The 144,179-nt window shown below is 39.7% G+C and overlaps 2 protein-coding genes, 2 long non-coding RNA genes and 2 pseudogenes across 8 annotated transcripts in view; 2 read left to right on the forward strand and 4 right to left on the reverse strand.

Annotated features, from left to right (window-relative positions):
• ZNF157 (zinc finger protein 157) overlaps window positions 1-11,471 on the forward strand; it is a 14,448-nt gene extending 2,977 nt beyond the window's left edge. The window contains exons 3-5 of the mRNA XM_074359595.1: window positions 7,878-8,017; window positions 8,312-8,407; window positions 9,338-11,471. Coding sequence (XP_074215696.1) covers window positions 7,878-8,017; window positions 8,312-8,407; window positions 9,338-10,365 — 1,264 coding nt within the window. The 3' untranslated portion in view covers window positions 10,366-11,471. The remainder of the gene's footprint in view (window positions 1-7,877; window positions 8,018-8,311; window positions 8,408-9,337) is intronic.
• A 458-nt stretch (window positions 11,472-11,929) lies between these two features.
• Window positions 11,930-13,676, reverse strand: LOC105079425 (rRNA methyltransferase 2, mitochondrial pseudogene; annotated as a pseudogene).
• Window positions 13,677-28,136: 14,460 nt separating this feature from the next.
• Window positions 28,137-67,996, reverse strand: ZNF41 (zinc finger protein 41). Of its 4 annotated transcripts, none has more exons than XM_010968091.3 (5): window positions 67,845-67,996; window positions 50,750-50,980; window positions 42,324-42,450; window positions 42,006-42,101; window positions 28,137-32,171 (listed from the first exon to the last, which is right to left on the reverse strand). In XM_010968091.3, exons 2-5 carry the CDS (start codon window positions 50,819-50,821, stop codon window positions 30,130-30,132), a joined length of 2,337 nt encoding a protein of 778 aa, XP_010966393.2. In that variant the 5' UTR covers window positions 50,822-50,980; window positions 67,845-67,996; the 3' UTR covers window positions 28,137-30,129. The 4 variants fall into 4 exon arrangements, with proteins under 4 accessions (XP_010966393.2, XP_074215674.1, XP_010966394.2 ...); XM_074359573.1 differs by having other exon boundaries at window positions 42,324-42,466; XM_010968092.3 differs by lacking the exon at window positions 67,845-67,996 and adding an exon at window positions 67,055-67,814.
• A 576-nt stretch (window positions 67,997-68,572) lies between these two features.
• LOC141576408 (uncharacterized) lies at window positions 68,573-87,167 on the forward strand. The gene is made up of 4 exons (XR_012504789.1): window positions 68,573-73,505; window positions 75,032-75,230; window positions 84,678-84,765; window positions 85,374-87,167. It is a non-coding gene; the product is annotated as an uncharacterized LOC141576408 (long non-coding RNA).
• Window positions 87,168-106,212: 19,045 nt separating this feature from the next.
• Window positions 106,213-107,863, reverse strand: LOC123612172 (uncharacterized). Of its 2 annotated transcripts, none has more exons than XR_006719384.2 (3): window positions 107,748-107,863; window positions 106,862-106,949; window positions 106,213-106,510 (listed from the first exon to the last, which is right to left on the reverse strand). It is a non-coding gene; the product is annotated as an uncharacterized LOC123612172 (long non-coding RNA). The 2 variants fall into 2 exon arrangements; XR_006719385.2 differs by lacking the exon at window positions 107,748-107,863 and adding an exon at window positions 107,065-107,736.
• Window positions 107,864-139,091: 31,228 nt separating this feature from the next.
• On the reverse strand, window positions 139,092-139,532 carry LOC105079427 (histone H3.3A-like; annotated as a pseudogene).
• Between the last annotated feature and the right edge of the window lie 4,647 nt (window positions 139,533-144,179).

Genomic DNA, 144,179 nt, shown 5'->3' on the forward strand with positions numbered 1-144,179 from the left:
TGTCTCATATTCTATGGGTTTTGACAAATGCATCATGACATATATCCATCATGCCAACCTGTTTCATCTGTGCTTTAGCTGTTCATCTGTCCTCTCCCTCTGCCTGACTCTGGCATCCACTGATTTTTTTAAAGTATCTCTTAGTTTTGCTTTTTCTAAAATGTCAAGTGGTAGAGTGCTTGCTTAGCATGCATGAGGTCCTGGGTTCAATCTCCAGTAGCTCCTCTAAAAATAAATAAACTAGTTACCTCCCCCCAACCAAAATAAAATAATTAAATAAAATGTCGTATAGTTGGAATCATATGGTCTGTGATCTTTTCAGACTGACTTTTTTCAGTTAGCAATTTGCACTCAAGTTTCCTCCATGTCTTTTTATGGCTCAATAGCTCATTTATTTTTTATCACTGAATAATCCACTGTCTGGCTGTACCACAGTTTGCTTATCCATTCACCTATTGAAGGACATCTTATGAATAAAGCTGCTATAAACATTTATGTCCAGGTTTTTGTGTGGACATAGTTTTCAATTCATTTGGGTAAATAACTAGGAGTGTAATTGCTGGGTCATGTGGTAAGACTGGCTAACTTTATAAGAAACTGCCAGACTGTCTTCTAGACTTTTTCACCATTTTTCATTCTCACCAGCAATGAATGAACATTCTTGTTGTATCACATCCTCACCAGCATTTGGTATTGTCAGTTTTTTGGATTTTAACCATTTTATTAAGTGTGTTGTGGTATCTTATTATTATTTTAACTTGCAATTCCCTAATGAAAAATGATGTTGTATATGGTTTTACATGCTTATTTGCCATCTGTATATCTTCTCTGATCAAGTGTCTACTCAGACCTTTTGCCCATTTTTTGATGTGGCTGTTTGTTTCCTTATTGTTGATTTTTAAGAGTTCTTTGTATATTTTAAATACAAGTTCTTTATCAAGTATGGGTTTTGCAAGTATGTTTCCCATTCTGTGGCTTTCACAGAGCAGAATTTTAAAATTTTAATGAAGTCCAACTTGTCAATTTTTCTTTCATGTAATGTACTTTCAGTGTTATATTTGAAAACGTTGTTAAACCCAGAGTCACTTAAATTGTCTCCTGTTATTTGCAGAAGTTTTATACTTTTGCATTTTACATATAGGTCTAACATCCATTTAGAATTAATTTTCGTAGAAGTTGTAAGGACTGCATCTAGAAGTATTGTTCTTTGCATATGGATATTCAGTTAGTTTCAGCATCATTTGTTGAAAAGGCTGTCCTTTCTCCGTTGATTTGCCTTTGCTGCTTTGTCAAAGATCAGTTGTCTGTATTTCCCTGGGTCTATTTCCTGGCTCTCTATTTATCCCATTGTCTATTTTTACCAATACCATACTTTTATTTATTGTTTTTTAAATTGAGATATAGTTGACTTACAATATTATATTAGTTTCAAGTATACAACATGATTCGGTATTTGTATATACTGTGAAATGACCACCGAGATAAGCCTAGGTGACGTCCATCACCATACATAGTTACAGGGTTTTTTTTTGTGTGTGATGAGAACTTTTAAGATTTATTCTCTTAGCAACTTTCAAATATGCAATACAATATCATTAACTATAGTCATCATGCTGTAGATTACATTCCCATGACTTATTTATTTTATAACTGGAAATTTGTACCTTTTGACCCCTTTCACGCATTTTGCCCACTCCCCACCTCCTACCTCTGGCAACCACCAATCTGTTCTTTGTATCTGTGAGCTTGTTATTTTGTTTGTTTTATTTTGTTTTACATCCCACATATAAGTGAGATCATATAGTATTTGTCTTTCTCTGTCTGACTTATTTCACTTAGCATAATGCCCTCAAGGTCCATCCAAGTTGTTGCAAATAGCAGAATGTCCTTCTTACTCATGGCTGAATAATATTCCATTATGTACACACACACACACACACACACACACACACACACACACACATGTATATACACATACATACACACATATATCACATCTTCTTTATCCATTCATCAGTTGGATGGACATTTAGGTTGTTTCTGCTTCTTGGCTGTTGTAAATCATGCTGCAGTGAACATGGGGGTGCACATATCTTTTCGGGTTAGTGTTTTCATTTTCTTCAGATAAATACCCAGGAGTGAAGTTGCTGGGTCATATGGTAGTTCTATTTTTAATTTTTTGAGGAACCTTCATACTGTTTTGCGTAGTGGCTGTCCCAATTTACATTCCCACAGTGCACAAGGGTTCCTTTGTCTCCACATCCTCACCAACACTTGCTATTTGTTGTCTTCTTGATAACAGCCATCCTAACAGGTGTAAGGTGATATCTCACTCTGATTCTGATTTGCATTTCACTGATGATTAGTGATGTAGAGCATCTTTTCATGTACAACAGGACATCAGGCCAACAGGCCATCTGTATATCTTGTTTGGAAAAATATCTGTTCAGATCCTCTGTCCATTTTTTAATTGGATTTTTTTGCAATTGGGTTGTATGAGCTCTTTATATATTTTAGATATTAACCCCTTATTAGATATATGATTTGCAGATATTTTCTCCCATTCAGTAGGTTGCCTTTTCATTTTGTTGATGGTTTCCTTTGCTGTGCAGAAGCATTTTAATTTGATGTAGTCCCACTTGTTTATTTTTGCTTTGGTTGCCTTTACTTTTGGTGTCAGATCCAAAAAAATCATCACCAAGACTGATGTCAAGGAGCTTACCCCCTATGCTTTCTAGAAGTTTTATGGTTTCAGGTCTTATGTTCAAATCTTTAATCCCTTTTGAGTTAATTTTTTATATGGTGTAAGATAGTGGTCCAGTTTCAGTTTTTGCACGTGGCTGTCCAGTTTTCTCACCACTGTTTTCTTAAGATACTGTCCTTTTCCCATTGTACAGTCTTGACTCTTTTGTCATAAATTAATTGACCATGTATCTGTAGGTTATTTCTGGGCTCTATATTCTGTTCTGTTGTTTGTATCTGTTTTTATACCAGTACCATACTGTTTTGATTATTGTAGCTTTGTAATATACAATTGATCCTTGAACATCACAGGTTGCCAGTCTTCTTATATGTGGCTTATTTTTAATGGCAAATACTACAGTCCTACATGGTTCATAATTGGTTGAATCTGTGGATACAAAGAAAATGGGGATAAAGGGGAACCAAGTATATGGAGGGCTAGCAACTATAACTATATATTTTCAACTGCACAGAGGGTCGATGCCTCTAATCCTGCATTGCTCAAGGGTCAACTAGTTTGAAATCAGAGACTGTGATGCCTCCAGCCTTGTTCTTCTTTCTCAAGATTGCTATTGACACAACATTGTAAACTGACTATAACTCAAAAAAAAAAAAGATTGCTAGCTCGTTGTAATATTTAACTTATAAGTCTTGCTTTTTTAGCTTTGTTAGATTTATACTTAGTGTTTCATACTTCTGAGTGTTTGTAAATGGTTTTATATTTTTTATTTTGGAGCCCATGTTTTCATTGCTAAGATACAGCTAACACATTGGTTTTCGTATGTTTATCTTGATTTTTGTGACCTTGTCATTTGGAAAAAGGGACAGTTTTCTTTCTTTCTTTTTATTCAGTATGCCTTTCATTTCCATTTCTTGCCTTATTGCACTGGTTAGAACTTCCAGCATGATGGTGAATAAGGGTTGTGAGAATGGACATCCTTGCCTTGCTCTTGGTCTTCAGTCTTTTACCACTGGGTATAATGTCAGCTATAGTTTTGTTCTTAGATGCTCTTTATCAAATTGAGGTGCTTTCTCTGTATTTCTATTTCTATTCAGGGTTTTGCAGGAATGAGTGTTAGGTTTCCTCAAGTGCTTTTTCTATACTGATTCATATGATCATGTGACTTTAAAAACCCTGTTAATGTGGTGGATTACATGGATTGATTTTTGAATATTGAACCTGTCTTGCATCCCTGGAATAAACCCCAGTTGGTCGTGGTGTAGAATTCTTTTAATATATTACTGAATTATATTTGCCAATATTTTGTCCAGAAATTTTGCCTTTATACTCATGAGTGATATTGGTGTGTAGTTTTCTTTTTTGTACTGTATTTGATTTTGTAAATGATAGTCAAAAATCTTCCTCTTCACGCTCTAAATAGTAATGCTATTTGGAGGCTGATGATTCTGGGCAATGCATGGTGACTTTTTCCTGATCAGTACTTTACCCTCCTCTAACTCTTCCTTCCCAGATCTTCCAAAAGAGAGTTAGAAATGGCCATATCCCCAGCCAGTTTTTGTTGGTTCATTTATTTACTTGTTAATTTTGTTTTCCTGTGGTGTTTCGGAAGCTTCTAAATATAAATAGGATAAATACTAGGATAAAAGGAAGTAAACAGAAGAAAATATCAACACAAGTTTTAGAATGTAGGCATGTTGGCCAACAATTGTTTACAACTAGAAACTTTGAAAGTCTAAATTTATTGCTGATATTCTGACATTCCAGTCAGACACATGAATTACAATGCCCTCACAGAGAAATCGATAATTCCTCTATAGTAAAGATTTCTTGATACTCGAGAGTCAAGAAATCTTTTGCTAGATCGCCATATGAATCATGGAAACAGTGTCTTCTATTATAACCTCGTCATAAATGCTATTACAGATCTCCTGTGGCGTTTTTCTTTTGGAAAGGATTTTTTTTTCAGTGTTTAAGTAAGATTAAAACCTACAAGCTTTTGTGTCCAGTTAATGAGTAATAAGAGAAGGGCTGAATATGAATTATCATCTGATTGGATAATTAAAATGTGTCTGACCCAGAGTCCAATTACTCAGTGATATGCCAGTTACTTTGTGTGGGATTAAGAGTTTTAGAGCAAAATACCTCTAAATAAAGCATGCCGTCTGAAAGCATAGGGATACTGTGTACATGAAATACTGCATAAGAAAGCTGATGGAAGCGAGTTGTGTCTTTAAACTTCTAACAGTTGGTTGCCATATGCAGGAACTTTATTTGTATTACTGTTTGATAATATAAATAATACAAGTATTTCTCAATTCTCTTGTTTTATGATGTAATTACTGCATGTATATGTTATATTTGGTGTGTTTCTTTCTCTATTGAGTGTTTCCTCTAAATTTTTTTTTGGTAATTAGGAAGGTTTATATTTTTATGCTGGGGGTTACCTTTGTGTTCATCCTTTTTATAGTACTCTTAGTCAACACTATTTTTTTTAAAGTTACATATTTATTTATCAAATTGTATATATTTAAGGTGTACAACATGATGATTTGATATACATACACATAGTGAAATGATTACTACAGTTAAGCTAATTAACGTATCATCTCCTCACACAGTTACCATTTTTTGTGTGTGATGAGTATACACCAGAAATTTACTCTCTTACCATATTTCCATTGTTCAATACAGTATTATTAAGTATAGCCATCATGCTTGTACATTAGATCTCTAGACTTTATTCATCCTACATAAATGTGACTTTGTATTCTTTGACCAACATCTCCCTATTTCCCCCATACCTTTGGTAACCACCATTCTACTCTTTGCTTCTGAGTTCAGATTTTTTTTTTAGATTCTCCTATAAGGGAGATCATATGGTATTTGTCTTTCTGTCTTATTTCATTTAGCATAATGTCCTCCAGCTTCATCCATGTTGTTGCAAACAGCAGGATTTCCTTCTTTCTCATGGCTGAATACTATTCCATTGTATATATATACACCAGATCTTCTTTATCCATTCATCCATCACTGTACACTAGGGTTGTTTCCATATCTTGGCTATTGCAAATAATATTGCAGTGAATATGTGAATGCAAATATCTTTTCAGGATAGTGATTTCATTTCCTTTGGATATATACCCAGAAGTGGGATTGCTGGATCATATGGTAGTTCTAGCGTTAATTTTTTGAGGAACCTCTACATTGTTTTCCATAATGGCCGTACCAATTTACCTTTTTCTTTCTTTGTTTGTTTCCTTTTGGGGGGGAGGGTAATTAGGTTTATTTATTTTTAGAGGAAGTACTGGGGATTGAACCCAGGACCTCATGCACGCTAAGCATGCACTTTACCACTTGAGCTATACCCTCCCCCTTACCTTTTTCTTTATTAATCTTTACCATCTAATTTGTCTCTCATCTATTACCTATACAGCAGTCAATGATTTTATTCAGTTTCCCCCTTTTTCTTTCTCTGCTCCTCCCATATTTTAGTTGCATTTTTTTCCTACTTTGTCAGGACACTTAATGTTTATAGATTATCCTTTAACCTATGACCCCAGCCTTGTTTTAGTCTTAGCTTTCCAGTTAAATATATGGAATGCCCACTGTCAGTCCTTTGGCCAAAATTTTCGCATTCACTGGTTTCGGTCAAAGCACATCATTTAGTATAGTGCTATCCAATAGAACTTCCCGCAGTGATGGGGATGTTCCGTATCTGTGCTGCCCAGCACTGTAACCAGCCATATGTGGTTACTGAGCATTGGAAATGTGCCTAGTGTGACTGACAAACTGAATTTTTAATTTGATTCCACTCTAATTCATCAAAATTTGAATTTAAACAGCCACATGTGGTTAGTAGCTACCATATTAGACAGCACAACTCTAGCAAATTCCCTGAGAAGGACACACATATTTTGGCATATTTAAAACTTTGTCTAAAGGCCTTGACACTTGCAGGGTATCTTGCCTGGATATAATTTCTTTTGTACTTTGTTCCCTTAAGTTTCTTGAAGATGCCTTGCTTTGTATGTTGTTTTTGAGAAATTGATGTCAATCTAATTCTTTTGCCTGGAGACCCTGAGGAATTTTTTTGTCTTTAAATTCTAATAGTTTATTAGGAGATATCTCAGAGTTCCAGGTCAATTTTCCTTGGTACCCAGTGGGCCCTTTGATTGATTGTGTTGAAGTTTGTTTTATGATCCAGGATATGGTCTAGCTTGGTGAATATTCCATGTGTACTTGAAGAAACAGTTGATCTCTCAGTTTTTGAGTGGAATGTTCTACAAAGTCATTGGTTGATTGGTGGTGTTCAGTTTTTCAATAGTCTGGTTGATTTTCTGTCTACTAGTTCCTTTTATAACTAAGAGAGGTGTTGAAAGATGGCAGCCATATTTGTGGATTTTCCCATTTCTCCTTTCAGTTCTTTCAGTTTAGCTTTGTGTATATTGTTGTTTCCCCAGCAACTGGGACAGGTCTAGGCACATACTGTTAACTTAGTAGTCAGTAGTCTTTCCTTCATGAATTGAAAAATTAATACACTAGCAGGGCTGTTTGGAGTTTTCCTCCCCCAAAGTATAATATCAAGCAAGACAGAATCAGGTGTCCAGTGCCCGCTAAACAATGGCCCTTGCCATCTGCCTCTACAAAGATTGGGCCACTAGCCACTGCAGTCGCTGACCTTCAACACACCCTGAAAGGAGTTCAGGGTAGAAATGAGAAATGAGGCACTCTGTGCTCTGGGAAAAACTCTGGCAGAACAGGCCTTCAGGTAGATATTTTCGGGAAAAGATTTTATGAGCCTAATTTCTTGCATCTTCTTATATCTAGAAAAGCTTAAAACCATTAACGGAGACATCTGCTCCTCAGGGTTAGCAGAAACCTCCTGCCAAAACGTGTGCTTGATGGCACATATCCCCCTTCAGCAAAATCACATATATACTGACCTCCCCCATCACCTCTTTGGAGCAGTTCCTCAGTGCTACCTGAGAGACTGTCACCCAGGCTATAGTCCTCATTTTGCCCCCAATAAAACTTAAGTCACAGCTCTCACATTGTGCATTTTTTTTTTCACTCGACACCAGTGTAGCTTCTTCTAATCAATTGTCAACAGTGTTCTGTTGAAAGAATTAGTTCCCACACATCATTTCCACGTGTCCCATTCTGATCATTGCAGATTGTTGTTACAGGGATCTCTGTCATTCGAAGACGTGGCTGTGGATTTTACCCGACAGGAGTGGCACAGGCTGGACCCTGCCCAAAGGACCATGCACAAGGATGTGATGCTGGAGAACTACAGCAACCTGGCATCTGTGGGTGAGGATTATAGTCCTTGTAACTCCTGGTAGCATACGTTTCCTTTCTTGGTTGCTGTACTGTGTCCAGCCTTTGTAGAGTTCGATGACACTTTAGTTCTAGATTGAAGGCTCACAGACGATTTATCAGTTTGGGGCACCAGGAAGAGTGTGTGTGTGTTCTCACTTCCCCCAGTGAAAGGTTTAAATGGGCCCCCTTCCTTGTGCAGCTCATGAAGATGCACCTTTCTCCTCCATCAGAGGCCCTAAAGCTCAGACAGCTTGGCCCACGTCCTGTGCCATTTCCCATTAACAGGCCTCTGCGTGGCCAAACCAGAGATGATCTTCAAGTTGGAACGAGGGGAAGAACTGTGGATATTAGAGGAGGAATCCTCAGGCCATGGTTACCCAGGTGAGTGAGCAAGAACTGGGCCGACAGAAAATAGGGGAATTAAGAGCTTAGGAATTCAGATCAAAGGTTATGTTCGGGCAGTGTTTTTCAGGAGTCTCTTTTCGGAGGCCCTCACTCTTTGAAAATGACTGGAGGACTTAAGGTCTATATGCTTTAGGTGCCTAAATCCCACAATCCAACATCTTTTTTGCTCACACTGAAGTGCTCTCTCCTATTTTATCTTGATTCTTCTGGTCATTTACCACTCTTCTCTTTCCCTGCCTGCCTCAGCTTAGACATTTATTTTTAGCTAGTCTGTCTCCCTTTAGTATTCTCAGTTGCTTTCCTTCCCTCCGTTGCCTTGGATGCCTTCTGTAGTCAAGCACTCATTCATACATTCATTCGGTCATCCACCAAATCTTAAATGAGGGTCTGCTGTACCCTGGTCACGTTCTAGGTGTGGGGATCCGGTAGTGAATAAACTAATATCCAAGTTCTCTTGGAGCTTGCAGTCTAATGAGGGAAAGAGACCAGAAACAAACAAATACATAGTGTTTGGTGGAAAGAAAATCAGTGCGAGATAAGAAGGGTAGACAGTGATGGGGTTTGTGCTTTTGGGGAATGAGGTCAGGGAAGACTCTTTGGTGGAGTTAACTTTAGTGCGCCAACATCAGTGAAGTGAGAGAGTCAGAGCCACATGGAATATTCTGAGCAGAGAGAGCAGTAAGTACCAGCCTGGTCTGAGTGATATATTGTAGGAATAACAAAGACGTTTGTGTGGCTTAAGGGTAGGTGGTGAGAGTCTTAAGAGGTGATATCAGAGAATTTTAGCTGGGGGCCAAGTTACGTAGTTTCACAGGCTTTGTTAAGCACTTTTATTTTATACTGTGACAAGGGGAAGCCTATGTTGGGTTTTGAGTGAGAGTGATCTGATCTGATTTGTTTTTAAAGGCTCTCTCTCACTGCTGTGTGCCAACAATTCTGTTGGTGGTAATGCCCTCAGTCGTGATAATGACCTTCTTCAGCATCAGAAGATTCAAACTTTGGATCAAACTATCGAATACAGGAAAGCCTTCTACAAGAGAACGGGCTTTGTTGGACATAAAAGAACACACACAGGAGAGAAAAACTTTGAATGTCATGAATGTGGGAAAACTTACTGCAGGAAATCAAACCTCATTGAACATCTGCGAATACACACAGGAGAGAGACCCTATAAATGTGGTGAATGTGCAAAAACCTTTAGTGCACGATCATACCTCATCGCTCATCAGAAAACTCACACAGGGGAAAAGCCCTTTGAATGTAACGAATGTGGAAAATCTTTTGGCAGGAAGTCACAACTCATTCTACATCGGAGAACACACACAGGAGAGAGACCCTATGAATGCACTGAATGTGGGAAAACCTTTTCTGAGAAGGCAACCCTCACGATCCATCAGAGAACTCACACAGGGGAGAAACCCTACGAATGTGGTGAATGTGGGAAAACGTTTCGCGTTAAGATATCCCTTACGCAACACCAGAGAACTCACACGGGGGAGAAACCCTATGAATGTGGTGACTGTGGGAAAAACTTCCGTGCAAAAAAATCCCTAAACCAGCATCAAAGGATTCACACGGGGGAGAAGCCCTATAAATGTGGTGAATGTGGGAAATTCTTCAGAATGAAGATGACTCTCAGCAATCACCAGAGAACTCACACAGGTGAGAAACCCTATCAGTGTAACGAATGTGGGAAATCTTTCCGCGTGCACTCATCTCTCGGGATACATCAGCGAATTCACACAGGAGAGAAACCTTATGAATGTAATAAATGCGGCAACGCCTTCTATGTCAAAGCACGCCTCGTTGAACATCAGAGGCTGCATTCAGGAGAGAAACCCTATGAATGTAGTGAATGTGGAAAAATCTTCAGTATGAAGAAATCCCTTTGTCAACACCAGAGAACTCACTCAGGCGAGAAACTTTATGACTGAAGTCAAGGGAGAAATGCCTTCTACGTGAAAGTATGCCTCAGTGACATAATCTTTGAATGTCAAGAATGTTGGAAAGTCTTTGGCCAGAAAACCAACGTCACAGAACATCAGAGAACTCACGGAGGCCAGCCCTTGCCTTGTACTATGGAGGAAGCTTCTCTAAGAAGACTCCTGTCACCATTTGACCAAGCCCTTTGGGCCATCTGATTACCGGGGCACACACAGTGCACCTGTAACAATTTGGCTCCTACACTGGTGTGGAAATTGATTTGATCCCCTTAGGGGATGGCTCATTGTTGTTTTCATTCCATTTGGATTTCCCTAATTAGTGGTGAGGCTGAACATCCTCCAGCTGTTGACTGACCATTTGTTTTTATTTCTTCTGTGCAATGACTGTTCATAGCCTTTGCTCATTGTTTTCTAATGGGCTGTTTATCTTTTACTTCTTGGTTTAAATGTTGTTTTTGTTGTTGTATTTAATATATGAGAATATAAAAATCCTTTTTTCAGTCATGTGTGTTGCAAATACCTTCTCTCAGACTGTGACTGGTTCTTTAATTTTGCTAACTCTTTTGCTGAGGTTTTTTGGGGAGGGAGGGGAGGTAATTAGGTTTTATTTATTTATTTAAAAAAAATTGTTTTTAATGGCGGGACTGGGGATTGAACCCAGGACCTCATGCATGCTAGGCACGCACTCTACCACTGAGCTACACCCTCCCCACTGAGGTTTTATGTTTTGGTGTTAGTTTCAAGGTGATAATAATCTCCTATACCCTTCTCTAAAGTGAAGGTTTTACTTTGAACATTTTTTTTTATCTTATAGTAATGCAATCTATATGGTTTTATAAAGCTGCTTCGAGTTCCTGAAAGAGGAACTAAAAGAACACAGCATGTTGCTGCTTGCTTTGGCAATTACCTTTAAGTCAAGTCTTTGGAGCCTGGAGTATTACAGTAACATTTCCAGTGGGAATAACAAAGCACAGCCACCCCATGCATAATTCATACCAATTCATACTTAATTACTCTGGGAACTCTCACTGCTTGAAGAATGGATGTACTTCCAGATCATTCGCCAGAGGGAGGAAATAAATCCCCAGGTGGAAATTTCAGATTTTTCTACATTATACTGTACAACCAAAATAATACCTGGAAACCTGTGGGTTGTGTTTTTGGAGCGATGATGGAAACCCGTTTCTCTGTAATATACTAACAGTGGGTAAAATAAGAAAGTTACACAAGAGGTGTCTGTGTGTATGTTTCTCTCCCTCAGGGTGTTTGTTTTTATCCTTCCCTCAGTCTGTCTTTTCATCCTTTTATCTTTGCCTGTCTCTTTCTCACCATAATTTCCTCTTCACAAATCATGTTATGGAGACTTTTTTTTTATCACGTGTGGTGGCCACTGAATATAGTTTTGTCATATCTTTTTGGCTTAAGAAAAAAAAAAAAAGGACCCCTATTTGTCCTGCCTTCTGCATCCCAGATCAACCTAGGGTGTGTCTCCCCAGCCACAATTCAGAAAAGAGCTCAGGAGGCTACATTTGCAGTGAAAAAGCATCAGAAATGGCAGAAGCAGCTCAGTCCTTCACAGACCGGCCCCCTTTCCCTCTTTGATACTGCGTGGCCAAGAGGTATATCTCTGATGATTCTTTCCAGCTGGCTTCAGGTTATATAGCCCTTCTGTTCTGAAACTCCTCTGTCAGTCTCTTCTGTAACCAATGGCTTTGACTTCCAGCCTACGTTTTACAAAGGAATGTTCCCCCAGGATGCAGGATGTCTGGAGCCAGAAAGGGCCATCACAGGCTAATGAGCCTGTCATGGCCGAGGCTCTGGATCTCGGTGGCATTGGGTGCTGTGTCATTCAGAATCATATCTGCTCTCCTACTGGGAAGCAGTTCTCGAGTTCTCTGGACAGTTCTTGGGTCAGTCACATCAGCAGGGCACAGAAAAGTTGCTCCTTCCAGGGGTAATATGTGAAGATCTTCCCCAAGCACGAAGCCAACAGGAGCACTGGGATCTGTGCCTGCAGCCTTGACTCTCGCAAGCCAGGAGCCGCCTACAGTCTAACACCCAGAGGCCTGGCCGCAGGCTCTGGTGCCTCTAATTCAGCTCCAAGAGCTGGAAGGTGCTTCGACACCAATAATTCTCCGCCTTCACAGCCTTCACAAACCAGCCCTTCAAATGTTGTGTCAGCCACAGATGCTAAGCGCCAGTGTGACCCTTGTCCCAACTCCCAGCGGTGTGGAACCTTTGATGCTGAAGGGAAGCCCACACCAGCTTCAAGGACGTGATACAAAGTTTCACTGGGCTCTGAAAGACTTGGACAAAACCCCAGGAGGACAGGTCCTTGCCTCGCTTAGTTCCATGACTTTAGTGTCTAGCACAGGGTCTGACCTACCTGTCACAATTCTTAATAAAATTGACCTCAACCTGTGTGTAATTGAAGGGCAATTTCCAAGTCTCTGTGGAAAAGTGGGGTTTTTAAACAGTTTATCAACTGCCATGAGCTATCCACACCTCCTTTCATGTAACTCTCAGAACCATCCTACAAAGTAAGCTCTATATCCATTTTCTGATGAAAAAAACAAAAACAAAAAAACTATCACTATCCCTGTGGCTCCAGGCTGAAGTTCCTTCAGTACAAAAGCCTGCTGACGAGATTTGGAGGCAATGTTATCAGGAATCGATTCTTTCAAAAGCCGTAAGGAGTCTCAAGGGCAGAGGGCATGGAGTGGTCCTGGGCGTCAGAACTAATTCCAGAGATACACACCCCAAATCCGCCCCATTTGGGCAGCTGACCTCCAGCCCCATCCCGTGTCGTGGATTCAGCCCCATCGGCCTCCCCGTTCTCGGAAACCCGTGCCACAGGTTTCGGGCCTGCGGCGCTTTTCACAAGCTTCACCTCCACCTGCAGCGCCCACCTCCTTTGCCCCCTCCTCGTTCCAAGGCCCTCCACCTGCAGAGCCCACCTCACCTGCGCCTTTCCAAGGCCCTCTCCAGCTCTCTGTCTGACCGTCGCCCCTCTGGAGCCTTGGCCAACTGTTTACTTCACGTTGGCAGTTCTCACCTAGTCACCTAGCTGGGGCTGACCGCGTCCGGGCCTGGACAAGCTGGGCGCCTGAGCCCCCTTTAAGGCCTGGAGACCTGGGGCCGGCCCCTGGCCACTCCGCCCCCCTCCCCACGCGTGCAGTAGGTGCAACATAAATGCCCACCGCCGCGCCCACCCACCGCCCCGCTGGCCGCCCGGTTCACCCGGCTCACCCGGCTCACCCGGCTCACCCGGCTCACCCGGCTCACCCAGCCATGGACGCCATCCTGCTCCAGACACCGGAAGTGCAGACTCACTTCCGGCTCCTAACTGTCAACATTTACGATTTTAATCCACCCTAAGTTTTTTCTGTATAATGTGAAGTCTGCAATATATAATGCTGTATTTCCTTTAAATCCTTTACATCATATTGTTTTTAAAGTCATGAGGCTTGCTTTTTTTCATAGAGTGTTACCTTTCCAAGATGTATCCATGTTGATAAATATAGGTCTGGTTTATTTATTTCTCTCTCCATTCCCCTAGTGAAAGATGTTTGTATTGTTTCTGTGCTTAGTGTTTAAATCTAGAAGTGGCAATGATGGGTCATAGGGAGTAGGCAGTATACCAGTTATTAGCTATTGTGCCCCAGCTCCAACCCCCCCCCCTTCTATACTGTGGTTTGTGATGCTGTGGCCGTGACTCTACAAAACACAGTTCTGTCTTGTCAGCTGCTGCTCCCTGTTGGACCTTGCCCATAAGAGATACTCAATATGAATGTTGAGCCTGGGGAAGGAAAAAGGGACATGATCCTTTTTCCTCCTTCCTGTTGGCTCCCTGTTCATCTGATTGTCAGCCCAGCATTCCTTCTTCACTTGGGTAGCAGCAGTTCCTCATGTTAGCAGCAATTTAATCCAGTTTTCAGTTTTCCAGCACTAACAGCTTTATGGTACCCCACCCCCTCAGAGACACTAGCGGCAGCTGGCTGGTGCCACCTCCTTAGAGGTACGAATCCCAGTCACATGAGACTCTGCTTCCAACCTTCTATGTTTAAATTCCAGTTTCTTCCCTTGTTACCCTAGCCCAGCTGCTTTCTGCAGTTGCTATCTCCATAATAATTTTAGTGTTCTCTTTTTGTCTCTTAAGTTATATGATTAATAACTTCATAACTAGTTAAAAATTCATTATAATAAGTTCTCTCTGTTAAAATAACTGGTATGGTTTCTGTCTCCTAGCTGGGTTCTGATTGATACAGAAGTTTTTCAACTTGACTAAATATTGAAGTTTTAAAAAAATTGTACTAGTTTACCCTGTCACAAGCAGTTTGGGGAAAAGTTTACATTTTCACGCATATTCACCAGGACTTATTCTCTGTTTTTTTTTAAGTTGTAAAGTGGCTTTAGGCCCTTCCATCCATGAATGTGGTGTGTCTTTTTATTTTTTTAACTCATCTTTTTAATTTTAAATAGTATTTTATGGTTTTTTCCAAGAAATTGAAAGTTAATCTTTTAATAGAAAATTTGCTCATATACATGTATATACTTATATTAAAAATATAATGATATATTATGCGGTATATATATTTATATGTAATATACATGTGTGTATCTATATGTATGTATCTGTGTGTGTGTGTGTGCGCACCTCCGCAGAAAACACTTTTGTTTTATATGTTTATTTCATTTTATCCATCTATTCACCACTTTGGCTAGTCTTCATTCCTTTCTGCATTTCTTCCAGGATCCTTTTCTTCCTTGCCTGAAAAATACCCTCCAGAGTTTCCTTTAGTGGAGGTCTATATAGTGACAAACCTCTCAGCCTTGTGAATGTTTGCTCTTGTACTTTTCTTGATAAGCAAAAGTGAATTCTTCACCTTTAGTACTTGGTAGCACTATGCCATGGTAAACTGATGTTAAATTAAGTACTTGTTTTGCTTTTTTCCCCTGAGCATTCCATAACGATTATGACAACCCAGGGTATTTCAATTAATCACCAGATGCCCCCCAATAAGGCATACACTTGAATATATGTATATTACACCTTCTGCACTTTGTATATAGCATGCCCTCACCCTCATTTACTAAGTGTTAGTTAAATTTATCAAGATGCCATCCCATTAGTTCTTCCAATCTGCAGTTCATCCATTAAGAAAAATAAATTTGATATTTTAAAATTCTTCTTATTATGGAAAATATCAAACATAAATAAAAGTAATCTACTGTGACAGAAAGCAGATCAGTGATTGTCTCTGGGGTAGGAATTAACTCCTAAGAGGTAAGAGGGAACTTCCCAGGTGATGGAAATATTCTGTATCTTGACTGGAGTGTGTATGGATGGGGGTACACAATAGTTATCAAATGAGTAAACCTAAAATTTGTGCAGTTTATTGTGTGTAAATTAAGTCTCAATTAAAAAACAATAATAAAAAATTCCCCATTCCCATACCAGGAGTCAGATGCGGGCTGCCTGGGAGAAAACCAAGAATCTCGACCACTAGATCAGATGAAAGACACTGGCAATGGGAGACTTGATCCTCCCAAGGCTTTAGAAATGGTTTTGCTCCATGAACATGACCTTCACTAAGGTCTCATGATGGGTTGTGCTGGCCCTCCATTAGCTACCATCCTACCATCACTTATGTGGTGATCCCTACTGGCCAACACTACTGAGTGTGTTTGGCTTCCAATAGCCTAAGTGCAGTCTCTCCTGATCCTCCATTTGCTAACCATGATGCAGTTTTTACCCCCACGACATGTCAGCACCATGTCTACTAACACCTCGTTAGCTTATAGCAGTTCTTATCACTGCCTTTAGTCAAGAGCACAATGTCTGCTGACCTACCATTAGCTCACCGCATCTTGTCTTATCACAACTCTTTGCTGCAACAGTCTGCTGACCCCCATTAGCCCATAGCATCGTGTCTCACCACCCCTTTTAGTTGCCATTACAATTTTTGCTGACACTCATTTGCTCACAGCATAGTGTCTTTTCACTCCTTTAGCCTCCAGCTTAGTGACTGATGATCTTCTATTAATTCAGTATTATGTCTTTTTGCCCTCCTGTAGACTTAGCCTAGTGACTACTGACCTCTTGTTAGTTCCCAGTGATGTGTCTTATCACCTTTCTTTAGACCTAATGCAGTGGCTATTGACCTCATGTTGCCTCTCACCATTTTCTGTTCATTCCCCGTTGGCCACCGTATAGTATATTTAACCCAATGAGTTCTAATCACAGTGTCTGCTTATTGTACATTAGATCCCATCCCTGTGTCTGCTGATTTTTTATTAGCCACCAATAATGTCTTTGATGACCATGAACCCACAACACAGCAAAGTTGTACCAATATTTATCAGCTGTTCCCCAATTAGCCACCAATATGGTGACAGATCCTCTTGAACCCCAGCGAAGTGTCTGCAGAACTCACATGAATTTGTCACTCTATCTTCTGATCCACCATTTACCAAGTTCCAAGTTTTTAACCTGAGGAGCCAGCAGTGTCTGCTTTCCTTTAAATAGCCCATGTCTCTGTGTCTTCTGACCTTACGTTATAGCCTATCAGTGTATCTGCTGACCATACATTAATGTCGTCTGATTTGTTAGACACCTGCACAGAGTATGACCTCCTTGAGGACCCAGCACCATGTTTTTTGTCCTTAACAGCAGCCGAATCCCTGTGTTTGCTGCTAAATCCCCCTCCCCCATCTTTAACCACGAGTCTTGTGCCTTTGACCTGTTGAGGCCTGAGTAGAGTCTGCTGACCTTAAATTAGCTCCCAGCACAGTGTCTGTTGATCCTCCATTAGGCAGCAGTACAGTTTCTTCAATATGCATGAGGTCCCAGCAGTGTATTTGCTGATCCGACCTTAGCTACCATCACTCTCTGCTATTCCCCAATTAGCCACAAGATCGGAGACTAACCTCCATGAGCTTCCATCACAGTATCTGCTGAATCCACACTGGTCTCACCTTGCTGACTGCGCATTAGCAATGTGTACAATGTCTTTGACCTTCATAAGTCCCAGTCACAATGTTGCTGACCTTGCATTCAACATCATCAATCACTGTGCCTGTTGGTCCCCCATTACCCACTAATACAGTGTCTGAATGCAGTGATGCCCCAGTACGGTGCATGCTGACCATACACTGGAGCCCATCACTGTGTTTGCTAACTCTATACTAGCCTCAACACTGTGACTACTGACTACCAGCCACTAGTTCAGAGTCTTTGCCTCCTGTTTCTCAATCACAGTATCTATTGCTGATCCTATATCAATTAGTGTCTGCTAATCTTGGTCACAAGGAGAGTGTCTTGGATCTTCATAAAAAATCCAACTAGTGTCTGCTGACCCCACATTAGTACTTTATCACTCTGCTGATGAACCATTAGCCACCATTAAAGTGATTTTATCTCTATCCCAGCATCAGCCCATTCGCCACCCCCATCCCTGTGGATGCCAGTCCCTCAGCCCCTAATACGATGTATTGACCTCATGAGCCCCAGCATAATATCTGGGACTCATGAGAGCCTACCCTACATTAGAGCCTTCATGGTTTCTGATGATCTTGTATTAGCCACCAGTAGTGTCTCTGACCCACGTGAGTCCCCATAACCATATCTGCTGGCGCTATATTAGCTCCTATGACTGTGTCTGCTGAATTCCTGCTCGTCAATATGGAATATTTGAGCTGTGATTACTCCCCACGGTTTCTGATGACCCTATATTGGGATCAGTCATTGTTCACCGATTTCTGTACATCGGTTTATTGGCTGTTTCAATTACTATAATTGTTCCTTAGACTCTGGTGGCTCCCCAGTCCTTCAGACTGCTTTCTTACTTTTTTGTTCCCTGCACTCTCTTCCTTGGTGTTTTTCACCTGATCCTCAGGGTCTATTCCCTGTTGCTCTGGCTCTTTTGTAGCCCCTCTGTCTTTCAAATACAAGGCCTGTTTTGTGGTCTCGCCAGATGTTTGATGATCCCTCTGTTTCTCAGGTCCAGACACTATCCTCTTGTCCTTCCAGCTGTTTCCTTGTTTTTCTGGCTGTTCCCGCAGCTCGAGAGTGTTCCCTTATCTCCCTGGCTGTCTCCCAGCTATTTCTAGCTGTTACGTGACATTTAAGGATGTTTTCTTCTTCCATTTGGCTGTTCTAGAGTCTCTCTGGCTGTCCTCTAACTACAAGGACTGTTTTCTGGTCTTCTGGCTGTTTGATAGTTTCTCTGACTGTTCACATCACTGCCGTGACTTTTCCCTGGCCCCTGGGGCAATTTCCTAGTATCCTGGGATGCTTCCTCAGCCCTGACCTATTGTCTGGAACCACAGACTGTTCCTGTTTCTTCTGGCAGTTCCCCAATATCTGAAATAGGTTACTTTACCCTCTCCGTTGTTACCTCAATTCTGGGTGTGTTCACACTTTCTATTACGTTTTTTTTTTTTTTCTTCTGGTTTTGCCAACTGTTTCTCAACACCAAGGGCTGTTGTACACACTGGATGTGGCTGGGAGCAAGTGGGAGTCGCAGGCCTCAGAGGGAGTACCTTCCTTTAAGGTAGATCCCTTTAGCGGTGGCTGCTGTGGAGAAGCAGACCCTACAGAGAGGCTGTTTAATTCAGAGTCCTGACGTGACTCCTGGCAGGATATCTGTAGTCCTGGAGTCACTGTGTGTCCTCCCATTACCCTTCTAGAAGATCCATTAAGGTGAGTAAAATGAGTTACCCACCCCCCAGCATTCCGTGTGCCTGTATGTGACTCTCTGCTTGGAAGACTCTCTGATGGCCAAGAGGAAGCATGTGGGGGTGGTGGCCCTGCGTGATGTGCAGTGTGGGGTCCAGCTCAATGAACTGGCCCTTCCCTCACCCAAGCCTCAGTACTTCTCCCTAAAAAACGGGTCTCACAGTCCCTACCCAGAATCCTTTTGAGATCTGTGCTAGGCTTAGAGGATGGTTCATGGAGGTATTCACCCCTTGGATTTTTTTTCAGGTCAAAACACAAAACTCTTATGATAATAATTTCATGTAGTATTACTAACAGTGATTTAATTGCTAGAAAAGCAATGTAGTGTGATGATGAGCATGAACACTGGAGCTGAATCTGTATTCAAATCCTGCCCCTTAATGGCTTCTTAGATATGACACCAAAAGCACACACTATAAAACAAGACGGAAATAAATTGGACTTCATCAAAATTAAAAACTTGTGTTGCAAACAATAGTCAAGAAAGTAAAAAGTCAACCCACAGAATGGGAAAAAATATTTGCAAATCATATAGCTGATAAGGAATTTGTAGCTAGACTATATGAAGGACTCATAACTCAATAGTAAAAACATATAGAAATAACCCAACTTAAAAATGGGCAAAGGATCTGAATAGCCATCTCTCCAAATGAGATATACAAATGGTCTAAGCACATGCAAAGCTGCACAACATCATTAGGTATTAGGGAAATGGAAGTCAAAACCACAATGAGATAACACTTCACAACAACTAGTATGGCTAGAATAAAAAAAGATAGATAATAGCAAGTGTTGAAGAGAATGTAGAAAAATTGGACTTGTTGCACATTGCTGATGGGATGGATGTAAAGTGGTGCAGCTGTTTTGGAAGAAAGTTTGGATGTTTCTTAAGATGTTAAACATAGAGTTACCAATAAGATGATCTAGGAATTCCATTCCTGGGTGTCCAACCAAGAGAAACTAAAAGATATGTCCATACAAAAACTTATACACAAATGTTCACAGCAGTATTATTCATAGTAGCCAAAAGGTATAAACAACCCAAATATCCACTAGCTAATGAATGGATGATCAAAATGCGGTATATCCATACAATGGAGTATTATTCGGTAATAAAAAGGAATGATGTACTGATACATGCTACCAAATGGATGAACTTGGAAAATATGTTACTTGAAAGAAGCCAGTCACAAAAGACCACATATTATATGATTCCATTTATATGAAATGTCCAAAATAGGTTAAAACTATGGAAGACAGAAAGTAGATTAGTGGTTGTCTAGGGCCATGGTGGGGGGAGGTGGGAGAAATGGAGAGTGATTGCTAATGGGTTTCTTTTGGGGATGACGAAAATATTCTAACATTCTATTGTGATGGTTGCACAACTCTGTGAATATACTAAAATTAATTTGTCATATTAAATTGGTAAAATGTATTGTATGTGAAATGCATCACAATAAAGTTTAAAAAATATTATAAAAATAAAAAGATATTAACTAGATCAGTATTTTAAAATTTGATTCCTTGTAATATTTTTACAGAAAAATATTATTTCCTGCTTACAATTTTGAGAAAAAAACCCCTGCCTTTTCCTCATCCTAGCTGCATATCCTTGGGGAAATCATATTACCTCTCTTTGCCTCAGTTTCTATATCTGTAAAGTGGGAATAAAAATAATACCTAATTCATAGGGACAGTGTGAATATTAAATAACATCATATACGTAAAGTGCTAAAAACAGTGCTAGGCACAGAGTCAGCTCTCTGTATTAGTTATTACTATTACTAATAACTAATTAGTACTAATAATTACTAGTAATAGTAATGGTAAATATAATTTAACTTATAACAGTAGTGATAAATCTTAGTAATACTCCTTTATTGTCAATAATGTTTTATTAGGAATTATAATTTACAATATTGGAAACAATGTATAATATTAGTAGTGATAATTTCATGCCCCCTGGCACCTTTAATTCAACTCATAATTTTGACACTCTCTCCCAAAGACATTACAAATATTTAAAACGCTCATTTGTAATGTTCTTCTTATGATGAGGCTCATACACTAATTTCTAGCGTACAAATCCCCCCACTGACAAATACCAACATTTTCAAAGACTTCTGAAGACAGCCACTCCCCAGGTGATAATATTCCTGCTCCTATTACCAAGTAAGGTTACATTCTGAGGTGCTGGGGGTTAGGTATCTTTTTGAAGGACACAGTTCAATCCATCACAGTTCCCCATTATGTAGTCCTCACTGTGGACAAATCCCCGTGTTTATAAATCTCTGCTATTGCCAAGAACAGATGACAAATTGCCAAGCCTTCTGTAAATAATTCCCTTGAAAAGTACCTTCTCTTCCGTGTGGCATGTCCCCTCTTTCACAAATACCAAATAGGAAAAATACTGTATTAGTTCTCTATCGCTGTGTAACAAATTACCACAAACTTAGCAACCTAAAACAACACCCATTTAGTAACTCACAGTTCTTTAGGTCAGAAATCCAAGTGAGCTTGGCTGGGTTCTCTGCTTAATGGTCTCACAAAACCAAAGTCAAAGTGTTGGCCACACTGGACTCTTCTCTGGAGGCACTTAGGAAGAATCCATTTCAACCTTATTCATGTGATTGGCACAATTCAGTTCCTTGCAGTTGTAGCACTGAGGTTTCCGTTTCTTTGCTGGCTGTCAGCCAGTGGTGGTTGCTCTCTGCTTCTAGAGGCCAGCTGCCTGCCTCGCCACGTGGGCCTTTATGTCTTCAGAGTCAATGAGGGCATGCCAAATGCTTCTCATGCTTCCAATTTCTCTGGCACCCTTTTCTGCCACCAGCAGGAGAAAATGCAACATTTCTAAAGGGCTAATGTCCTTAATTAGATTAGGCTCACCTGGATAATCTCCCTATTTTGAGATAAACTGATAAGTAACCTTAATTACATTGGTAAGATCCCTTTTGCTATGTAATGTAATATAATCATGGAATTACATCACATTCACAAGTTCCACCCACAGTCAAGGGGAGGAGTTTATACAAGGCTGAGATGGACATTGGAGGTCATTCTTAGAATTCTGCCTACTGCAACCACTTTTGCCCTATCTTTCTATTCACAAATATTCCACTGGCATATCTCCATTGATGATCCCCATTGGCAAATTTCCCCTTTCATAAATATCTTCTCAGAAAATCTTTCAGTCATTAGCCTGTTGGGAAAAAAATCACCCGATTTAAAAACAACCATTAAAAGATCTCCATTTATTACCCCTCTTGGCAAATCTCACTGAGAAATAAAAACAATTGACATGTCACGAATACCTGTCTGCCACTGAAAAATCTTATGCATAAACAGCCATTGAAATCTTTCTTATTTTTAATCCCTGTTGAAAAATCTTTTTATAAATAACCTCCCTAATGCATATTCCATTGTTGTTTGCCTATTGAAAAATCTCTATATTGTTAAACATCCACCTGATGGTATGACCTATCCATGACCTTTGATGACAAATTGCCTTGCTTTCTAAACACTTGCCTATTGGCATATGTCGTATTGTCCAGCTCATTTTCCAAATATACCCATTGTAAATACCCCTGTTGATATACACCCCACTGACAATACCTATTGTATATCTCCTCATTTATATACACTCATCAATGTATCCTCGATTGATAGCACCACATTTACCAGTATCTATATTTATAAGTACCTCTCCCCGCCTAACCAGGTATTCCTCCACTGATGATCACTGGTGACAAATCTCCTCATTTGCAAATACCTGCCCACTGGAATTTTTTTTACATTGAAAATCCCAGTTGAACATCGGTTTTCACCTACTGGAGAATTCTCTCTCATTGACAGCCTCCATTGACATATCTCCCCTGTCTTAAATTCTTCTCAATATATCCCACACTGATGAGCACTTAATAGATACAAGTTCCCCATTTATCGATACAGGTTCATTGGCATGCTTGTCTCAGACTCAGACTACACTATTCCTCATTCATAAAAATGGCACCAACCCAAACATATCTCTTATTGATGACTTCTGTTGACAAATCTCCATTTATAAATACCCACCTGTGACTTCTTCCAGCCAAGATGGAGTCCTAGGGACTGGATTTACCCTCATGCCTGGAATGAATAAACAGCACAAAAATGGACAAAATACATTGAGGGAAAAAAAAACATACTTTCTTGAGAGGGTTTCTAGGGCACTACACAGAAAGGGGAAACTGAGGAAGAGACTGGTGAATTCCCTAAGTTGAGAAGGAACTGGGAGTCTAGGGAGAGCAAGGCAGCTAGAATTTGTATACGCACCACTAGAGTGGAGAAGACTGCACAGAGTGAAGCCCCGGGTGATCTGCCTAGGGTCCTCCTTGGGTATTCAATAGAGTACCACCCATCACACGTGTGTGAGGAAACTGAGGCTAGGGAGAGAACCATCTGATAAGATAAGAGGAAACGGTGGTCTGATGCTCACACAGGGCTGTGAATAGTGCCTGTTCTCAACAGCCAGACTGGAAAAATAGGGCATTAGGCAGAGAATTCAGGAAGCTATTGCCTCAATAGAGGGGAATAATTAGCCCCAGGCTGAGCTCTGCTCCAGATACACCTAAAAATTACATTCGCAAACTCTCCAAGGATCAAACTGTTTCCAAGTAACTTAGCTGTGTCCCAGAACAAAACTCTACATGATTTATAGAAATGCATAGAGATCCAGTATCCAGCAAAGTAAAATTCACAATGTCTGGCATTCAATCAAATATTACCAGGCATGAAAAGAGTTAGGAAAACAGGAAACATAATGAGAATAATCAAGCAATCAACCTACCCAGAACTGACACAGAGGTTAGTATTAGCAGACAAGGACATTTTAAAAGTTATTGTAAATGTATTCCACGTGCTCAGACAGTGAGTAGAGACATGGGAAATGTTTTAAAAGACCCGGTTATAAGACTTCCACTTCTGGAAAAATGGAGCAGGTACTTTTCCCTATTCCTCCTGCTAAGTACAATGAAAAACTCTGGAAATGATATTTATAAAACAAACATAAGATGACTTTGGAAGGTAGAGTGAAGAAGGCAGACTGGATAGGGACCTCAGGACCCAAGAGAAAAGAGCACATTGGTTCCATGGGTTTTCTTTTTGCCTCATACATCTGAGACTCTGCTGGAGAACCTGGCACCCTAGAAATGCCAGTGGGCTTGGGAACAAGAAAAAAGACCCCACAAAAGCCTATTTTCGCTAGTAAAAGAACCAGGAAACGGGCAGCCTAACAATGCGGTAAACTTCCAGAAAATAGTTGCTTTACTGCATTCAAACAGTATAGAAAAAAATGTGACCCCAGTCCCACCCATGTCAACAAACGCCAACTGAGTTTATATTTTCACCCTCAACAGACTGTAAAAGTCACGCCAAACCCCTGCTGAAGTGATGTCAGAAAAAATGATGGAGCCAGGAAGTTCGTCCTCAGTGGGCAGTAATAAGCCGTCCCCTGCATGGTGTCAGCGGAGACCATGCAGGGAGCCTAGACTTCCTCTCTCACATGTCAGTATTGAGGCACGCCTCTCCTTCATCCCAGCGTGGTGTCATTGGAGGCCACGTGGAAAGCAGCAAGGAGGCACTGCTTCCCTTTCCGGCCAGGGAAACATCAGTGGAGCCCTACTTGGTGGTGGAACTCCTAGCCTTGCCCGGCAGTAGCAAGGAGCCTCCCTGCTCTGTTACGAACAGAGGCTGCGTGGGGGGAAGCTAGACTTCCCCACATAGGTGGTAGACTTCCTAAAGGCCTAATGTGATAGATTGTGCCTTCACCCCATCTGGCAAAACTGGGGTTGACAGTGAATACAGCTGTATTACCTAGTGGCTGAGATGGTCCCCTAGTTCTAGATATATGGAATGATACCCTGTATAAATGGGAGGGGGCTGAAGGGGAAGCATTCGCTAAACTGGCGTTGCTGCTGGCAATCTGGGCCAGCACAGTGGCCGAACCTGTTGTTGGCAACAGTCCATGCTATTGTCACACGTCAATGCCAGGAGAGTCATGCTGTCTTGATTCCATGAAAAGAGGGCAACTGGAAGCCCTGCAGCTGATATCCACCTGGATCCTGCCCCTCTCATCTTTTCCCTTAGTTGATTTTCATTTTAATTTGTACCTTTTCCCTGTAATAAACTGTAACCATGAGTATAATAGCTTTCAGTGAGTTCTGTGAGTCCTTCTATCAAATTCTTGAAAGTGAGGGTGGTTTGGGGAACCCCCTGAACTTGCAATTGCTGTTAGTGGTGACAGTGGTCCTGTGTGGACTCTTCCTTCTAACTGCTGCACAAGATAAACATACAAAGATCAATTGCTTTTCTATATATCAGTAATTAACAATAAGAAATTGAAACTAAAAATGAATACCACACAATAAAGTGGAAATAAGACAACTAGAAGTAAAATAGCAGCAAAAATATGAAACACTTAGGGAATAATTTTTCAGAAGATGGGAAAGACCTGTGCATGGAAAACTACAAAATACTGTTCAGAGAAATTAAACAAATGGAGAGATATACCTTATGTATGAGTCAGAAAACTCAATATTGTTAAGATTTCAATTCTCCTCAAATTGATCTATAGATTTAAACCAATCCCAATAAAAATCACAGCTGCTTTTTGGTTATTGCCGAAATGGACAAACTTATTTTACAATTTATCTGGAAATGTAAAGGACCTACAATAGCCAAAACCACTCTGAAAAAGAAGCAACTTCACTGAAGCATAATTTAGGTTCCATATTTAAATTGTACAGTTCAGTAAACTTTAAAAAAAACTTTATTCTTAAATGTACAATAGACTCCAAGACACCACTTCATTCTAGATTTAGGTGGCAACAAATGTTATGGCAGGGAACGAAGATGTTTAAACAGGAATGGAATTAATGATCACCTCAATGACCTTTATTAAATTTACCTAGTAGTGCGACCATCACCACAACCAAGTTCTAGAACATTTTTATCACCCCAAGAAGATCCCTTGTACTGATTAAGTTAATGACGATTCCCATTCTTACCCCCAGACGACCACTAATTCATAGATCTCTATACATTTTACTTTTGTGGACATTTCATATAAATACAACATGCAAACACAGTATTAGATCTTTTTGTGTCTCACTTCTTTCACTTAGCATAATATTTCTGAAGTTCACCCATGTTGTAGTATCTATTAGTATTTGTTCTTTTTTATTGCTGAATATACCATATTTTGCTTATCTCTACTTACCCATTGATGGACATTTGGATTGTCTCTGCTTCTTGTCTTGTATGAATAATGCTGTTACGAATTTTCAAGGGCAAGTGTTTGTGCGAACATGTATTACTTATGTTTTGGGTAGATAATAGAGGTGGCACTGCTGGGTCCTAGATAAATTTATGATCAACTTCTTAAGAAACTGCCCAATTTTTCCAGAGTGGCTCTATCATTTTAATGCAGTCATACCAGAAATGTAGGAAGGTTCCTGATTCTCCATACCCTTGCCAACATTCATTGTAATTATCTTTTTTATTAATAGCCACTTGAGTGCATGTAAAGCGATACTTCTTTGTGGTTTTAATTAGAATTTCTCTAATGACTAATACTTTGGGCATCTCTTCATGTGCTTATTTGTATATATATTCTTGGTGAAATAGCTCTTCAAATCTTTTTGTCCAGTTTTAAACTGGGTTGCTTGTCTTCTTTCTATTGAGTTGTAAAGAGTTTTTTTGTATATTCTGGATACAAGTCCTTTATCAGATACATGATTTACAAATGTTTTCTCCCAGTCTGTGCTTTGTTTTTTCATTTTCTTAATGGTATCTTTTGAAGCTTAAACCTTTTTAGGTTTGACGAAGTCTAATTTATCATTTTTTCTTTATGGATCACGCTCTTGGTGTTCTATATAAGAATTCCTTGCCTAATGCGAGGTCACCGAGATTTTCCTCCTATGTATTCTGCTACAACTTTTATAGTTTTAGCTTTTATATTTATGTCTCTGATCCATTTTGAGTTAATTTTTACTATAGTGGGAAGTAAGACTTACATTCATCTTTTTGCATGTGGCTATGCAATTATTCCTATACCAAATTTTGAAAAGACTTTTCTTTCCCCAATGAATTGCTTTCACACTTTTGTAAAAAAAAATATATGTTTACCATAAGCATCAGGGTTTATTCCTGGACTGTCCGTTCTACACTTGATCTTAGCCAAAAGGCCGAGAAGCGATTGGACTCTCTGTTCTATTTCATTGATCTATGTCTCTATCCCCATGCCAGTACCACACTCTCTTAATTGCTGTAGTTTTATAATAATTTTGAAATTGGGAGGTGACTGTCCTCCCACTTTGCTTTTTGGCAAATTCCTTTTTGCTATTCCTGGTCTTTTCTATTTCATATAAATTTCAGGATTAGCGTATCAACTTCTGAGGCAGAGAGCCTGCTGGAAATTTAATAAAATTGTATTGAATCTGTAGATCATGTGATTTTTCTTCTTTACTCTGTATATATAACATGGTAGATTGCATTGACTGATTTTTGAATGTTGAAGCCGTCTTGCATTACTGGAATAAACCTCACTTGGTCATGATGTATAATCCTTTTATTTGTTGCTACATGTAATTTGCCAGTATTTTGTCGAAGATTTTTACATCTATATGCATGAGGAATGTTGGTCTGTAGTTTTCTTTTCTTGTGATGTGTTTGTATGGCTTAAGTATCAGGGTTATACTGGCTTCATAGAGTTGAAGAGTATTCCTTTCTCCTCTGCTTTCTGAAAGATTTTGTGGAGTGTTGATATTATTTTTCCTCAAATGTTCAATGCAATTAACCGGTTAAACCATGAAGCTTTGGGCTTTTTTTTTGTGTGGGAAGATTTAGAGTCATGAATTGCTTACTGTTGTTGGTGGGATGTAAAATGGTGCAGTCATGTGAGGGCCATGCCTGGGGTTCAGATCTGAGATATCAGTCAACTGTCTTGGGAAGATCAATGGTGGAATTGGAGGACAAGGAAATAAAATTAAAACCACACTGAGAATAATCTTTAATGAAAAAAATATGAAAATGAATATATGTATAAATATGCATGACTGGGACATTGTGCTGCACACCAGAAATTGACACATTGTAACTGACGGTACTTCAATAAAAAAAACCCCACTACATTGAGATATCACTGTACACCCACCACAATGGCTACAGTAAAAAAGATGGAAAATACCAAGTATTGGCAAAGATGTGGATCAACTAGACTCGTATACTGTGCGGGTGGGAGTGTACACTGGTGCAGCTACTTGGGAAAACTGGTTTTATAAACTAAAGCTGAGCATATGGATACCATATGACCTGGCAGTCCAAATCCTAGATATATACCTAACAGAAGTTCATAAATATGTTCACCAATAGATAGGTACTAAAGTATTTATAGCAGCACTATTCCTAATAGCTCCAAGCTACAAACAACACAAACGTCCATCGACAACAGAATGGATAAACGTATCATAGAATATTCACAGAATGGAATATAACATGACAATAACAATAAATTAGCTATAACTACATTCAATAACATGGATGAATCTCACATTTATAATGTGAATGAAAGAAGATAGACATTAAAGAGTATATTACTAAAATATGAAATATAATTGTTCGACTCAATTTATATAAAATACCAAGCAGACAAAACTATTTAAGTCAGAGTAGTGTTTACCTCTGGGGGAGGTGGACAGTAAGGCCTGGACAGGGAGCACAGGGAGTTTTTCTGGGGTGCTGGTCATGTTCTGTTTCTTGATCTGAGTATGTTCATTTTGAGAGAATTCAATGAGCTGTATGCTTATGATGTATACATTTTCTGTATGCATTATACTTTGATAAGAAGGGTTTAAAAACAAAATAAAATTACATGCTAGAAAGCCCCTTTTCTTATGAATATTGTAAAAAAATATTTAAGGGAAAATGAGAAAGGGTCTATATACCTGTGCTTAAAAAAAAAAGCAATGCTCTTTCTAGAGAAGTCACCCAGTTATTCAACTATAATAAAGTACAGTTATATCTTAGGCTCACCAACTATTATCCAACATGGCTTTATCCCATAGAAATCTATACAAAATTACTCTTAATGTGCATGTAGAAAATGAACATATCAAGTTAACTAAATTGGAAGAAAAACAATCAAAACTTGGTGCATTGAAACCCAATTTCTTCACTATTCTTTTACAAAGACGAATCCCAAAGAAAGCAGAAGCTTCAGTGGAGGAGACTGGAAGTCCAGAGCACTTGGCTCAGTTTCATTGTCTTAGGGTCAGTTACTAAGGGGACCAGAAGTCTACGGCTGGAGGCATAGGTTAGAAGGTATGCCTCCTGCTTTCAAGTGGGAGTCACCTGCTGCCACAGTATGGAATTAATGAGGGAACAATTGCCACCTTTTCTGTGTCTTAAATGTCAATGATCACAATACCTCCGGGCTTCTACTCACAGGTTTCCATTCCCAAATAGGTTTTTGCCTTGAATTCAGTGCCCTGGAGGTGTTTGGACAATGAACACTCTTCTCCCCACCCTAGAAATCTGAACAAAAAAATGTGGCCAATATTGAGTACTTTTACATACCAGGGTATGAAGAACCAATCAGTGCTGAATTTATAAAGTCCTTTATCCAAAAAGCAAAACATAAGAGATAACAAGTCATCTCCTAGGGGGTCTCCATTTCTACCATTTGCAGGAGACTGAGAGTCCCTGTGTGAATCATGAAACCAAACAGGGCTATCACTCAAATGCTTTATCGAAGCATCTCCCTACGCGTACAGTTGCATATCAACAGTGGTGATGCAGGTACTTGTATTTCCAACTGGCTGAAGGAGACTTGGCTTTGTCTGCCTTTTCTTCCCTTAAGCTGCATGTAGAGTGTCACATCTACTTCCCCCCTGCACAATGACTGCAGCGTCAGGCACGCCTCTCCCCCACTACGAGACAGCCGATGCTTATCCAGTTATGATTTCCAGCTGAAGGCATTTTCAGTCGCTGGCTTTATAGAGTTTTTCTCCACTGTGAGTTTTCTGGTGTTTAATGAGATTGGATCTGTCATTGAAGGCCTTCTGGCATTCTGTACAAGCATAGGGTTTCTTTCCCGTATGAATTATCTGATGCATACTTAGCGTTGCTTTCTGGATGAACGCTTTCCCACATTTAGTGCATTCATAGTGTCTCTCTCCAGTATGAGATTTCTGATGGATAGTGAGGCGTGACTTCCAGGTGAAAGTTTTCCCACAGTCACTGCATTTATAGGGTTTCTCTCTAGTATGGATCTTCTGGTGTGTTATGAGATTTGACCTATCCGTGAAGGCCTTTCCACATTCAGCACATATATTGGGTTTCTCTCCTGTGTGAATTTTCTGATGCACACGGAGCTGTGATTTCTTAGTGAAGCATTTCCCACAGTCACTGCATTCATACGGCTTCTCTCCAGTATGAATTCTGTGATGTGCAATGAAGTGTGATTTCTGGATGAAGGCCTTCCCACACTCGGGGCAGGCGTAGGGTTTCTCTCCTGTATGGATTCTCTGATGCACACTGAGTGTTGATTTCTGGATAAAGGCTTTCCCACATTCGTTGCATTCATAGTGTCTCTCTCCAATATGAGATTTCTGATGTATTTTGAGGCGTGACTTCCATATGAAGGCTTTTCCACAGCCATTGCATTTATAGGGTTTCTCTCCCGTATGTGTTTTCTGGTGTTTAATGAGATTTGACTGATCACTGAACGCCTTCCCACATTCAGCACACATATAGGGTTTCTCTCCAGTATGAGTTTTCTGATGCGTGGTGAGATTTGTCCTATGAGTGAAGACCTTTCCACATTCTGTACATATATAAGGTTTTTCTCCTGTGTGAATCCTTTGATGCACGTGGAGCTGTGATTTCTTAATGAATGATTTGCCACAGTCACTGCATTCGTAAGGTTTTTCTCCAGTATGAATTCTCTGATGTGTATTGAAATGGGATTTCTGGATGAAGGCCTTCCCACATTCAGTGCAGACATAGGGTTTCTCTCCTGTGTGAATTCTCTGATGCATCCTCAGGGCTGATTTCCTTGTGAAGGCTTTCCCGCATTCACTGCATGCGTAGTGTTTCTCTCCAGTATGAGTTTTCTGATGGATATTGAGGTCTGAATTCTGGGAGAAACCTCTTCCACATTCACTGCATTCATAAGGTTTTTCTCCGGTATGAATTCTCATATGTCTAAAGAGATACGATCTGTGGAAAAAGGCTTTTCCACATTCACTGCACGTATAGGGTTTCTGCCCGGTATGAATTTTCTGATGTGTAATGAGGTTTGACCTGAGAGTAAAGGCCTTCCCACATTGCGTACATATAAAAGGTTTCTCTCTTGTATAAACACTTTGAGGTACCTCAACGTGTGGCTTCTGAGTGAAGACGTTCTCACTTTTGTTGCATTCATGGGATTTTTCTCCAGCACGAATGCTCTCATGATCAAAAAGATGTGACTTTTGGGTGAAGCTCTTTACGTATTCAGGACATATGTAAAGTTTCTCTCCAGTACGAATTTTCTGATGGTGGGTGAGAACTTGTTTGTGGCCAAGATGTTTTTCACACTGATGAAGTTCACGTGAATTAGCAGTCTCATTCCTTGCAGAGGAAGAGTTAGGGGCAAAATTGTTACCATTTGCAAATCTCTTATCAAAGTTCTTTGTTCCATTGCTTTTATTATGATTATGTAAGTTTAAAGTGTGCTTCAAACTCTTTCCAAATGTGTCAGAGTTATGGAGCCTTTTAATTGAAGGAACAAGCCTGGTCCCCACATGAATTATTTTTTCAAGGTTTTTACATTCATAGCCCCTCTCCTTAATCAATACTTTCATGTGACTCAAAGGGTTCTTTTGGTTTTCTTGATATCTCTCTAGCTGGTCATTACCTTGCCACAGTTCTTCGAAAATGGAACACAGTGAATCTTTTCCTATGGACTGACCAAATTTCTCACAGTGGAATGAAGCTTCTCCAGAAGTTCTCTGTTGTTGGCTTTGCCCCATATCCTCATCTAAAACGAAAGAGAGAAAAATGAAAATGGCTCAAGAACACTTAGCAGAGAATAGAGGGTACGTGTAGTTTGGACAGGATGAGCACAGAGAACTGGAAGAGTCCATGTGACAATAATGAAAATAGCAATAATGTTGTAATGCGCAATTCTTCTAGAACGCTTACAAGATGCAAAGCGATTATATACCATTTATGAGGCACCAGGCACTGTTCCAAGTGCTTTACACAAAATAGCTCCTTTAATCCTCACTAAACTCTAAGAGGTAGCTATCATCATCAACCGTGTTTCATGGATGAGAAAACGGAAGCACAGAGAAGTTACGTAACTTGCTGAAGATCAAATGGCTAAATAAGTAAGAGATGGGATTTGAATGCTGGGAATCCATATCCACTATGTAGGAAGTCTGGCTGGTGAGGAGAGCAACCAGAAGAAACATGCCTGTTAAGGGTAAGCCTGCATGGAAGAACTAGTTCAGAATATATGTCCTCATTGCATATTAGCTCTAAAACCTTACTAATCTCTCTGCTTCCTCTTGCTTTTCCTTCTGAACCATTATGAGCATCCACATTAAATTTATATTCCTCTGTATCTACAGGAAAAATATATACTTCCAACAAGTGCCAAGTAGAAGAGGGCAAAACATCTATGGCAGAAACTGCAAGCCATCCACCAAAGTCTATCCGCCTCTTCTTTTACAGTAATAGAACGCAGCTGGGCGTCACATTGACAAGTCTCACTTTGTTCTCACCCGTGGAGTATGAGCAGAAGTGATATGAGCCACACTAGGGCCAAGCCTTAAGACAGTGGACCAATCTCCTCCATTTACTCCTTCCCCAGCCCGGAGGACTCAACAGTGACCCAACATCAACCAGACAGCTGACAACAACGCCCTAGGAGATGGCGGAGCGATGACTTGGAAATGTGGTCCGTGAGTGACCCATCAGGATCAGAGTTGACTTGTTGAACGGACCCACTCACCTCAGAATTCTTATGTAAGAGGGGCTGTACGGAAGTATTAAGCTTGTTGTTTTGCTCCTCTGTGAATATTCAAAACATATTGTCCTTGATATCAGTTCCAATTTCAGTACACCCCTAGGGAGGTTATATCTGCTATGAGTGTATAAAGCAGACATGGTACCACTCATATTGCTACTCAGCTTGGCACAGTTTTGTGTTATAACAGAAAGAATTAACACACCAAGGCTGAAGTGGTGAACATTTCATGCAGTTGTCTTTCCCTTTCAAATATAATCTACGGTCCTTTAAATTCCCCTGAGCAGATACTTGAAGAATCCTTCTGAAAGAGAGCAAAATCTCCTCCTCTGCCTCTCTCTCCAAATTCATTAAAATGAAGTTTACTATTTCCCACGTTTGGCCTCAGAAAACTGAAGAATACGTGTTCCAGTTCATTGACTTATTGTCTTTCAACCCCAGATCCACCCTTCCTTGCCTGCTCTACAAAAATGGATCCGAGTCTCTTTTCCTTTGCCATCTGGCGTGACATTGAACCTTCCCAACACGGGGTGATGGAGAAACACTGGAGGGAGGGGTTTTGCTTCTTGGTTCTCGTGGGCTCACTCAGCAGGCTCCTCTGGCAAGGCTTGTCTAGCACCAGGGTCCTGCAGTGTGGTGGCTTCACCGACATCTGGCTCCCGATGCCCACACAGCTCCTCAGGCACGCTGATCTTGCAGTGCAGGTGACTTCTGTAGCACCCAGCTTCCGCAGCTCATAGGGCTTCCCAAGCACCCAGCTTCTGCAGTGCATTGCAGCCAGCCGCACCCAGCACCCCGCAGTTTACCCGGGCACCCCTCTCAGATGATGTGTAGTGGAATCTTTCCGATAAGACACTTCTCTATGATCGGCTTTTTCTGGAACCACAGAGGGCAGATTTCCAGCAAGTTCCACCAGTGTGGCATGACAACAGCTCTTCTGTCATGCTGTGAGCCATGGATGTGCCCTCCCTACAAGGTCTGGATTCATCCCTGGGAAGCAGGGGAGATGCTTCCTTGGGTGTGCCTTCACACCCCTAGAGGTGCTCTCCCGCACTAACCTACTATTCCTTTATTCTTTAGAGTTCTCTTTACTTTTACTAGATAATCCCTTGTTCCTTCAATCCCACTATAGCTAATAATTCTTTTTTTTTTTTTTTGGTAAACAACTGTTTAGCGTATTTACATAAATAAAATATGAGGTCAAAATATCTATAGAGAACAGAAAACTGTTTCAAAAATGACCCAGATTTGGAAAGAAAATATACCTTAGGGAATAAAAAATATATGTAATTAAAATGAAAATGTCCCTGATGCATTTAACTGCAGATTAGACATAAATGGAGAATTATTTTACTTGAAAATAATTTGAAAGAGAAATATTTATTCTAAGTGGTAAATTTGTTTGCATAAAGTTGTTTATAATATTGTCTCATCTTATTTTTAGGCTCTCTTGGTGAAACAGAGCAAGACTTTGTGGGGCCCTCCTGGGTACAAATCCTTCCCATGTCCATCCTTCCTTCCTTCCTTTCTTTTCTTCATTTTTTGGTGGGGGGAGGTAATGGAGGTAATTAGGTTTACTTATTTATTTACTGTTAGAGGAGGCACTGGGGATTGAACCCAGGACCTTGTGCATGCTAAGCATGTGCTCTACCACTGAGCTACACCCTAACCCCCCACATCCCACCCTCCACCCTGGTTCTTGACTCCAGGAAATTGGCTTCATTCAGCTTCCTTGACCTTCCCTGAGTTTTAAAGGGCAGATTCAAATAGTTGCTTATCAGGAAAGGGAGGAAATGCAGAAACAAAGGAGGAGCAGTCAAGAAACAATAGTGCAGGGGGACTGACATTTGGGTTGTTTCTAGTTCTTGGCTGTTATGAACTACTGCTGTGAACATTCTTGTATGTGCATCCTTGAACACCTGTATGCAGGTTTTCTAGAATAAGTATCCAAGAAGTAAAATTGCTGGGTCCTAGAGGAAAACACATCTGTCTACAATCACGGAGGCTGCGTCCTGTACAAGCAGAGGTGGTACCATTTCTATAGGTAAGGATGTGAATGGAGCCTTTGGGATTGTATACAGATGTGTTTTCCTCTAGGAAAAGTGTGGTGACTTTGACAAAAAATGTGTATTTCAACTTCAGAAGAAAATGCCAAACTTTTCTCCAAAGTGATTTACCAATATATATTCCCACCATTAATATATGAGAGTTCCCACTTTTCTACATCTTAACCAATTTTTGATGAATCAGATTTTTAATTTTTTTTTTTTTTTTGCCAGTAGAGTGTATAGAACCATTCGTGTGGCTTTAATGTTTATTTCTCTGATTGCTAATGAAGTTAAACATCTCTCCTTTGTTTACCGGCCATTTGTATTTCTTTTTTGAGGTGCTTATGTCTTTTGTTCATTTTTCTATTGGACTGTCATTCTTATTTATATACTCTGGACAAGAGCCATTTAACAGTTATATCTGTTACAAATGTCTTCTTCTAGATCCTCTTTCCATTTTCCTCTACTTTCTTTATATGAACTGAAGAACTTAATTTTAATATAGAGAGTAGAGTTAGAGATGTAGAGATTCCAGTTAGTGTTCTTTGTGTCTCATGAAATCTTTCTCCAGTCACAAGTTGTAAGGTTATTCTCCTATATTATCCTACAGCTGTATGGTTTTGCCTTTCACATTTAATCTAATATACCTGGAGCTGTTTGATTGTTTTATGTGGTATGAGTGAAGGACTATTTTATATTTTCCATTATGTATACCCAGTTGTCTCAGCACCATTTATTGGAAAATCTCTCCTTTCCCTTCTACTCATAGTGCTACCTCTGCCATAAATCGATTATCTATGTGTGAATGTGTCTATGACCAGACTCTCTTCTATTCTTTTGGTCCAGTTGTCTCTCTGCACTAGTACCCCTCTGTCTTCCCGTGTATTTCTTTTTTGTTAATTGCAGTACAGTCAATTACAATGTGTCAATCTCTGGTGAACAGCACAATGTCCCAGTCATGCATATACATACATATATTCGTTTTCATATTTTTTTCCATTAAAGGTTATTACAAGATATTGAATATAGCCCCCTGTGTTATACAACAGAAACTTTTAAGAAAATCTTTTCTTATATATAGTGGCTAACATTTGTAAATCTCAAACTCCCAAATTTATCCCCTCCCACCCTCTTTCCCCGGGTTTACTATGTCTGTAAGTCTGTTTCTGTTTTGTAGATGAGTTCATAGTGTCCTTTTTGTTTTTAGATTCCACATATGAGTGATATGGTATTTTTCTTTCTCTTTCTGGCTTACTTCACTTGGAATGATGGTCTCTAGGTCCATCCATGTTGCTGCAAATAGCATTATTTTATTCTTTTTTATGGCAGAGTAGTATTCCATTGTATAAATATATCACAACTTCTTTATCCAGTCATCTGTCGATGTACCCCTCGTCTTCATTATTTTAACTTTAAAATAAATTTTGTGGTCCAGTTGAAAAAAAAAGAGAAAAGAAACAACAGTGCAGCCATGATGCAGGGTCTGGGTTCCTCCTCAAGGAACATACATAACAAAATACCTTTGCGTTCTTCTGTGGGAACAAAGACTCCCACCCAGTATAGCTAATATTTCTTTATGTTAAACTTTCCCTGTTCAAATTGGTATGTGTTTTCTCTCTCCTGATTAGGAAACCACAATAAGTTATACAATAAGAAACAGGCTCTTAATTATACAATAAGAAACAGGCCCTTAATTCTGGGAACTTTCAAAAAACAGAGAGCTAAAAGCCTTAGTTACCACAGTCTAAAATCTTGTGCTTTTCTCTGAGTTCTGTGGGATAGAGGATGAGGGGGGAAAAAAGGGCCATGTATTTTGGAGTAACTGAGAGCCATTTCATGAAATAGGGAAATCTGCTCACAAGGTGAAAATGTATCATCTGAGTAGCTGGAGCACAGAATAGAGAGTCAGATTCAGGGAACACTATCCAATATGGCAGACATCAAGAAAATGTTGAAAATACACAGCAAAAGAAATAATAAAAAGAAAAGGCAACCTATGGAATGGGAGATGATATTTGCAGATCACATATCTAATAAGGGGTTAATATCCAAAAATATATAAAGAACTCATACAACACAATAGCAAAACAGAAACTGATTAAAATATGGACAGAGGAATGGAATAGACAGTTTTCCAAAAAAGATACACAAATGGCCAATAGGTACATGAAAAGGTGCTTGATATCAGTAATCATCAGGGAAGTGCAAGTCAAAACCACAATGAGATATCACCTCACACCTGTCCGAATGGCCATCATCAAAAAGCCAAGAGACAACAAATCCTGATAAGGGTGTGGAGAGAAGGGAACTCTTGTGCACTGCTGGTGGGAATGTAAACTGGTGCAACCATTATGGAAAACAGTATGGAGGTTCCTCAAAAAATTAAAAATAGAACTACCATATGGTCCAGCAATCCCACTTCTGGGTATATATCCAAAGGAATGGAAATTCAGATCTTATAAAGATATCTGCACTCCCATGTTCATTTCAGCATTATTCCCAATAGTCAAGATATGGAAACAACCCAAGTGTCTGTCAGCATTGAACAGATAAAGAAGATGTGGTGTACATATACAATAGAACATTATTCATCCATGAGAAAGAAGGACATTGTGCCATTTGCTACAACTTGGCTGAACCTTGAGGGCATCATGAAATAAGTCAGAGAAAGACAAATACTGCATGGTAGCATGTGCAATCTAAAAAAGCCAAACTCAAAGAAACAGACAGTTGAGTGGTGGTTACTGAGGACTGGCGGGTGGGGAGAGTGGAGAGATATTGGTCAAAGGGCACAAACTTCCAGTAATAAGATGAACAAGTTTTGGGGATCTAATGTGCAGCATGGTGACTATAGATAATGATATTGCATATATACTCGGATGTTGCCTGAATAGTAGATCTTAAATGTTTTTACCACAAAAAAGGTAACTATGTGGTGGCATGGAAGTGTTGGCTAAGGCTATGATGGTGATCAGTTTTCAACATATGGATGTATCAAATCAACATGCTGTACACCTTAAACCTACACAATGTTATATGTCAATTATATGGCAATAAAGCTTGGTAAAAATATCATAAAATACAGTATACTTCGGGATAAATCTGAAAAAAGATGCACAAGACCTGAACACTAAAAGGTAGAGGACATCACTGAGAGAAACTAAAGAAGACCCAAAGAAATGGAGACATGTTAATGGATTGGAAGAGTCAATAATGTTAAGATGTAATTCTCTCCAAACTGATCTATAGAGTCAATGTAATCACAATCAAAATTCACCTTTACAGAAATTAAAAAAAAAAAACTGACTGTAAAATTCAAATGGGTATACAAAATACTTAGAAAAGCCAACACAATTTGAAAGAGAAGAATGAAGTTGGAGGATTCCTACTATATGATTTCAAGTTTATTGCACAGCTACACTAATCAAGACAATGTAGGAATGGTGTAAAGATAGATGAATAGGTCAATGGAACAGAATGAAGAGTCCAGAAAGAGACCCACACACATATGGCAACTGATTTTAAAAAAAGGTGCAAAGGCAATTCAGCTGAGAGGAGGATAGTTTTTTAAATAAATGATGCTGGAATGATTGGATAGCCATGTGCAAAAAAAGAAAAGAAAAAACTCTGATTCATACCTTAAATCACATACAAAAACTAATGCAAAATGCATCACAGAACTGAATGTAAAACCTAATTTTTTGGTGACTTTGGATTAGGTAAAGATTTCTTAGCTATAACACCAAAAGCATGATCCATGAAATAAGAAAAAAGATAAATCAGACACTGTCAAAATTTTAAATGCCTCATGAAAGACACTGATAAGAAAATGAAAAGAAAAAATTTGCGAAACACGTATCTGATAAGTAACTTATTTTGTGAATATATAATGAATTTTCAAAACTCAATAATAAGAAAACAATGTTCCCTGTAGAAAACTGGGCAAAAGATTTGCACAAACACTCCACCAAAGAAGATAGACAGATGTCATGGAAATGCTAATTAAAACCACAGTAAGATACAACTATTCTACTATTAGAATGGCTAAAATTTTTTTAAATGGACAATTCCAAGTGCTAGTGGGGATGTCGATCACCTGGAACTCTCACACATAGCTGGGTAGAATGTAAAATTGCATAGGCACTTTGGAAAATAGTTTGGTGGTTTTGAATAAAGTTAAACATATACTTACCATACAACCCAGCAATCCAACTCCTAGATATTTACCCAAGTGAAGCGAAATTTTATCATCACACAAAATCTGTAAACAGATGTTTATAGCACCTTTATTCATAATCATCCAAATTTCCTTCAGCTGCTGAATGGATAAACAAACTGTGGTACATCAATACCATGGAATACTACTCAGCAGTACAAAAGGAACAAACTATGGAAGAGACAACAGTATGAATGAGTTTTGAATGTATTACGCTAAGTGAAAGAAGCCAGGCCCAAAAAAGCTTCACACTGTATGATTCCATTTATATGGCATTCTGGAAAAGGCAAAACTATAGAGACAGAGAAGAGATCAGTATTTTCCAGGGCTGGAAGTGGTGGAAAGGAGCAACAACAAAGGGACCTGGGCTAATTTTTGTTCTATATCTGGACTGTAGTGGTGGTTACATAATTCTATGCATTTGTCAAAACTCACAAAATTATTAATATAAATAAACCTCATAGAATCATAAAAAATTGTTAAAAATGGAGTTGAACTGAGGTTATACAAAATATACAAATACATGTTTGAGTTGGAAATACATGGCCATGCTGTTTATTTCTTTGAAAGAAGAGTTTAATTGTCACATACTAAGTCATGGGGAATGATTGTAGATCGTTTCATAAAGCTAATGTCTAGATACACAGAATGCTTTAGGTAATGAAATCTGCCATTAGCATTTAAAATGAACTAAAAAAGAATTGAATCAGCAAATGTAATCAGTAATAGAAAAATTATAATCCAGGCATAAAATATATATATATATATGTATAGCTCCATATTTATAAAACTGAATCACTTTGCCGTATACCTGAAACTAACAGGGCATTTATAAATCAACTATACTTCAATAAAAATAAATTAAAAAAATAAAAATATAGAGCTGGCTTTGGGTGATATTAGTGGGAACTGAGAAGATGAACTGAGAACTAAAAATGATATTTGTAAGAACAGAAAAGCAGTAGGAACGGCAGCGTGATTAATTAAACAATGAAAGATTTATGAAACACTGACAGAATGTGATAAAACTTGGAAGGTGAGGAGGGTTTCTGATATGTGAGGTGATGATTGCAAGTTCTGATGTACTAAGGATCAAGAGAAACATCTCAAGGGAACTTTCTGGGTAGCAAAATGTAGTACTAAAGTACCACAGAAAAAAACAGATGTTTTTCTGTCAAAGCTCATGAGGAGATGTCAAAAGCAGAGTCATCAGAATTTCAGGATGGATGAATCCTTGCATGTATATAAAGAAAAGACAGGTGAACAGTAGACAGGGTCTGTAGGGTGGCCTCATTTATGGGGATAATGAAGAAGAGAAGGCTGGAAAAGGGGGCAAATATTAATACTGGATGTAAATCAGGCTGAAACAGACAAGAAACTCAATCAAAACAAGGGGAACCGGAGCAAGGTCACTTACAGGAGGGAAACTCAGAGACTGCACTAGGTCAATAACGAAACGCTCAAACTAGGTATTGGAGAAATGCCAAATACAAAATGACACCACCTCATACCCACTGTTGGCCAAAAAATGAGAAACTTTGGTATTACTAACTGTTGGCAAAAACTCTAGGAAAGCCAGAAGCCTCGTGCACTCTTGCTGGCACGAGTATAGATTAGCATGGCCAATCCAAGAATAACATGGTGGTGCTCAGTCAAGTTTAGGATCAGACTAGGCAGTGACCAGGCAGACCCTCTCTTCTATATACAACCTTGAGAAATCCCCACACTCCATAAAGGAACATTTATGTGCAAATTTATCGTAGAGTTGTTTGTCTGAGCTGGAAGTTCATGGAAATCATCAGGTGAATGGTTAAATAAGATGTGGTGCTGGCACACTGTGGAATACCGTGCAGCCATGTGAAGGAAGGAAGTCAGATGAACACACTGCAATAGGTTGCTTTTTTTGTTTTTTTTTTTTGTTTTTTTTGGAGGAGTAGGTAATTAGGTTTATTTATTTATTTTTATTGGAGGTACCGGGGATTGAACCTAGGACCCTGTGTGTACTAAGCACACACTCTACCACTGAGCTATACCCTCTCCCCCACTACAAAAGGGACCTTAGGGATGAGTTAACAAAAAAAGGAACAGAATTAAGACACATAGCACAATGTAGTTTATATATTCTAAAAATACATACTTATATACCAACACTCAGGCTTTAGGAGAATACCACACAAATTCAAGGATCAAACACAATGGATCAGTTGCCTGTGGGAAGAGGCATAAGGGGTGGATATGGGGAATTGGAATAAAAGGGAAGAAATTTAGAAATACTCAAATGTAACAAGGAAAGAACCTAAGATAAGGGGGTGGGAGTGGAGTAGGAAGAATAAAAAGTTCCTAGATAAGATAGGGCGGTATTTACATGACACAGGGTACAGAGATTAGGGACAGCTCTCTTGTCAAAAAGCCAAGCAGAGAAGACAATGGATATTGGCAAGAGTCATACTTGGAGATGGCATCTAGGTATTGAAGGGGCTTCTGTCAACTCTCTCCAGCTTATCTTCAGAGCCTTTCAAAGGCTATCAGCCTCTCCTAGAAGAACTGACATCCACTTCCATGTCCCCCATCACGCACCTGAGCAGCTCTGATGTGGGGTTTCCTCCTCCAACGTCCATGGACCCTCTCCTTGCTCCAACTTGAAGATGACCTCTGGTTTGGGAACTTGGTACCCTGTTAACAGGACACGATACATGATTGGGTCCAGCTAATTTGGTTTCAGGGGCCTTTCAATGACACTGCCATTTGCTCTTCAGGGAAGTAATCCCATTTCACTGGGAATACAGTAATAATCACAGAAGTGCAAAAGGACTGAAGAATCTCAGGCAAATCAAGGGCGACGCCATCCCACACTCTAGAGCACTCGGTCCCAGGTGCACAGGGCAGCTTGCTTACCCACTGAGCACAGGTGGCTGTAATTCTCCAGGGTCACATCCCGGTACAGGCGCCTCTGAGCGGGGTCCAAGTGCTGCCACTCCTCCCTGCTGAAGTCCACGGTCACGTCCTCAAAGGACATGGAGACCTGGAACAACACAATCCTGTTCAAGGTGACAATGGGCAGCACTGGCAGATGGAAGTTGTTTTTAATGACTTTTACCATCATGTATCATGTAGGGTTTTTACTCAGATTCTAGTTTTGCATTTTAGTTTGTGACAGAAAAAAAAAACTTATTGAGCTATCTTAATAGTCACTGTGAATTACATTCATTCATTTATTCACTCAGTCCTTCTCTTTTTCAAGAATGAGGATTAAAATAGGCTCTCTTTAGTCCTCAAATTAACGTAGGAACTATATACAATACATTTACTGGTTGATTATGTGCCAGGCAATGGCAGTATAGAATTGAATAAAACATAAAAAAACCAACATAGGGAGACACAAAGGGGGCTAAAAGGCATTTGGAAGGAACATATGGGGGGAAGGCAAAACAGTACAGCCTTTAAAAGATAACATAGAAAAAACATAAAATATACAAATATCTTCAAGATCTTGGATCTAGGCAGTGTGGAGGTTCCTTAAAAAACTAAAAATAGAACCACCATATGATCTAGAAATTCCCGGGTATATATCTGAAGAAAATCAAAAACACTAATTCAAAAAGATACATGCACCCCAATGTTCACAGCAGCATTATCTACAACAGCCAAGAAACTTAGAAGCAACCCAAATGTCCATCAACAGATGAACAAATAAAGATGTGGTGTGTATATATATATATATATATATACACACAATGGAACACTACTAAGCCATAAAAAAGAATAAAATTTTGCTATTTGCAACAACATGGATGGACTTGGAGGGTATTATGATCAGTGAAATAAGCCAGACAGAGAAAGACAAATACTGTATGATACCACTTATATGTGGAATCTAAAAAATAAAACAGAATAGTGAATGTAACAAAAGAGAAACAGAGTCATAGATATAGAGAACAAATTAGTGGTTACTAGTGGGGAGAGGGAAGAGGGGAGAGGAAATGGAGGGGTAGGGAATTAAGAGGTACAAACTAATGGGTTTAAAATAAGCCACAAGGATATATTATACAGCACAGGAAAATACAGTCAATATTTTATAATTATAAGTGGAGTATAATCATCAAAAATTGTGAGTCACTATGTTTGTACACCTGAAACTTATGTTGTAAATTAACTACATTTCAATAAAAAAATTTTTTTTAAAGACTAGCAATACTTCTGAAGTATTGAAGAGAATATGGTGCAGTGAGAACTCTCATGTTGCTGATGGTGGTGTAAATTGGGACAAGCATACTGGAAAGCATTTGTGACTTTACCGGGTTATGCTGAAACATGTATACACACGGACACAGTGATTCCAACCACAGAAATATGCTCAATTGGAATATGTTGTGCTCATGTGCAACAAGAGGCATGTTCAAGAGTATTTATAGCAGCATTATTCAAAATGTGTGCAATATTTCATGCTAAAGAAGTTTAAAATTAATAGTAATTAAAAATCAGTGTTCAACCTAACAGTAACCCTACCTACTATCCTTGGGAGAAAAATATTAAGGATATTTTCTTAGCCGCTTTTATCTGCATAATCTCTAAGCATATAAAACCCATCCACACACTCACGAACTAATCAAGACTGGTATTTGGTTAGGGAGATCTGGGGGATAAGGGGAGAGGACCATGTGAATGTATTACCTATTAAAAAATTAAGTTAAAAATTACCAATGGGTCCAAAATGGAATAGATACAATTCTCCCTACTTCTCCTGCTATGTACAGCTAAAAGCCCTGGATGTTATGTATAAAACAAAGATAAGAAACTGTCCTTTGGAGAGAAAGAGGCTAACTGGCTAGGGATATTGGAAACTCAGGAATGACACAGCAGTAATTTCCCTGAGTTTCTTCTTTTTGTCCCATATATCTTGGACTAGGTACTAGAGAAGCTGGCAACCCAGAATGCCAAATGATGCAGATAAAAACAGCCCCCCAAAAGTCTGCTCTCTCTAGCCAAAGGACCAGGAAAGGGGCAATGGAGCAAGACAGAAAAAATTTAATTACTGCCCTACTCCAGCCAAGCATCACAGGAAAAAAAAAAAAAAACTGTGGCCCCCATCCTCATTCCCATCAGCGAAGGCTGAGTGGGGAGCCTAGATTTCCATCCCTGCCTGCAGATAACGAGGCCCCTCTCCCACAGTATCAACTTAGGCTATGCCGGGATCTTGAATTTCTACCCCCAACCCAAAAGCCTTTTTGTCTCCCCACGTGGGTGATGTCAGAGGCCAAGTAGGGAACCTGGCACTAAGAAGGAGATTCTCCCCCCCCTTTTTTTTTTTTTTTTTTTTTTAGCAGAACAGCATTGGAGAGAGCCTGCTAAACACAAGATTTAAATGATATCCAGAGTCTCATCGTTCCCAAAATACCCAGGACATAACTGAAAATCAGGCAGGAAATCAAGATATTCTCAGATGAAGGCGAACTGAGAAAATCTGTTGTCGGCAGACCTACTCTAAAAAAGAACGGCTAGAGGAAGTTCTGTAAACAGAAAGGAGATGATAAAGGGAGAAATCTTGGAACATCAGGAGAGAAGAAAAATGGAAGGAGAAAAAATATGAGTAAATACAATACTTTCCTCTTCCTCTTGAATTTTCTAAATTACATTTGAAGGTCAAAGCAAAAAGTCTAGGCATTTTCTGATGTGGATCTCTGTGTATGTAGAGGAAATATTTAAGACAGTTATAAACTGGCCAGGATAAAGGGACTTAAAGGGAGGTTAAGTTTTCTACACTTTACTCTAACTGGTAAGATGTCAACACCAGTAGAGATCTCTGCGGTGATGGAATAGTTCTGTATCTGGTTTATTGCACAGGAATCTACATGTGTGTAAAATGGCAGAGAACAGCACACCACAGCAATGTCGGTTTCCTGTTTGTGACACTGTACTTTAGGGATGCAGGATGTAATCATTAGGGGAAACTGGCTAAAAGGCAACCTGAGACCTCTCTGTACGATCCTGGCAACTTCTTGTAAATTTACAATTATTTCAAAGTAAAACATTTTAACAAACTACCAAATGATCCCTGGAAAGACTGGAGTAGGGGACACAGCAAAAAAAGATTGAGATGCTATTAAAAAGGAGCATTCACTTCTTTCTTATCTCTCTGCCCACCTATGTACCTGCCTAATAGTGTATGGACTGGTCACTTCCTACTTTAATCAGCAGATAATAATCTATTACTATCATGATTTATTTTGCTACTCAAATTATCTCAGATTTGGCCACAGGGAGCTCCTTCAAAGTGGCTCGTGGGTCATTTTGACATGTTCCCATCTTTTGAGCACTTCATTACTTTCCAGCACAATGAGTTCTTCCAGAATCATTTTGTACTTTCTGTGTTCTAACCCTCGAGTCAGTCATTTCTCCGAGAAGCTCTAGTTCGTATTAGTGACAAATGGTAAATCAAGGTGTGCTCACTGTGCCTGGCATATAATTGTCCTTTCAGCAGTCAGAGCAAGGAATGTTTTTCCTTAGAGCAGAGTGCCAACTAATCAATGCAGAAGAAATGCTGCAATTAGAAAAACACCATTAGGGAAACAGCACAGTAATTAATTGTTACAGGCAAGAATCATCCCTGGATGTTATAATCAGTGGACAAAAGCATGAGAACCAGGGTAGTTACATAATCTCAAACTATCTCCCTACAAAATAATGATTAATTACAAAGAGAAAGATAGCAGCTTTACCTGACAGACACCATCTTAGCCAGGCAATCAAAGTTAATATCACCAATAAAGGATAAATTGACATTGAATGCTTATTGACATGAGGCATTAAGAACACAGCATCATTTCTGTGATATGCTTGACAAAAAATGAATAACCTGAATTTAATTATGAGGAAGCAAGAAACAAACCCGAATTGAGGGACATTCTTCCAAACGGTCAGTGTCATGAAAGTCAAGGAAAGGCTTAAGGAACTCTTTCAGATTAAAGACTAAAGGGATGTGACAACTAAATGTCATATATGAATCTGGACTGGATCCTGGACTGGGGGTGGGGATGCTATAAAGGATGTTATTATGACAACTGGGGAAACTGTATTTATAAACTGTGTTAGGTAATTAATACACAGCAAATATTAGATAGTATTAGATCAATGTGAAATTTCTTGATTTTGATAACTGCACTGTGATTACGTAAGAGAATGTCTTTGTTCTTAAGAGGTACACACTGAAGTATTTCATGGTAAAGGGGAATTATGTCGGCAAGTTACACTTCAAATGGTTCAGAAAATGAAGTTTTAAGTATATCTGTGCCCCTGGCCACCTCAGCAGTTTCATTTCAATATTTATTTTTGTGCTGCTTTTATCATGATATAAATTATCGAGAAGAGACCCTATGTGGTGGCCCCCTGTTTGTGCAACATGTGGCCCACGCCTGCCCATCCCCTCCTGGCCACACCTAATTTATTGCTGTACATCTCTGCTGTGACGCCTTTGTACCTTTGCAATAAAGAGTTTTCTGGTTTCAGATCCCCCCCTCTAAAAGTATATCTGTGTGTACAGACATATACACATAACATACATAAATTGAGACAAGAATGAAGGCAAATGTGGCAAAGGTTAACAATTAGTGATTTTGGATGAAAGGCAAAAGAATCAAAAGTTTCAAAAGAATGAATGCTTTAAAACTCACAGGAGAAAATACAGGTGAATATTTGTTTAGGCCTTGGAGTAGATAAGGATTTCCTAAACAGGACAGAAAATGCACTCAGTATCAAAGACAAGATCTAGTGATTCAACAATAAGGAAATAAGAAACCTTTATCTGATGATCAAGAGCTTAGGCTAGGAGCCAGGTAGACCGGCTCCTATGGAAAGATCCTTTGTCCTTTGGGGGCCCTTATTAGTGAGTGTTCAGGGGCACAGAGCAGGCAGGGAACTCATGGTACCTCCTCCTCCACCAGCATCTCCCGGAGGCAGATCCACAAGCACTGGGCTGTGCCCAGCACTTCTCCACTCACCAGCTCTCCTGAGCTGAGTGTTGTTGAGAGCAGGACCTCCAGCCGAGCCTCTAGCAACACACCTGACCTGCCTCCTGTCATCACTCAAGGGCACTCACCCAGGGAGAGCCCCAGGGTCAGGCTTGAGGGAAGCGCTCCTCCTGCCTGCCCGTCCTCCAGACCCTTGCTCTTGTGGTGACCCCAGGACCGCCCTTTGAGCCTTCTTAATTCTCTCTAGACCCAATTCTTCCCTGCTCCTTGGGCAGTCCTGGAATGCATCTCTAATATGCTCTTATCTGATGCTCATGCATCTGGCCCATGGACCACACTTTGCGGAGTGCTGGCTCCTGGCCTAGACTCTTGATCATCAAAGCCCACTACTTCTGTGTGCTCTGTGCCACGGCTGGATTCTGTACTTTCACCTTCTCCATCATTTACATTACATGTGATCTTTAGCTGGTTCCTTTGGTTGCTTCTTGGGGAGGGTGACCAACTGTCCCAGTTTGCCCAGGACTTTTCCTGTTTTAGCCCTGAAGTCTCACATCCCAGGAAACCCGTGCCACCTTATCACAGGGAACTCTGGAAGCTCCCCAGCCTCTCCCTGGCTTCTGCAACTGCCCCTTAACCTCAGTGCCCACTACATGGGGCCTCTGGCTGCTAACTAGCTTTGGGAACAGATGCTATATGCCTTCTAGTTTTTCTCTAGTCTCTCTAGTTGTTCCCCAGCCAGCCAGGCTGCTATCCAACACCAGATACACTTCTGAGGCCCACTTTGCAGTTCCCTAGCCCTCTGCTTAGGTCTGGGACCCCCAGTGAACACCCAGCACAGCTTTACTGTTCCCTCTGGCTGTTCCCCGACCTGGTTGTTTGCTGCCCTGGCTCCTCCTCAGCATTGGAGGCCTTTGCTGTCTCCCCAGCTGTCCCATGGGCCCATTCCTCCCCTGCCCCTCGAACCTATTCTGCAGCCTCAGCAGCTGCTCTCCGCTCCCTCTGGCTGCTGCCTACTTCCAGGCTCATCTTTTTTCATTTCTCCCCATTTCCTGTTCCCCGGTACCTCTGCCTTTCCCCATCCCTTCAGACTCTCCTCTGCCTCTTGGTACCTCTCGAAGTGGCTTGTCTGGCAGGCTCTTACCCAGCACACCAAACCTTTTTGCTTTTCCATTTTAGCTGAGTCTTTGGTTTCTTCATTCTTCTGGATGGCCCCTGTTCCCTCTGGTTCCTCTATCTCCTGGTCCCTCCTCCTCTTTTGAAGTCCCTCTAACTGTTCCCAGACTCTCTGGCTCTTCCTTCCTCCCCACTATTACCACTTCTCCAGCCCCACCGACTGTTTCTTGGTCTTTCCGCTGCTCCCTGGCCTCTGGTTCGTGTTTCCTGTTTCCTTTGTTTATTCCATTGCATTCCCACCTGCCCCCTGGGCCCCTGGGCTATTCTCCAGCCTCAGTAAGGGCACCATGGTCCCTCCAGCTGTTCCTTGTGGCTGTTCCTCATCCGTCTTTCTCTTACTGACCCCTCTGCCTGTTTTCCAGCTTCAGCCACTATTTCTTAGCCCAACTGGTTGCTCCCCATTCCTGGGGACGTGTTTATTGGTTCCTTGCTATCTCTGCCCACTCCCTGGTCTCTAACATCTAATGAAAAAACCAAGAACCTAACAAATAAATCAGTGAATAAATAATATTCCACCAGGGTCTTGGTCATGTCCACCTCTTCTTGCAAAGCGGGCAGAGATCTGTGGTTGGAAAGGAAGAAGTGAGAGGAGAAATGTGCCTTGAGGAGATAAGAATCATTCATCTAGAAATTCCCACCCATCAGCTGGGCAAGGGGCCATGTGCAGAAGGACTGGGGAGGACCACACTGTTGTGGCCCCAACCTGTGGGTCTGTGACCGATATAATGGAGCAGAGCCCCAACAAGGACAATTTTCCAGAGTGGCAGGGCACTACTGTTAGGTAGCGATTTGTTTACCATTCAATGCCCCTATACTGTTGACTCAAAATGTAATTTCAGTGACTTTGGCAAAAAATATTTAAGCGTAAGAATTTCACCATAGCAGTTTTAATCACAACAGAAAACCTAGAACACCCTAAATTCCCATGTAGTGGGTTGGCGAAATTAATTATAGTTTATCCAAAGGATACGTATCATGTGTGTATGAAGCAAAATCTTTACTGTCTAGAAAATTATATTCAACTGCCAAGTTAAAAAGGAGACAACCAGATATTATGATTTCATTTTTAAACTTGAGCTCTGTGATGTATATGAATGTGCCATGTATGCATGCTCACAGCCTCACACGTCTACCCACACATGTGCGCATATAAAGGAAAAAAAACACTGTAAGGAAATATAGCTAAATGTTAACAATGGTTAACTTTGGGTAATGCTGAAATTACAAGTGATGGTTTATTCTCTTCTATTTGCTTACCTGCATTTTCTAACATTAATTGTGAAATGACGAATTTTTGAAATAATACAAAGCAAAAGAATTTTTTAAAGTGTAATATTATCCTAATGACCACATGACCCTGAGCCCCTGTGACAACGAGCCCGTCCCTAGAGGTGACAGCATCCACAGGACGGTCGGGAAGAGGGAGCTGTGGGAGAGGGTCTGGCTCCCTCTTAGTCTTCCTCTGTTTACAGAATCTCGAGGGGAACTTCTACTGGGAAACTTGGTCTTGGCTGTAGTGTGATGAGGTGGAGGACCCAGTCAGAAGACCTGGTTCCAGCCCACTGCCGTCACTCACAGTCCAAGAGGCCTGGGCAAGTCACGTGACCTTCTCAGGCCATTTTATTCATTTTTGAAAGGAGGAGGAAGAAGGAGAAGGGCCCTAGAGATTGTGGTCACCCTACTGCCCCGCCATCCCCTAAGGTCCAAAGAGAAGGGGTTTTTCTGCCCTAGGTCAGGACAGAGGAGAAATCAGCAAATCCCCAAGGGTCAGGGAGAGAGGAAGCACTGGTGGGGATCAGCTGAGCATGCGCACAGAGCCAGTGGGGAGTGAAGGGCCTGTGCTGGGCATCAGGGGGTAGCGTCTCCCTGGGGCTGGTGGTTGCCTCTTCTCAGACCTCACCTGCAGGGAGCTGCCTGTTCCACCGCTAAGTTGTGAGGCTGACCCTCCCAACCCACTTTTCCTCCATCAGCCACATCACATTTTCCACTGAAACACTCTGGATGTGGGATACCAGACACGCAGTACTCACACAGTAGGAAGGAGGTGATCCCTCTAGGGAGGCAGTGAGTCCAGAATCTGCCACTTCTGTGACCCACCTGCCCTTGCCCTGAGGCCCTGGTGACAAATCCGGGTGATCTCTTCACCGAATGAACTCCTGCCCCCGGAGCCCTCTCTCTCCTCACCTCACACACGCTGCCATGTCCCTCTGCAGCCAGCGCTGGGGGCCACTGGGGACAGCTCCGGTTGGCTGGCATCTTCCCACTGGGCCTCAGCCCTTGGGCTCTCCTGTGGACAACTCCACTCTTTCCAGGAGCCCGAGGCCAGGCGGGTCCGTGGACTCAACCAGAGCTGTTGAGTCCTGTAGCCTTCCCTACGGGGTCTGGCCCAGGGGCTCTGCAGAGACTCCAAGAAACCTGGAAAGACAGTGTCCACATGGTCAGTCACTCAGCATTCACTCCACAAACATTTCCTGGGGGCATCAAAGTATGGTTTATAGTACCAGAATCTGTGGTAGAGAAAACGTTCAGTAACCAACACCAACTATTAGTGTAGAATATGGAAAAAAAAAAAAAACCTCATGAGATTTGGTGTAAAACGAATGAGAGTTTGAATTCCAGCTCTTTTGTATTCTAGCTAGAACCTGGGGAAGTTACTTTAGTCTGAATTTTTCACCTTCAAACTGAGGATGAAAACACTCATTTCATAGGGCTGTTGAAGTTAAATGACATGTTTTTAAAGCACTCACTCCTATCTGGCACCAGGAACACACTCCACTGATATTAAATATTGCTGTTATTATAAGGCGCAAGGAATGTTTTAGTTAGATACCTCACTTAGTTTTCATACTCATCCTATGAACTGTGCATTCCTTTTCCTGTTACTCCCATTTGCCATCTAATAAATATTAAGAAATTTGCCCCAAGATCGCTTAGATTAGGGGGAAGGACAGGGATTCAAACCCAGGTCTGTCTAGCTCCAAAGTGCATTTTCTTAACTACTGTGCCATATGGTATTCTATATGTGACAAAATCGCGATAAACATTATTTCTGTTTCCTGCAGCCTTCAGCTCTGACTGAAGGGTCACCATGCCACAGGTGTATAAACCAAGCTTCTGTATAATTCAGTGTACATTTTGGGCAACTTATAAAGCCCACCCTCTTTTGCCAAGGATGAAAACATAAACAACTTGTCCCCTCTCCCCCAGTTCCCATGTGGACCCTGAAAGTCAGCATGTTTGCATGCGTTCCTAAATCGGAAACGTACACTGTTTGACAAAAACTGTGTCCCAAATGGTGCTGTCAACTGGTTTCCATAGACTCCTCCAATAATCACCAACACAGGTAACACAATCTTGATAGAAAAACCAACCACTGATCTGCTTAATGCCCCCTGGGGGCCAAACCTGACCTCCCATAGGACTCCATAATTCACAGCCCATATAGAGAATCAGTGACTCCCATAAAACCCTCAAAAATAGACCTTCTGTTCCATCACATATTAACTCACAGAGTCCTGCAATTACTGATGTCCACAGGTCCCAATCAATGACTCCTCTAGGGTCCCTAAAAGCTGACTCCCAAAGACTTGTAATCCCAGGCTTTCAAATGATCATTCACCACCTCTTGTTCCAATCGATAACTGTCATGGACTGATCGATGACTTCAGATACTTCAGATGACTTTAGATCTCCAACTCTTATAAAATCTCAAGAATTTCTACAGAGGTCCCAATCACTTATCCCCAAACATCTAATTATTTTTCTTCAAGGAGTCCCCAAGATTGTCACTCACTGCCCCAACATGAATGACATCGACAGGCCATGGATTATCTAATCCCACTGGACTCTAACTCACTGATCTTCCCCCACAGAAATCTTCCCAATCCTTCACTCCCAGAGGAACCAAATCACCTCCGAGTCTGGTTTGGTACTGAATGTAAAGGATAAAAAGAAAACTTAAAACACTTCCAGGCAGAAACAATATGTTATTTACAATGGAAAGAAATACATATTTACAGCAGCACTAGACTTCTTATTTACAACAATTCAAGCCACATTAAAAGAAAAAACTACAAATTATTGAGAGAAAGGGACTGAGATCCAAGAGTTTTAAGCCCATCCTAGCTTGATACCATTCTTCTGCTAGAGCAAACGACAGACAATTTTAGACATAACAAGCATTTATAGCATTATATGCCAACATTAGCATCTCAGGAGGATAGTCTAAACAATGATAAATTAAATAGTAATAGACACCTCAAAATCAGAAGAAAACAATTTTGAGAAATGATTATTGCAACTGACATAAAATTATAACTGAGTAAAGAAAAATAATGTAATTGGGCGTTTGGGACAAATAAGATTATACTATTAATAAGCGGAAATTTTTTAATACCCTGGGGAAATCTACTGAGTGAAATGAGGAGGAGAAGGCAAATTATGCATCTCTATTACTAGATCCAAATAATAGTGCCACATTATTTGGACTTAGAAATAGAGAAAATATAGATAACCATTTTGTAAGGAAGGTGAAGGCAACTGTTTGCAGAAACTGATAAAAATAATCAAAATTCCAAACTGTAAGAATTCTGAAATAATAAGAACCTAGAGGGGAATTAAGAGAAACATGACCAAACCAGCAAAAAAAGGAAAAGAGAAAGTGAGGAAATATCAACCAAGTAAAATAAATAGTAAACACAAAATAATCGGAGGCATGAAATCAAACATATTAGAATTCAACTAAATTGAATGAGCTGAATTCTGATGTAAAAGATAAAGACCATGGGATTGGGTTAAAAAATATAGTTGCCACACATCTAAAACAAAAAGACAAAAATGTGAAATGAAGCATTGGACAGAAATATGCCATGGTATTTACTATTCTTTCTATTCTGGTCTGTCTTAGGAAACCTTTGCCTGCCTCAGGGTCATAAAGGTGTTTAATGTTTTCTTCTAATAGTTTTACAGCTATATCTTTCACATTTAGATCTACAGTCTTACCAGGAATGAACTGGTATGTGGTATGTGTTAGGGTCAAGATTCATTTCTTCCATGTCAATATCAAGATGATCCAGTACCACTTACTAAAAGGATTACCCTTTTCCCATTGCTCTGCAGTATCACCTTGAGACTGCATATGTGGGGGTTCATTCCTGAACTCTGTATTTCCATTGGACTATTTGTCTATTCTTCGACAAGTACTATATTGTCTTAATTAACATGCTTCATATTAAGCTTGGATATCTAGAGTAAAGGATTATTGAATTGGACTGCATTAAAAGTAAGGATTTCTGTTTATGAGAATACAAAATTAAAAGTGTAGAGGCAAATCCCACCGTGGGAGAAGACAACCAATTCATATCTCAAATATACCAAGAATTCCTAGAAATCAATAAGAGAGAGAGAGAAGAAGAGCAAAGGATCAGACATATCGCAAAGATGATATCCACATGGCAAATAAACATAGGAAAAGATGCTCACATTCATTAGTTAGCAAGAAAATACAAATTACAGATATTCCTCCATATCCACCAGCAATGGCTTAAATGAAAAGGATGGGACATAACCAAGAGCTGGCAAGGGTGTGGAGCAACTGAAACTCATAAATTGTTTTTTTAGGAGCATAAAATAGTACAAACACTTTGGAAAGCTCTTTGGTAGTATCTATTAAAGCTGATAGAGCGAGTGCTTGGTGTGCACAAGGGCTTGGGTTCAATCCCCAGTGCCTCCGTTAAGGGAAAAAATTTAAGGAAACAAAACAAAACAAAACAAAACAAAAACCACCAAAAAAATCAAGCTGAACATATGAAATATCCTATGACCCAGCCATCCCACTCCTAGGTATCTACTCATGAGAAATGTGAGCATATGTTTACCAAAAGACAGGTATGGCAATGGTCACATTGGCTTTATTCAAAACTGAAAAGTATGCAAATGCCCATCAACATTAGAATGGATAAACAAGTTGTCCTTTATTAATACAAGGAAATACTACACAGTGACGAGAATCAACAACCGCTACACACAATGTGCACAAATCTCATCTCATGAACGGTATGTTGGTCAAAGAAGCCAGACTCAAAAAAGCAATCAGTCAATACTATATGGTCATGTTTCCATAAATTTCAAAAACATATAAAACTAATTCATGCTGTTAGAAGTCCAGGTGTTGACACCCCTTGGGAGGAAGTTAGCAATGGGAAAGCAATACAGGGGAGGGCTTCTTGAGTGCTAGTAATGTTTTATTTCTTGATCTGGGTGGCTGGTTGTGCAGGTTTGCTCAGTCTGTTAAAATATCATCAAGCTAAATGTGCATAATGCGTGCACTTTTCTGTATTATGTTATAATTTAATGAAGGTTTTTTTTTAACATATACAATATACCAGGCAAAAGTAAAAAAAAAAAAAAAAAAAGGAAAGCAGGTCTAGAGATATAATTATTGAGGTGGAAATTAAGGTCCAAAGTGCTCAACAGATTAACAAAAAAAGGAGATATCTTTTAATGGTAAAATATATAATAAAGGAGTGCCAACTTGCATAAACCTTTAGGGTTGTTTGACAAAAACATATAAAGCCAGCACAAATGCATGGAACCACATGAAGTCTTAAAAAAATCACAATTTTGGGGACTTCCTCTTCTGGAGATGGAGTAGATATAATCTTACCTATTCTTCTTGCTAAATACAACGGAAAACTCTGGACATCATACGTAAAACATAGGAAAATTCTAGAAGGTGGAGTGAAGAAGGCAGACTGGCTAGGGATCCTGAGACCTAAAACATGACATGGCAGTGAGTTCTCTGGGTTTTCTCTTAGCCTCATATATCCTACATTTGGTGCTGGAGAAGCTGGCAACCCAGAAAGGCCAACGGGTGCAGATAAAAACTGCCCCAAGAAAAGCCTGCTCTCTCTAGTCAAAGGACCAGGAGAGGGGCAGTCTAGCAAGATAGGAAACTCAGTTTTAGACAGTGAAGGTTCTACTCGAGCCAAATACAGAAGACACGGCGGCCCTACCCCCACGACTAACAGCAAGGCGAAGTGGAGAAATTCCCAGCCCTGTCAGACTGTAAGAAGGTGCCCCCAGCTCCCAGCCCCTTGCCAAGGTGATGTCAGAGAAAGCTCGTAGCGTGTTGCATCTTTCTTCCTTGCTGGGAAATAACAGCTGCCTCCTCCCCCCAAACCCTCGGTAACAGTGAAGACCAAGTGGGGAGACTGGATTTCCATCCTCACCCAGCGATTACAACGTGTCCTTCCTCCTTCCTGCTGAGGTGATGCCAGGAGATCTACTGGAGCTCTCACCCAGGCTCAGCAGTAACAAGGGCGCTTCTGCCAACAGCCTTAGTGGACAGCACACGGGAAGCAGGTGCCTGCCCACTCCCGGCCTAGGTGGTATCAGCAGAGGCTTAGTGGGGAGCTGGAACTCCCACCCTCACTGAGCAAACACAAGGAGTCCCTTAGCAAAAAACCAAAAAAACAAAAAAACAAAAAAACAAAAAAAAAAAAAAGAGAGAGAGAGAGAGGCCAAGCAAGGACCTAGACCTCCATCCTCACCTGTCAGGAATGATGTGACATTTCCCTTCACCAAACAGAGCTCTGTCAAAGAAAGCCTATTTAAAACATGAGAGTCAAATAAATTCCGGAGCCTCATAATATAATACCTAAAATGTCCCGGACATAACAACAAAAAAATCAGCTGTCATACTAAGAACAAGGACAATCTCAACTTGAATTGAGGAAAGACAAGGAACAGATGCCAACACTGAGATAACACAGATGTTGGAATTATCTGACAAGGATTTTAGAGCAGCGGTCATAAAAATGTTTCATTGGTCAATTATGGAAAAACACTTAACACAAATGAGACAATAGAAAATCTCAGTAAAGTAACAGAGGATGTAAAGAAGAGCTAAGTGGAAATTTTAGAACTAAAATATATTGTCACTGAACCAAAAAACTCAATGGATGGGCTCAACAACAGAATGGAGAGGACTAAAGAAACGGTGTGCTTGAAGACAGAATAGAAACAAACCAATCTGAACAACCACAGAAAGAAAATTAATTGAAAAGAAATGAAGAGAGCTTGAGGGACATGTGAGACTATAACAAAAAAGATTCGACATTTGAGTCATTGGTGTCTCAGAGGAGGGGAGATAGTACAGGGTTGAAAAAGTATTTGAAGAAGTAATGGCTGAAAATATTGCAAATTTGGCAGCAGACCTCAACTTACAGATTCAAGAAGCTGAATGAAACATAAACAGAATAAAACAACAACAATAAAAATCCATGCCAAGACATATCATAGTCAAACTTCCGAAAACTAAGGAGAAATTAAAAAAATCTTGAAAGCAGCAGGAGAGAAACAATGCAATTCTCTGTAAAAGAAAATAATTTGAATGACAGCAAATTGCTCATCAGAAACTAGAAGGAAGTGGTACAATATTTTCCAAGTGCTGAACTGTCAGCCTGAGATCCTCTCTCCATTGAAAATATCCTTCAGGAACGAAGGAGATCTCAAGACATTCTCAGATAAAAGAAAACTAAGAATTTTTTCTTTTTTACCAGCAGACCTACCATAAAAGAATGGTTAAAGGAAATTCCTTAAAAAGAAAGGAAATTAGAAAGGAGGGAATCTTGGAACATCAGTAAGGAAGAAAGAATATGGGAAGAACAAATATTTGGGTAAATATAACATACTTTCCTTCCCTAAGTTTTCTAAATTATGTTTGACAGTGGAAGCAAAAATGATAACATCATCTAATATGGTACTCAATATATGTAAAGGAAATATTTAAGACAATTATAGTATAAATAGGGGAGGATAAAGGGACATAAAGTAAGTAAGGTTGCTATACTTCCCTGGAAGAGGTAATATGATACTAGTAGATGTTGGTAAGCAGTGTATATATTACACGATAAACAGAACATCCAATAAAAAAAGCTATATAAAGAGATCCCTTTAAAACACTGTAAATAAATCAAAATGGATTTCTTTAAAATGCTCAAATAACCCAACGAAGGATAGGAAAAAGAAGAGAGAGAATAGAGAGAACAAACAGAAAACACAAAGTATGACAGACTTAAACCTTAACATAAAAATAATGACAAAAAGTATAAATGTAAATACATTAATTGTAAGATAGAGATTGGCAGATCAGATGTCAAAAAATCATAACCCAACTATATATTGTCTATAAGAAATTTACTATAAATATAAGGATATATGTAGGCTGACAGTAAAAGGACGGAAACAATATATCACGCAAACACTAACTGAAAGGAAGCAAGAGTGGATTTGTTAATATTGGATAGAGTAGACTTCAGAATAAAGAAAATTACCAGGGACAAACAGAGAGATTGCATAATGATAAAAGGGTCAATCTACCAAGAAGACATAGCAATCCTGAATGTATATGCACCATGCAACAGAACTGCAAAACATGTGAAAAAAAATTTGATAGAACTGAAAGGAGAAATGGACAAATTCACAATTACGGTTGGAAACCTTAACAGCCTTCCTTCAACAATTGGTAGAATAACTAGACAGAAAATGAGCAAAGTTATAAAAGAACTCGAGAACACTATCAACCAACAGGATCTCGGTGACATTTATAGGGCACTCCACCCAACAATAGCATAATACACATTCTTTCCAAGTGTCCATGGAACATATACCATATAGACCCTATCCTAGACCATATAACAAACCTCAACAAATGCAAAAGAGTTGAAATCATATGTAGTACATTCTCTGACCATAATGGAATCAAACTAGTAATCTATAAGAAAAAGACAGGAAAATCTCCAAACACTTGGAAACTAAACAACATACTTCTAAATAATCCAAGAATCAAAGAGGAAGTATCAAGGGAAATGTAACTGAACAAAACAAAACTGAACTAGACAAAAATGAAAATATAACATATCAACATATCAAAAGTTGTGGGATACAGCTACGTTGGGAAAGGCAGTCTTGTGCAGATAGTCTTTCAACTCCCACTCAGCCACATAAGAATGGGCCTTGGGACTGGAGTTCTTCTTTACCAAGAGATAAAGAGCCCTCACAACCTGTGTTGGGCTTATTGCCTTGTGTGGGAATATCTTTCCCTATTTCAGACTCAGTGTGTGCTATTTTGTTCTGCTGAAGCTTGTACATCAATGGCCCTCAGGCACGCCCTCAGCTTTCAGTATTTCAGACTCCATAGAGGAGGAGTGGGAGTCCTTCCTCTGTGGCATGAGAAGGGTGAGAGGAGTATCTTACTTTAATTGATATTTCTTTGCTAACTAATGAAGCTGAGCATCTTTTCCAATGCTAATTTGCCATTTGGCTGCTGGGGGACCTGCTAGCAATGAGGAACCAACGCACACTGCTGAAACTGATCTTGCTCTGTCTCTTTTCTATATGAGTAAAGTGTTGTTCCATCCAGTGCTTGACTGTGTTGTACTTTCCTCGGTAACTCTGATACCAAGACGCAGTGGGCAGAAGTGTCTGGAGTCCTCCCCTGGGATTGATAACCAGTGTACAAGTCTGCTTGACAAGCTAAAGCAGCGTTGTGAGGAAAATTTATAGCATGAAATGTGTATATCTGAAAGGAGAAAAAGCCTTAAATCAATCATCTAAACTCTCATTTCAAGACACTAGAAAAGAAGAGCAAAGTAAACCTAAAGCCAGCAGAAGAAAAGAAACAATAAAAGTAGAAGCAGAAATCAATGAAGTTGAAAATGGGAAAATAATAGAGAAAACCAATGAAACAAAGAGCTGGTTCTCCAAAAAGAACAATAAAATAAACAATAATACTGACAAAGGAAAAATCAGAGAAGAGTCAAATGACTAATAGCAAGAATGAAGTGGGATATCCCTACAGACCCTGCAGATATCAAAAGGATAATAGAAAATACAATGAACAACTTTACACACATTAATTTAACGACTCAGATGAGATGGACCAAGTCCTCAAAAAGGACAAACTACCAGAACTCTTCCCATATGAAATAGTTCATTTGAATAGTCTCATAACTATTAAGGAAGTTGAATTTACAATTTAAAAAACGACCAAAATAAGAATAACTGAATCACTATGCTGTACACCAGAAACTAAGACAACATTGTGAATGGACTATACTTCAATTAAAAGTAAATAAATAAATAAAATCTCACATACACACAAAAAACTGAAATAGAAATCTTCAGGCTTAAATGGTTTCAGTGGAGATTTCCACAAACTTTTCAAAAAGAATGAAAACCAATCCCACATTCTCTCACCCAGAAAACAGAAGAGGGAATTCTTCCTAACTCATTCCATAGAACCTGACAGCAAAACTAGACAAAGAGTACAAAAAATACGTGATTGATGTGCTAATGTTTTCCTGCTGGGGATATATGTAGTTTGCATAGCAAATTTTTCATATTTCATCATCACCTGTATTTGAAAATAGGATGTATCTTGATGAATTATTTCATTCTCTAACCCTCTCCAAAAAGGTACAACAAAAGAAAACTACAGAACTTCATGAACATAGATGCAAAAATTCTTAACAAAATATTAGCAAATATAATTCAGTAATACATAAAAAGAATTATTCACTATGACCAAGTGGAGTTTATTCCAAGAATGCAAGACTGGTTCAATATTTTCAAATCAAGTCAATCAATACAATCTACCATATTAACAAGTTCAAGAAGAAAAATCAAACGGTCGTATCAATTGATGCAGAAAAAGATTTTGACAAAATCCAACACGCATTCATGATAAAAAAAACTCTCAGAAAACTTGGAATAGAGGAAAACTTGGTCAACTTTTAAAAATTCTACCAAAAAATACAACTAACATCATACTTAATAGTGAGAGACTTGAATGCTTGCCCCTTAAGATCAGGAACAAGGCAAGGATGTCAACTATCGCCACTCTTATTCAAAATAGTAATAAAAGTTCTAGCCAGTGCAGTGAGGCAAGCAAACAAGATAAAAGGCATACAAATAGAAAAGGAAGAAATAAAACTGTCCCTATTTGTAGATGATATAATGGTCTACACAGAAAATCCCAAGGAGCCTGCACAAAAACTTCTAGAAGTAGTAAGTGGCTTCAGCAAGGTTACTGGATACAATAACAATACACAAAAATCAGTTGTATTTTCTTGTACTGGCTTGCAGAGTCATAAGGCGTCCCAAGAGTCAGTTTGTCAATGTGTTCTGAAGGAAACCTGGGACACAGCCAAATACAAGCAAGGTTATCCTCAGACAGAAATATTCCTAAAGAAAAGTGCAAAATAATCACACTGAAACCGAACTACATGAAATCACGGTGAAGTATTAGGAGGATGGTTTTCGTGTGGAGTATAATTAAATAATCTTAATTATTTTTTATTATCTGCTTTCTTTCAAAATCGATTTAAGGAGACTGTTGGTAATCTAAAATAGGGAAAATGGACAGTCTATGTATTTGCTAAAGTTGATGCAGAACTTTCAATTAAAACAGTCATTGTATCTGATGGACATAGATAGATACATAGAAAGGCATACTCCGTCCTGGAAACAAACAAACAAAAAATCCATTTCATTTTTATATATTACAAATGAATATAATGAATTAAGTTAAAATACAATACATCACTCAGAAAATGAGATTTTAGGGATAAATGTAACAAAACATGTATAGGGCTTGTATGCTGAAAACGACAAAATGTTGATGAAAGAAATCAACAAAGGTCTAAATAAATGGATAGAGATACTGTGTTTATGGCTTGGTAGCCTCAACATAGTAAAAATATCAATTCTTCACAAGTTGAGATACAGACAATACAATTTCTATCAGAATCTCAGCAAGAATTTTTGGTAAATATAGGCAAAATTATTCTAAAATCTGTGTGGAAAGACAAAGGATCTAGAATAGCTAAAACAATTCTGACAAAGAATAAAGTGGAATAAATCAATCTACTTGACTGTAATACTTTTCATTTAACTACAGAAATCAAGACAATGTGGTATAGATGAAAGGATAGATATTTAGATCATTGAAACAGAATAGAGGATCCAGAAATAGCCCCACGTAAACTAATTATTTTACAAAGGTATGAAAACAATTCAATGTCTTTTCAACAAATGGTGCTGAGGTAATTGGATATTCATAAGCAAAAAAAGAAAAAGCAACAAAAACAAATCTCATTCTAATTATCACACTTGATAAAAAATTAACCCAAAATGGATAAAAGGTTTATTTGTAAAATGTAAAACTACAAAACTGTTGAAAGACAACAGAGGAGAGAATCATCAGGTCTTAGGGCTTAGCGAAGAGCTCTTACATATGACACCAAAATCATGATCTCTAAAAGAAAAAATAAATTTAACTTTATCAACGTTAAAAATTGCAGCTCTGCAAAAGACACTCTTAAGAGGATGAAATGACAAGCTGAAGACTGAGAGAAAATATTCACAAACTCCTTAATTGACAAAGACTCGTATCGATAACATGTAAGCTCTCAAAACTTAACACTGAAGAAACAAACAATCCAATTAGAAAACAGGCAAAAGACATAAGAGGCATTTCACCAAAGAGGACACAAGGAAGGCAAGTAAGCACGTGGGAATATGTTCAATATCCACAGACAAGAATATTCTAAAATTTATATGGAAAGGCACAGCCCCTAGAATAGCTAGAACAGTCTTGACAAAGAAGAATAAAGTGGGAGAACCACTCTGATAGATACTAAAGCTTATTGTATGGGTATGGTAATCAAGACGGTGGTTTTGGCAAAGGGACAGACACACAGATCAATGGAACGGAACCTTAACACCAACACGTTAAAGGCAATACAAAGAAAAAAAAAAGAAAACTATAAATAGTTTTCTTACAGTGGATTTAAAGTGTTTAAATTTTTTACTAAAATATTATTAACTCAAATCCAACCGTGTCTCATAAAAAAAAAATCTGCCTTGACCAAATAGAATTATTCCAGGAAGGCAAAGATGAGGCCACATTACAAATCAATATAATTCATTACAACAACCAATTAAAGAGAGTAATACCATAAGACTATTAACATCAAAAAGCATCTGATACAATTCAGAAACTATTCCTAATAAAAATACAAATTAAAATAGGAACAGTAAAAAAAAAAAAAAAAAAAAAAACAACACTGTGTAAATATTACAATGACTACCAAAAAAATCACCAGAAAACATTATGCTAAAAAAAATGCCCAGATCAGAAGACTTACAAAACGGCAATATTCCCCCAAATGATGAACAGTCAACACAATCCCTATTGAAATCCCAGCGGGGCATTTTTGCAGAGGGCAACAAGCTGATTATAAGATTCATACAGAAATGCAAGGGACCCTGAATAGCCAAAACATTGAATAAGAACATAGTCAGAGGACACACATTTCTCTATTTCAAAACTTGTTACAAAGCTACACAAATCAACACAGTATGGTACTGGCATAAAGAAGACATACAGATGAATGAAATAGAACTGAAAGTTCAGAAATAAGCCCTTATATTCATGGTCAGTTGATTTTAGACAAGGATTCTAATACAATTCAACAGGGAAAGAAAAGTCTATGACATCAAAGGCAGAAGCAACAGCAATAAAAATAGATAAATTAGGCTTCATCAAAATTAAAAACTTTGGGGCCACAAGACCACCATCAAGAAAGTGAAAAGACACCCAGAAAAATGGGAGAAAATATATGCAAATCACATTGTCTGACCAGGGACTTGTATCCAGAATATATAAAGAATGCTTACAACTCAATGATACAAAGACAAATAACACAATTAAAAAATAGGCAAAGGATTTGAATATTTTTCCAGAGAAGGTATACAAATGGCCAATGAACACATTGTCTTAGTGTGTTCAGGTTGCTATCACGAACTACCAAAGACTGGGTGGCTTACACAACAAACATTATTTCTCACAGTTCTGGAGGCTGGGAGGTCCAGGATCAAAGTGTCAGCTGATCTGGTGTCTAGTGAGAACCTGCTTCCTGAATCACAGACTGCCATCTTCTTGTTGTATCCTCACATGGTAAAGGGGGCAAAGGGGCTCCCTGGGGTCTCTTTTATAAGGATACTAATCACCTCCCAAAGGCCTCATCACCTAATACCATCATATTGGGGATTAGAGTTTTGGGGGTATATAAACATTCAGTCCATTGCGCACATGAAAAGATGCTCAACACCAATATTCACTCGGGACATAGAAATCAAAACCACAATGAGATAGCACTTCACACCCACTGAGATGGCTAGAATCAAAGGAAAAAAACCAGACAATAACAAGTGTTGATGAGCATGTGATATACTGGAACCTTCATACATAGCTGGTGGGATGTAAAATGGTGCAACCATTTTATAAAACAGTTTGGCAGTTCTTCACAGGTACCATATGATCTAGCAATTCCACTTTCAAGAGAAATGAAAACATATGTCCATACAAAAACTTGCACACAAATGTTCACAGCAGCATTATTCATAGTAGCCAAAAAGTGAAAACAACCTAAATGGCCATCAACTGATGAATGGATAAACACAATGTAGTATATCCATGCAAAGGAATATTATGCAGTAATGAAGTATGAAGTACTGATATATGCTATAGCATGGATGAATCTTGAAAACACACGAAGTGAAAGAAGACAGCCACAAAAGACCACACATTATTTGATTCTATGTATATGAAAAGTCTAGAGCAGGCAAATTTTTAGAGACAGAAAGTAAATTAGTGGCTGGGTAAAGTAAATTAGAAGTAAGGGGTGGGAATGAAGAATTAGTACGATGTTTGCTTTTGGGGTGACGAAATGCTCTGAAATTAGATTGTGTTGGTGGTTGCACAACTCTATGAATATACTAAAAACCACTGAATTGGAAGCTTTAAATGGTGGCGTTTATAGTGGGTGAATTATATCAATAAAGCTGTTAGAAAAAAAAAAAAGATCAAGTAGCTAGTAAGTGGCCATGCAGGATTTCAAACCCAGTATCTGGAAAGGGAAAGGTACTCGATAAATATTTGTTGAATGAATGAATGAATACCCTTCAATTTCAAATTAGCAACAAAATAGGGGTACCCTCTATCAAGTATCACTCAACATTGTTCTAAAAGCTCTAGCTAATGCAATAGGAGTAGATGAGGTAATCAGAATAAATATTTGAGAGGAAGAGAGCATCACTGTTACTTGGATGTGACATGATATATCTAGGAAAACTAAAAGACCATAAAAGGCAACTAGAATTCACATGAGAATGTGATAACTGGATTGGATAAGAAACAAAATACAAAAAAGAAATAAAACTTTAAAAATCGGTCTATTTTTTCTATGGAAATAGAGAAATATGCTATTCACCATAATGATGAAATCAAATGTAAAATAGCTAAGAATAATTTTTTTAAAAAAGGTGCTGAATCTTTAAGAAGAAAACTATAAAATATAGTTTTAATGGTTGTTTTTGAAATGAAATAAAACGGCTTTAACATTCATATGGAAGAATAAATGCTAAAGAATATTAAAGAAAACAAAACAAAACAAAAACCAGTGAAGGGAGTAGCACTATTCAATACTAAAAGTATTTCTAAAGTCAAAACAAATTTTTTAAAGGGAGTAGATACATATATCAGAAGTAAAAAATTAGAGTTCAGAAATAGAACTAAATAGAATGGGAATTTATGTGACAAAAGTGGCATTTAATTGAGTTAGAAAAGGGTATTCATTTAATGATTGGTGCTGGCAAATTTTCTATCCAAATGGAAAATACAAACTTTGATCTCATTTCACACCACACAGCAGAATTTCCCAGCTGGACTAAAATTAAACGTTAACAATTAAAACAATAAAAATGTTAAACTTAAGGCATATATTTGTTTAAGCACGAAGCGGGGAGAACTGACTAGGCAAGACAAGATATTCAGAAGCTGTAAAGGCAAAATCATCTAATCAGATGATTGTTTTTTCTAATTATATATGAAGACACCTTTCAAAAATCAAGATATAAAGAGAGATAAAGGGAAAAATTACAAAAAATGAGAGAAAGTTAATATTCACAAATTAGTAAGAAAGACAGTCTGTGTAAAGAAACAAAAAGCAAAGGATATGAAAATTTTTTAAAATACATTTCAATGGCCAGTATATATGAGAAGGTGTTCAACTGCTAGTTGTCAGGAAAATGCAAATCAAAGTAAGCTAGATACTGTTGTGTTTGGCCCTCAGAATGGTGGGAATAAAAAAGCAGCAACATTCAGTGTGGGAGATGATTTTGGAATGAGCCCTTTTACATATTGCTGGTGGGAACTGCAATTTTACAAAAGTTTTGGAAAATAATTTAACTTAAAGTTCAACACGTATAACATCCACTTTAAGGAATATCCATTCCTGCACCTAAAAATTACTCAGATGACAGTCTCTGCCTGTAATTTAGAAATCAATAGCAAAAAAGTCAACTTTTGGGGAAATCAAAATCTCATATTTAAATAACAGAGAAAAAAACCACAACAGAAATTAGGAAACACTATTAGTAAACTATAGTGAAAATGTTACATATCAAAACTTGTTACATGGAGCTAAAGTGTTCTTAGAGAAAAATTCATGAACCTAATGCTTTATACTATAAAAGAATATGAATATTAATGAGATAAGCATTCAATTTAGGAATTTAAAAATAAGAATAAAAGAAAAAACCCAAAGAAAAGAAATAATGAAATCAAGGGCAGAAACTAATGACACAGAAAACAGAGATACAGGAGGACTAAGAAGGTCAAAAGTAGGTTTTTGAAACAATCCCATCTCAGTCCTTGGACCACCTATCACTGACCTCAAGAAGCAGCATATCTGATTCCATAGGTCCATCCATAACTAGTCCCAAATAAACTATCACTCATCCCACAGAACTCCATCACTCACACCACAGAAACCTTGTCCATCCACCCAATAAACCCCATTATTTACCTCATAGACTCTGCAACACTCACCCCACGGCCCTAATCACTCACCTCAAAAACTCATCACTTACCTCAAAAACTCCCCATCACTCACTCACCCACTCTGTAATACCCACAGGCTCTCCACCATTCACTCCACAGACCACCCATTACTCTCTCCAAACACCCTCATCACTCACCCCACTGAACCTCCATCATTCATCTCACGGACCCCCATCACTTACCCCACTAACCCCCAGGACACCCCATCATTTGCTCCAAGGACCTCCATCACTAACTCCACAGAGCACGCATCACACTTCAGAGACCCTATCACTCATACCACAGTCCCCATTCCCTTCTCCACTTACCCCTGATCATTCACCCCACAGCCCTCTGTCACTTATCCCACAGATCCAGTCACTTATCCCACATACCCCATCAGTGGCCTCCAAGGATCTTCATCACTCACCCCACAGACTTCTCATTGCTCACGTCACGGATGTCCCCTGCTCACCCTATAGACTGTCATCACTGACCCCACAGACCCCCAATACTCATCCCACAGTCCCCCCATCACTCACCCCACAGAGTACCATCACTGAGCACGAAAGCCATGTCCTAATACCCCCATAATTATGTCAATGCTTTGCTGGCCCTAAATCGGCGCCTCCGTTAAACTCAGTCCCGGAGCCCTAAGTGTGGAAACTGCCTCTGCTGGACGCTCGCGTTCCTGGACCTCACACTGCACATGCTCAGTGCCGGCGTGGCAGCGGCCGTCCGCCCCCAGCCGCACGCGGTGCCCTCGCGAAGTGTCAGTGCGGGCGCGTGTCTGGGTGTGTCGGAGAAGAGGCGGGCTTTCAAATTTTCTTTAGTGACTTTGTCAGGCCCCGAACATGGCTGTTCCCTTGGGAGTGTCTCTCCGGGAGTCGCCATCTTGGGAGGGTGGGCAGCTCTGAGGCGGCAAAGCCGGAGGTCTGCTGCCCGAGCTTCCCCGGTGGGGCCGCCCAGGTGCGAACCCGGCCCAGCAGAGCCGGCTGCGGCTCCCGGCCGCCTCCCGCCGGCGCCGCACCCTCCACCGCCACCCCGAGGCGCAGGCCGGGCGCCGGGGCTTCTCGGCGCTCTGGGGCCCCGCCCTCAGGCTGCATCCCCGGGGAGCCGCGGCATCTTCACGCGTCGCCAGCCGCCACCCCTGTCCCCCCGCCGCTCCCCGCATCCTAGCTAGAAAGCCTCCTCCAAGCCGCGGGCCGAGACGCTGGCCCGCCCCTGCCCCGGGCCCCTGCCGCGGCTCCATTTCTCCTGGGTGCGGAAAGGCCCCCTGATCGGCGCGGGCGCCTCGCGGAGCCAGAGCCCGGGGCGCCGCTACGTGCCCACCTGCCAGCGCCTCTGTCCACCGGTCGGCTGAGGGCCTCGCCCGGCTCCTCGGCTGTCACCGACCCTGGGTAGTTGCCACTTGGGGAATGGGACGTGTCAGATTTAGGCCAGGAAGCGGAAGTCGCCCGCAGCGAGAGTTTAACCTCTCTGGGCGCGGGGAGCTGAGGTGACTGAGCGCCAGAAACTTAAGTATCCGTGGAGGGAGCCATTGAGGGGCTTGTGACCTCAGTGGTGGGACATTTCATCCCATTTTTTTTTAATCCAGTAATCAGCCCTCCCGGTTTCCTTATAGAAGCATGGAGGCTAAAGTTCTCTTTTAAAGTTCCAAGTTTTGGTTTGTTTGATTTTCCTTAGTGTTCAGTCTCAAATGCTCATTTTGTAACATTTTCCCCCTTTTGACTCAAGAATTATTTACAAGTCCAGTGTCGAACTTGCAAAAATTCTTCGAGACTCAAAGAGCAATGGAATAGGTACTTTATTCAGGATGCTGCCACGAGGAGAACCGCCCAGGGCAGTGTCTCCTGGAGCATGGAGAATTTTATGTGGGAGGGGAATTTTAGAGGAGAAGGAAACATAAGCAGCTGAGTGCCAGGTGCACGTTTGGTGGGCTTTGGCCCGCAGGTGTTGGAAAGCTGCCGAAAGGAGCAATTTTCGATTTAGCCCATCATTCATTTGTATCCTGTTCTCAGAATTAATGATTAAAGGAGGAATTTACAGGGAGTGTAGAAAATTGTACAGTTCTTGACACCGGTTTTCATTTCCTCAAACACAAAATTAATCCTAATGTTAGTGATTTCTAACCTAATTGCGTTGTGGTTGGAGAATGTTGTCTGAATGATGCTGTCTTTGAAATTTGTTGAAACTTGCCTTAAGGCTCAAGTACCGACCCAGTTTTCGAAAATGTTTCATCTCTTGATTGAAAAGACTCTGTATTTTCCAGTTGTTGGGTTTAGCCTATTTGTTTATTGGTTCAAGCTTATTAGTTGGGCTGTTTAAAATGTGTGTCCTTCCTGATGATTTTCTTCTGTTTGTTCCCTGAGTTACTGAGAGACCAGATCTCCCACTGTATTGATAAGTCAGGTTTTCTTTCCACCAGTCAATTTTTGCTTCCTATATTTTGAAGTTTTATTATTAAATACAAGTAAGGATATTGTGTTGTTGAATGGATACAGCCAAATCACTAACCCAAAAGACTGTAATATTTCCTACTCCCACCAGCAAAATGTAAGTTCATCAAGGCAAATCTCCTCTAGCACTGAATGCTGATGCTCAGATTTTTGCCAATCTGAGGGCTAGTTTAACCACTTTAATTTGCATTTTCCTGACCACTTGTGCAACTGAGGAACATTTTCTGCTTGTTGACTGTTTAGGTTTTCTCCTCCACAAAACTTCATATCCTTTGTCCAACTTTCTTTAGAGTGATTTGTCTTTTTCTTATCAATTTGTAGGAGCTCTTTGTCCATTAGAGCTATTAACCCTTTGTTAATTGCTTTGCAGTATTTTCCCCCTAACTCTTTTTGCCCTTTGCCTTTTATACATGTCCTTTGATGTATAATTAGAAAATGTATTATTTCATCAAAAATAAGCTTTCTTTTCTGGCTTCTGTATTTCCTGTCTTGCATGGTCCCTCTTTCCATTCCAGGTAGTCCTAAAAAGATAGTCTTAACATTTATTTCACTTTTATTGTTTAAAATTTTCTACTTAAATCTTTAATCTAGCTGAAATTTACTCTGGTGTATGTTATGAGATCGAGGTCAAGCTTTGCTGTGACTGTGTCAAATAAAAACAAACCCAGACTTTGATAGGGCGAGACTAATTAGAAAGAAAGACTCTTGCAGTAGGGAGAAAACTCCCAACTGAGAAATCTGCAAGCATCTCAAAACCAAACAGAAAAAGGCGTTTCTTTTATAGGTAGGGTTAGGTCGAGGCAAGCCAAGAAAAGCAGAATCTGCGGAGGAGAAGCTGGACAAACAGGGGAATGACCAGCGGGGTCTGACAGGAAAGTACCCACTGTGGTCAGCCGATTCCCAGGAGAAGCTGAGAAGAGGGGCACGTTCCACATTTTTTGGTGCTTGCTCAGGCTTGGGGGCAAGCAGAGTTCAGGAAACTGTAGGAATGAGAGAAACCTGACTCAAGTTTGGCTAACAAGTATTTTGCTAGGATTAATCAGTGTTTATGAAGCAAAGAATGGGAATTTGGAGGGTCTGTATCCAGGTAAACAAGGGGTATCCATGAGTCCAAAGTCATCTAGGCAAGGGAGATTCTTTGCAGTAAGTCGTTTTTCAGAACACTAAAGAGTAAGGAGATTTCTCGTTTTTTTTTTTAATCGAAGTATAGTTGATTTACAATGTTGTGTTGGTTTCTGGTGTACAGCGTAGTGATTCAGTTATATATATATACACATATACATATATATTATTTTTCATATTCTTTTTCATTATAGGCTATTACAAGTTATTGAATATAGTTCCTTGTGCTATACAGTAGGACCTTGTTGTTTATCTGTTTTGTATATAATAGTTTGTATCTGCTAATCCCAAACTCCTATAAGTGTTATCAAATGGTATTTTTCTTTCTCTTTCTGGCTTACTTCACTTAGTATGGCAATCTCTAGGTCCATCGATATTGCTACAAATGGCATGTTTTATTCCTTTTTATAGCTGAGTAGTATTCCATTGTATAAATATACCACCACTTCTTTATCCAGTCATCTGTTTAGGTTGCTTCCATGTCTTGGCTATTGTATATAGTGCTGCTGTGAACATTGGGGTGCATGTATCTTTTTGAATTAGAGTTCTCTCTGGATATATGCCCAGGAGTGGGATTGCTGGATCATAGGGTAAGTCTATTTTTAGTTTTTTAAGGAATCTCCATACTGTTTTCCATAGTGGCTGCACCAAACTACATTCCCACCAGCAGTGTAGTAGAGTTCATAAAGGAATTTCTTAACCTTCACTATTTACCAGGATCACAGGGCTCAGGTATAATTCAACATTATCAGCTAGCACCATCTATGGAACATAATGCCCTATAACCACTGAATTAAATGTCATTTCTATCATATAAGGTCACAAATATATTTAGCTTGATCTGTACTCAGTTGTGTCTCTGTAATCTATTTGACTTCAAAGAATTTCTGTTCTTGCAGATTTATTTTTCTGGGAACTTTCTGAAGTTTAAAATCATTTCATCAAGTTTCAAAATGAATGCTACCCCCGCCCCCCCAAAAACCCTCAACAAAACAAAACTATTGTAATTCTGATTGGAACTGTATTATATTCATAGAATAGTTTGGGAAGAGTTAATGCTTTTTATTATAATAAACTTTTATATCTAAGGATTTGATATGTCTCTATTTGATTATGTCTTGTCTTATATGCTGCAATAATAATTTATAGTTTTCTTCTTCTTTTTAACATTTTTTTAATTTTTATTTTTTGGGGGGAGGTAATTAGGCTTACTTATGTATTTATTTTTAGAGGACGTACTGGGGATTGAACCTAGGACCTTGTGTATGCTAAGTGTGCACTCGACCACTTGAGCTATACCCTCCCCATCAATATAGTTTTCTTCTTATAAGTCCATCATCTTTTGATCAAATTTACTCTTGGGTATTTATAATATTTTTGTTGTCATTGTTAAGACTTCTTTTTGCTAATCCTATCTACTAACTGCTAGTATAGAAAGGAAATACTTTTTTTTATAATTTTACCTCATATTCAGCCCTTTATCAAAAATACCTCAACAATTCTGGTAACTTCTTAGTATAGTGTCTTAGGTTTTCTAATTGTACAATCATATCAGATTTAGATAATGTTCTCTTTTATCTGATATTTGATGTGATTATTTCTTCTTTTTTCACTGAATTAGCTGTCCACTCTGGTAGCCACTGAGCTTATGTGGCTATTTAAATTTGAATTTATTGGGGCTAAATAAAATTTAAAATTCGGTTTCTTAGTCACGTAGCCACATTTCAAGTGCTCATGGCAACATATGGCTCGTGGCTACTATATTAGACAGCATATTTATAGAATACTTCATCATTGTGGAAAGTTGTATCAGACTTTGATGTTGAGATAGGACCTTCAAAATAATGTTGACTCCCTTACACCATACACAAAAATAAACTCAAAATGGATCAAAGACTTAAACATAAGACAAGATACAATAAACCTCCTAGAAGAAAATATAGGCAAAACATTATCTGACATACATCTCAAGAATGTTCTCCAAGGGCAGTCTACCCAAACAAAATAATGTTGAAAAAAAACGTTGAGATATGATAAAGAGTACCCCTATCATGTTGCCAATTATAATGCAAATTATTTTAAATATTTTACCAATAATTTAAAGCTTTCTGGCAATTTTTGGAAAATGGTTTTCTCAATTTAAAGTAGTTTCATTCTATTGCTATTTTGAGTTTTTATTATTAATATAATGGCTACTGGATTGTATCATATACTTTTTAATGTTAATTATGTGGCTTTTCTAAAGTATTGGTGTAATGAAGTATGTTGACTGACTTATAAATATTAAATCACACTAACATTCCTGGAATCATCTTAACGTTAGGGTGTATTTTTTTCTCAAGACATATCTGGATTTATTTGATATGCTGATATTTTATTTAGAAAATTTCAGCTATTTTCATGAAAGATTTTCTCTAGTTATCTTTTTTTTTTTGCAATATATTTTAGTTTGGGTATTAAGGTTATTCTCCTTTTAAAAAATAAATTGGGAAAATTTTATCTTTCTCTATGGTCTGGACTCTATAGACCCACTTAGTTCTAATTTATTTTGAAAAATGTTTCTTAATTTCCAACTGGTTAAGATATTTTGGTGATATTTTAATTTGTTTTTGTTTTTGTTGGACCTTATCCGAGAATGTGATCTGCCAAAGCCCTGCTTTTAAAAGTGTATCAATCATTTCTCTGAGGCAAAGTTAGATAATTGAATGTTTTTTTTTTTTTAATGTTGCAAGGACATAGGAGTAGAGATTACATAGTCTGTTTGTAAGATACAAAGTTCTTTTTATATCTTTTAAAGGTAGCTTATTGATTATAATTTTAATATCTTTTTAACCTTTAATTGCTTTTGTTTAGCTTGATTTATCATACTCTGAAAGAGGTATACTCTCCCATTATATATTATGATTTTAAAGTTTTGTTCCTTTTCTATGAATTTTTGCTGATGTTGTTTGTGTTTGTATAAATATTTACACATATTATATCTTCATCTAATATATACTTTATATTACATAATCTCTCTTTTTTCTTAATCTATTGAATGCTTTTGGCCTCAGACTTTAACTTGATTATTATATCATGAGACCTACTTTTATTCTGCTTGCATTTACCTGATGTATCCTTACACGGTGTTTAGTTTTGCCTCTTTATTTTAAATGTGCTTTTAGGAAGCAACACGTAACTCTTCTTTTTTAACCCAGTTTCAGTCTCATATAGGAGAACCCAGTCGATTTCATTTGTTAACGATATGCCTGATTTTGTGCCTTCCAACGGACTGTTTCTCTTTTTCTGTTTTGTTGTTACTCTGTTTTGTTTTGGGTTTTTTTGAGAATTATGTTTTATTTGGCAGACATTCTGAGGACTTCAAGCCCAGGAGATGGCCTCTTAGACAGCTCTGCGGAACTGTTCCAAAAAGGTAAGGGAGGGGACAGGATATACGGGAGTTTTTGCAAAAAAAAAAAAAATTGTAATCAACATCAAAGGAATACTGCTAATCACAAAAACCAAACATCTCAAGTTAATGACTTTAAGAGGGGAGGGTATAGCTCAGTGGTCGAGTGCATACTTAGCATGCATGAAGTTCTGGGTTGAATCCTCTGTACCTTTCTTAAAAATAAATAAATAAACCTAATCACCCCCCCCCAAATTTTTTAAAAAATAAATCAAGTTCATGATTTTACTGCTTTTCTATATATGTGAACTTGCAAGAGTCTGTGCTTATTGAAATTATTCCTTAGATATGCATCTCCACTCCCTAGGGCCAGTATCCTGTTTTTCTCTATCCTGAATCCCATCAGGGTACACCTTATTACTCTTTTTCAGTTTCCTTACGTTTGCTGTCTCTATTAAGTTCCTGTTCATTCTCCTTCTCCCTCTCTTAGTAATTTGGAAGGTTAACTCTGCTTATCAATTCTGCTGGTGATTATCCTTCCATTACTTACAAACATGATTCAGATTTTCTCTATTGGTCAATTAAACACACACACACACACACACACACACACACCCCCCACAGAGAGATATGTTATTTGCCTTTACTCTTAATTTCTCAGGAGAATGAGCCATTTAGAATATTTTCACTTCTTTGTTCTACCCTTGCCCCAAATTTCTCTTCTTTTCTGAGATAACTTTTTAAAAATTAGAATGGATGCTGGTAACATGGTGAGAGCAGAACAGGTTTTATATCTCTCTTCATGCCAACATACAAAGAGACAGAGCAACCAAACAGCAAAATCAAAATGCATGGACAACACTCACAGTGAAACTAGGGACCACAGTGTCCCCAGTATAGTAAGGTTTTCTGCAGATGTAATTGCCAACAATATTTCCATCCTCGTTAGTGCTTGCCACTCCTCCCATCAGGTGTGGAGTGTATTTTTTCACTTTCTGTGTCTGGGCTGACCTTACGTTCTGTTTCACCAATAAAACACAGTAGAAATGGCATTCTGGGGCTTCTGAGCCCAGGCCTTAAGAGGCCTTGAGCTTCTGCTTTAGTGAGAGAGGAACCTAGACACCCTATGAAAGTGTCCTTCTGTCCTTCTGAAGACTGAAGCTCTGAGATACCATTTATCTATTTATTTTTATGAAGTATAGTCAACTTACAGTGTTGTGTTAATTTCTGGTGTACAGCATAATGATTCAGTTTTCATATTCTTTTTCATTGTAGGTTACTACAAGCTATTGAGTATAGTTCCCTGTGCCATACAGTAGGACCTTGTTGTTTATCTATTTTATATATAGTAGTTAGCATCTACAAATCCTGAACTCCCAATTTATCCCTCCCCACCCCCCTTCCCCCTCTGGTAACCATAAATTTGTTTTCTATGTCTGTGAGTCTGCTTCTGTTTTGTAAATAAGTTCACTTGTGTCCTTTTTTTAGATTCCACAGGTAAGTGATATCATATGGCACTTTTCTTTCTCTTTCTGGCTTACTTTACTTAGTATGACAATGAGACACCATTTTAAAAAAGAGGCCATGGGCTTGAGAACTTAGGCCCCAACTGACAACTAAGACTAAGGTTCCAGTCGTGTGATGAAAGCATCTTGGATCCTCCAACCCCATCCCAGCTGCCTCAGACATCATATGGGGGAAGAAACAGAGTCATTCTCACTGAGCTCTGCCCAAGTTTTTCACCCAAAGGTAAGCAATCAAACGGTTATTATTTTAAGCCCCTAAGTTTTGGTGTGGTGTATTTACACAACCATAGACAGCCAAAATACCCATGAAACACAAATTACATGTGGGTGAGGACAAGTCACCAACAGCCACCAGAACTGCATGGTATAGTTATCGGTGTAGGAAAAAGCAGAGGGAAGTAAGGGGTATTTGTCAGATCTGAGAACAGGAGAATGCCAAAACAGTCAACAGGGATGGCAGGCCAATTTGAATTCCGCAGCTGAAACTGAGAGGTGTTTTGCTCCATCCAGTAACAAGTGAGTGTAAGGGGTCTGCAGTAAGGTCTGAAGGGGCTGGAGCAGCCTAATTCCTAAGAACCCTTCAGACTGACTGTGCTTAGGGGACCCCAAGACCACCCACAGGTTCAGTGATTCACCAGGAGAACTCAGGGAATTTAGCAAAGCTGTTACACTCATTGTTATAGTTTATTACAACAAAAGGATAGATTTAAATCAGCAAATAGGGCAGAGTCCAGGAAAGACCAGGAGCAAGCTTCCAATTCTCCTCTCCCAGGAGAGCCATCTGTCCAGTGCTTAGTTCTCCAAACAAGACGTGGGGTAACACACAGAAGTGTTGCCAACCAGAGAAGCTCACCTAAGCCTTGGTGTCAGAGTTTTTCTTTGGAGCCAGTCACATAGGCATAGCTGACCTTAGCTGCCTGGTCCCTCCAAAGTTCAAGCTGATTCTGGATGGTCCAAGACCTCCACCATCAATTACAGTTTTAGAATAAACTATATGGCATGGCTCATGGACTCAGGTAAACGAAGATATTCTTAACAGGCAGGATATTCCAAGGGCTTAGAGCTGTCTACCAGGAGCTGGGCAAGGGCCAAACCTTTCTTTAGAATTTGCAAGGTTTGGCCAACCCAGATCTGCTGAGTTAATCCTTTATTGTACACTGATCCACAAGGGCTTTCTTCTAAGACAGGGATCTACGCTGAGGAGAAACCTCTGGGGGTAAAATCAAAATTGAGCAGTTTAGGATACTAGAAAAATAACTGCATTTTTTCATTTCCTGTGGCTGCTGTAACAAATTACCTGGACCTGGGTGGTTTAAATCAACAGTAATTTATTCTCTCACAGTTTTGGAGGCAAATAGTCTGAAATCAGCATCACTGGGCCAAAGTGAAGGTTTCAGCAGGGTCCTGCTCCATCCAGAGATTCCCAGCATTCCTCACTTCTTTTGAGCCCTCACCAGCAGTGCCTTCAGCATCAGTATTTCTACCAACAGTCTATTTTAGGCAAACTAGGCTTTTTTCTGTTGTGCTCCTTAACATTCTTCCAGCCTCTACATATTACCCAACTACCCTATTCCAGAGCCATGCCCACATTTTTAGCTGTTTGTTAGAGCAACACCCCACTTCTGATACCAAACTCTGTGTTCGTTTCCTATTGCGGCTGTAACAAACTGCCACAAACTTAGTGGCTTAAAACAACAGAAATGTATTCTCTCACAGTTTTGGAGGCCAGAAGTCCCAAATCAGTATCATTAGGGCAAGATCAAGGTGTTGGCAGGGCCATGCTCCCTCTGGGAGCTTGAAGGGAGAATCCATCCCTTGCCTCTTCCAGCTTCTGCTGGCTGCTGGCATTCCTTGGCTTGTGGCCACATCTCTCCAATGTCTGCCTCCATAGTCATATTTTCTTCTCCTCTTCAATTTGTGTGATTCCCCATTTGCCTCCCTTTTATAAAGACACTTGTCATTGAAGTTAGGGCCCACCTGGATAATCCAGGGTCATCTCATCTCAGAAGTCCTTTTTTTGGGGGGAAGTTATAGCCCTTTGATAGAACGCATGCATAGCATGCACGAGGTCCTGGGTTCAATCCCCAGTACCTCCATTAAACAAACAAACAAACAAAGCCTAATTACCTCCCCTCAAAACAAAGAAACAATAAAACAAAAAAAAATTTAAGTCTGTTTGTTTTTTTTTTTTTTTTGCCATATGGTAACATTCACAGGTTTCAGGGATTAGGACATGGGTTTCTTTCAGGGAGCTATTATTCAGCCTACCTCAGTAAGGAAAGAGGATGTCCAGATCAAAGTGCGGGAATAGAGTCAAGAAATCTCAAAAACAAGTTGTCATAATCTTTAGCACTATGCAAAAACAACAGAAGAGGGAGCTCTGACACTTGAGAAACTACCCTGAACCCCACCCACTTCCAAAAGTTAAGGAGAACTATTTTCATATAAAGAGCAACCAAAATGTACAGAAGGCAAGTCCCATACAGTGTTGCTGTAAGAATAAAAGAACAAGGGGTAGGATACCAACCTTGGAGACAATGAAAACATGCCAGAAACATGCTCACAGAAGAGATCAACACTACAGCCAGCTATTTTGAACAAGCTAAAAGACATTAAGAAAATGGTTGAGGAGAGGATATAGCTCAGTGGTGGAGCATGTGCTTAGCATGCACAAGGTCCTGGGTTCAATCCCCAGTACCTCCATTAGATAAACAAATAAATTAATTAATTAATAAAAAAAGTGAACACTGGAATTTGACACAACATTGTAAAATGATTATAAATCAATAAAAAATGTTAAAAAATAATAAAAAATAAAAAAACGTAATTACCTCCTCCCCTCTCCCAAAGAAAAAAAGAAAATGATGCAAGGGAATGAAAGGATAACATAAATAAGTATTAGAAAATTTCAGAAATACCTTGATAGATCTCAGGGAATATTTGGAAGAAAAGAAAAAGTCATTTCAGAATAGAAGACTAAACTATAAGGCGTGCAAAGCAAATAAACGCAACACATGATGGCTTAAGGGAAGTAGAAGACAAAAAGGAGGAACATGTTTCTTAAGAAAAAAGAAAGTGAAAGATTTGAGGACAAATGACAAAGGTAGAAAAAGAAGATCCAATTCAAGGAACTGATACAACATTGTAAACTAACTATACTTCAATTTTTAAAAAAAGAGAGAGAGAGAGGAAAAAAAAGGAAGATCTAATTCATATACCATAAAAGTCCCTGATAAAGAAAACCAGACCAAGGGAACAAAAGAAATACTAAAAAACTGTAACTCCAGAAAACTTCCTGGAATAGTAAAAGACAAAGTAAAACTGCATACGGACAGAGCACAGCAGACTTCTTTCTGCTTCTGGCCAAGGTGGGGGTAACAGGGACAAGATATACCCTCCCACCTGAAACAACAAAATTGATGATAAAATATATGAAACAGTGGTCTTCAAGACATTGGACATCAGGCAGTGAGGAGCCGTGATCCTTGAGAAGGGAAACAAATGAAGTGAGCCCTACAAATACTTTAGCCTGGGTAGAGTTTCCAGTCACAGCACTGGAAAGAGGAACTCGAGCAGAGCCCAGTACTCTCCCTGAATTAAGGAGATGGACCCGGGAGTCCAAGGAGACCAAGGCAACTAGAGTGCACAGGGCACTGGAGAGGAGAGAGATACAGAGAAATAGAGGGAGCTCCAGAGATCTGTAGAGGGTCCTGCTTGAGTCTTTAGCAGAGTAAAGAACCACCAGAAAGGGTCAGAGGGAATAACGCCTGGAGTTCACAGAGGATTGTGAATAGTTCCTTATCTCACCAGGTAGAGTAAAAGACCTCATAACTCACAGGGAATTGGGTAGACTACTTCGAAGGCCTGTGGTGGGGGCAAAATTAGCCCTAGACTAGATGCTGCTCTGGCCCTGCCTCATAAAGCTTAAAAGCAAGACCTGAAGAAATCCAACTATTCCCAGATAGATTAACTGTGTCCCAGGATAAAGCTTAACGATATTTATAGGAATACAGAAATATCCAGCCCCAAGCAAGGTGAAATCCACAATGTCTTTCAACCAGTAAAAAATAACCAGGCATGCAATGAACCAGGAAAACATAAGACACAGAATTTGGAGCAAAATAAATCGATCAAATGGACCACGAAATGACACAGATTATGCATCAATAGTGAAGAACATTAAAACCATCATTACAACCCCATTCCAAATGTTCAGAAGCCTAGATTATGCAGAAAAATTTTCTAGATTAGAAGATTTTTTTAAAGGCCCAAATAAAAACTTATGGAGATGAAAACTACAGTATCTGAAATGAAAAATAAATGGATGGAATTAATAGCGGATTAGACATTTCTGAAGAAAAGATTAGTGACTTTGAAGGCATAGTGATAGAAACTATCCAAATTGAAATGTAGAAGGAAAAAAGATTGAAAAATGAATGGGGCTCAAGCTAATTAATATGTATGTAGTTGGTATCTCTGAGGGGGTGGGAGATAAAAGGGAAAAAAAAAACATTTGAAAGAACATACCATGTACCTGAAAGTATCCACCCAGAATGACCACCCCCAAGTCATATTCTCATAAATTATTGGACTTTAAAGATAAAGAAAAAGATCTTTGGTGCATCTAGAAAAAAAAAAAAGAGCAAGTGATTTATGAGGGTAAGAAAATTAGATAGTCGCTAGACTTTGATAGCAACCCTTTATGCCCGAATAAAGTGGCGTTAACACTTAAGATACACAAGGAACGAAAATGTGAGCAGAGAATTTACACCATGAAAAACTGTCTATCAGCTATAAAAGACATGGACAAAATGTCATCAACAGGCAAGAACTTGAGAAATATTGTCCTCATACGTCCTTCTAAGGAATCTATTAAAGAACCAGCTTCAGAAAACCAAAATGATTAGTCTTTGACCTAAGGACAGGTGGTAAACACTGAACTAAGTACTAAGATCAAACAACAGGAGGAGCGGGCATAGCTCAGTGGTGGAGTGCATGCTGCATGAGGTCCTGGGTTCAATCCCCAGCATCTCCATTAAAAAAGAGAGAGAGAGAGAGAAGCCAAACAAAAAGATCAAATAACAGTTCAAAGGGAGGGTTTAGAATGTAATGGCTCAGGTAATGTAGTTACAGTGCAACCGGGGAGAGTATATTTATGTTTTAAAATTATTCTTGATAATTGTATCAGTGGTGGTGGTATACTATAGTACTGTAATTCAGAGACTGAATAACACGTGTCCCCGGAGAGGGGTTATCAAGACGGCTCTCCTTCGAAAGACCAGCTCAGAGGGCTGGCCCTTGGCTGGCGTCTGGGAACTTGAATTTCAGGAAGATTCCCACTATTTCCTAACTGAAGAGGGTGGCTCGGCATGCCTTGACTGTGCAAACACTGTGATTTATGCCAAACATCTGCTTTCCTTCTGGGGAACTGGGGTATTGGTACATGCTCAGCAGAGGGTGCCTGGTGACTAAATCCCAGTAAAAACCTTGGACAGTGAGTCTCTAACTGGCTTCTCTGGGCAGAACTATCACGCACGCACGTAATGCTGTGTTTTTCGCTGCTGCGGGAACAGCAAGTTCTGTGTGACCCCTCGTGGGAAGGAGACGGCAGAAGGAGACCTGTGCATGGCATCCTCCTGGATCTTTTTCCTTGGCTGATTCAACCGCATATCTATTTGCTGTTGTAAACCTTAGCTGCAAATACAACTATATCCCCAGTCCAACGAGTCCTTGCAGCGAATCACCGGATGTGGTAGCAGTGGTGGGACTCAATAGAACAACACTGATTCACTGACCGAATATGGCTACAGCATCACTTAGGAAGAAAGGAAAAAAAGGGATGGGGTGTGACAAAATCTTGGTGACTAGGTGCTTTGGGGTTACCTACAGCAGCTGAGCTGCCATCCCTCTGGAATTTGAGAACAATAAATCCAACCATAGGAGTTGGCTTGCTCCAACCCCTGGCTGCTCTATCTTGGCCAAGCGGCTAAAGGGAGGGAAAAGGGCAGCTCAGCTGATGGTTTTTAATTTTCTCCTCCAAGTGGGAGGAGAAAGGGCCCGAATAATTCCCCCTCAATGAACTTCGTATGAACTGAAGACAATCAAAATTAGTTTGTAGTTGCTCTCTCCTCCAGGTAGGAGGGGAAGGGTCCTGAAATTCAGGAAGGCGGGGTTTGGGTGGACCAAAAATGTTAAAAGTTTGTGTTGCTGTCTCCTCCAAGTGGAAGGAAAATAGTGAAATCAGTTCCCACAGCTGGAGCAAGGCTTTAGATAAATCAGAAGGATACAAACGAATGAAAGAAACAACAAAAAGCTACTCTAGCTTTTCTTCTGCTTAGCAGCTGCCCCAGCTCCACTGCAGCCCCTCCTCATTTTGCAGCCTGGATCTCCAGGCAGCTACAATGTTAACCCTGTAAATGCTGATTTTACAGCCAGAGGTTTGAGGGGAAAAAGAGGGACTTCTGTGTGTGCTGTCTGAACATTTACTTTGCCCACTTTTTTTTTGGAAATTGAGGTAGAGTTGATTTACAATATTAGATTAGTTTCAGGTGTACAACATAGCGATTCAAAAATTTTATAGATTATACTCCATTGAAAGTTATTATGTATATGTATAATTGAAACATTATGCTGTTCACCAGAAATTGACACATTGTAACTGACTATACTTCAATTAAAAATAAATTAATAGTTTTATAAAATACTGGCCATGTTCCCTGTGCTGGACAATATATCCTTGTAGCTTATTAATTTTATACAAAGTAGTTTATGCCTCTTCATCTCCTCCCCCTAGCTTGCTCCTCCCCCCTTCCCTCTCCCCACTGGTAACCACTAGTTTGTTCTCTGTATCTGTGAGTCTGTTTCTGTTTTGTTATATTTACTAGTGTGTTTTATTTTTTAGATTCCACCTATAAGTGATATCATACAGTATTTGTCTTTCTCTGTCTGACTTATTTCACTGATCATAATACCCTCCAGGTCCAAGAGGGGAGTATTTAGAAGACTTTGTACTTAGGGCTTTCGCTCTGGGCACATGATGAAAGTTGATGTAAGATGTTATATATGTTTCATTTCGTCAGTATAGACAGATCATCCTGACAGGGAAAGCTGCAAAGGAAAAACAAGTGTGGATCACAGCTCCCCTGTTTTTTTCTGTCTGTAGGCTGATGGCAGTTTAAACTATTTGAGTATTGGAAACAGAACAAGACCCAGTGATGAATGATTTTTACCTTTTGGAGCCTCTGGAAAAAAGGAGACAACATGGAAATAGAGGCAATCCTCAGCTGGAAATGTACTTTTGGAGATTTGAAATCCAGCTTTTAGTTTGCTAACGTGTTCTCGTTGAAATGAACTGCCTGGCCTGTAGAGGCTGCTGGTTTTCCAGCCCGACATACCCATTTTTGAGTGAGTCTGTTTGAACTCTAAAACTGACAAGCTACAAAGGGCTTTTAGAAATGATACAAATGAATCTATATACAAAACAGAAACAAACTCATGGACACAGAAAACAAATTTATGGTTACCAAAGAGGAAGAGGGGGGAGGGATAAATTAGGAGTTTGGGATTAATAGATACAAACTACTACACAGAAAATAGATAAGCAACAAGGATTTACTGTATAGCACGGGGAACTATATTCAATATTTTGTGATAACCTATAATGGAAAATAATTTGAAAAAATATATATGTAACTGAATCACTTTGCTGTACACCTGAAACTAACACAATATTGCAAATCAACTATACTTCAATTTTTAAAAATTGAAATTAAGACTCACAGATCTAGAGGACAAATGAGTGATTGCTAGTGGGGAGAGGGAAGTGGGGAGGGGCAATATAGGGGTAGGGAATTAAGAGATACAAAACTATTAGGTATAAAATAAGCTACAAGGATATATTGTATAACATGGGGAATATAGCCAATATTTTAAAATAACTATAAATGGAGTATAACCTTTAAAATTGTAAATCACTATATTGTACACCTGTAACTTATAGACTATTGTGCATTAACTATACTCAATCAAAAAGAGCTTTTAGGAAAGCCTGGCTTGTTACTTGGCCTGAGAACACAGCTCTCTGGCCCTTCCTTGTCTCGGCTTTGCTGCTATTGAAGAAAAGCCGCTGGCTTTTTAAAAATATCCTGGATTCACAGATCCTAATTGCCTGGGCCTGACTCTAAGCTGAAAGCTGAAACTGTCTTCTGCAGCTGTTTCAGCCTCGCTGTGAGCTGTGCATCTCGAAGAACAGATTCCAGATTCTGGATTTCAGACCGCCTCTGTGGAGCCAGAACTCCAAAAATAGGCTGAACGTGATGTTTGATTATCATACAAATGCTGATGGGAAAGGGCTTGTTCTCTGAATTTGAGATGCTGATCATCTCTGTATTTCTTTTTTGGTGGTGGTGGTGGGGGGGTGGAATTAGGTTTATTTATTTATTTTTAATGGAGGTACTGAGGATTGAACCCAGGACCTCTTGCATGCTAAGCACATGCTTTACCTCTGAGCTATTACTGCTCCCCACCCCACCACCGCGCCCCCCACCACCAACCTGCCTCCACCCCCGGCTCTGTTTTCTGATATAGAGACTACTTGTGTGGTTTACCTGGGGTGACTGTTGAAAGCTACAAGGCTGGGGAGTACATCACGGGGAGTGTGATAGCCCCCTACTCCCCACAGATGGAACTCGAGACCTCCCTCCGCCACTGTGTCACTGCTGTTGAGTTGCTGTGTTCCACTTTCCAAAGGGCTTACAGTTTGTACCAATGAACCAATAGCCTGACTCTACCTCCCTTATCTCTCTCTTGCTACACACACTTTAGCAAGGCGTTTGATGGTTAAATGTAGCTGCCCCCGGCAAAGGGTTGCTTTTTTTTTTTTCTCTAGCTACTCACTGGGGAAATGATCAGGGCGAAAGGAGTGGGAGGTTATGCAAAATCACTTGGGGAAAAAAATGGAAAGTTCAGGATTCTTCCTGACCAATTCCTGAACGTGATGTGTCTTTCTGGTTAAATTGTATAAAAATATTTTCCTGGGAAAATATGTTTCCTTCTTGCATACAACCCTTCCAGACAAAAGGTCTAGAGGAGGGTGGAGTGATTGGGAAATGTAAGGTTATGATCACTCAGTGAGACACACTGATGTCGTAACCATGGAGAAATCAAGAAAAAGCTGGGGAGCAGAGAGGGCATTAATCAGCTTCATTTTTCTGAACTGCTCCTGGAAGCTTTCCCCTCTGCCTGAAGAAAGATGCCCTGCGATGTTTCATCTCCCAGCTGCTGTGAGCATTTGGAATGCAAACCGACTGTGAGCCTTCAGTCACACCTGACAGAGCTCTGACTATGGGACCGCAGGGGTAGCTCCAGCCACTGCGCTTTGCCTGCAGAGCGCCTCCAAATGTAGTCCACACAAGGGGTGGACAAGCCCTGAATAGGACAAGCCAAATGATGGAAACTGGCTGCCTTCAAGCCACCTTGGGGGCCCCATTAGCTCTGTCTCACTAGTGTCTGTCCTGAAACCAAAGCCTCAAACGAATTATTCAAACTGGACAAGGGAGTTCATCTAAGTCCCATGGTGGGACGTCACACTGGGGCCCCGGTGAGCTGCACTGCCTTCCTGATGTATGTCCTGCTCAGGGCGCCCTAACAATCGTGAACTCTTTGTTTCCAGGGATGTCACGTGGGCCCTCTGGGATGGCACTTCCTGTGTGTGCGCCCTGAACATCCCAACATGGCCTCAGACCCCGGAAGACTTTCAGGTCAGCTTCCGCTTAACGAACATAGTCAACTGTGCTTGAGCAGATGCCACAAGCCAGCCCCCCCCCCAAAAAAAAAAGATTTGTCTAGAAATTTAAGGAGGAAGCCACCTGGCTTTCTAAGCTAGATCTTTGTGGTGAACAGGATTTGTTTTAATTGGTGGAATCTAGGACCCCTAGAAGGTATAACTGAGGTCAGTAGCACAGGTTGGTCTCACCCTGATGCATGGGGTCCTACTGATGATTTTGCTGTAATTGCCTTGGCCAAGGGCCAACGGGTGAACAATCCAGAAAGGGGTTAAGAGAGTATGCCTAAGACCGCTGTCTTTGAAAGGCCTCCTTGGAACGTTAGCCCTTGGCTGGGAACTTGCATTTGGAAAGTGTTCCCAGTATTCCTTAACTGATAAGGACGGCTCACTTGCCTAAACTCTTGTGCAAAGAGTGTGATTTATACCGTCATCTGCCTTCCTTCTAAGAGTCTTGCCATTTTGGTACGTGCTAGGCAGAGAGTGCCGTGTGATTAGCCCCCAGTAAAAACCTCGGGCACTGAGTCTCTAATGGCTTCCCTGGGCAGAAACATCACACGTGTGTTGCTGCGTTTTCGTTGCTAGGGAACAACGAGCTCTGCATCGCGGGAGAGAGACAGCAGGAGGAAGCCCGCACGTGGTATCCTTCGGACTCTGCCTGTGTCTTTTTCCCTTGCCCATTCTGTCACATATCCTTTTGCTGTAATCAAACTTAGCTGTGACTACGACTATATACTCAATCCTGTCAGTCCTTCTGGCAAGTCATTGAACGTGAGGTGATTCTGGGAACCCCTAACACAATGGGATAAATGAATGAATAACTATCATCCCCTGTATCTTTGAGAAGCTGTATTTTTGGTGTGGAAGAAAGGAAAGACAGATACAATGGAGACAAAGTTAAGTAAAAACAGACCAAAAAAAAAAAAAAAAAACCACCAAAAACCCAACTTAGATTCTTGAATTTGAATTGGAAATACCAGGATGATCTCATAAGATAGTTTATTTAAAAAGAATGTGTGTGTGTGTGTGTGTGTGTGTGTGTGCACTTTCTAGCTATGTCTGCGGAAGAGGCCTAGAAACAGTGACCAACTCAGTAATAATCCACAACCCTGGCACCCAGATTGTGGCCTTAAAATACCATTTCCCATGAAAAGAAACCAACATTTCTTAGAGAAACAACTGGTTCCAGATCTGAGACTGGAAATGTACAAGATGACTCTGGAATCTTGTCATCATAGCAGATGGTGAGGAAGTGTTCAAGGCTTACTAGGGTCAGGGCCAAAGGACCTGGGAACCAGCTTTAGGAATCTTCCACTGGCCACAGATGAGACAATTTGAGCTTCAAGGAGATAATAATTGCGATTTGACTGAAACCCATCTAATATGTTCAGATTAACAAATTCACAATGATCTTTAATAAAGTAGTAACCTTTGGAGGGTGATAGGGAATCAAATCATTTTCTCGAAAACTGGTCAATAAAAGGAAAAGAATAAATCATTTATCCTGCCTTTCCTATGGGAACTGTAGCATCGGTTACCAAATGACAGATGAGTGAAAGCACCTTGCTAAAAGTATCGCAATTAATAAATGGGAAAGAATTGTTAGAGTTTGAGTATCACCATTTCACAACGACTAATGAATGGTGGATCTAGGCTCTGAGCATCTCAGCTGCTAACATCACAAAAAGAATGACAATCTGACATTATGTGCCCCTGATGAGAAGACATGCTGCTACCTGAAGTCTTGCTAAAGAGATCAAACCTCAATCAGATATGGCCTCTGCATCCAGATGCCCGTTTGCAGGAAACAGAGAACAGGAAAGTATGCTGCACTGCATGTGAAATAACAGAAAAAAATATATATGTATAGGTCTCTGCCCTCAGTTTCTGACACTGAACTCCTAAAGCCCTGGCAATTTCCTAAGTGATGAGAGCACTTGAAGCATCTTTTGTTCTCACACTTGGTCTTTTATCCTGGATCCTGACACAGAGCTCCTAAATCCTTTGGAATTTCCTGGGTGACAGCAGTATCATTTGTTTGAATGAGGTGACTCTAAGTGGGTTCCTGGATAGGGGCTGGTCACCAGAAAGACCAAGTTTTGTTTAGAAGCGTGACGTTTTCAGCCCTACCCCCATTCTCCAGAGAGAGGAGATGGGCTAGAAATGGGGTTCATGGTCAGTCATGGCTACGTTATGAAGCCTCCATAAAAATCCTGAAAGTATAGGGTTTGGAGAGCTTCTAGGTTGGTGAACACGTGGACGTGCTGGGAGAGTGGCACACTTGGAGAGGGCAGGGAATCTCGCCTTCACACATACCTTGATCTACATACCCCTTCCATCCGGCTGTTCATCTGTATCCTTAATCATATCCTTTTAAAAATAAACTGGTAAACAATGAGTAAACTAGTTTCCTGTGAGCTTCTCTAGCGAATTAACTGAATCTGAGGTTTGGGTCATAGGAACCTCTGATCTATAGCTAGTTGGTCAGAAGCACAATGGCTTGGACATGCAACTGACATCTGAAGTCTCATAGGACTGAGCCTGTGGGATCTGATACTATCTTCAGGTAGGTAGTGTCAGAATTGAGTGAAATTGTGGGAAACCTGGTGTCACAGAGAATTGCTTCGTGTGTGTGTAGGGGGGAAACACCCACATGTCTGGTGTGAGAAGTGAGTGTGGTAGCAGTGTGAAAGTACAAGAGACACACAAAGGAGTAGTAGTGTAGGTTTTTTATACACTGCACCACACGTGGGCAACCACCCAAATCTAGGCTGTGGAAAATCCAGACTTGAGTGAGAAACTTGAGACGAAAAGAGACATCAAAATCTAACAATGTTTCTTAACAGGCAAGACTAAATTCTAAACTACAATGTTTGGAATGTACACCTGTGTGATGTAATGATAAAGAAATTCAAGGAAGTAATTGCCATAAAGTCAGGGTGATGGTTGGTGGGTTGAAATTGGGTGGGGCTTCTGAGGTGAGTGACAAAGTTCTTTCTTGAATTCAGTAGTGGTTACAAGAGTGTTTGCCTTATAATAAACCATTAAGCTATACTTTTGTGTTGTGTGGCCTGTATTTATATTTTATTTTACTTTAATAAAAATATTCAAGTCCTGGGCTATTATTGTTTTTTCCCTTATAGTAGAGAATATTTATCTTAAATGCCCAATCATCTTCCATTTCATGCAAAAACGATGCAAAACTCTTTGCTCGTTACTGTTTTCCTCCTATTTTGAGATTTCTGTTCTAAGGTTAGAGAATTTTGTTGCATATTTTCCTCAAGCCCAGAACACTGATGGTAAATTCTCTGTACTCTTTGTTTAAAAATATCTTTGCATTTACCGATAAGAATTTTCATACTGTTCTTTTAGATAAGATGAGTGGAAATGAAGTAACTTCTTTCTATTCTTACACCTAAAAAGAGGAAGGATCAGAATTGAAACTTGTGAATTTTACTCAGAATTTTGAGGTATTTCCAGTATTTCATAGTGAGTAAAATCTGGAGTCAATGTTAACTGAACTTAGTATATTGTTTCTAGCAATGTGGCCTCTATCAAGTACCCTCACAATATTGTTGCCCGGTAAATCTAAAAATTAAAAAAAAAATGAATTGTGGTAATACACACCTGACATTTAGCAGTTTAACCATTTTTAAGTGTATAGTTCAGTCGTGCCAAGTATTTTCACAGGGTTGTGCAAGCAACCAATCTCCAGAACTTTTTCATCTTGCAAAACTAAAACTCAGTACCTGTTAAACACCAATGCCCCATTTTCCCCTCCACCAGCCCCTGGCACTAACCTTCTGCTGTCTGTGTCTATGAATTTGACTACTCTAGGTACCGCATATAAGTTGAATCATACAGTATTTGTCTTTTTGACTGTGTTGTTTCACTTGGTATAACGTCCTCAAATTTCATCCCATGTTCTATATTCTGACATTTTTACAGCCAGCACTTTAGTCTATTTGGAATTTATTTTTTCCACATGCAAAAATATTACTTTAAAATTTACATACAGTAAAATTGACTTGTTTTAGTGTGTAGTTCAGTGAGTAACACATATATTGATTCCAAAATCAGTATACAGTACACCTAAATCAGTATACAGAACAGTTTCAAGCCCCCCGGACACTCTCTTATGCTGCTCCTTTGTAATCAAACCTCCCCTTCATCCCAGTCCCTGGCAACCAGTGATCTGTTCTCTGTCCTATACTTACGCTTTTACCAAAAAGCCATATAAACAGAATCATCAGGAAATTTTGCTCAGGTTATGGTATGTAACCTTTTGAGTCTGGCTTCTTTCACTCTGCATAATACTTGGAGATTCATCCATGTTGATGTACGTATCGATGGTCCATTCCTTTTTATTACTGAGTAGCAATACTCAGCAGGAGATGTATATTTCATTGTATGAATCTATCACAGTTTGTTTATACATTCACTCACTGAAGGACATTTGGGTCGTTTCCAGTTTGGGGCAATTATGCATAAAGCTGCTGTAAACATCGATGTACAGGTTTTGGTGTACACATAAATTTCCATTCCTCTGTGGCAGAGGCCAGCAAACTATAGCCCCGTGAGCCAAAACCCGCTCACTGCCTATTTTTGTAAGTAAAGTTGTATTGGAACCGGCCACACTCACTTGTTCACGCATTGGTTGCTTTCCTGCTATAATGGCAGAGTTGGGTAGCTGCGCAGAGACTGTGTGGTGTACAAAGTCTAAAATATTTACTGCCTGGCCCTTTCTGGGAAAAGTTTACTGACCCCTGGAGTTCATAATTTTATGCCAAGTTCTTCCCTCAAGGGAGGGAGAGAGACCCCACCCTCCTGGGACCACAGCTCCACTTACTGGAGAGGAAGCTTCCCTTCCCTCAGTTTTGGCTCCTCTGAGGTCTTTGGCCACTGTTGATGCCACCATGAGATTGCTTAGGGTCCTGGACACAGGAGACCAGAGAAAATAAACAGAAAAATAAAAATAGTGGGGAATTTCCACACTCTGAGCATTGGACATTCTCTTTCCTATTCCTGAAGCCAGAACTAAGGGGGGCTTCTGGATCTCTCTCTGCACCACAGCGCTCGCTTCCGGTTTCACCCTGCGTTTAGTTCTGGCTGGAGAATACTGGAAGAATGAAAAAGGTAAACTCGCCACTGTTTCAGTGATACTTCAGATTCTTGTCTTCTTCCCCAGTCTTTTGCCACTCTACTTTTCAGAGCCCTCAAATAGCTGGTCCATGCATTTTGTCCAGGTTTTATAGCTGAACCAAATCTGTGACCTCTGTCTCCCCTGCAGCGGGCAGCCACTGATGTCTCTGCTCCGATTTTTTTCTTTTTCTTATACTTAAGACTGGCTTTCTAGGGGTCACCTCCCCATGTCTGTACAGCTTAGTGTTGTGCAAAAACATGTCAAGCCATGTTTGACTTGCTTAGCTGCCAGAGAGTACATGCAAACCTCAAGCCTTTTACAAGTCTGCCCTGGCTTTTATTTCTCACTGGGCTTGCTCATTGTCTCCTCTGTGCGAACACGGGCTCAGTAAGACAGAGATAGATAGGTGGATGGTTTGCGTCTGTTTTGATCTCTGCTGCACATGCGCAAAGGCGCCTGTCTGCCTAAAGTAGTTTATCAAGCCCCCTATGGATGTCCCATCACCCAGATCTCCTCATTAAACTCCCGGCAGACCAGTCCATTACTTGCCCCAAACAGGCTGTAAGGTCCCACTAATGGCTCTGCCGGCCCCCTACGTGTGGTTGCTGCTGAGATAGCCACTTAAACCAGCCATGCTCCCAATCATGCTAGCCATCTCCAGCGGCTGCACTGAAGACTGTGTTTCCCTGGCTGGCCCCTGCCCTGGTTGAACGACTCCACCAGCAGCACTGAAAGAGGGAGGGGAGCCACATGGAAAAAACCCACCACAAACTGCCCTGTTACGAGCCACAGTCTAGCAGTTTTGATGAATAAAACACTTGTTTGCAGAATGCGTTTGGTCAGTTTCCAGAACACTGAAAGGGTTGTTTTTGACAGTTTTTTTCTCAGCAACCCTAAGTTGCTTTTGGGAGCGAGGAGTGAGCTCTTTACTCCATCCTGCCAGAAGCAGATGTCTGCCTTAAGTTTTGTTTTGTTTTGTTTAATTTTTTTTTACGTTTTTTATTGAGTGATGCGTTAAGTTTTATACAAGCAAAAATAATAGAAGAAAGCAGCAATACCTGCCACCAGCCCCAAACCTCACTGGGGCAGGGATGCTTGGCTCTTCACAGACATCCTCAACACAAAACATCTGCTAAGACTCCACGCTTTCCCATCAACCACACGCTCATCCTGAATCAACTATGCCCCACCATTATCCTCCTCTGTATTTTAGAACTGAATTCCCATGACCTTTAACCTCTAGAAATCCAGTCACCACTCCACTGGGATGTGCAGGGCAGTGGTGAGCTGCATAACGAGACCTAATGTGCTTACAAAGAAAAAACTTCTTCCATTTCGTTATTTTCAAGCTTTCCATTTCATGTTAAGTATTTCCTCTCTCAACTGGACATCGCTGTACGTCGTTCATATATCCGATCTGACATTCTCTATCATTATGATGTCAATTTAATCATTTATATGCAGTGCCATTCTTTGGCCTTATTTCTAGACCAACGATTCTCAACAGGGGGCAATTTTGCCTCCTCAGCACCGCCAAGGGACATTAGGCAATGTCAGGAGGTACTTTTTGGTTTTTACATTGAGGGAGTGATGGTGCTGTTGGCATCTAATGGGAAGAAGAAGCCAGGGATTCTGCTAAACAGCCTACAATGAACAGTATGGCTCCCCACAACAAAGAAATTGCTGTAGATGTTTTGGGGTGTCAGGGAAGGGGGAATTTCCCCCCCACCCCTCTTGAGTTCTTGTGGCTGGACTAATAATAAAATTGACAGATTAACAGGAGAAAAAGAAACAAGTTTAATTCATGTACACGGAGCTCTTATAGAAATAGGACCTAAGAAGTGGCTAAAACAGGCAGATTTTATACTTTGTAGACAAAGAAACAATAAATTTCCCTGAGGGATTTCTATGAGGAATTGACAAGACAAAGAAACCTGGGTTTGGGGTGCTTAATTAGTAAAGAATCTAAACAGAGTTTGGGCTTGGGGTAGTAAATGAAAGGCATAACAGGGTTTGTTTGTATAGATATCTTGGCCCAAATTCCCTGTCTCTGATGATAAGGGTGTCCTGCTACCTCCAGAGGTAGAGAGTGTACCTTTCACATGGGAGATTTATTTCCTGTTTTCCGGGAGACAGAAAGGAGGGTCAACGTGTTCCTCTTGCATTGTCCATTTCTCAAGTAACGTTAATTCAGAGTAATCAATATGCCATTGAGGCATATTCTGGGGCAGCGTGCCCTGGGTCCCAACAGGGGTTATACATTCTATTTCTCAATAACTAAATCCCAGAGATGCAGTCATTGACATTTTGGGGCTGTGAATCACTGACTCACTGCACACCCAGTAAATAACCACCAAGAATGCTCCATCTGCTGATTTCCAGAGGCTCCGAATCACTGCTGTTGATGAACAAATACTGATCCAGAATTGCCTCTTCTGTGTCCCCCAGGAAGCCCACTGGTTTGACCCTCAACCCTCTTAAGTACAGACAATCACTAAAAGGCATGGATTTCATAAGACTAAGGCCCCATACAGACCATACGGAACATAAGTCACCCTGTAGTCACTAGACATATAGACCCTAACCATTGACCCCTCCAGAGCATCCACATCCCAGACGCCACCCCCTAATCACTACCTTACAGACAACCACAATCATTGACTTCCAAAGCCTCCCAATCGTTCACCTACACATTTCCCTCAATCAGCAACTGTCACAGGCCTTCAGTTCCTTTAAAGCAAGAGAACTCCAGTTTCCTGACTCTTACAGACACCAACCCGTGACACCAACAGATCGCAAATCATTGACTCAATAGACACCTAAGGACGGATATCAGGGACTCCTACCTCTGACCCAACAGACAGCAAATAGCTGCATAGATCCTTGCCCAGTGAAGTCTGAAGTCCACTAATCACTGACCCCCGCCCCCCAGGAGAGTCCAATCACTGATCCCCCACAGAATATTAATCACCAAGAAGATATACAGATGGCAAATACGCATATGAAAAGATGCTCAACATCATATGTCATTGGGAAATTACAACTGAAAACAACAGTGGGATACCATTACCTACCTATCAGAAGGGCTAACATCCAAAATACTGACAATACCAAATGCTGGTGAGGATATGGAGCAACAGGAATTCTCATCTGCTGGTGGGAATGCAAAACAGTACAGCCCCATTGGAAGAATTTGGCAGTTTCTTGCAAAGCTAAATATAGTGCCACCATATAGCCCAGCAATTGTGTTCCTAGGTATTAATCCAAATGAGCTGAAAATGTATGTCCACGCTAAAACCTGGACAGGGATGTTTACAGTAATTTTATTCATAATTGCTGAAAAGTGGAAGCAACCGAGATGGCCTTCAAAAGGTGAATGGAGAAACAAACTATGGTACATCCACACACTAGAATATTATTCGGCAATAAAAGGAAACCAGCTATCAAGCCATGAAAAGACATGGAGGAACTTTAAATGCCCATTGCTTAGTGGAAGAAGCCAGTCTGGAAAGGCTGCATACTGTATGATTCCAACCATATGACATTCTGGAAAAGGTGAAAAAATGAAGACATGTACACCCAGGTTCATAGCAGCACTATTCACAACAGCCAAGAGGTAGCAGTAACCCAAGTGATGGATGAATGGATAAACAGATGTGGAAAGACAAATACTGCATGGTTCCACTTTTATGAGGTATCTGAAGTAGTCAAATTCATAGAAACAGAAAGTAGAAATGTGGTTACCAGAGGCTGGGGGAGGTGGAAGTGGGAAGTTGTTTAACGGGTACAGGGTTTCAAATTTGCAAGATCAAAGAGTTCTTGAGATCTGTTGTACAACAAGGTGAATGTACTTGACAAGACTGAACTGTACCCCTAAAATGGTTAAGATGGTAAATTTTACATTTTCTTTATCATAATAAAAATGTTAAAAAAATTATAGTAAAAAAGATCAGTGGTTGGTAAAAGAGTTTCATGGAGTTGGGGAAGGAGGACTAGATGGAGCACAGCGGATTTGTAGGGCTGTGAAACTATTCTGTATGATACTGCAATGCTAGATACGTCATGCTACATTTGTCCAAATCCATAGAACTGCACGAAACAAAGGGTAAACCCTCAAGTTAGCTTTAGTTAACAATGTATCAGCATTAGCTTGTGAATTGTAAGAAATGTTCTTTGCTAATGCAAGAGGTTAATAATAGGGGTGATGAAATAAAATGGATATTTGAAGGCAGGACAAGAAAAATGAAACATCAAATTCCCTCTCTGTGTTTGTTTGGGCCACCTCCCTCCACCCCTAATGTGCAGAGTGCATCTTCATGACACATTAACCAGAGCACCTAAAAGATGGGAGTGCCTGCTTGACCATAAAAATCTATTTTTTTTCCTTTCTTCTGATGCCGGCAATGCAATTTCTTAAAATAACAGCCTTCTTTCCAAACTCTGTAATGGGTCATGGTGACTTCCTGATCACTCTATACATGCTTATCTGGACTATGTATCCTTGGTGAACTTTATTAAAATATCAATATGTCATTTTGATGTATGACCTTTTGTCTCAGAAATGTGCGTGACTAAGCCTTCAACTTCTAACAGGCAGAACAGTCCTCAGAGCCTTCTGAGAGTCTGTTTCCAGGCTTATAATCCTGTTTGGCTCAAATAAAATTCCCCTTTTTAATTCTTAACTTGCTTGTTAATTGAACTTTTGTCAACAAGGGAAACGGTGAGCCATGGAGAGATGGAGTATATGGGGAACTCTGTATGAGCTGATCAAGTTTTTGCAAACCTAAAACTGCAATAATAATAATAATCATAAAATCTGGGGGGAGGGTATAGCTTAAGTGGTAGAGCACATGCTTAGTATACACAAGGTCCTGAGTCCAATCCTCAGTACCTCTTCTAAAAGAAAAAGTAAACCTAATTACCCTCCTCCCCCAAAAAAGATAAATAAATAAACATGAAATTAAAAAAAAGAAAAAATCATAAAGTTTATTAATTAAAAGATGAATGCAAATGGTGTTGGTCAAACAGTTTGTTGGATTCGTTCTGCTTTGTGAAGCGTGTTTTCAAGATCCATCCATATTACCTAGTCCTTGTCAGTCTTTGTCCACCAGTGTCAGATACCCAGGCTGCTGCCAAACAAATATATGTACTCATCTGTGTTCCCTTTGAGGACAAGATTTGCTCAGGGATACTTGCCTAGGATTCAGATTCCTAAGTCATAGGATTTAGTTTTACTTAAAGTAGTGCCAGCGACTGGAATGTTGAGCTGTACACCAGAAACTGACACGTTGTAAATGACTATACTTCAATTAAAAAAAAAAAGTAGTGCCAGATGGCACTCTCAAAGGGCTGCTGTCACCCCCTGGGCATGGAGTTCCTCTGTCCCCTCATCCCTGCCAAAACTTGACATGACCTAGCTCTCCAATTTATGATAAACTTGTGGGTATAAATAATATATCATAGTTGTTTTAACTTGAATTTCTCTAAATGTTAATGAGGTCAAATATCTCTTCATATGTTTCTTACCATCTCGCTTGTGAACTGCCTGTCATCTTCCTTCCCTAGTTTTCTATCAGAGCTCCTACCTTTTATTGTGGTTGCTGATTTGCAGGAGTTCTTGTATATACTAAGTATAAACGTTGGTTGGTGTTGGACATTTCAGATATCTTCTCCCAATTTTTTATACGTCTATTAACTTGGTCTCTGGTTCCCTTAATTGAACGGAAATACTTTTGAAATGTAATGACATGCATCAAACTTTTGCCCTATAAATTGTACTTCATGATTTTCTTTAAGCCCTTCTTCATCCCTCCTAAGCAGGATTACCCTCTCCCAAGCTTTATTGGGATATATTGACACATAACATGGTAAAAGTTCAAGGTATACAACCTGTTGATTTGATACATTCATCTTTTGTGAACTGATTACCACCATAGCATTAGCTACTGCCTCCATCCTGTCACATAATTACCATTTCTTTTTTTGTGGTGAAAACATTTAAGATCTACTCTCTAGGTAGCATTTAAATATATGATACAGCATCATTAGCTATAATCACCAGGCTGTACCTTAGAGCCCAGAACTTGTTCATCTTAGAACTGGAAGTTTGTAGCCTTTGACCAATATCTCCCCCATTTCCCCTACTCCCAACCCCATGGTAAACACTGCTGTACTGTTTCTCTGAGTCTGACTTTTTTAGATTCCACATACTAGTGATGCCATACAGTATTTGTCCTTCTCTGTCTAACTGATTTCACTAAGCATAATACCCTCCAGGTCTGTCCATGTTGCTGCAAATGACAAGTTTTCATTCTTTTTAATGGCTGAGTAGTATTCCTCTGTGTGTATGTGTATATATAATCTCATGTACTTCATCCATTCATCTGTTGATGGTGAACACTTATGCTGATTCCATATCTTGGCATATGCAGCTCTCTCTATGAGATCCTGATTTCCATTCCTTTGGATACATACCCAGAAGTGGAATTGCTGGGTCATATGGTACTTTTATTTTTAATTTCTGAGGAAACTCCACACTGTTTTCCACAGTGGCTATACCAATATGCATTCCCACCAACAGTGCACTAGGGTTCCCTTCTAGCCACACCATCGCCAACACTTGTTATCTCTTGCCTTTTTGAAGATGGCCATTCTGACAGGTGTGAGCTATCTCACTGTCATTTTGATTTCCACTCCCCCGATGGTTAGTGATGTTGGGCATCTTTTCATGTACCTGTTGGCCATTTTGATGTCTTCTTTGGAAAACCATCTCTTCATTTCCTCTCCCCCATTTTAAAATCAGAATATTTTGTTTTTGTTTTTGTTGCTATTGTCTTGCTATTGAGTTTTATGTGTTCTCTATATATTTTGGATATCAACCTCTTATCATATATATAATTTGCAAATATTTCCTCCCATTCCATAGGTTGCCTTCTCATTTAGTTGATGGTTTCCTTTGCTATACAGAAGCTTTTTAGTTTGATGGAGTCCCACTTATTTACTTTTGCTTTTGTTGCTTGTGCTTTTGCTGTCATATCCAGGAAATAACTGCCAAGACCAAAGTCAAGGAGCTGTTTTCTTTGAAAAATTTTATGGTTTGGGGTCTTACGTTTCAGTCTTTAATCCATTTTGAGTTTATTTTTGTGAGTGGTGTAAGATAGGGGTCCAATTTCATTCTTTCATCATTTATTTGTCCTTCGGATGTTCTTGGCTCTCTTGTCAAGTATTAGTTGAGTGTACATGTGGGAGATGATTTCTAGGCCCTTTGTTGTGTTTCAGTGGTCTCTGTGTTTAGTTTTATGCTAGTACCACACTGCTTTGATTACTATAGCTCTGTAGTATAATGTGAAGTCAGGAAGTTTGATGCCGCCAGCTTTGTTCTTCTTTCTCAGAATTGCTTTGGCTATTCAGGGTCTTTTGTGTCTCCATACAACTTTTAGGATTGTTTTTTCTATTTCTGTGAAAAATGCCATTGGAATTTTGATAGGAATTGCATTGAATCTTTACATGGCTTTGGGTAATATGGACATTTTAACAATATTAATTCTTTCATTCTGTGAACACAGGACGCCTTTCCATTTGTTTATGTCTTCTTCAGTTTCTCTCACCAAAGTCTTGTAGTTTTCAGTGTACAGATTTTTACCTTCTTGGTTAAATTTATTCCAAAGTATTTTATTGTTTCTGATGGTATTGTAAATGGGTTGTCTTCTTTCTTTGTCAGATGTTTTGTTATTAATGTATATAAATGCAACTGTTTTCTGTATATTGATTTTATATCTTGCAACTTTACTGAATGTGTTGATCTAGTGGGTTTTTTTGTTGGCATGTTGAGGATTTTCTGTATATAACATCATATCATCTGAAAACAGACAATTTTACTTCTTCTTTTCTGATTTCGATGCCTTTTATTTCTATTCTTGCCTGATTGCTCAGTCTAGGACTTCCAGTACTATATTGAATAGGAGTGGTCAGAGTGGGCACCTCTGTCTTGCTCCTGATCTTAGAGGAAAATCTTTCAACCTTTTTACCTTTGAGTATGATGTTGGCTGTGGGTTTGTTACATACACAGCAGGGAAATTCATCAAGATCTATCCTTTTAAATGGCTGCATACTATTCCATTATGACACAAGTCTGTATCATAATTTATTGAATCATTCCCTTATTGAATTTCCTCCCTATTTACCATTTCAAAGGCCTGCATTAAATATCCTTGGAAATATATCTTAATTTACTTATTTTAATATTTCTAATGATAAAAAGTAATATCCAATCATTGCAAACAATTAAAATACAGAAAAGACCATTTATAATGCAACCTCTCAGCCTCTATCAGTTTTTTTTCTCTTTTTTTAAAGCTATTTTCTTTTTTTTTCCAGCGTGGAGAGGTAATTAGGTTTGTTTGTTTGTTTGTTTGTTTTAAATGGAAGTACTGGGGATTGAACACATGACCTTCTGCATGCTAAGCACGTGCTCTACCACTGAGCTGTACCCTTCCCTCTCCCAGCCTCTATCACTTTTGATGTTTTTTGCACATATATTCCCAGCTTACGGTTTTGGCAAAACACCCAACATTATGACAAAAATCTCCAGTATTATGCATTATCTTGAAAACTACTTTTAAACATGTTTGTTATTTTATTAATAAATAAATAATGTATTTTTATTATAGAGATTTTCAATCCTATATAAAAGAAAAATACTAGTAAATTGACCCTCACGTATCTATCACCCAGCTTCAACAATTATCAACATACAACTAAATTTGTTTTATCTGTACTTCAGCTCCCCCAGTGGAATATTCAAAAGTAAGTCTCAGACACCATATCATATTATAGATAAATACTATATTATATATCTTTAAAGCATAAAGACTCTTTCTTTAATAACATAACCACAATACCATTATCACACTTAAAAATTTACCAAAAAACCTTTAATATTATCAATATTCAAATTTCCCAGATTGCCTCATAAGTGTCTTATTTACAACTAGATTACTCAAATGAGAATCTAATGTTGTCCGCACTGCATTTGGTTGATATGATTCGTAAGTATCTTTTCATCAATAACACCCCCCCCATCCTTTTTTTAATTCTTGTATTTCATTTGTTGAAGCATCCTCATCACTTGTCTGAGAATTTCACATTCTGGATTTAGCTCACTGCAACTCCATTGTGTCCTACAATATATACCTCTGGCCCCCAGATTTCTTATAAACAAGTATTAGAGGCTTGATCAGATTCAGGTGTGATATTTTGATAAGAGTATTTCATAGCAGATGCTGTGCATTTTTACTTATATTTATCCACACACACATGATAATGCCTTGTGTCTCTTTTTGTGATTCTAATATTGGCCAATGGCCTTGGGTATTGAAAATTTTTGTTTTGTTTTCCTTATCAATATAATGTAGATACATTTCAATCTCCTGGCTTAGCTAGTCAGTCTATAGAGAAGACATACTGGAGTTCTCTTTTGGATCCTTATACGGTACAAACTGCTAGCACGGTTGCAGTTTGTAACAAGAGGTTGCGCATTTTTTGCAATTATTCCCTGCTACCCATAAGTTTCATAGTAATGTTAATGAGCTTTCTCAAATCTCTGAGATGCAAGTTATCTATATGTTCAAGAATGAACTGTCTAAAATTCACTTTGGAAAGGTCTTATCCTGCCTCTTAAGTATCTAAGTATGAATATGCAACTTCAATGTTATGTCTTTAGTCTATTGTTAGGTTCCAGAGTAGCTGGACACCTACTCTGACATCCCAAATGCTTGACAAGCCAGCCTTCTGCTGGAAAAAAAAGACAAAGAAAAGGAAGCAAAGGAGATTGTGTGTTGATTATATTTGTAAGGAAATCTTTAAAACATATTTTTAAAATCACTTGTGTTTTAGTCTAGCATTGCTATGGTGTCTTTAAAGTCCCTATTGGAAAGCAGTTTGACGATACTTATCATTTACCACACCAATGTTCATGGCGTTTAGCATGTTAGCCTCATGTCTCAGAATTTTTCCTTTAAGAGTTACTCAGTATCACTAAAAACTGTATGTTTAAAATTTAATGAAAATATCATTCACAATAGACCCCTAAATATAGAAAACCCTGTATATACGGTTTTGTTGAAGTAAGTTATGTTAAAGCAACATGCTGTAATACTGTTCAGATAAAAGGAACAAAATGTTTATTTTTTCAAAATCCAATGAATTTAATTGAGCAATTACCATATAGTGTTGACCGTATAGGAATAAAACAACAAACAAACAAACAAAATGAAGACCCTGCCCTCTGGGGCTTACATCCTAGTAGCTAGATGAGGTTAACGTTGCTGTAAAAGCAGCGAAATATTCAAATAACAATAGCAAGGAGACTGAAGCTGAGAAAAAAGGGAAAGGGCTGAAACTACAAATCTCGCGATGGCTGGTAGAGAGATGCCAATTAAAACGTGGAAGATCATGACATCACCTCATTTTCATGACGACATTCACAACTGTTGGCCTAAAGCTAGTCTGAACACAGGAGGCCATAATCCTGTGGTTCTGCTATGAGATGTCCGAGCAAAAGGCCCTCTACTCATGCCAACTGCTCTCACATGCCAGGACTTGGGTATTTCCTCCAAGACTAAGGCCACTAGGGTGGTACTCTCCGGAGTACCTCGGGACAGTAGATGTTATTGACCCAGGGCACACTTTCAGGACACAGACGTTAAATAGTGCAGTAGTAAATGTAGAACCTGAAAAAACCAGTTGCGTCATGACAACATAATATACTAAGATAGATATGTGGAATGCACCTGAGAAAGGAATGTGAGTAATAAGAATACTTTTAGGCTATTTCTATCCTGCCAGTCAGGGTCCTGGCAGAACACAGATAGCACCCTCAAACTAATACTAGACTTTTTTTTAGTCCTCAAGGGGGCTAAGAAAATGGCAAAAGTATGGGCAGGGGTAGGGAAGCCACAAAAAGTGTGCAGGACCCTGGGTCTGAAAACCTGGATCCCTAAAGGACTAGCCAATGGCTTGTAGCAGGGAGGGGAGAGAGACCAATAGAGCCAAGGGCTGCCTGCCAGTAACTTGGAAAGAAACACAGGTCACACCACAGGGACCTGATGTCCTCAGACAGCAAGTGCATGTGGGGATCTCAGGTGACACTTGCTCCCCAGACTAGCTCGGTCCCTCCCGATGGTCTCTGCAGTGCATCTCCCAGCCCTGCTGTCCCCCCTTCCCATGGGCTGCCCACCCTAGGCTAACTCCAAACCCGGTCAAGTCAGGGAAGGACCGACCATGACACACAGGAGGGCATCTCCAGCTGGTCCGGATATTGTAAATATTTACACACATATACACACACTATTTCTCCAGTTCCATCTTTACATGTACTCTCTCTATTGGTCTGTTTCTCTGTTGTCAGTCTACATATATATATGTATATATATGTGAATATGCATAATACTATATATACATGTATATTTATATATATTTTAAAAGTCTGGGGATTTTTCTCAGGGTAATGAGAATACGAATGCCTTTTTAAAATGCCTTATGCTGTTCTGTTTACTCTCATAAACAATTGACATCCATTTATGAACAGAAGAAGTTATACAGCCATTCACATTTTCAAAAAATGTATCCCAAAGTCCTGCCAATAAAAATGACTTCTAATTGTTCTATTTAATTTCCAGAGTCCTTTGCTCCCCCAAAGTTTCTGCCATTACTTGTGGGAGCACAAACTTGGGTTAACAAACTTTGATATTGTAATGATTGCTTTACCAAATCATATTCTCATCTTTATGTAAACACATAAGAAATGTATAATCAAAACCAATGCTTTCTATATTTGTCATTATACTGCTATTTCAAAGCAAAATGTCTAAGAGCATAAAAAAATAAACTCTCAATACCAGTCACCACCTTATCTATGGAATTTACCTCAGTTGCCTTGAAGCTGCTTTGCTAGCAGAAAACTGCTACAAACTGTCTCCTTGCCGTAAAAAGCAGAGACATGCTTTGGTCGCTTTGCTTAGTTCGAGGTCATAGATTCAGGGCTGCTTGTGCTTATGGAAAACCATAACTCGTCCCCTGCCCTAACCGGCAGGACGTGCTTCGCTCATCAGGTGTAGGCGGACGGTGCAGGCTGCCCTTGCTCACAGAAAACTGTGGCTTAGCCCTTAGCTGGGAACAGCTGGGCTGCTTCGCGTGCTTAGACGATTTCTGATCATAGTATGGAGCCTCTGTGGTGGCCTGGGTTTTCATTGTCAATTATTCGGAACACTGTAACCTTGCTCATGATTGTTTGAGGCTTAAAATAACCATGTGTACTATCAATATTGTAACCTTCTCGCTAAATATAAATTAAGATTATAATGTTTCTGTTTTTCACAAACTGAAACTGTTGACCTGCATCCCTGCACGTACACCATGCCCCTTACTCATTCCTATGACGTTATTTCACTTTGACTCTTTGTTTGACTCTTCTCAATAAATACAAGAGCTTTTCAGGAGCTTGGGTAGTCAGTCTCCAGCTCCCTCTCACTCTCGTGACCTGATAAAGTCTTGAGTAATTTCGTTCTTCTGCGGTGGAACTTTTGCTGGACAAAACCCATGACGAACAGAACCCACAATTACTTACTTATCTTCAGCTTTTTAATTAAAACCTAGTAAGAAGCCTTGTAGTAAATGGATCTCAAATCATATGTAACCAATTCCTCAGTGTATGTAGCTCACGATGAGAATGGAGACGGGGGGCGTATCATGGGAGTTATAATCCTGGATTCTGGGTGAGAGTAATAGAGGTTTAAAAACCAATTTCATTGTCTTACAGCCCCTATAACCTCAGAAAAGCTACCTAATCCTAGTTTCCTCACCTCTCAAATTGAAGTATTGACACCTACCTGAAAGGATTGTCATGAGGACTGAGTAGGGTACTGTAGCAGCAGGTGACCATGCACTGAGGGGCTGCCTGAGCCCGGCAATGGGGTGAGGGCTTGATAAGAATTACCTCATTCAATCCTCCCAATGACCACGCAATGGGCATTATTATTGTCTCCATATTACAGGTGACAAGGCAGGTTTAGAGTGGTCCATGCCTTTACTTAAAGTTACATCATCAGTAAATGATTGAATCAAAATTAATCCATGGGTATTTTGCCTCAAGAGCCCCAGGTTCTTTTTTTTAAATCATTAAAAAAAATTTGAAGTATTTATTGATTTACAATGTTGTGTTAGTTTCAGGTGTACAGCAAAATGATTCAGGTATACATCTATATCTGTATCTATTATTTTTCTTTTCTTTTATAGATTCTTTTCCTTTATAGGTTATTAAAAGATGTTGAATATAGTTCCCTATGCTATACAGTAGCAGAAGGACACTGATTCTTAATGAAAAAGATTTTAATCTTAAATCAGGATATTTACCAGTATCCAGCTGTGTTGCAACAAATATCAACCACACATGCTATTTCCTTCCCTATATTTGACATCTTGTAGTTGGCTAGAGCAGTGTAAGAAGCCCTGGTGGACACTAAGAAGATTTGGTTTCTTCATGTCTGTCCCTCTCCTGTGTGCCCTGGACCGGTCATTTGTGACTTCTCTTTTCTCAGCCTGTAAAATGAAGGACTTGGCACTGAGTGATCTTGGAGAGCCTTTCAGCTCTGAAAACATTCTGTGATATTGAAAGCTTCAGAGCCCCATGTTCTCAACAATGTGCTTCCAGAAGGCTCATAAAACACACATGAGCTGGCATGAGGTGAGTGCTTAATAAATGGTCACTGTTGTTAAGATGAGTGATGAAATAATTGGATATAGTTGACATAGTTCATAAACACCTGCTATGCTCTCTCTTTCAACACACTGTATGAAAGAAAAACTGTGATGATTTTGGCTCTATGACTAGACACACTTATTCTCTAAGATGACATCGTTGAAAATGATATGCCGGTGTTTCATCTTTAAATTAAGTTAATGCAAGATTCCTCATCCTGCCTGTAAAAGAATGGAGAATTCCTAGACTTTCTCTGTCCCATACTGTAGCCACTAGCCACAGGGATTGAGACGTGTAAAATACAGGTGGGATTTCAATGATTTTGTATGAAAAAGGAATGTATAATATCTCATTAATAATTTCAGATTGTTTCCATGCTGAAACAATGTAATTTAGGATATACTGGGCTAAGCGAAACGTATTCTTAAAATTAATTTCACTTGTTTCCTTTTACTTTTTATAAAATGGCTACAGGAAAATTTATTTATGTGGCTTGCAAAATATTTCTACTGAACAGTGCAAGTCCTGGCAGGGCCTGGCAGTGAGGCCTGAAGCAGATTAGACATAATCATGGTTTATAAAATTCTAAATCCTGTTATAAAACCAAATGTCAAAATATGATCAAAAGAACTATTATATTATAAAATAAACAACAAGGTCCTACTGTTTAGCACAGGGAACTATATTCAATAATTTTTAATAACCTATAATGATAAAGACTATGAAAAAGGATATATATGTATAACTGAATCATGATGCTGTACACCAGAAGCTAACACAACATTGTAAAGCAACTATACTTCAATTAAAAATAAAAATATAATAAAAAGATTATTATGTAAAATTATTATAGAGTATATTGATAATTGTATGAACCATAAACCCTAGATTATATTAAAAATGATAAGAAATGGGGATGGAAAGGGACATGACAATGATCAGATGGATGTTAGTTTCCTTCTTTTAAACAGATGAGCCTCAAAAATGCCATTTCAATCTTAACTTTGACTATCAGAGAAACACCGTGTTTTTTTTTTTAAATCAGCTTTTCATTTATTTTTTTCTGGTATCTACATACACACACTTTAAAAAAATGTTACAGAAGAGTGTATTATAAAAGGCAAGTTAGTAATTTAATTTATTTCTAAACGAAATGAATACTTCTCTTTGGGTTTTTTTTCCCACTCCTTTATGCACTCAACCAAATATTGTGGCTTTACACCATGTGTTCTTGATGTTGAGATACATATATTTCACATCCTAATAATATTCTGGATCAGAATTTGACATGTAGGGGACGGAGGTTCTGGTGGAGGCTGGGACAGTGGGGCTGAGTGTCAGGTCAGCCTGGGACACTGGACAGAAATATCAGCCAAAGAAAGTTGAGGGGAAGAGAAAAAAATTACCAGTGTTGATTCTTGGCCACTTGGTCACCTCCTCCCAGCCACTTGTCTAGCAGCTGAAGGCAGGGGTCGAATTTGTAAGAGGAAGTGTTGGAGCCAGAGACCCAGCCCCACCCTTCCGGCTCCTCGGGCACAGCCAGGTCCTGACTCATCCTTCCATTTATTCCAGTCACAGTGACAAACTGGAAGAGAAGGGACATGTCAGGTGCAGAGAATGTAGGAGGAGAGGAGAAGGGGAGTGAGGGGAATCAAATAGGAGTGGCTTCTATTTCTCACTGTCACTTCTCCTGTTTAGTTTGTGGCCACTTGGCCCCATCCCCCAGGGAGCGCAGACCCAAGAGGCCAGTGTGCTTCGGGCAAAAAGGCAGCTCTTCCAGCAGCTCAGCCCCACTGTAGCCAGAGCTGTAAATCAGGTCCTGTGCACAGCATGAGACCACTCTTTGTTGCCCCAGTGGGTTAGAAGGGCGAAGACAGAGCACCCCTTCGTATTTGGACAGAAGATGCTAAGTTTGTCCTTTTGCACCTGTGTGGGTCAGGACTGAATTCGAATTCTTCATCTGCCATCCTAGGCCTGATATACTCAAATGGAATTTACTTTTAGTGGCTATATATAGCCTGGGCAGTGTCTGACAGTGACTATAAGATGTATTATACAGTTTGAAATTAAACGTGTATTTTAAAACCTTGCTCATAGGTTTGCTGATATTTTGAAATACTGGTGGCCATTTAATGAATATTGTCTTCCGTGCCTGTGAGTTCCAACGAAGATGGAAAATATTAGGCAAGAAAGTTCCAGAAAGTTCCAAAAAGCAAAACTTGATTTTGCCGCTCTAGCAACTATTCACATAGTTTTTACATTGTGTTCGGTAATGTAAAGTATGCGGGAGAATGTGCATAGGTTATATGCAAATACTACACAATTTTGTATAAAGGAATTGAGCACCTGAGGATTTCAGTCTCCATGGGGTTCCTGGAACCAATGCCCCGCTGTTATCAAAGGACAAATGTATTAAGCACCTGATGTGTACCTGGCGTTGTTACTGTTCCCAAACTCAGGTTCGGTTGCTCACCACTCAAAAGCCAATAATCGGGAGGCAAACGTCAATAGAAAGAAAAGGTGCTTTAATCAGAAAAGCCAGCAATCTGGGGAGAAAGTGGACTCGTGTCCAGAGACCAACTCTGAAGATTCTGCTCGGCCATGACAGTTTTTAAAGGGAAAAATGGGGGGAAGAATCTCAGTGACTTGTCGAGGCAGGAGGTTGGGTTCTGCATCCTTCTCCATTGCGTGCAGATAGCTGACTCTCTCTTCAGATGTTATCTTGCCCTCGTGATCTGCCTGCAGGATGGCCAAGGGGGCTGTTGGGGGTAGAGACCTAGTCATCCTTTAACTGCTTAATTCTTCATTCTTACTTATTTTAATCTAGGAAAAGAATCAACAGGTTAGGCAAGGCATGGTGTGCATTCAGGACAGCATAAGTCAGGAGTTAGTTTCAATTGTTTAGTCATCTCATACCTATAATTAGGTTTTTTAAGGTTACAGAGGGACAGGAATGGGTAAACAGGAAAGGGGCAGGAGAGCTGCTTTCATCACCTGTGTGTCTTTTTACTTCAATCGCACCCATTACACCAAAGGCATCTGTTAACACATCCAGGTGCTCTGTATTGCCCATCAGGGCTCAGGACCCAGGACCCAGGGGCATGGGTTGCTGAGTACCATCAGCGGGGCGAGGAGGATTGGGGAATGGAACGCTGCCCCCCAGGAAGCACTTACCGAGAATCCCTAAACCCCGGCCGAAGTGTGAGTGCTTCCAATGCCAGGCGTGGAGATTTCTTCAATTCACCAGATCAGTTGAGAGATTCTTAAATATTTTGAGCAGAGAAATATTAACAGGAGATTATTTCAAGAAGCCTATGGAGTAAGATTTTTGGGTTTGGGGGATGTGGTTGGGGGTGGGGATCATAAGGCAGGGATACCTGGGCAGGCACAGGGGAAGGGGAGCAGAGAATGGCAGGTTGCAGAGATGGGTAAGGGTAGATCCAAGGGCCTGAGGGTGGGGGACAGCTGACGTGGCATCAATGAGAAGCCCTCTTGTCCAACTCCAGCCCTGCCCAGGCTCCCCCTCCTGCCCAGCCACAGCGCCGGATGCAGCTTGCTTCCTTTATTTGTAAAAAGGGAAGGCTTCATTTTCTTTCTGTATGCATTTCTATATAATCTATCAATATGCAAGATCTGGAAAAGCATTATCACACATGTACCAAATCATTATTCATATTTAGGGGGAGTTTGGGTTGTCATACCTTTTCTGTGTATAGTTAACATTTTTACACGTGTCTCTTGCATTGTTCATTTTACTATTACATGAAAATCATTTTCCCATGATGTTACCTGGACTTGCTAAACAATATTTGTAAAGGTTTCCGAATATTTTTAGAAAGACTGTCTACCCTTGGATTCCTTAATTTATTCTCCAACTGTGATTTCAAGTTTCCTATTTTACAAATAATGCTTGGATAAATAACTTCACACACACACACACACACACACCCCTCTATTTATCTACGCATCATCTAGACATCAAAGGAAGATGAATATAGAGGAGAAGATGGAGGAGGCGGGGGAGGCGAGGAAGAGGAGGGGAGGAGGGCTACTCCCTCACGTTAAGAACCCTGGTCCCGCGGAGTGGAGCCCGCAGTGCGCACGACCGTCACCAGGGCAGTGGCTGCGGATCGGGGCGGAGAGGCCCGGAGCCTGAAGGCGGAGGCCAGCCCCCCATACTGCGGAGAAAGGGGCGGGCGCCTTGCCGCAGTGGCACTTGGCCTTGGCCTTGGGCGGTCTCTGGCTCCCCCTGCCGTTCATGCCGCGCACCTGCAATGGGCAGCTGCTCTCAGTCCTTTCCCGTTGCCGCCTTCGCCTCCTCCATTTTACTTCTGCATGGCTTTTCCTTCACCGCTTGGTCCCCTGTCCCTCTGCAGTCGTCCGCTTACTAATTTAGGGCTCCCAACTCGAGGAACCCCCTGCGGAACTAGCTGCTGTCGTCAGACCCAGGGGAAAGAGCAGGCCTAGATGGAGCCCAGGCGGGCAGGGACCGCTGGCGACAGGGTCCGGGCCCTGAGGCGCAGTGGCAGCGGTGGCAGGAGAGGGGCTGATCTTGAGCAGTGGCCGCTGGCCGCCAGGGCCCGGGACCCCTCTTTGCGGTTCCTGGCCTCTGGCTTTCTGGGCCCCCTGTATGGGGTACTGTAAAGGACCGAACCTGGGGGGTCCACGGGGAAGGCACAGCCCTGGCCCCCAAAGCCTCCTCCTGCGGGCAGAGGAAGTGGGACACAAGAGTCAGAGGCCTGGGGTCTCTGTGGTGGGGACCTGCCATTGTCCAAGAAAAACCAGAGCTGGACAGTAGTTAAAATGGTGAAAACGGATTTTATTCAGGACTATTGCATCAGGACTGTTGCAATAGGGTAAAAGAGACCTCAATATAGTACCAGATTTAATTCTGAATACCGAATGGCCAAGTGAGAATTTATCACCAAGGAGCAGTGGGGGCGAGGGGGGGCGAGGAGTGTATCAGTGGGTGGAAAATTACTAAGAGGAAATGTCAGGGGTAAGGTGGGATTCTGGCTCAACCCATCTAACAGGAGTCTTGCTGAGAGCAGCGATGGTGATCAGACATCACCTGGGGAACGGTGGAGGGTGAGGAACGCAGCTATCCAGGGTGATCAGCTATGGAGAATGAGGTGTTCTGACTATACTGACTTAAAAGGATTCTTACTAAAATTGGACAGTGCAGAGATGAACACAAAAGATGGGGCCTAGTTGAAAAGTTCAGGGGAGCATGAGCAGAGTTTGGTCAAGAAGAGAATCTTTGTCACAACTCCATGGTCCAGGACCCTGGAAATGCCCAATGGTGGCACTTCAAGATGGCAGGACAACTGTTCAGGAGCGGGTGGAGGGGCTTGTGGAGGACAGGAGGCAGCCCCCTCCCCACACCCTTTGCCAGTCTCTCCAGCCCGAGCTGCCAGGGACCAACATTCCTCCTTCCCGGATTCAGAATAACCTCAAGTCCAAACCAGTCTCCTGGCCCAAGGGCCTTCTCCTGGTCCAGCCCCTAAGCTGAGTCAATCCACGTGGGGCCAGGAGGGACCTCAGTGACTCTCCACAAACCCAGTGTCAAGTCACCCCAGGTGGGGGTTCAGTTAACATCCCATCTCGCCCAGAATCCCCACCTACATGCCTCTGGGTGCCTCTTGTGCTTGGACCAAGCTATTGCTCCTGCGGTTCCAAACCAGAGACCAGATGGGCCTGACCCAAGACACCTAGGAAGGGTTTCCAGGAGGGGGATGACTCCCAGCAGCCAGACATGAAGGTGGATTCCAGAACCCACCCGGCTGCCGCCCCAGGGACCCCACAGACCTCCCGAGCAGAGGCAGTTCAACAGGAGGGCTGCCTGGAGGAGGCGGGAGTGGAGAGCCACAAACACTAGAGCCCAGTGATTCCATCCTGGACACCGATTCATTCACACAGCTTAGATCTCAGAGCTTAGACATGGGCTCACAAAGCCACACTTCACAAAACACACATTTTCCCCGTCTAGCCTTCTATCCACTCATTCACCAAGTATGTAGAGAGCTCCCGGGCTGTGGGGATGCAATGGGAAATCAGAATGAGGTTAGAGGAGGAACAAGGAAGATGACATTACAGCCCAGTGCAGTCAGGGCACATGTCCAGGGGAAGCTGGGAAGAATTGGTCAGGAGGGGAACAGAAAAGTTTACTCCCCAGGAAGTCACGTGAGAACAAAGCTGCGAGTGGTGAGCAGGGATTTGCCAAGTTACACAAAGAGGGGTTGGGTTCTCTTGGCAGAGGAAGCAGGTATGTAATGGCCCCAGGTCCAATTCACACGGCCCAAAGCTGCCCCAGAGCAGGGGCAGGAAGGGGGGTGTGTGTGGGCTGGGCGAGGTGGGCGGTCACCAGAGTATAAAGGACAAAGCGAGGGGTAAAGGAGATATTTGTTAGGATTTCCGCAGAAATTTTTGACCCAAGCCAAGTGTGAAGCAAATTGCTATTCTTTCTGGAATGATTTCTTCCCCTGGAAGAGTCTAGTGACCACCCAAAGTTCTGCCTCTTGGTTTGGGAGTCTCAGCTGATCAGTGACCCGCAGTCTCTCCAGCTTCTCAGTACCGCTGAGTGGGGAGCGTCTTCCTGGCTTCTCCTCTGCCCCACGTCCCAGCCAGGACCTGGGTGACTGTGGGGCTGTGGATGGAGCAGGCCAAGTGCAGGGAGCAGGTTGGCCTCTCCCATTTCCGTTTTTCCTCAGAACCTGAGGGACATCTTGGTAATGAGGTGGAGCTCAGCATTCTTAAAAGTGACTTTGTTTCCTGCCTGTGTTTAACTGATGTCAAAGTGACAGCAAGGAGTTGGGGGGTGTGGGCAGACAGGGCCTGACTGGCTCTCAAGAGCTCCCTCTTGGCCTTTGACCCAGACACTGGGTACTGTGACTGTCACTTACTGGCGTTCTTTGTCGCCATTGGTGTGTTTGAGTACAGTTTGAAATCTTCTAACTTTCTCAAGGCAAATAACACAAAAGTCTGGAAGCAAAGAAGAGTTTAGGAAATGGAAGTCAGAATCCAGGCAAGAGAGGATGAAGACTTGAATTAAGGCAAGAGGCGTGGGGAAGCAGGTAGACACATTCCCCTTGTAAGCTTCTTGTAAACTTGAAATTAGGATGGAGGAAAGCAGTCAGCATGGTGCCTGGCATACAGTAGATGTCAAATAAGTGCTAGGTTGCCTCCTCCATGGCAAGGTTCCAGAAGGATACCATTCTCTTTTCAGCTCTGGAAATGGCTTCTGGAAGCAAGGGAGCAGAGGAGGTGACCAAGTTAGCCAAGTGGACACACCCTTCTGTCATTCAAGGGCTCCCTCCGAGGGTGAGGGTTGCCATGGGGGCCTCCGATGGTTCTCTGAGTGGTTCTCAGATCCTCACCCTCCCACCCCAGTGGCCCCTTACCCAACCTTGGCAGCATCCCAACCCCCTGTCTAGTTCGAATTCAGCCAAGCTCTGGCATGAGGTTGTATAACCCAGGGAGAGACAGGTCTTGTTTGGGGGAGCTGGGGGATTAGGGCCCCCAAGTCAGCACTTGCCCACTCTGACATCCCGCCTGTGGAAGCCAGGTGCCTCTGCCAGGAGGAGGAAAGTGCCTATAAGTTGGTCGCTTCCTTCTCCCATAGTCCAGCAGATTGTCCCAGGCCGGAAGGGGAAGAGATCCTGCCTACCTGGAAGCTGCTGGCATTGCTATGCCCAGAGTTCAGAGCCCAGCATGGCTTGGAGGAGACCCGAGTGTGATCCCTTATCCCTGCCAGGAGCGCCTCCATCGTAACCAGCTCTGGGCCTTCCTGACCCTCTTGTGACCTCAGCCTCCGCAGCCTGGGGCCAGGCTGGTACTTGGGGCCCCTCCCCAGCTCTCACCAGGGAAGTTGGTTCAGGGTGGCAACATGAATTGCAGATAGTTAGAGATGAACAGAGGTGACAAGTGTCCTGGAGGCAGACAAAGAAAGGTGGGAAAAGGCAAGAATCTCTAGCATTCAAGTGTAACCTTTTGCTCATTATGCCCTCATTACAATCAAATTAGCCTTGCAGATTAGAAGCACCCATCATGCACTGATGCCATGACACTTCCGACCCAGACTAAATAAGGACAAAAATCCCTCCTCCCCTCAGGAAGGTGGAGCTGGGATGGAAATGACCCCAAACTCCTTCCTCCCCAATGAATATTCCACCCATTCATTTTTATGTATGTGACCAGCTTGCCAAAGAAGCTCTGTGCAACTGCTCACCTGAGTCTGCCCGCTCACCCCTTGAGAGCATCCTACCACTTAAGAAATCCTCACGTTATATTCTTGACCTCCATGTCTCGTCTCTGAATTCTTTCTGCGACGAGACAAGAACCTACTCTCCAATAACAACTCCACATATCTTCCCTGACCCACTTGCCAACAGAGAAGGCTGAGGTAACATTTGATGTGACTTCCATTCTAGATGATCTTTCCACGGCCTGCAGACAAGATAGTCTGTCTCCAACCCACCAGCTATGAGGGGTCACCCAGAACTCCAGGCCCTGGCCCCCCCCACGTCAAGCTCTCCCTGTCCCAGGGCTCAGTCCCCTGCCTGCTCTGGGGCTCTGCCCCTCCAGCTCTCAGAATCACAGAGAACGAACAGCTCAGTTTGTCTGTGTCAGGGTGGCCCAGGGCCAGGCTGCGACATGAACAACTGATGATGCAGGAAAGAAGAAGAGCTAATCACTTTCATCTGGAAAGATTTTCCTATGTTTCCATTTTTTCCCCTTTCGCTCTATAATAGAGAAGGGATTACTAGGACCAAGGGCATAACTCTCCTTACGTTTTCTTATTCTACCAAGTGAATGTTCATTTCTTTCCAAGCAAGTTATTTTCTCCTCCCAAACCTGCGTTCATTCTACTCCGTCTTTGGCTCTGAGTAGCATCATTTCTCATTCATGCTACTTTGAGATTTGAAAATGACTTTTGTCTGGTTGTGTTCATTTTCATTTCTTTTTTCACAAGGAGGAAGAGCATTTGCCAATAGCTGTCAATCACCTTAATACTTGTTTGCTCAGGCCCTTTGTCACTTTGCCTTTGGAGTATCTACTGCTGTTGTTGTTGTTGCATTTTTAATGAAGTAGAGTTGATTCACAAGTGTTGTGTTAGCTTCTGGTGTACAGCATAGTGATTCAGTTATACTGTTTTTTTTTTAAGTTCTGTTAAATTAACTTTTTATGAGTTTCTACTTGGTATCATGCAGGAACTGTGCCTGCGGGGCCACAACAGTACAGAGGTGAAGCCAACACATGCCTTACCCTTCAGATGACACCCTTTGTGGGAAAGCAGGGCTTCTAAGGAGATCATTTCAACACTGTAGTAAGACAGGGGTTGGCATCAGGCACAGGGAGGCAGAGCATTTTCCCATGAAAGAAGTTACCAGAGCCCAGGAGGGCTGAGGATGAGGGAATAAGAATGAACCAACAGAAGAAAACAGGGAGGAATTCACAGGCAGAAAGGACCAGAGGAATAAAGGCCTCGGGATAGGAACCAGCACTAGATGGGGAAGATGTAACAAAGCAGATCAAGGCTGAGGTGGGAGAGCGGGAGGGCTTGAAAGATGGGGCAGTTGGGTCTGGGAGGGGCCGGAGTATGAATAGCCTTGAAGTACACTCGAAGGGGTTTGGACTACTTTTTTGGAGATGAGGATGAGCTATTGAATGGCTTTTAGCAGAAGAACGACATGGCAAAGTTTGTCTTCAGATCTGATGCCTCCAGCTGCAGTGCTGACAGAGTCTAGGAGAGGGATCTAAAATAGAAGGTGTATTAGTTTGCTAGGGCTGCTGTAACAAAGCACCACAAACTGGGCAGCTTATTGACAGAAATTGCGTGTCTCAGAGGCTAGACGTCTAAGATCAAGGTGTCAATAGGGTTGGTTTCTTCTGAGGGCTCTGAGGGAGAATCTGTTCCACACCTCTCACCCAGCTTCTGGTAGTTTGCTGGCAACCTCTGGCATTCCTTGGTTTTTAGAAGCATCACCCTAACCTCTGGCTTTATCTCCGCATGCTGTTCAACTCTCCCCTTTTTATAAGGACATCATATTGGCTCAGGGCTTCCCTTTAATGACCTTATTTAAACTTGATTACCTCTGTAAAGACCCTGTCTCCAAATAGGTTCACATTCAGAGGTACTGGGGGTTAGGACTTCAACACATGCATTTTGCAGGGACACTCTTCAGTCCATGACAAAGGGGGAGCATAGATTAGAAGCCTAGGACTTGCACTAAAGCTGTAGAGGGACAGACCAAAAAGAGGGACCAGAACAGAATTCATTTGTGGATATAAGATCCACAAGTCTTGCTGTTTCACGAAATGTAGGGAAAGGAGAGTTCAACTTCCAGGTTTGGAGTGCTTCCATCTCAGAGTTATTTGAGTTTTAGGATCAGAGGGGGGGGGGACGGGGGGCTAGAGAAGATTGGACTGTAAAGTGACAAGGTCATTCTAGATATACTGAGCTTGAAAGATCTGTGGGACAGTCCCATAGGTCAAGCAGGAGGGAGATCAGAGCTGGAGACCTACATTTAGTGGTGAGAAGGGCGGATATGTTCACTCTCTTTACTGTGATGGTGGTGTCACTGATGTATATACATCAAACTTAGCAAATAGTACACTTTCATATGTGCAATTTATTGCATGTCAAGTATATCTTAATAAAGATGATTTTTGGGAAAAAAATGCCAAATAACTTGATTTAAAAATGGGCCAAAGACTTAGAGATAGTTCTCCAAAGAAGACACACAAGTGGAAACCAACATATACAAATGGTATATGAAAAGGTGGTCAACATCACTATCATCCGGGAAATGCAAATCAAAACCACAATGAGATATCACCTCACACCTGTCAGGATGACTATTACTAAAAAAAAAAAAAAAGACAAGTATTAGCAAGGCTGTGGAGAAATTGAAACCCTTGTAAACTGTTGGTGGGAATGTATATTGGCACATCCACTAGGGAAAAGAGTATGGAGGGTCCTCAAAATATTAAAAATAGAACTACCATATGATCCTGCAACCCTACTTCTGGGTATATATCCAAGAGAATTGAAATCAGGATCTCATAGAGATATCTGCACTCCTGTGTTCATTTCAGCATTATTCACAATAGCCAAGATATGGAAACAACCCAAACACTCATAACAGATGAATGGATAAAGAAAATGTGGTGTCTGTATACAGTGGAATATTATTCAGTTTTTAAAAAGAAGGAAATCTTGCCATTTGCAACAACTTGGATGAACCTAGAGGACTCTATGCTAAGAGTAATAAGCCAGATGCAGAAGAACAGATCCGGCATGACTCTACTTACGTGAAGTATCTAGAGTAGTCAAAGTTATAGAAGCAGAGAGTAGAATGGTGGTTGCCTGGGGCTGAGAGGAGGGGGGAATGGGGAATTGTTCCTTGTCAGGTATAAAATGTCAGTTATGGGAGATGAATTCTACAGATCTCATGTACAGCATAGTACCAATATATAGTTAACCATATATACCATAGAAGTTAACAATAAGGTACTGTACACTTTAAAATATATTAAGACTCTAGATCTCATGTTAAATGTTCTTATTACCAAAAGAAAAAAAAAAAAACCACGAAAGAACGTAAGGAAACTCTTACAGGTGATGGATATGTTTAGTATCTTCCTTGTGGTGATGGCATCACTGGTGTATGCGTATGTGCAAAGTCAGTCTACATTAAATATGTGCATTTTTTTGTATATCAATTATGTCTCAATAAAGCTTTAAAAAAAAAAAAGAAAGAAAGAAAATGCAGGTAATTATATAAGACTTCACGAGGTCTTAAAGGACCGGGCTTGTACTCGCTGCCTACATGGCGGCTGGCAGTTAGTAAGCCCTCAATACTCTCCTGTTTATTAACTAGAGGGTAAGGACTAACTCACTGTCTCCGCAGCTCCCTGCGGAGACCCACAAACCCCGCCCCTGTCGCCAAGGAAACGAGTGTCAAGAAGGCGCCTCCCGGGCTCCACAGCGCAGGCAACACCAATGAGAGACGCCCATGGTCTTGAAAGGACGGGGAACCCGGGCGGGCAGGAGGCGACCTGGAAAGGAGGGGACTAGGCAGCCGGCAGAGATGCTGGAGATCAAGAGACTGGGAGAGAAGGATGGCAGAGGGGCCGAGAGAGAGGAAGATGCTGGAGGGGGCGACGTTGCGCCCAGGGCAGAAGCGGGGTTTCTTGGCTGCTCCCAGTCAGATCCCTCCGGACCCAATACCTGGCAGTGATTTGACAGATTGCGAGCTCCTGACCGGAGGAAACAGGGACTCACCAATCCCGTGAGCCGTCTCCTTGCTCGTCAAGTAACCTGTCCCCGCCCCCCAAGCAAAGGAAGGCATTCATTGGTTCGGCCCTTAGATCTTTCCTGAACCCTCCATCTATGTCTGCAGTTGGCAAAGTGCAAGCTCACCCTCTAAAGCTAAGCCCATACCTTCTTAGCGGCCAATGCCAGGGCGACGGGAGCGCCTGGCGGGGATCTCAGGCACTGCAAGAGGAGCATTTACTGTGATCAGAGGCACATCTTACCTTGTCCTTCACAAACCTTCAGGAAGAGCTGAGTGTTGGACCCCCGGAGGAATGAAGAAAGTATCTGCTAGTGGTTTCTAAATACCACTCTCCGCTAAAAGGATATAGGGCTCTTTGCAGAAATGGCTTATTTTATGGCTGGAGCCGGGAAGTACAAGATGGGCTTGGAATATCTTGTGCCAGAAAGTAAGGACTTGCTCAGAGAGTAACTGGGACATGTTAGAATGCTACCGGAGGCAGCTTGAAGGAGCTCTCACTGGGCCAAGTTTGGACAGTTTTGTAATAGGGAAGAACAAATCTGACTGTCTATTAGATCTGTTTCTTTTGCTTTAAGCTTTGTATTCTATTGCTTGTTAATCACTGAAAGGACATTGCCTGTAAGCTGAAATTATACATAATGGCCCATCTCTGGGAACTCTGCCTCCCAGGTAATGAGTATTAAGCTGAAATGCCTTAGTTTAGCTCACAGAAAATATCCTGATTAGGCCCACCTGTGAATGACTACAGGCAGGAAGAAATGAACGTCTCCTCTCCGGAGTCTGGCTGGAACCAGGGAAGGTTCGACTTTACTCCCTCCCCTTTTAGTATAAAGGAAGCCTGAATGCTAACTCAGGGGAGACACTAGTTTGCCATCTTCTCAGTCTGCTGGCTTTCTGAATTAAGTCGCTGTTTCTTGCCCCTACAACTCATCTCTTGATTTACTGTCCGGTCCTGTGGCGAGCAGTAGGAGCGTGGACTTGGTAACAGTTTGAGCCCCCAAATAAATAATAATGACTTCCAGTTCCGGTCAAGATGGAGTATCCCCTCCTCCCAAGCCCTCCCTCTTACAGCTAAAAACTCTTGTACATAACACAACAAACAAGCATCGGGAAGGTGGAAAGAAGGTAGGTTAGCTTAGGGGCCGCAAGACTTGAGGAATTTCCCCAGCTTCTTTATTGCTGCTCGTAAATCCTGGACAAGGGATTCCAGAAGCCTCCAACCTGGAACTGCCAACAGGCACAGACCATAAAAAAAAAAAAAACCCCAAAAGCTACAAGGGAGGTCTGTTTCCTTTACCCAGAGGCCGGGGCAAAGGGTGGCCTAAGAACAGAAAACCTTTCAGATAATACCAGCCCTATATCAAACACCAATGGAAAACCCAGCCCTTCGCCACCCTCCCACGTTTCATCAGGAGAGCAGGGAGCTGATACTTCACCCCACCCCTCATCAGGGGGAAGTGAACTGAGCCTCCACCCTACCTGGCATCCACAGACTAATCAGGGAAGTACCAGTTAGTTCTAATCAGGATTCCCCATTCCCTGCACCTCTGATGTCAGCAGGGCCCAGGAGGCCAGACAGCTTACACTCCCACACGGAGGTAAGGAGATGGTGCTGGTCTGTGCCCTAACTTAGCCGCGAAAGTGGTGGAAGACTGACGGGAAAGATGAGTTTCCACCCTACCCTGTGGGAGGCTGTGGAGGCTGTGTGAGTAGTTGCTCCCCCACCTTTGCTGGGCTGGCGTTGTCCGAAGGGCCCAGTGGGAAGTTGCATATACACACTTATCTCACCCTCCTAGTGACACATAGCAACAGGGTGACCACTAGCTGAATAAAATAAGGTGAAATCTCACACTGTAATAGCTCACCACTGAAAGATTAAATATTATAATATTCAAAATACTCTGGCTGCAATTAAAAAAAATCACTTGTCATACCAAGAACCAGGAAAATCCACAAGTTGGATGAGAAAAGACATTCGGCTCTGAGATAAATCAAATGTTGGAATTATCTTTCAAAGATTTTAAAGCAGCCACCATAAAATTGCTTCAGCGGGTAATTACAAATTCAGTATTTCACCATTAAGTATGATGTTTGCTATAGGTTTCTTGTAGACGCGCTTTATCAGCCTGAGGTAATCCCTCTCTCTCATTTGGTCAGTTGCTTTTTCTGTGTCAATTGATATGATCGTATGGTTTTTCTTCTGCTGATATGATGGGATAAATTGATTTTCAAATGTTGAACCAAATTTGCATACTCATACTTTCATATGTTGCTGAATTTGGTTTGCTAATATTTTGTTGAGGGTTTTCTGTCTATGCTCTTGAGGGGACACTGGTCTGTAATTTTATTTTTTGTGCTGTTGTAATAGGGAAGAACAAATCTGACTCCATGTTGGATCTGTTTCTTTTACTTGAACCTTTGTATTCTGTTGCTTTTTCTACAAGTTAGTCACTAAAGGGATGTTGCCTATAAGCTTAATATACATAAGGCCCATCTCTGGGAACCCTGCCTCCCAGGTAATGAGCGTTAATCTAAGATGCCTTTGTTTAGCTCATAGGAAACCTTCTGACCAGGCTCACCTGTGAATGACTGCAGGAAGAAGAAATTAACATCTCCCCTTGGAGTCTGACCAGAACCAGAACTTTAATGCCTCCCCTTTTAGTATAAAAGGAGTTGAACTCTAACTCAGAGAAGCTGGTTCTTTGGCTCACTAGTTCACCATCTTCTCAGTCTGCTGGCTTTCCAAATAAAGTCACTATTCCTTACCCCAACATCTTATCTCTCAATTTATTGGCTTGTCGTGTGGTGATCAATAGGAGCTTGAACTGGATAACTGTCATTGTCTTCTTTTGGTACAGGGTAATACTGGCCTCATAAAATGAGCCTGGGAAGTGCTTCCTCCTCTTCTATTTTTGGAACAGGTTGTGTAAAATTGGTATGTTTAAATGTTTGATAGATTTCTCCATACAAACTTCAAGATTTCTTTTTAGGGAACTTTAAATTTCAAATTCAATTTCCTTAATGGCTATGAAACTACTCAGATTATTTCATCGTGGATAAGCTTTTGTAGTTTGTGGTTTTCAAGGAATTGGTCAGTTTCTTCTAAATTATAGAATCTATGAGAGTAAAGTTCATAATATTTTCTTATTATCCTTTTAATGTCTATAGGAACTGAGTGATACTCCTTTTCATTCCCCATATTGGTCATTTGTGTTTTCTTTTACTTTTGTCACACCTGCCAGAGGTTTATCCATTTTACTGATATTTTCAGAGCTTTTTGTTTCATTGATTTTTCTATTGTTTTCCTGTTTTCAATGTCACTGATTTCTGTTCTTACCATCATTTCCTTCCTACTGTTTGGATATATTTCACTCTTCTTGAGACAGAAACTTAGATTATTGATTTGAGAATTTTTCTCTTTTTCTTAAGGCAAGCATTTAGTGCTATAAATTTCCCTCTCACCACAGATTTAGCTGCATTTCATATCTTTTAATATGTTGTATTTTTATTTTCATTCAGTTCTATGTTTTTTTTTTAATTTCCTTTGAGAATTCCTTTTTGACCCAAGGATTGTCTAGGAGTATGTTATTTAATTTCCAAGTGTGGAAATTTTTTCATTCTTTTATTAATTTCTAGTTTGTTTCTATTATGGCTAGAGAATATACTCTGTATAATTCAAATTAGTTTAAATTTCTTCAGGTTTTTAAAAAATGGTCCAGGATATGGGCTATATTGATGAATGTATTATGGACCCTATATATATATATAAAATCATCCTCCTTTTGGTTCATTATTTTTTCACTTCTTCCACTGCTGATTTTTTTTTTTGTATAGTAGTTCTATCAATTGGTAAGAGTGGGGTGTTGAAGTTATTTTTAGTGCATTTGTCTATTTCTCCTTTCAGCCCTATCTTTTATGTTTGTTTGTTTCATGTATTTGGGGCTCTTTTGTTTGGTATGTGCACATGTAGGATTGTTATGTCTTTCTGGTAGGTTGATCTTTTTATCATTATGCAATGTCCCTCTTTGTTTCTAGGAAGAGTTTTTTTTTTTTTTTTTTTTACTCTGAAGTCTACTTTATCTGATATGAATATAACCACTCCTGCTTTTTTTTTTAATTAATGTTTGCATGGTATATCTTTTCCCATCTTTTTATTTTCAATCTACTTATGCCATTGTATCTGAAGTGAGTTTCTTGTAGATAATATTGATATGATCTCCAATATATATAGAGAGAATATTTAAGACAATTATATTTTTAAACTGGGGAGGGTAAAGGAAGTAAGGTTTCTGCACTTTATTCAAAGTGGTAAACATTGATACCAATAGATAAGTTACATATCTTCTGGTTACCTAGAGCAACCACTAAGAAACCTACAGAAAGAGGAGTACTCAAAGACATCTATACAAATCAATATACTCAAAACACTATAAATAAATCAAGATGGAGTCCTAAAACATGCTCCAGTAGCCCATAGGAAGGTAAGAAAAGAGAATGAGAAACAGAGGAAACAAGCAGAAAACAAATATTAAAATAGCAGACTTAAACTCTAATATATCAATAATTACCTCAAATATAAATGGTCTAAGTTCATCAATTAAAAGCAATTGGCAGAGTGGATTAAAACACATGATCCAGTAATATGCTAGAATATCTAAAGAACTCTTAAAATTCAACATTAAAGAAACAAACAATCCCTTTAGAAAATGGGCAAAAATATGAAGAAACGTTTTGCTGAACAGGATATGCAATGGCAAATAACCACATGAGAATATATGCAACATCATTAACCATTAAGGAAGTGAAAATTATAACCACAATGAGCTGTCATTATACATCTGTCAGAATGGCTAAATACAAAATTATAATACCACGTGCTGGCGAGTATGCGGAGAAACTGCATTACTCATACATACTGAAAAACAGTTTGGCAGTTTCTTATAAACTAAACGTGCAATTGCCATATGACCCAACAATTTGTACTCTTGGACATTCATCCCAGAGAAATGAAAACTTATGTTCATACAAAAACCTGTACATGAATGTTCATAGCAGCTTTATCAGCAATAGTGAAAACCTGGAAACAACTCAAGATGTCCTTCAACATGTAAATGGAAAACAAACTGTGGTATATCCACACTCTGGAATACTACTCAGCAATAAAAAGGAACAAAATGTTGATACACACAACCACTTGAATGAATCTCCAGGGAACTGGGCTGAGTGAAAAAAAGCCAAACTCCAAAATCATATACTGTATGATTCCACTTATGTAACAATCTTGAAATGACAAAATGATAGAGATAGAGAACAAATTAATGTCAGGAGTTAGGGTCATGGAGGAAGGGATGGAGGATGAAAGCGTAGTGGATGTGGTTGTAAAAGGGTAACAGGAGAGATCCTGTGGATTGCATCAATGTTCATTCCCTGGTTGTGATATTGTACTGTCATTTTGGAAGGTGTTACCATTAGAGGAAACTGAATAAAGGGTATAGAGGATCCCTCTGTGTTATTTCTTACAATTGTATATGAATCTACAATGGTCTCTAAGTTTCATTTTTAAAAATGCACAGCTCACAGATGATGGCTATGTGTCTCTGGTTTGGATCATGGCTACAAAATAGTAGCCAGAGGGCAGTGAAAATAAGGCAAAAAAGGAGGGAATTTTCTGGAGGCAGAAAAGAAGAACAAGCAAGCACGTGGTGGTGAGAGCCACACTGCCTGGGCTAGAATCTTGGCTTTGCCACATACTACTCCTAGAGTACTGGTGAAGTTACTTCCTTCCTCTGCCTCAGTTTCCTCACTGTAAAGTGTGGATGAATAAATATGTACAAATCACTTCGCACAGCAACTGACACATAGTTAGTACTCAAGGGTTTGTTATTATTTCTATTCTAGGAAGGATACACTTTGATTCACCAGGGTGTTGGAGAAATACTAGGTTGACATCTTAAAATAATATTGTAAAGTCATATCACGTGAATATTTAACTCATAAGAATGTCACTATTTATGCTCTGGGGGTAATTACCATCTATTATATGTAATCATTTGAATGAATATTCAGACTTGCTGGGTTTTTTAATTACTTCCTTTTTCTCCATCTTTATCCTAATTTGTATAATAAAAATTTTTAAATAAAAGTAGATGAAAAAAGCATATTGTAACTCATAGAATAAAATAGGGAATCATGAATCCATACTGATATAAATAAATGGATAAATTGAAAATTTGATGAGGAACAGGATATTTACATGATTTCAAAGTGCCTCTCCATAAATTACATATTAATTACAAAGGGGAAAAGAGTAACTTTATAGTAGAGAAGCCTGGGAGACCCACCTTAATCAAGTGATCACAGTGAATATTGTTGGTTACAGGACAAATCTACATTATGTCCCATTTGATTGGATGTACTCAGGACACAACATCACTTCTGTGCTATCCCTGACAAAGAAATATTACCTGAATCTAATCATGAGGAAACATTAGACAAATCCAAATTGAGGGGTGTTCTACAAAATAACTGCCCTGTAATCTTCAAAAGGTTATGAAAGACAAAGAAAGACTGAGGCACTGATAGAAGAATACTAATGAGACATGAAAACTAAATGCTAAACATAATCCTACATTGGATTCTTTTGCTACAATGAATACTGTTGGGACAATAGGTGAAACTTGAATGGGGTCTGAGGATTAGATGGTAGGAATGTTAATTTCCTGATTTTGCTGGTTGTCCTATGGTTATGTAGGAGAAGGTCTCTGCAGAAAACACTGAAGTATTCAGGGATGATGGAGCATCAGATTAGCAATATATTTTCAAGCGGTTCAGAAAAAAGGTTGTTTACTGTACTTGGAACTTTTTTGTATGCTTGAGATAGTTTCAAATGCAAATATTAAAATAAAGCAAAACAAAATCTATTCACCTAGACATACCATCAAAAGTGAAAAGAAAAGCCACAGACCAGAAAAAGATATTCTTTATATATATAATAGACAGAGGATGAGTATCCAGAATATAAAATATCATTAAGAAAAAAGATGGACAACTACACAGAAAAATAAATAAGACATTTAAGCAGGCAATTGACAAAAGAAGCAAATAATCATATAAAAGATGCTCAGCCTCATGAGTAAAACCTCATAAGGAACCAGGGGTGGTAGTCATTAGGTTATTAATCCAATACTGGAGATTTTCCAATACTGTGAAACCTACTTAATGAGAAAAGGATTAAGGATTATATAAACATGATTTGTAATTAGTATACTCAATATCATACGAGTAGATGTAGCTAAAGTGTCTGAGAATAGTTTAATCTTTTTTTTTAGAATGAAAGAAATATTCTTTTTTAAAATAAGTTTCCTTTATTTTTATTATTATCTTTTTGATGGAAGTGCCACGATTGAACCCAGGACCGCATGCATGCTAAGCTTGCACTCTACCACTGAGCTATACCCTCCTCCCAGTTTAATCGTCATGGTGATTCAAACCTGTCCGGCGATATTTTTTATTTATTTATTTATTTTACAGCTTTATTGAGATATAATTGTGCGAACATAAAATATGTTGCCTGAAATTTTAGTAAACAAAGAATATTGCCTGCCATTCCAGTAAACAACAAATGTTGCCGGTCATCAAGCCATCAGCCACGCACTGCAGCCACCACCGTTTGTGCACCGCGGGGGGTGGGGGTGGAATTCAGGATGGAGAAAAACAAGATACTGGCCCTAGATAGTTGAGATGCGTATCTAAGAAATGATTTCAATAAGCCCAGACTCTTCTTGCATCTTCCCATATATAGAAAAGTGCTAAATCATTGAGTTCTCTGTTTTTGTGGTTGGTAGTAATCTTTTGATGTTCGACTACATGTTGGTTCTTTTTCCCAACAAAAAACTCCTATATACCCTGACTCCACCCTTTCATGTACCTGCTAGCCATTTGCATGTCTTCTTTGGAAAACTGTCTATTCATTTTCTCTGCCCATACTATTAATTGTTTCAAGCAACTCTTCTCTTACAAACTGAAGATGAAGGCAATGAAAGCATTTTTGTTCCCTACCAACTTGAAGATTTTTGATGTCAAAATAGCATATATCATGATTTCCAGGTGCTGTGGCTTTTCTCTGTTCAAGCAGTGTCCTGATACGGTTCTATTTCTGGTAGTGATTATTTTAATTACGTGTTCTATGGCATTTTCTTTCTCTGTAACTCACTGCTTGTAAAACTGCAAATTTTTAAAGGATTCTGAATTTTTTCTTTCATTAAAAGTTTTTACCATTTTCCCTATATACCTCTTTCCTGACAAATTAACATAATTTTCCAATATTTCTAGAGTATCTAGTAGTTATTCGGGGAAAAAATTAAAACTAGATATCTGTCTTCTTATACAAAAAAGGAAATTCCATCTGGATTGAAACTTTAAATGTTAGAAAAGAAAGAAAGAAAGAAAAGAAAACCAAAGGAAAAAGAAAACCATGAAAGTGTTAAATTAAAACAAGGGCAAATATTTTTATAATTGGCAACTCAGATGTCATGGAAGGAAAAAAAGACACTGATAAATTAAGATTCCTAAAAATATAATTGTTGTGTGCGCTTCTGAACATTTTGCTATTCTTATACCAACATAATTTTTTAACAAAAAATGAGATCAGTGAATGCATATTGCTCTGCAACTTATTTTTATTCACTTGGCAATAAAATAAAGGCATCTTTCCAAGTCAGTGCCTTTGTTTTAATGAATGTTTAAGTATCTCGTTATATGGAAATCTATCATGTATTCTCTTTTGTGTTCTTTTTTGTTATCTTAACTAACTAGGTTATAGGAGGAGCAAAGAGTAAGCCTACACTAACACTTATAATGCCTAGAGATTCTTATCAAAGGGTTTCAAAGCACCTAATCCAATGCCTTTGCCACATCCTCTGCTCCAACAAGTGGCTGGAGATAAGTAATTCTGAAAAGAAAACCGCTGAGTCATGCACCACCCACAGGTGGATATGAAGCTTAATATTTTTTTTAAAGAAAAGCAATTAAGATTCTGAAGACAATAAAGTTATGGATGTTGAAAATTACATAGTTCTGCTTTTCAGAGTGATAATAAAAATGCGCCATTTTGTTAATTAACTTTAAACGTAACTCATCAATACATCTCAGGTATTGCTAACAAAAAGGGGGCTGGGGGAGGGCATAGCTCAGTGGTAGAGCGCACACTTGGCATGTACAAGGTCCCCAGTGCCTCCGTTAAGGGAATACAAACAAAAAGAAACAAAGAAGGAAGAAGAATAATGAGTTTTCTAATTTCATGATCTAAATATTGTATCTTCTGAGCAGTTTCTGAATTGTATACAAAATCAAATGTATACTGAGTTGTTCTCTCTGGTTCTCAGAATTTTTTCCTTACATTTTCCCTGGCTTGTTTCCTTCCAGAAAGTTCCCTGGATGGGATTTTGCACACAGCCCAGCAGAGGGCCCTGTGTTCTGAGCCTCTATCAGGCATACACAGAAGATACTGCAGACACCAGTTAGGAAATCAGGAATGAGGGCTCCTACCTCCCACACTCCACCCACAGGGCTATCAGGTTCCAGTTACAGCTGTTCAGTGAACAACAGATGGTGTCTGCACTTCCTTTTAATCAAGGAGGCAGAAGAAATGGTTTCTAAGAATAACTAGCAGCTTGGGAAACCATCCCCATTATGTGAATTACCATGCAAGTATTTTATATTGCAGCTTTTATTCCCCTAAGATTCCTATTCTCATTTAAAATGTACTTGAAAGATATACAGACGTAGAACATAAACACTCGAGAAAAATGCATTAAAAAGACATACATCATCATGGTCAACAATGGTAATTAATGACGAGTTTATGGCTGATTTTGCTACATTCTTTTATTTCCCAGATTTTACAGTTTGTGTAGTCCTTTTGTTTTGAATATTCCATTTTTAAAATGAGAAAATATAGAAGAATAAAGAGATAGGAAGTAAATAATGCTTATCAAAAAGATTCAAACCATTTGGAGCAACTTTTGAAAATCTTTATTAAGAGAATTTTTAGAACAGTATAAAATAACCAGCATGAAAAGGATTCATTTAGCCTTTATCTAATTGGTTCTTTTTATCCTTTCAGTGCAACCCACTTATGTGAAGAAGGCATGGGTTTCTTTTCCAGAAACAAAGTTTAAAAACTGCACTATGATGTGCTGTTGTTTTTATCTCAATTTCAGGGCAGGGGGCAGTTGGGGAGGGAACCCTGTCTGATGACTGTCTGTCATTAACATATGTTTTGAATTAAAAGATCATTTACTCATTTATTACACAAATATTTAGATTTCTTTTATCTTTCAGGCACTTTTCACACCTGAACTCTCCCCCGCTAAACACACAAAAAAGGGTTGCCTGCCTAATCTAGATGACAAGGTCTTTCTTATCAGGAAACTAGAACTCTTACTATTTTATCCCCTCTAGGTAGGGTCTCTAATCTTCCCAAATCCAGCAGTCACTTGGCTAAACCCCCTTTATTCTTTAGTTTTCCAACTCTTTGTTTAAAAGATCTATTTGGTTTTTTGTTTCTGGTTTTTTTCTTAATTGAAGTATAGTCAGTTTACAATGTGTCAATTTCTGGTGTACAGCACAATACATACATATATTCATTTTCATATTCTTTTTCATTATAGGTTACTACAAGATATCAAATATTGTTCCCTGTATTATATAGAAGAAATTTGTTGTTTATCTATTTTATATATAGTAGTTAGTATTTGCAAATCTCGAACTCCCAATTTATCTCTCCCCATCCCCTTTCCCGCCCGGTAACCATAAGTTTGTTTATTATGTCTGTGAGTCTGTTATTCTTTTTTTTTTTTTTTATGTTGAAGTATAGTTGATTTACAATATTAGTTTCAGGTGTACAACATAGTGATTCAATATTTTTATAGATTATACTCCATTTAAAGTTATTATAAAATAATGGCTATATTTCCCTATGCTGTATAATATATCCTTGTTGCTTATTTATTTTATACGTAATAGTTTGTATCTCTTAATCTCTTACACCTATCTTGACCCTCCCCCCTTCCATTTCCCTACTGGTAACCACTAGTTTGTTCTCTCTATCTGTGAGTTTGTTTCTGTTTTGCTAATTCATTTGTTTGTTTTATTTTTTAGATTTCACCCTCCAGCTATTCTCCAGGGAGACCTCATCTCCCCCCTACTGCAGCTGGCTTCTGGCTTCTGCCCTCTGGGCATTGGCTTCCTCAGTGTCCTTGGATTGGTGCCCTCATCAAACTCCTTTCAGACAACACCAGGTCATCTGCTGAACTTTGGGCACCAGAAAGGAAAGGTCAGGAAACCCTTGAGCCAAACCTGTTGACATGTAAGTCCCACATATGTAGAATGGACTGTACTTATAGAATACCTAGGTTTGTAAGCATTCTCTAATTCCAGGATGGGGTCTTTCTTCCCTTACCCACCACATTTTATTTTACTTTTTAAAAATGGAAGTATAATTGATTTACAACATTGTGTTAGTTTCAGATGTACAGCAAAATGAATTCAGTTGCATATACATGTATCAGATTATTTTCCATTAGAGGTTATTATGAGATATTGAATTCCCCTGTGCTATACAGCAAATCCTTGTTGCTTATCTATTTTATGTGTAGTAGTTTATATCTGTGAAACGCATACTCCTGATTTATCTCTCCTCCTCTCCCTTTCCCCTTTGGTAATCATAAATTTGTTTTCTCTTTTACATTTTTCAATGTTTATTTTTCAATGATTTCAAACTGAACAGAAAACTTGCAAGAATAGCAGAAAGAACGCCTGTGTATCCTTCATCCAGATTCCTCATTTGTTAACTTTTTGCCTCATTTGCCTTATCCTTCTCTTTTTCTATCCATATATGTGTGTGTGTGTGTGTCAATTATATGGGTGTGTGTATATGTATATATGTATGTATATAATATTTCAGGCATGATTTCCATTTACCCTTGAATACTGTTGGACTATAAGAAAATATTTTCATGTTTCTGCATAATTAGGGTTTTCTGAGCAAAGAAATTTTGGCTAAAAGACAAGCATTGAAAGCTAAAAGGTGATTAGATAGTAGGAGACCAGAGGGAGAAATTAACCATCCCAAAGGTATGTGTTTACCTTTCAAAGTGAGATGAAACCCAGAGCCAATTATTTACATTCCACAGGATTCTGAAAGACTTGGACTCTGGTGCCATGGTTCTCCTTCTCTCTCAGAAGGGAAGTGGGTGGGCAGCTGTCCTATTCTTATGTAAGCTCCAAGATTCCTAATTTTGGTGCTCCTCTCTTGTAGCCCAACTCCTGTGTTGCAGGTCTGTCCATCTGGCTCTTACTGCGTTGCCCCAGAAGAGGGAAGAACTAGGGCAACAGGAAATTGATGTAGTTATGCCTGTAATAATAACTTGCCTTGAAATCTTATGTTTGTTTTCAATATAATATGAATCAATATACATATTAAAATTTTATCAAATATCTCAGAGTGTATCTGCTAGTAACAAGGGCATTCTCTTACAAAATCCCAATTCAGTTATCAAATTCAGGACATTTAACATATATAAATATTATCTAATCTACAGTCCTTATTCAAACTTTGCCAAATTTCCTAATAATGCTTTTTAAAGCAGTTGTTTTCCTGGTCCAAGATACAATCCAGAATCACACGTTGCACTTAATTGTCACATTTTTCTTAGTCACTTTTAATCTGGAACAATAGATTTGTTCTGATATTAGCTTGGATCACGTAGGTAAGGTGATGGTTGCCAGGTTTCTCTATTGTAAAGTTACTGTTCCTCTCTCCCTAGTTAATAAGTATCTTGTAGGGAGAAACTTTGATGATGAATAGGATGTTTTGTAGATTCAAACTCCTTCCCTCCCATTTAGTATTCATTGATTATTCTTGCCTAAATCAAGAATGGTTGAAAATAATGATTTTCTAACTCTATCATAACTCTATTACTCTATCTACATTTAATAATTGTTTTCTAATGTAAGGCACCTAGTTTAGATTGAATGTTTGTATCCCCCCAAATTCGTATGTTGAAAACCTAACGTTAACCCACTGTGGTGGTATTAGGAGGTGGGGTCTCTGGGAGGTGATTAGGTCATGAGGGCTCTGCCCTCGTGCATGGAATAAAAGAGACCCCCAGAGACCGCCCTCTTCCCTTCCACCGAGGGAAGACACAGAGAGAAGTTGACAGTCCGTAACCCAGAAGAAGAATTTCACGGGAGCCCAACCATGCTGGCTCCCTAATCTTTGACTTCCAGTCTCCTGGACTGTGAGAGATAAATTTCTGTTGTTTCTAAGCCACTCAGTCTATGATATTTTGTTTTAGCAGCCCAAACGGATGTACATTTATTTATTTATTTGTTTGTTTGTTTGTGTGTGTGTGTGTGTGTAGAGATGTGTGTGTATACTTATTGTCCATACGAATTTATGGATTCTTATTTTATTAAAGTGGTTATAATCTTTTACTCTGAACATCTATTTTGATGCTCCAGTAATCCCATATTTGACCAGTGGGAGCCCCTGAGAGCTGGCTTTTGTGTCCTTTTGACATGTCTCCATCATTGTTTGAGCACATCCTTACTTAATTGTGCAACAAGATGTTCCAACTCCATCTGTTTCCCTTTCCCCAGGTTGCTTTTAATGGGGGATAAAATTTAGAAAATAAGATTTATATGCACATTAAAGCTTTTTATTTATAATTTATCAATTATAACTTACATTTTCCCTTTAACAGTTAATATTGAGTACTTTTTTTGAGTAAAGGTAGATTTATTTAGAGAGATACACAGTGCATAGAGTGTAAGCTGTTTCAAGAGGCAAGAAAAAGGCCATGAGGTGTGGGGGTTGGGTGCTCAGGTTAGAGTAAAAGTAGGTACACACTCCATAGGCAGAGTGTGGGCCGTCTCCAAAGATAAGGGAGCAAAAAGGCAGCCAAATATTGAGTACTTTTTAAAGCCATATTTATTGAGGTATAATTTATACACAGTAAACATCATCTTTTTAACTTTACAGTTCTATGAGTTTTGACAAATGCAAACAGTCATGTAACCTAAAAGCTTGGTTTGATTCAGATTCAAGACGATTGGTCAAAATACTTTAAAGGGAAGCTTTGAACTTCCTACTGAACTTCGTAACACATCTTCAGGCACATAATATATTGAGTATTTTTGAAGCAAATAATTTTAAATGTAAAAAAAGCATTTTATTTTTCTATTTCACTTAAATTATATTATGATGGAATATATATAAAATTTTGTACATTTATTTTAATTGGATTTTATTTTTAATCCTTCAGTTCATACTGTCAATACAAACAAAATTTCATGAAATCTTCATTTTAGTATTTTTGCTAAAATGAAGGAAAATAAACTATATGGACTGTACATGTAATAACAAACATTTTATATGAATTCATATTTTAATATTTGTCCAAGTATCAGCTATGATCAACAGAACACATATGGGCAATGATAATTACATTTAGTCACCTATAACTTTTTGCTGACTTTCAGTCATATTAAAACTACAGCTGCTCCAACCTGTGAAGAACTGGAAGATGTCTCTCTTGTACTCGCAACAAGAAAAAAGTTGATCACGTCAAAAACCCATGACTTTTCTTAGATCCATCAGAGAACAGAAGTCACAGGACAAACTTCCACCCCCAAAACTGGTGAGACCCACAAATACAGAGAATTTAGATCAGTTTACCTGAAGCAGAAATCACTGGAGCCAATAAATAGTAGGAAAGCCTAAACGGTGACTTTAGTGAATTGCTGGAGGCTGAGGGTGGACAGCTTGAGGATTAAAAACTCTTGGAAGCCCAGTCTAAGGAGGAGGGCCTCCATATTTAGATGGGTTTTTACATGTTCAGGTTCTCACTATGAAGCTTGGAGAAAATCCCCTTAGTGTTTGGCTGGGGGAGGGGAAAAAGTAACCATTCAGAAATAATCCCAGAATATTCTCCCATGAACGTTCTCCCAGAATATCAATCCCATAGCAAAGAACTACCCCACAAGGGAAAAGACTTTGCCAGAGCCTTATCCATCTTGGAGGAAGGGAAATTACCTGACTTTCGTTCCCGCTAGGCTTTTTATCTCAACTAAGGAGGGGAAGCTGAGAAACACTTATGCAGGTCACAGGCCAGGGGCACAGGGTCACTAAAGGATAGAGACCTAATCATGTGAGTATAGAATGTTTCTCCTCCTCCCACATCGAGCCATCATATCAACAGGGATCCTGTATAACAGTAGATCAAGCTAAAAGAACTGCAAACCTTAGTCTCCATTTAAGAAGTTTCTAGGGAAACCCAAAGACAACAGGGGAGATAAAACAAGGACATTAGAGGAAATTGAAGTCTCTGAAACCTGAAGCTACAACAAACTGTAAACACAGCTTAGCTCCTAGCCAGATCAACATAAAACCTCACACTAAAGGCCTATGCACCTCGGTTACCATTACCCAGTATATCATGTATAGCTTTTAACAAAAGATTACAAGGCATGCTAAAAAGCAAAAAAAAAAAAAAAAAAAAAAAAGTTCTGAAGACACCAAACAAGCAATGGAACTAGACTCAGATATGGCATAGGTTTGGAATGGTCAGACCAAGAATTTAAAATAACTATGATAATATGCTAAAGACTCTAATGGAAAAGTGGACAACATGCAAGGACAGATGGGTAGTATAAGCAGAGAGATAGAAACTCTAGAAAGAATCAAAATGAACTGTTGGAAATCAAAAACACTGTGACAGAAATGAATGCCTTTGATGGACTCATCATTAGACTGGACAGGACCAAGGAAAGAATCAGGGACCTTGAAGATATGTCAATAGAAACTTCCAAAACTGAAATGCAAAAAGAAAAAAAAAAGAATGAGAAGAACAGAACAGAATATCCAATAACTAGGAAAATTATTAAAGATGTAACATAAATGTACTGGGAATACCAGGAGGAGAAAAAAAAGGAGCTGAAGAAATATTTGAGATAATAATGGCTGAGAATTTCCCAAATTTTATTGATATAAACCAAACCACAAATCCAGAAAATTCAGAGAATACCACAAGGCACACCTGACCAAATTTAAAAGAACAAAAATCATATAAAATATGCTCTCAGGCTACAATGGGTTAAAACAGAAACCAATAACAGGGAGATAGCTAGAAAAAAAATCTCAAAATATTTGGAGATTAAAAACATACTTCTAAATAACACGTGGGTCAAAAAAAAAAGAACTCTCAAGAGACATTTTAAAATATTTTGAATTAAATGAAAATGAAAACGTCCTTATAAAAATCTATGGGATGCAGTAAAAGCAGTGCTTAGAGGGAAGTTATAACATTAAATACATATATTAGAGAAGAAGAAATATCTAAAATCAGTAATCTAAGCTTCCAGCTTAAAAACCTAGAAAAAACCTAGAATGAAGAGCAATCAGAAAGCAAGTAGAAGAAAAAGAATAATAAAAATTAGAGAAGAATTCAATGAGATCGAAAGCAGTAAAGCAACATAGAAAATCAACAAAACCAAAATTTGTTTCTTTGGAAAGATCAATAAAATTGATACACCTATAGCCAGACTAACCAAGAAAAAAAAAATAGATACAAGTTACTAATATTAGAAATGAAAGAGGGACCATCACTAGCAACCCCATCAACATTAAAAGGGTAATAAAGGAATGTTATGAACTACTCTATGTCTACAAATTTGAAACTTAAATGAAATGGACAAATGCCTTAAAAGGTACAATCTACCAAAACTCATACTAAGTAGAGATAATCTGAATAGGTCTTTCTATTAAAGAAATTGAATCAATAAGTAATAACCTTCCAAAACAGAAAGCATCAGGCCCAGATGTTTTCACTGGCAAATTTTACCAAACATTTAAAGAAGAAATGATACCAATTCTCTATAATCTCTTCCAGAAAACAGAAATGGAGGGAATACTTCCCAATTCATTCAGCATAGTCATCACTACCCTAATACTCAAATCAGATAAAAACATTACAATAAAGGAAAACTGTAGACCAATGTCTTTCATAAACATATATATGCAAATATCTTCAACAAAATATTAGCAAATTGAATCCAGCAAAGAACTATACACCACAACCAAGTAGGATTTATATCAGGTATGTAGGGCCGGATCAACACGTGGAAATCAATTAATGTAATTCATCATATCTGCAGACTAAAGAGGAAAATCATATGACCATATTACTAGATGCAGAAAAAGCATTTGATGAAACCCAACACCCATTCATGATAAAAGCTCTCAGCAAAATAGGAACAGAGGGGAACTTCCTCAACTTGATAAAGAAGGTCTACAAAAACCAAAAACAAAAACAAAAACAAAAGCAAAAACTACAGACAACATTGTACTTAAGACTGAGAAACTAGAACTTTCTCTTTAAGATCAAGAACAAGGCAAGGATTTTCCTTCTCGTCATTCCTTTTCAACATTGTACTGGAAGTCCTAACTAATGCAATAACACAAGAAAAAGAAATAAAAGTTATATTGATTGGGAAAGAAAAAATAAACTCTTTATTCACAGATGATATAATTGTCTACATAGAAAATCCTAAAGAATCAATCAAAAACTCCTGGAACTCATAAGCAATTAAACAAGGTCACAGAATATAAAATTAATATGTAAAAGTCAATTGCTTTCCTATGTACCAGCAATGAACAATGGTATTTGAAATTAGAAACAGAATACTATTTACATTTACATCAAGAAAAATACTTAGGTATAAATCTAACAAAGTATGTATAGAATGTATATAAGGAAAACTACAAAACTCTGATAAAAAAAATCAAAGAAGATCTAAATAGATGAAGAGATATTTGGTATTCATGGATTGGAAGATTCAGTATTGTTAAGATGTCAATTCTCCCCAACTTGATTTATAGATTCAACACCTAATCAAAATCCACACAAGTTATTTTGTGGATATTGACAAACTGATTCTAAAGTTTATATGGAGAGGCAAAACACCCAGAATAGCCAACAAAATACTGAAGAAAAACAAAAGTCAGAAGACCAAACTTTAAGACTTAATATAAAGCTACATTAATTTAGATCATTGGTATTGATGAAAGCATAGACAAATTGATCAATGGAACAGAATAGAGAGCCCCAAAACAAACCTATACAAATACAGCCAACTGATCTTTGAAAAAGGAGCAAAGGCAATTCAATGGAGAAAGGATAGTCTTTGCACAGATGATGCTGGAACAATTGAACATCAATATAAAAAAAAAGAATCTAGACACAGTCCTTAAACCTTTCACAAAAATTAGCTCAAAATGGATCTTAGACCTAAGTGTAAAATGCAGAACTATAAAACTTCTAGAAGATAACATGGGAGAAGACCTGAGTGACCTTAGGTTTGGCAATGAGTTTTTCAATCTAATACTAAAAGCACAGTCCATGAAAGAAAAAATAGATAAGTTGGGCTTCATTAAAATTAAAAACTTCTGCTCTGCAAAAGAAACAGTTCAGGGAATAAAGAGACAAGCCACCAACTCAGAGAAAATATTTACAAAACATATATCTGATAAAGGGTTTGTATCTAAAATAAACAAATAACTCTTAAACCTCAACAATAAGAAAACAAACACCCCAATTAAAAGCGGGAAAAATACATGAACAGAACAAAGAACAAAGAAAATATACAAATGACAAATGAGCATATGAAAAGATACTCAACATCATGTGTAATTAGGGAATTGCAAATTAAAGTAACAAAGAGCAAAAATAAATTTAAAAAGAAACAGAAAAAAGTGAGCTGCAACTACATACCTGTTAGAATGGCTAAAATCCACAAACTGACAACATCAAATGCTGAGGAGGATGCAGATCAACAGGAATGCTCATTCATTGCTAGTGGGAATGCAAAATGGCGCCAGTTTGGAGAACAGTTTGGCAGTTTCTTACAAAGTTAAACATAGTCTTATCATACTACCCAGCTCAGTTGAAAACTTATGTCCATACCAAAAAGCACATGGCAAAAACGAAAAGAAATCAAATTGTCCTTCTATAGATGAAGAGACAAACAAACCACGGTACATTCATACAATAGAATATGATTCAGTGATAAGAAGAAATGAGCTATTAAGCCATGAAAAGACATAGATGAATTTTAAGCACATATTGCTAAGTGAAAGAAGCCAGTCTGAAAAGATACTGTATGATTCCCAGCATGTGATATTTTGGAAAAGGCAAAACTATTATAGAGACGATAAAAGATCAGTGATTGCCCAGGGTTCAGGGTAAGGGAGGAAAGGGATAAAATAGGTAAAACATGGAGATTTTGAGGGTGGCGAAATTACCAAATATGATACTGTAACGCTGGATACATATCATGCATTTGTCAAAACCCATAAAAGTGAATAATACAAAGAGTGAATCTTAATGTAAACTATGAGTTTTAATTAATAATGTTGTATCAATATTGATTTATTATTTGTAACAAATGTACCGCATTCATGCAAGATGTTAGTAATAGGGGAAACTTGTACCAGTGGCAGGAAGGATGGGGGGGGGGGCCATGGACATATGGGACTCCATGCTCAATTATTCTGTCAATTTAAAACTAATTTTTTAAAGTGTGACTAACCCTGTAGTTGGTCATTATGAAGGTTTTTTTTTTTTTTTTTGTCAAAAGATTGGAAGAGACAACATGTTTATTTAAATTTTTAATTTGATATATAACTTTTAAATACTGATATATATGGTACGTGGCCTGTATTTGCATTCTTGCTTTAGGTGGGCTTAGGTTGTGTTGATGGTTTTCTTGAAGAAATGCAAGTTTGGAAGACTTGTTCCACCAGATGGATATAAACTAGGGCAATGTGGTAATAGTGCAGGGATGGATAAGCAAATCAATGAAGTTGAATGGAAAGTGCAGCAGTATGTCCACCACGGACCCTTGACCTATGAACGAGGTGTTATTACAGAGCAATGGGGAAGGTAGGCCTTTTCAATAAATGGCTCGGGGCCAATTGTGTGTCCCTTTGGAAAAGCCTGAAATTGGTTCTCTATGTCACACTATCCGCTAAGCACAAACTAGCAGGGCATTACAGATCTGAATAAGAAAAGCAGAACTATAAAGCCTTTGATAGATAAGGTAGGGAGACATCATCGTGACTTGGTGGTAAGGAATTTCTTTTTAAACAAAAACTCCAAATCACAAATCTTAAATGAAAGTGTGATTTATTTTACTGTATTAAATTAAGAGACTTGTTCATCAAATTATGCTGTAATTGGAATAAAGAGACAAGCCACAGAATGGAAGAAAGTCTTTGTAACGTACAGAGCTACGAAAGTTCTCTTATCTAGAATGTGAGAAGAGTTTTTGCAAATCGATATAAAAATGACCAACCCAATATATAAGGGCGGTACAGGCAACTTGTAATTGAGAAAGTTCAGATGAAAAAGAGCTCTATTTTACTACTAATAGGGAAATGGCCAATTAAAACCACAATAAGTAATTACCATACACCCAACAGATTGTCAAGCATTTTAAATTTTGATGAAACTGTAAACAGGTGCACCTTTATTGGAAACAGCCTGGCGTTATCTAATGACTCTAAGGATATGTACTGTCTATGACACAGAGGTGCAAACACATGTCCCTCTGAGCCATCCCTCAGGATAGGCTGGTTGCAGCTTAATCCATGGTAGTGCAGGGATTTCCCTAAATATTTCAGTTGGTGTACAGATCCTGAATCCCAGCAATTTGACCACTGGGAGCCGGTTTCTAACATCCACAAACTAATGACAAGCGCTAATTTTGCAAATGAAAAGACATTTTAAATATTCATTATACAAATTAGCAAAGCCTCAAGTGTTGATCAGAGATAACATAAAAGAACAACCACCAGTAGCCTTCCAGAGCGAGGGCTTTCTGAACAAATGCTAGCTCACTGTCCTTGCTGTGGGAATCCTCAATTAGAACAACTCATTGTCCTAGGTGTCAATTAAAATCAACCCACCTATGTCGGTCAAAAGGTACACACCTTCGGGGGGTGGTTATAGCTCAGTGGTAAAGCACATGCTTAGCATGCACAAGGTCCTGGATTCAATTCCCAGTACCTCCGATTAAAAAAAAAAAGATACACACCTTCAGTTATGAGATGAAAAATTCTGGGCACCTAATGAACAGCATGGTGACTATAGTTAATAATATATTATATACTTGAAATTCGCTGAGAGTAAATCTTAAATGTTCTCACTACAAAAAATGCCAACTATGCGAGGTGATGTATATGTTAAATAGCTTGGTTGTGGTAATCATTTTATAATGTGTAGGTGTGTTGAAGCATCACATTGTACCTCTTAAATATATATAATTTTTATTTGTCAGTTATCCCTCAATAAAGCTAGGGGTAAAAACCAATCCACCAATGGTGGACACTCTGATGTGGTACCTAGATCCCCCTTCAAGCAAAGACTTGTGGCCCCAGCTTCCGGGAGCTCTGGGAGCACAGTCCTCAACCATCAGTCCTTTCAGGGGTTCCTCCAGCCTCAGAGAGCCTCCTCGCACAAGGCCATGCCCTCCCAGGGCGGTCAACGCCCAGTCATTGACCAATATGGGGGGATAAAGGCCTGGCTACCCTCTGCCCAGCTCAGGAAATGTCTGATGAGCCAGCCTGTCTCTAGAGCTTTCCTGCGTGTTCAGCCAAAGCTATCCTAGGGATTGCATGTAATAACTCAACTTGTCCCCCTGTCCATTCTGGCCTCTTTGCCTCCCCTCCACGTGCCCTGATACCAAGAACATTCCCGAAAAAACAGTCTGCACACCAAACTCCATCACAGGGCCTGCTGGTTAGAGAACCTCACCTGCGATACCACCTTCCCATCTTGCTGCCGATGCTGTCAGGCTTTAAAGGAAATGACAAACACTGCAACTACTTGATCCGGTGGATGAGTCTTTGGCTTTAAGGTATACGATTTCAACAAACTTATGTATATAATATAGTTAATATTGTATATCTAGAATACACCTCAAGTTGCAAAGCTGCAGCCTACTATGAAATGTGTACGTTTTGAAGATATAAATGGGAAAAAAAATCCTTTAACTCAGCTTAGATTTCTATTAGTTTGTGCAAATACTAATGCATTCAGATTCTTGGATTAAACCTGAAAATCTGCTAATTAATTATTTAAAAAAAGGAGAGAGAGAGAGAGATAAAGAAAGAAAAAAAGTGGTGCTCTAGAAATGTAAGGATATTATCTGAATTAAAACCTCACATTGAGGATGAGATGGGTTTTACCATCTTAGCCTTTTTTGTTTCTTATACTTTAGCATGACATAAATTTTAAGAATTAATCTGAACAGAAATATTTGATATGACTAAAATATTTGCATCTTTTTCCTTTTTAATTTTTATTTATTAATTTTTTTAGTTTAATGTATTTTATAACATTTTTAATTGAATTATATTCATTTTACAATGTTGTGTCAATTCCAGTGTAGAGCACAATTTTTCAATTATACATGAACATACATATATTCATTGTCACATTTTTTTCGCTATGAGCTATCACAAGATCTTGTATATATTTCCCTGTGCTATACAGTATAACCTTGTTTATCTATTTTAATAGCAAACTTACAAGAACAGCACAGAAGACAGACAACATTAAAAACATGTACTTGCATGTAGGACAACTCAGTTAGAAAAGTATAGTGAATGGATGGAGTCTACTGTATGATAAAAATGCTACAAACACCATTTAGTTGCCATCAATAAGAAATGTACTTGTTTTAAAAAAAATCCAAATGCTGGCATTGTCCAGAAACATTTAACAGGTTTATTTATAATTGTTATAAAGTTGAACTGCTGAAACTTGTTCACTGAAACATTTTGACTTACATTAATGCTTTATGTCCCCGCATTTATATTAAAAATTCACGCACAAATGAAAATGGAAAAACTGCCAATACCTGATTTCTGTCCCCTATTTCTCCACTTGGAATCATATACTTAGGTACCTTTTGACCCAATGGGGAAAAAAAAAAAATCTAACGTTAAAAACTACCAATAACAGGAAGAGATTTTTTTTTTTTTAAAATGAAATGTTTCCCATCATAGTGGATTCTGAAGCACGTTCTCCGTATGCGGCGTGCTAGCTGGATGCCTTATGGCATAATTGTTACACGTTTGGCATGGATAGCACACAGGTTGGTGGCTTCAAAAAGGCCAACCAGATAGGCCTCACTTGCCTCCTGCAAAGCACCAATAGCTGCCCTTTGGGAGTGCAGGCTGTTTTGAAGTCCTGAGCAATCTCCCGCACCAGACGCTGGAAGGGAAGTTTGCGAATCAGAAGTTCAGTGGACTTGTGATAACGTCTAAATTCACGGAGTGCCGCGGTACCAGGCCGGTAACGATGAGGTTTCTTCACCCCTCCAGCAGAGGGCGCACTCTTGTGAGAGGCTTTTGTAGCCAGTTGCTTCCTGGGTGCTTAACCACTGGTCGATTTGCGGGCAGTCTATTTTGTACGAGCCATGGTATAGAGACCCCCTTACTTACCCCTATATCTGTATATAGACATATTTTTTCAGATTCTTTTCCATTATAGATTATTACAAGATATTGAATATAGTTCCCTGTGCTCTACAGTAGGTCCTTGTTTATCTATTTTGTATACAGTAGTGTGTATCTATTAATCCTAAACTCCTAATTTATCCCTGTCTTCAGAATTAGGGGGTACCATTTCTCATGGAAGCCTGAACTTTTAACAAGAAAAGGTGAAAAGAAACCCACTCTTCTGTGGCATTCTTAAAAGTTTTGGTACTGTGTGTTTTTAGCATCAATTAAAATTATTCTATTACAATGCAAATTACATTGTTTTAGAAGCAAGATTAGGAATAAAGGAGTGGACACAGGTTTAGAGAGCTTGGCTAGGCCCTGCTGGGAAAGGCAGGACTAGGTCCCCTCATTGTGTCCCTGGCAAGTTCGGCCTCCCCAACTTTAGAAGCAGAGAGGGAAGAAAGGGGGTCTGATTCTCCTCAGTTGTTCCAGTCTCATCTTTGCCAGCCTCTGCCTAGACTGATCCCAACTTTGGACACCTCACTCTACATTAATGCCTTTAGACATCTCTTTTTCCTTCTGCATTGGAAAAGGCTGCCCATGAGATAGAATGATGTTTAGACTGGAATTAGACATCATCTATAAAATTGTAAGGATTTTCAAGTGAGTGTGCATCTGTGAATGTCAAGAATTGTTATTTTTTAGTGATTTCCCAAGGGAACACAGATAAGAAACATTTAAAATATTTTCCTTCCGTGCCCTTTGCTAACATCATCTTTGCTCATCTAGTTGTTGAGAACATGAATCAGAGAAAACTGTTGTGTAATCTAGAGGAAAGAAATGTTCCCAGATTCTTATCCTTGAACGAGAAATATGGTGTATTTAAGCTTCAGGAGTTGCCATAACAAAATACCACAGACTGGATGCCTTAAACGGCAGAAATTTATTTCTCACAATTCTGGAGGGTGGAAGTCTAAGATCAAGGTGCTGGCAAAGTAAATTTCATTCTGAGACCTCTTCTCTTGGCTTGTAGGCAGTTGCCATCTCACTGTGTACTCACATGACCTCTTCTTTGTGAAGCGGAGGAGAGAGCAAAGAAGAGAGGGAAGAAGGGAGGGAAGGAGGAAGAGAGAAAAGAGAGAGAGAGGAGGGGAGAGAGGGAGATAGGGAGAGAAAGCTCATAAGCACACTTCGGTGTCTCTTCTTATAAGGACACTTACCCATCTGATCAGGGCCCCACCCTGATATCCTCATTTAACCTTAATTACTTCCTTAGAGGCCACATGTCTAAACAGAACCACACTGCAGGGGGTTAGGGCCTCAGCATGTGAATTTTGAGGGGACACAACATTCACTCCATAACATATGGTGAAGATGCCTTCATTCTCATCCATAAATAACGAGCTGAATGCATTTGATGCACTTGTTCCCTGTAAATATATTGGTAAAATCTCTTTAAATATTAAAGCTAAGGATGGGATCCCACAGCTTAGTAAATTTTTTCAGATGGCTCAGAGAATATTCTCTCTATGCCTGAAGGTATTTATGTTTCCCATAAAACAGCTGATTGAGAGAAATATTGTGCTGAGACGTATTGTATACCTAGACTATTTCTATATCAAGCATTTAACTGCTAACCTAGAGTTAAACCCAGGAATAACAGACGGGCCTTCTCAAGAGGAAGGATGCTGTCTGCAGCAAAACTTCTCCTGCCAATGTGAAAAAAGGAGAAAATGTTTCAGGGAAACAGCAGCGTTTAAAGAGAGTTTAGCCAGAGTTAATGTTGTTATTTTGGAAAAAGCACCCAAGGTCTTGGTTTTGGGGATTGTGTGGAGTCCTTAAGAAAAGGAGCAGGCACTTCTGCTTTCAGCCAAGGTTAAGTAACAGGTAACAGATATAACTTCCCATCTGAAAGAAGAAAAAACTCCCAGACAATATAAATGAAACAGTGGTTTTTAAGACACTGGATATTAGGCAATGAAGGAGAGTGATCCCTGAGAGATGGGAAATAAACAAGGCGAGCCCTGTGCTTGCTCAGCTTACTGCCTGGAGACAGTTTTCAGGCTGAGCAATGAGATATTTCAGGCCTGAGAATGAGATAAAGCCCAGTAGACTCCTTGAGTTGAGAAGATTTCCTGGTTGTGATAATAACTACAGTTTTTCAAGATGTTACCATCGGGAGAAATTTGCAAGAGGATACACGGCCTGCTCTGTTATTTCCTACAACTACGTGTGAATCTACAATTATCTCAAGATTAAAAGTTTAAAAAAAACCTTAATTTGAAAAATAACAGAAATAAAAGTGCTTTCAGATATACAAAAGCTGAAAGAATTCATCACTACCAGACCTGCAGAACAAGAAGTGTTAAAGCATGTCCTTCAGGCAGAAGGCAAACGATACCATATGGAAACCAGGACCTACATAAAGGAATGAAGAACATTGGAAGTGGTAACTACATAGGTAAATATTCAAAATATTAAATATTCAAATATTCAATATTTAAATCTCCTTAAAAGATAATTGCCTGTTTAAACAAAGATAATAACGTATTATGGGGTGTATAACATATGTAAAATTATAATGCATGACAATAGTATATATCTCAGCAGTTACAACCATAGTATAAATCCCAGGAGGGCAGAGATGGAAGTATATTATTGTGAAGTTCTTATACCATATATGAAGTGGTATATTGTCACTTGAATGTAGACTATGATAAGTTAAATATGTTTACTATGAAATCTAAAGCAACCACTAAATAACAAAGAATTATAACTTATAAGTCCACAAAGGAGATAACATGGAATCATCATAAAAATACTCAATCCAAAAGATAGTAGAAAAAGAGATAAAAGGGCACAAAGGACAGTTGGGACAAACAGAAAATGAATAGTAAGATGATAGACTCAAACCTAAACTGTATCAATAATCACATTGAACTTAAATGGTCTAAACACCCAAATTAAAACGCACAGATTGTCAGATTGGATAAAAAGGAAAGACACTACTATATACTTCCTAAAGGAAACACACTTTAAATATAAAAACAGAAATAGGCTAAAAGTAGAACAATGGGAACAGATACATTGTGCTAACACTAGTGAACACTAGTAGAGTGACTGTATCAATATCATACGATGTAGATTCTAGAGCAAAGAATGTATCACAGAAAAAGTCATTTCATAGTGGTAAATTAGTTAATTAATCAAGAGAACATAACAGTCCTAAACATTCATGCACCTAATAACAGTGGATCAAGATACATGAAGCAAAAACTGATTGAACTGCAATAAGAAAGAGAAATTTTAATACCCTTCTTTCAAAAGCTGATAGAACAAGTAGGCAGGAAATTAACAGGGATATAAGTAGATGTGAACAACACTGTATTGTTCTCTTCAAGCTGCCATAACAGAAAAGACTGGGTGGCTTAAACAACAGAAGTGTACTTTCTCACAGTTCTGGGGGCTGGAAGTCAAGTCCAAGATCAAAGTGTTGGCAGGTTTGGTTTCTTCTGAGGCCTCTCTCCTTGCCTGCAGATGGACATCTTCTCCCTGTGTCCTCACACGGCCTTTTCTGTGTGTGTGCGTGCTCCTGGTGTCTTTTCCTCTTCTTATAAGGGCACCAGTCCTATTGTATTAGGGCCTACTCTTATGACCTCATTGAACTTTAATTACCTCTTTAAGGGCCCTGTCACCAAATATAGTCGCATTGGGGGTTAGAATTCAACATATGAATGTTGGAGGACCACAATTCAGTTTATAACAACACTACTAACCAACCAACTTGACACTTACAGACTAATCTACCCAACAACAGCAGAATACATTCTTCTTAAGTGCACATAGAACATTGACCAATATAGACCATATTTTGGGCCACAAAACAAGCTTCAATAAATTTATAAGGGTTAAAGTTTTCCAAAAAATAAAGCCAAACAAACAAACAAAATCCAAGCCATGGCTTCACTGATGAATCTACTAAATATTAAGGAGGAAATAATAACAATTCTACACAAACTTTTCCAAAAAACTGGAGAGGTGGCAGTACCTCCCAACTCATCCTATGAGGCCAGTATTATCCTCATACCAAAGTCAAAGACATTACCAGAAAAGAAAACTACAGACCAATATCCCTCAGTAATATAGATGCAAAATTTCTAAACAAAATTTTGGCAAATCAAATTCCATAATATATTAAAATGATAATACATTATGACCAACTGGGATTTACCCCAGAAACGCAGGATTCATTTAACATTTGAAAATCAATTACTATGATTCACCACAATAATGACAATGACAAAGTAAAAAAAAAAATATGGTTATCTAAATAGATGCAGAAAAGAATTTCCCCAAATCTGATGCTCATTTTGATTTAAAAAAAAACCCTCCCAGAAAATTAGGATAACGGGAAACTTTATAGGGCATCTGGGAAAAGGGAAAGAAAGGAGCAAAGCTCCTCAAGGCCATAGCACTAGTTGAGCTGGGTACCTGCAGGCCCCCCGGATTGCTGAAACATCTGTCAATGCTGGGGTTGAGCCTTCTGAAATGAAACTAGCCTTCATATTGGAGTCTTTGGGATGTTTAATCTCTTGTTAGCCTGACAGCGTCCTTGAACTTGGAT

This window comes from Camelus bactrianus, chromosome X (genome assembly GCF_048773025.1).
Source record: "Camelus bactrianus isolate YW-2024 breed Bactrian camel chromosome X, ASM4877302v1, whole genome shotgun sequence".
NCBI classification, from domain to species: Eukaryota; Metazoa; Chordata; class Mammalia; order Artiodactyla; family Camelidae; genus Camelus; species Camelus bactrianus.

Coding starts and splice junctions, on each gene's coding strand:
- ZNF41 (XM_010968090.3), bottom strand. CDS start 42,531: ATGATGGTAAAAGTCATTAAAAACAACTTCCATCTGCCAGTGCTGCCC. Junction 42,102..42,323: donor CAGCCACCTGTGCTCAGTGG/GTAAGCAAGCTG, acceptor TCCTGTTAACAG/GGTACCAAGTTCCCAAACCA. Junction 32,172..42,005: donor CCCACATCAGAGCTGCTCAG/GTGCGTGATGGG, acceptor CTTTCGTTTTAG/ATGAGGATATGGGGCAAAGC.